This window comes from Lactuca saligna, chromosome 2, assembly GCF_052625555.1.
Source record: "Lactuca saligna cultivar CGN05327 chromosome 2, ASM5262555v1, whole genome shotgun sequence".
Taxonomy (NCBI): domain Eukaryota; kingdom Viridiplantae; phylum Streptophyta; class Magnoliopsida; order Asterales; family Asteraceae; genus Lactuca; species Lactuca saligna.
The window spans coordinates 90,510,615-90,654,793 of record NC_136418.1 but is presented as its reverse complement, the minus strand read 5'-3'; the positions used below and the strand labels follow the sequence as shown (position 1 = coordinate 90,654,793).

Genomic DNA, 144,179 nt, shown 5'->3' with positions numbered 1-144,179 from the left:
AGCCAGTTAGGTAGATCTGTAGGACTACGTGTGTTATTATATGATTATCTACATGCTTAGTGGTTATGTTAGATGTTGATATGTTATGTGGGATGAATTGAGGTGATACTGCTCCGTGCGGTAACCAACAAACCCGGGGTCATTCCAGATACGAGTTAAGAGAGACTCGTACTGTAGGATCGGTGGCAAGCCAGATGTGAGCTGTGGGCCCGGAAGGCAATCCAGACTCACACTGTGGGCCAAGGGGTAATTCAGTCTATAAAGCTGTGGACTCATTGCATGTTGTTTAGTTTGTTATGTTATGATATTGATAATATTGCTATGTGGACTGTATGTGTATCGGTATTTTGGGGAAACTCACTAAGCCTTGGGGCTTACAGTTTCAGTTTATTGTTTCAGGTACATCCGATGATAATTGGAAGGAAAAGGCGTGATCGTACAACTCCTCACCTTTTACGACTATGTTTCTAGGATACTCTGATATAGAATTGTTTTGAAAACAAATTGGTAACAACTATTGGTTTCTAAATGTTTTAAAAAGTTTTAAATTGGCTTGAATTTTTTTTGGGTGTTACATTTGACCTTACCTATTGGAATCAATTATGGGAGGACCACATATGTGTTCTAAAAGAGGGACATATGTTTTTGGTCAAAGTGATTGATTCATGATTATAATTCTTATTCTGCACACGTCATCATTTTGGACTCACACATGATACAAGAAGAATTAGTAAAACAACCCTCATACATGAGTTGTAGGAAATTTTTTCTATTTTCCATAACATATTTATTCTAATTAATTGGAGTTATGGGTCAAATGATATGGCCCAAACACTACAAAGGGGTCCATTAGTTTCATCAGTAAGAATAACATCATCATTTATATTAAAATTCACCACATCCCCATCAAATTCCATTGAAAGTGTAGCATTAAAAATATCAATTTTCGTTTTAGCATTTTTCATAAGTGGCCTTTCTATTTAAAAAACATACACATCACCCATGTCCTATATGTAAAAATCACCAAGAAAAAATAGATCCTTAACTTGGACTAGAACATCCTCTAGTAAACCTTCTGTGTGTACTATCTAGTGATCCGCCAACTGAATGATAGTTTCGATCTTATTTAGTGGTCCCAAATTTAACGATTTAAAAATAAAATAAGGGAGGAAATTAACATATGCACCTACATCTAGCATGTATTTTGGAAAATTTAGGCTTCCCGATTTATAAGGAATTGAAAAAATTCCCGGATCCTTTCACTTTGGAGGTAAACCTTTTTACAAAATCAAAGAATATTTTTCGCCAGCTTTAATTGTTTCATTACTTTTTAATTTATTTTTTCTTAATACATAATTCTTTTAATTTTTTTTCCTAACGAGGTATTTTTTGTATCGTATCAGGTAATGGAATATTTATCTCCACATTTCGGAAGGTGTCCATGATTTCTTTGTCTTGACGGGATTGGCTTGTATTCTCGAAGAGTTAGTTTTGCTTGCTTTGGAGCTTCTTTCTCCTCACCCTTTTTAGCTTCTCTTTGACCTATGATTTCCTTGATTTCTTCCTCAACCATGACTTCATATTATTCTTTTTCTGGTTCACTCAGTTCTACATAAATTTTACCACTTCTCAAGGTAATAGCGCTCACGTTAAGTTTCAGATTATTTTTAGTTAGCGTAGACAATTTACCTTGTGATTTCAGTCGACTCACGAAGGTTGCTAGCTGAGAAATTTCTTGTTCTGGATTTTTATACTCGCTCTGGTTTCATTCTAGAATGCACGAGTGCTAGTATCCAAACTTTTAACTATGTATTCTAACACTATATTGGAGTTGCCAGATTGTTGTTGTGAATTATGTTGCTGTTAATTTTGAAAATTATGTTGTTGCTGATTTTGAAAACTGGGCCGCTGAAATCTAGGCGAATATTAAAATTGTTGTCTTTGCTGAAAATTATTATTCTGGAAATTATTTTTAGGTTGATTAAAATTTATCTGTTGGTAACCTCCGATAACTTTTACAACAACAACGTCCTCTTGAAGTACCGGACACATATAAGTTGGATGCCCAGTTCTAAATTAGATGCTACACGGTTTTCTCACCGACATGATTCCATTTTCTTTAATGATTGGAAGAACAAATTTTGCCAATTCATAAATCTAGGCTTCGAGATGAGATAAATTCACTTCTTTTACACCTACTGGTTGATCAGTGTACCATTCTTCTTCGTTCCCGGAATGCTTCGACTCGATGGCTAGTTTTTCGATTAGCTCTCAAATTTGAGTCAGTCTCATGTTGCCTAAGGATCCGCCACGTAAATTATTTATCAAACATGTTTCCATATATGTGAGGCCTTCACATAAACACTGATACAACTGATAGTCACTTATTCCATGTTGTGGGCATCGAACAAGCAACTTTTCAAAATGATCCTAATAGGTATGTACCTTTCTTTTTCCTTGTTTAATTCTAAGGGTATCTCTACGAAGATTTAAAACTTGCATTTCCAAAAAGTATTTTTCCAAAAATAGTTTTGCAAGCTCATTCCACATGGTTATAGAGGCGTATGGCAGATCATACAACGATTTCTTTTGTTGAATTTTCAATTGAAAAGGAGAACACCCTTAACGTGATATGGTATTTTATGGTGGTGTGCAACTTCATTTCAGAATATACCACATGAAATTACTTTATGAATTTTGTGGATCTTCATTTTCAATGCCTTAGAATGTTGGAAGGAGGTTTATTAATCTTTATTTTAGCTCAAAATCTTGGGCATCAGGGAAAGTAATGTAGAGAGGTTGTTAAGTAACTTCTTGTATACCCCATTGTCTAAGATTTCTTTCTCACATGGTTGTGGTGGACGATTTAATACCAGAATCGGATGATTTGGTGGTTTTGGATTTTGTGGAGGGTGGTGGGTAAGGTTTCTTCGCATTATGAGTCGGTGATAGTGGTGGTGCTTTTGTAAAGGATCAAAAAATGGGTTTAGGTTCGTTCCAAAAGGGTCTGCCTTGTAGTATGGTAAATTCTAATGGTAAGGAAGATGATGGATTTGAGAAACTCATTTGTTGCTTTTAAGATTTTGTTTACTTCTACAACTTTCTTGTGGTCTTCTTAATTTATGGGTTAAAGACTAAATTACATGTACGTAAAATTATGGGCGTACAAACTATTAGCAATAATGTGTCCCTAACAACGACTCCATTTTTGTTAAACGTGTCATTTGTGCCTAAACAAATAAAATATCACCGCTTGGTTGCACTAAAAGGATAGCACATGGAAGTAGGTTGGAATCCTCACGGACACAACCCAATGGTTAATGCCTCTTTGTGCAGGGCACATTTTAGTCAAAAACATAAAAATATAAAAAAGGAGGGTTTTGTGGTAATATTAATAACTAAATATTACAGTGAAAGAACTAAAGGAAATTCAATAATAAAAAGATGTTTCAATTTTGTTGTGACTCTCTTAATTTTGTAGTAAATCCATATCTAATTATATAAGATGTGTTCTATCAAAGTTGGTACTAAAAACTACTAATAAGCTCTAGTAAGTACTCTTTTAACTAAATTTTTGGATTATGTGTCTAAGCCGATAACTATAATTGGTATGTACTTGACCCAATACAACATGGTACATTTGGGTTGTAACACTATAGGATGGATATTTGAGAAAGAGGTTATTTGTGATTTACTAATATATTATAAGTATAATATAATAATTGAGAAATCATATTATTGAATTAGTATTGATCAATAATTAATTTGGAATTAATTTAGTGATCAAAAGAAACTAATTAAATTTGCAGGGACTGATTAAGTAAATCAGTAATATTTATAGTTCGGTCTAGTGATCCATGTTCATTAGAAATGGACTAAATCTTTATGAGGATCTGTAACATCCATAAAAATCATGCCAAACTTAAACTTTTTCAAAACACTTATAACCATTTAACATTACATAGTTTATTTTTAAAATAATAAATATCAGAGTATCCTAGTTCAAATCATAAAATCATAACAGCAGGTGGAGCGGTACGATCATGCCTTTGTCTTCCCGCGATAACTAGAAGTACCTGAAACAATAAACTAAAACTATAAGCCCAAAAGCTTAGTGATTTGCCCCCAAAATACCAACCTCATATCATATCAACAAATATATATATGGTGAAGTCTTGGCCATTTTGTTCATTCTTTTCCTCCTCTTGGCCGAAATCCTATCAAGTACCATCCCAATCTTCGTCCCCGATCTTCAAAACTCGTAAGTTTCTTGTCCTAGCTATTTGATATCTTACTTAATCCAGTGATCTTACACCATTCCATCCGTGAAATCATTCCAGTTGTGTTGATCTTCAAGTGTTCTTAGTTTCACCAAGAACACCAAGAACACACACTAGTGTTCTTGGGCAAAACCGACCATTCAAGCTCCTAAATCATAAGTAATCTTGTTCCAACTCATTATACACTAGGTTTAACATGTTTAGGGCTTATAAATCACAAAGAATCATGTGATCAAAGGAGTTTACGGCCAAGACATGTTCTTGGGCCGTAAACCCCTATAAGTGGGGCAAAATGCACCATAACACCTTACCAAGCCTTGGAACTTAGTATAGAACCTTACACCATTTAACTAGAGATTTCAAGACACTAAATGGTACTTCATACCATGAGTTTATGGCCGTAAACTCATAGGGAAGTGGTCCCCAGGACGTAAACACATATAAGGGCCATTCTTGGACCTTAAATCCACCTAGCCTCTTGTTTAAGCCTTGGAACACTTAACCACATAAGAAACCTTACCTTTAAGCCTCATTTGGTGACCCATTTGAGAGTTTACGGCTAGGAGTAAACTCGCATGGGCCGTAAATGTTAAACCCCAAAACCAAGAACGGCGGAAACGTTCTGGGGCGGAGGACGTCATGTACAGTATCGCAACAATGAAAAGTAGTAAACAAGCAACAACATCATCCATTGCATTAATAATATAATTTTAATACAAGCGTTCTGTCAAACTATAATAGAAACTAAAGTATAAAAAAAATGAAAGATGAGTCTTGAACGAGCTCCATCTTCTCTAAACCTTGCATCGGTACATGTCTACTGTTGACCTGAGGATACAATTTATTTTGAAAGAGAGTATCAGCTTTAAAGCTGGTGAGATCATAAGTATTAATGTGTCTTAATTTGTATGTAAGTATTTGTTTGACATGTAATGAAAGACTGGAAAATATTTTGAAAGAAAGTTCGTGTAAGAATGAGAATGTTTTTAAAACAACTGTAAACGTTTGAAAAACCCTAGAAATCCCTATGATTTCCTACTATTATAAAAGGGAGTCTTATACCAAGACCTAATTGTTTTGTCTTTTCGTTTCTTGTAAAAATGTGTAATTTTCCCAAGTGTAACTATCATTAACAAAATATAGTTTGTACAATAATGTTTAAGTGAAATGATCACTAACTATATGTAAAGGGTAAATTAATGTAGTACTATAGTGTTGTATTATACGAACTACTTCTATACTAACTACTTTAAACCAGATTTATATTAAGGTATCATGTGATTAATTGTACCATACTATCGACTAGGTCACACGACAATGTAGGTCGTAAAAAGGTATGATATTTGGCATCCGCAGACCTACAGGTCCGGCTGTAGCTAGTAGCAAGGTGTAGGATAGTCAATCCAGTATAGATGTATACGCAAACTCACTATCTCCCTCCAAGAGACTCTGGCTACAACTCGGGCCATGACATTTAAGGCATGCTCCGATACAGTGGATCACAATCTCGTCAACGTATTCATGTATATGTAATGTATTGTTACTCGTTCTAGTATCGTTGTATATGTTCTCTTTCTAGTATAGTTGTATATGTTCTTCTTCTAGTATAGTTGTATATGTTCTCTTTCTAGATGTATCTATGTAAATGTAATCATATAAACATATCTATGTAATAGTATAGTAATATACTGTAATGTTCTATATGTGCTAGCTGTAATGTGTGTTCTCTCTCTATCTAGCATGTATTGACTCATGAATGAACTGACTCATTGTATGATATCGCATTCTAGTATCTTCCTAAACTACCCATATGATAGCTTACTAGTAATTTAACTATTATGTATGAACATGGATGTATACCCTTGCTACCCAAGGGCATTAGATGAACTTGAAGGACCTTTATGACTATATATGTACATAAGATATATAACTAATATTTAAACAACCTTCGGACAGATACCCGATGTCCCACCAGACCACATCTCAAGCGCGAAAAGGAAATAGGGTGGATAGCCTTCCTAAGTCTTTTAAACATTTCTTATATAACTATACATACATAGGCATGCAATTTATAAAATAAAAGCATAAAATAAGTTTTATTATCTAAGAAAAGATCGACTTGCTGTCAATCTATAAAAAGGTTTGAAAGCATGGGTTTGATAAAACAGCTTAAGTATAAGAAAACATTTGTTCGAAACACAATTGTAAATGAGTTTCAAATGAACCATACAAGGTAAAATGTACAGTTTAATAAGGAGTTTTAAACATATAAAGTGTTTATGAACAACATGTAACACCCCAAAAATACGAGCCAAAAATTTCATTTTTGAAAACACATATTTAGCAAAACATTCGAATTAAAACGTTTACTAATCATAACATTTTATAAAGATATCGCATGTCTGGAAAACATTTCATAAAACATAATAATGACAGAGTACAAATCCCCAAGAAGATCTCATGATACGGAATACGGAGCATGTGTGTGATGGGCCGCTACCGCGCCAGCTCTTTCCCCTTCGAAGAAGAGGTACCTGAAACCAAAACTGAAAACTGTAAGCACGAAGCTTAATAAGTTCCCCCATCATACCGCATACCATACAATCACATATCATACATATTGTCAGGCATTTCTGGGGTGCCCGACCTACCCGGTACGGCCATTCTGGGGTGCTGACTACCCATGTCAAGCCATTATGGGGTGCTGACTACCCTTCTGTCCTGACGACCGAACCTCAGGGACTATTTCACCTACTACTGCTACTATCACATATATCATAACATAACATATTATCACACATATCTGGGGTGCCTGAACTACCCTTCGGTCCTAGCAACCGAACTCGGGGACTAGTCCCCTCCTACTACCTCGATCTCATATAACATAACAAGCCAGCATGCAAACATATCATCACATACTGTCAGACGTATATGGGGTGTCTGACCTACCCTTTGATCCTAACAACCGAAATCTACTACTATCACACATAACATATCATGCCAGCATATAACATACCAGGTAGTAGGAAACCTAGATGATATTACAAAGACAATCATCTAACATACAACTCCTACTAGTGGGCCGGCATTGTGGCCTTAGACCCACCGCTACTGGAAGGTAACTCACCTCGTAGTAGCTGCTGATCTGTGTGGGAATGGTCTGTCTGCTGCAGCTGCTCCGGAGATCCTCCGGGTGTAATTCCCACCAAACACTTAGTTAAATACTACTAACCCGCCTCAGGGTAAATTGTCCATTTACCCTTAACAAGTCATGAGTCAAGACACAGTCAACTGCCAGTTGACCAGACTCGCCGAGTTGGCTTGCCTACTCGCCGAGTCCCTTTCTCTATACTCAAGTCCAGTAGTCCTTCATCCTACTCGTCGACTTGTATGAACAACTCGTCGAGTTCGCCTTCATCCGAAGAACACTCTAAGCTATGACTCGCCGAGTTGTATGAACAACTTGCCGAGTTGTTCTTTAGACAAGAAGATTGCCATGAACTCGCCGAGTCATGGAATTGAGTCGCCGAGTGACTTCATGAGTGAGTCTGGCTTCCAACCCACTGAGTCATACCCTATGACTCACTACTCCAACCCGCAAACACGAAAAGGGGAAAAACCCAAGGACTCGTGACCAGACTCACCGAGTCAGATGAACGACTCGCCGAGTCTGCCTCATGCAAAAACTATACACGCGATTTTGCTTGAATCCAGCCCATGCCATTCATAGATCTGGGTTCCTAGGGCCTGGTTCACATGTAAAGTTTGCAACTTTACGTGTAGATAATCACCAATGAAGGTTTTAGGGCTCAAAGTGCACCAAAAGGGGTAGATCTAGGACTTTCATGCAATATGACTCCATAAAGGCAGTAGATCCAAGCTCCAGGGACTAAATCATGCCTAGATCTAAAGGCTAACAACTTATTACAACCCACAAAGCACAAAAAGCTTGGGGAATGGCTCAAGAAGGACTTTCATGAAGTTATTAGGGACTAAAAGCTTGAAAACAGAGGGGAAACGAGCTAAACCTCAAGGAAAACGTTGAGATGTCACAAAGATGTTTGGCCTCCTTCTCCTATTCTTGATCTACTCTTCTTTCTCCTCAAAACTTCAAGAACACACCAAAACACTTCAATCTCACAAGGAATATGGTTAAAAACGATGTTGGGAGCTCTGAGGGTGAATGGGGCGAGCTTGGGGCGGAAATGAGGGTTTAAATAGGGTGCAAACCCTTGAAATTTAGGGTTTCATCAAATAGCGGTGACTCGCCGAGTCCAAAATATGGACTCACCGAGTCGCCAACTTAAACGTACCCCCGGACCGCGTCCCTACTCGGCGAGTCGGACCTACAACTTGCCGAGTCCAAGGCTAAAATGAAAAATACTTAGATAAATTTTACGTACCAGGAACCAGGTGCTACAAATCTACCCCACTTATTGTAGACTTCGTCCTCGAAGTCTGTCGCTCGATCCTGAAACAACTTGGGGTAATGCTCCATCATTTCTTCCACCGACTTCCAAGTTCATTCCGAACCCTTGCGGTGCTGCCATTGCACTTTCACTAGCTCCACCCTCTTGTTCCTTAGATCCTTCGACTTCCGTTCGAGGATTGCAACTGGGCGCTCAATGTAATTCAGGCTGTCATCAACCTGTATATCCTCTAATGGCACCACCGCTGAATCATCCACGAGACACTTCCGCAGCTGGGAGACATGAAAGGTGCTATAGATCTGGCTGAGCTCGGCTGGCAGATCCAAGCTATATGCCACCTTGCCCACCCGAGCTACAACCCTGAACGGTCCGATGAATCTCGGGCTCAACTTGCCCCTCTTCCTGAATCGAATGACGCCTTCCTAAAGCGACACCTTCAGGAGAACCATATCCCCGACCTGGAACTCCAGGTCTGATCGACGCTTGTCAGCGTAACTTTTCTGCCAACTTTGCGCAGTCTGAAACCTGCTCCGAACCTGCTGGATTCTCTCAGTCGTCTTGAGCACCACCTCGGTGATCCCCATGACCCTCTGGCCAACTTCACCCCAGCATATCGGGGACCTGCACCTCCGACCGTACAACATCTCGAATGGGGGATGATCAATACTCGCGTGGTAGCTGTTTTTGTACGAGAACTCAACCAAGGGAAGATAGGTATCCCAGCTACCACCGAAATCTAACACGCATGCCCGCAACGTATCCTCCAAATTCTGGATGGTCTGCTCACTCTGACCATCCGTCTGTGGGTGAAAGGCGGTGCTAAAATGCAGACGAGTACCCAACTCATCATGAAACCTCTTCCAAAACCTAGAAGTGAACCGCAAATCTTGATCTGATATCACTGACACTGGCACCCCGTGTCGCACCACTATCTCCTTGATATAGACATCGACCAACTTTTCGGCTGAGATACTCTCCTGAATCGGAATAAAATGGGCGCTCTTGGTCAACCGATCCACGATGACCAAAATCGAATCTACTCCTCGCGCCGTTCGTGGAAGCTTAGTGATAAAATCCATCATAATATCCTCCCATTTCCACAACGGGATATCCAACGACTGCATCTTGTCGTGCGGTCCCTGATGCTCGGCCTTGACCTTCCTGCAGGTCAAAAACCGCTCGACGTACCACGCTACATCCCGCTTCATGCAGGGCCACCAATAGTCTAGGCGAAGATCCCGATACATCTTCGTCACCCCTGGATGAATAGAGAATCGGGATTTGTGCGCCTCCTCCATCAAGATTTGGCGCACGCCTCCATGATACGACACCCACACCCTACAGTGTAGTGTCAATAACCCCCAGCTATCATAATCGAAGGAGGTGACTTGTCCCACTATTTGCTCACTCTTCCGATACTACTCCTTCATAGCCTCCTGTTGAGCCTCCTGAATCTGCTCCAATAGGGGAGTCACTACAGTCATCCTAATGCAAACATCCCTGATCGGCGCCGCCTTGCGGCTAAGCGCATCGTCTACCACATTGGATTTCCCCGGGTGGTAAAGGATCTCGCAATCATAATCCTTCACCACGTCCAACCACCAATGCTGCCTCATGTTCAGATTCGGCTGATCCATGAGGTACCTCAAACTCTTGTGGTCCGTGTAAATGTTACAACGGACCCCGTAGAGGTAACGCCGCTATATCTTGAGGGCGAAGACCACGGCCCCCAACTCTAAATCGTGCGTCGGGTAGTTCGCCTCGTGAAGCTTGAGCTGCCTCGAGGCATAAGCAATGACATGCCCCCTCTGCATCAACATTGCACCTAAGCCTTAGATCGACGCATCGCAATATACCACAAAATTCTCCACGCCCTCGGGCAGGGCTAAGATTGGCGTCTCGCACAATCTCTGCCTCAGAGTCTCGAACACTGCCTGCTGCTCAGGCCCCCATCGAAAGACCACGACTTTCCTAGTCAACCGTGTCAGGGGTACGACTATCTTGTAGAAATCCTGAATGAACCTCCGATAGTAGCCTGCTAATCCTAGGAAACTCCAAATCTCAAATGGAGACTTCGGAACCTTCCACCTCATCACGGCCTCCACCTTGGCCGGGTCTACTGAAATCTCATTCTGGTTGACGAGGTGCCCAAGAAACTGCACCTCGCGCAACCAAAACTCACATTTGGAGAACTTGGCGTACAAGCTCTCCTTCCTCATGGTCTCCAAAACCTCTCTCAGATGCTCCTCATGCTCCTCCTGAGTCTTGGAATAAACCAAGATGTCATCGATGAAAACTATCACAGACCGATCCAACATCGGTTTACACACGCGGTTCATGAGGTCCATGAACGCGGCAGGAGCATTGGTGAGCCCAAACGGCATCACCATGAACTCATAATGGCCATAACGCATCCGAAACACGGTCTTCTGTATATCCTCCTCTCTAACCCTCATCTGATGACAGCCTAAACACAAATCGATCTTGGAGAACCAAGATGCTCCCTGCAACTGATCAAAGAGGTCATCAATCTTCGGGAGTGCGTAACGGTTCTTCACCGTTACCTTATTCAACACCCGGTAATCTATACACATCCGGTGCGACCCATCCATCTTCTTCACAAACAGGATCGAGGCTCCCCAGGGTGAACTGCTCGGACGAATAAATCCCTTGTCTAGCAGCTCCTACAGCTGCGTAGACAGCTCCTGCATCTCGGGAGGAGCCAACCGATAGGGTGCCTTGGCTATTGGAGCTGCACCAGGAACTAGGTCGATCCTGAACTCTACCTGATGCTCCGGAGGTATTTCAGGAAGCTCCTCCGGGAACACATCAACGTAATCTCACACCACTGGAACCTCGCTCACCGTCGCCTTACCTGTCTACCGGGTATCCATAACATACACGACATACCCCGCACATCCCTGCTGAAGGTAGCGCCTAACTCTTACTGCTGAACATACTATAGGTCCACGTTGTGGCCTCTCGCCGTGGATTACCAACTCTCCCCCACTTGGGGTCCTGACCCGTACTAGCTGCTCTGCGCAATCTATCACCACCCCATTAGGGCTCAACCAATCCATGCCTATAATCACCTTGTTCCCCCGCAACGGTATGGGAACCAAATCCACCAAATAGCGCTCCTCAAATAACCTTAGGACACAATCCCTGAATACTACAGACGCTCGCACCGATCGATCATCAACAATCTCTACCTCTAAAGGGAAATCCAACATGCCCGAGGACTCAGTAAACCTCTTGCTAAGCGCAAGGGAAACAAATGATCGGGTGGCACCCGAGTCGAACAACACCTGAACCGGAATACCGTTCACATGGAACGATCCTAATTCATATACACAGAGCACATATCAATAACATAACATCATAAAATAAAGTAGAGGGAAAGTATCATACCCGTCACCACATCGGGTGCGGCGCGTGCCTCTTCTGCAGTCAGCTGAAACACCTGACTCCTCACCACTGGAGCCTCTGCCTTGCCCTACCGGCCATCTGTAATCCGTAGGGTAGCTGGAGCTGGCGCCTTAACCGGCGCTGGTGATATCAACTGGGGGAAATTGGCCTTCTTGTGGCACCTCTGGTTGCAGTGGAAACACAGCAACTCAGGCGTCTGTATCACAGGTGAAGGGGCGATACAATCCCTGTTGAAGTGCCCCATCTTGCCGCACTTATAGCAGCCCCACGATCCCAGTCTACATGCCCCCTCATGAGGCCTACCACATTTCCTGCAGTGGCTCGGTCCTAACTTGGACTTTCGGCCTACCGTCTGATCCCTTGGGCTTCTTCCCCGAAGCCCCTCCTGTCTGTCCCTCCTCTGTCTTCCTCTTCTGGACGTGCTCCAGATCTATCTCTGTCTCCCTCGGCCTGGCAATCATAGAGTCCAAGGTAGGGCAAGCTGAAAAACTGACATGCTCTCGAATATCAGCTCGGAGCATGTCATGGTAGCGGGTCCTCCTCATGTCCTCATCACCCACATACTGGGGCACTAATAATGCCCTCTCCCGAAACTTGGCGGTGATCTCTGCCACAGTCTCCGTCGTCTGCCTCGTATCCAAAAACTCCCTGGCCAGCTGCTGAAGCTCGACAGCCGGCACAAACTCTGTCCTGAACCTGGTTGCAAAGTCCGACCATGTCATAGCCTCAACAGCCGAGGCTCCCAACGAGTCGCTCACGGACTCCCACCAATCCCTAGCTCGATCTCGTAAACATCCTGCTGCATATCTCACATTCGACCCCTCAGGGCAGAAGCTAATCATCTGTCCAGAATCAATGTCTGCAATCTATCATCTGACAGCTATGGGGTCCTTCGCCCTATGAAAATCCGGCGCACCACTGCCCCGAAAGTCCTTAAAGGAAAGCCTGCGGGGTCCTGACTGGCCAGATGCCATGTCACTCCTGAATGCCCGGAGGCGATCCTCCATCATCTCCAATATCCCTTCCTTGATCGACCCGAAGATAATGGGGGTCGACTCAAGGATGCCTCTGGTGATCTCTGATGCGATGAAACCACGTAGCCCCTCATCTATTGGCTCGGAACTTGGTCCCGAACCCGATCCCTCTCCTGTACAGCCAACTGTTGGCCTCGGGCGTAGTACCACCCTTCTGAAATACAAAAGAAATAACAAATGTTAGTGATATTGATACCTCAGGAGGGATCACACCTACTACAAGTTCCCTGGTCTTATCTTGGCCTTCCTCGGTTCGGGTACAGATCCTCTGCTTTCAGTAGTACGGGCCCATACTACCTTCCACATCTATCCGTACCTTCTCCAAGGACTGCCTTGACTCTACCAGGTCCCTTCCACTACCGCCGATCACTACTACTCTACTGCTACTCTTATCCTAGGCTTTCCCGAGGAAACCTCTGACTCCACCCATCCCAGTCCTCAGCTGCTGAAGGCCTCTTGGTGATGCCAATTAACTATTACCTGAATACAATCACATGTGACGAGGCTCGGATAATCCTTCGAGTAAGGGACTCATCTCTACAATGGTTAGGACTCAAACAAGAGCTACACAATAGAGTCAAATCCAACACTCTGAGATTATTCAACCCTAATCACATGTGACTTTAACGTATTCACCTAACAACTAGCTCCCATCACTTCAAAGACCACATAGCACAATGAAAACAACATTTGGACATAAAGAAAACAATCTCAAGCAACTCTATCCTCGTAGAGAAAAACTGAACTAGCATATAATGCTAAACTCGTACTATCAGGAATAACCTAAACATGCTACCCTACTGCTGTCTACTCAATTCTAGCATGCAACTTTTCATATACTGAAGCACATAAAGCAGGCACATAAGGCATCACTCCTAGATCCTTAGTCCTATTCTAGCATGCTGTTCTACAGAAACTGATAAACATATATAAACTTGTATGGGTACATTGGGGAATACTTACTTGAGCTCGGCCGCTCGCGCACATCACACACTCCGTTCTTTCTTAGAACCCTTTACTAGCCTTTTTAGAAAAAAAATTCTTTTTCCAAAATCTTTTAAATCCCTCGATTTGAGATCAAACACCCCCGAAGGTGTGTCCGAATCCCTCAAACCAGGGCTCTTATACCAACTTGTAACACCCCAAAAATACGAGCCAAAAATTTCATTTTTGAAAACACATATTTAGCAAAACATTCGAATTAAAGCGTTTACTGATCATAACATTTTATAAAGATATCGCATGTCTGGAAAACATTTCATAAAACATAATAATGACAGAGTAAAAATCCCCAGGAAGATCTCATGATGCGGAATACGTAGCATGTGTCTGATGGAGCGCTACCGCGCCAGCTCTTTCCCCTTCGAAGAAGAGGTACCTGAAACCAAAACTGAAAACTGTAAGCACGAAGCTTAGTGAGTTCCCCCATCATACTGCATACCATACAATCACATATCATACATATTGCCAGGCATTTCTGGGTGCCCAACCTACCCGGTACGGCCATTCGGGGGTGCTGATCTACCCGTGTCACGCCATTCTAGGGTGCTGACTACCCATGTCAAGCCATTCAGGGGTGCTGACTAACCTTCGGTCCTGACGACCGAACCTCGGGGACTATTTCACCCCCTACTGCTACTATCACATATATCATAACATAACATATTATCAGACATTTCTGGGGGTGCCTGAACTACCCTTCGATCCTAGAAACCGAACTCGGGGACTAGTCCCCTCCTACTACCTCTATCGCATATAACATAAAAAGACAGTATGCAAACATATCATCACATACTGTCAGATGTATTTGGGGTTTCTGACCTACCCTTCGGTCCTAAAAACCGAACTCTACTACTATCACACATAACATATCATACCAGCATATAACATATCAGGTAGTAGGAAACCTAGATGATATCACAAAGACAATCATCTAACATACAACTCCTACTGGTGGGCCGACATTGTAGCCTTAGAACCACCGCTACTGAAAGGTAACTCACCTCGTAGTAGTTGCTGATCTGTGTGGGAATGGTCCGTCTGCTGCTGCTACTCCGGAGATCCTCCGGCTGTAATTCCCACCAAACACTTAGTCAAATACTGTTAACCCCCCTCAGGGTAAATTGTCCATTTACCCTTAACAAGTCACGAGTCAAGACACAGTCAACTGCCAGTTGACCAGACTCGCCGAGTTGGCTTGCCAACTCGCCGAGTCCCTTTCTCTATACCCAAGTCCAATAGTCCTTCATCCTACACGCCAAGTTATATGAACAACTCGCCGAGTTCGCCTTCATCCGAAGAACACTCTAAGATGTGACTCGCCGAGTTGTATGAACAACTCGCCGAGTTGTTCTTGAGACAAGAAGATTGCCATGAACTCGCCGAGTCATGGTATTGACTCGCCGAGTGAATTCATGAGTGAGTCTGGCTTCCAACCCACTAAGTCATACCCTATGACTCACTACTCCAACCCACAAACTCGAAACGCGGAAAAACCCAGGGACTCGCGACCAGACTCGTCGAGTCAGATGAACGACTCGCCGAGTCTGCCTCATGCAAAAACTATACACGCGATTTTGCTTGAATCCAGCCCATGGCATTCATAGATCTGGGTTCCTAGGGCCTGTTTCACACGTAAAGTTTCCAACTTTACGTGTAGATAATCACCAATGAAGGTTTTAGGGCTCAAAGTGCACCAAAAGTGGTAGATCTAGGACTTTCATGCAATATGACTCCATAAAGGCACTAGATTCAAGCTCCAGGGACTAAATCATGCCTAGATCTAAAGGCTAACAACTTATTACAACCCAAAAAGCACAAACAACCTTGGGGAATGGCTCAAGAAGGACTTTCATGAAGTTATTAGGGACTACAAGCTTGAAAACAGAGGGGAAACGAGTTATACCTCAAGTAAAATGTTAAGATGTCACAAAGATGCTTGGCCTCCTTCTCCTCTTTTTGATTTACTCTTCTTTCTCCTCAAAACTTCAAGAACACACCAAAACACATCAATCTCACAAGGAATAAGGGTAAAAACGATGTTGGGAGCTCTGAGGGTGAATGGGGGCGAGCTTGGGGTGGAAATGAGGGTTTAAATAGGGTGCAAATCGTTGAAATTTAGGGTTTCATCAAACAGCGGTGACTCGCTGAGTCCAAAATATGGATTCACCGAGTCGCCAACTTAAACGTACCCCCGGACCGCGTCCCTACTCGGCGAGTCGGACCTACAACTCGTCGAGTCCAAGGCTAAAATCACAAATACTTAGATAAATTTTACGTACCAGGAACCAAGTGCTACACAACATTTGAAGGAAACTATTTGGTAAAACGGCTAATGAGTAGTAAATCATTTGAATGTTGCTTATTAATCACATGTGATTGATATAATAAGTAGCATGATTTTACTTGTATCCCCCCATAAAGTATTTAAAAACATTTAAAACATTGATTAAAGGGTATGAACTCACCTGTTGCGAGTGGATCAGAAGGAAGTGTCGGATAAGTGCTTGGTGTCAAGTGAAGACTTAGATACGCACAAAGATCCTGATTACATATGAGGACATATGTATATAAACAATTAGTCTTTAAACAACTAATAAACTAGTCAAGACACTCTAGGACATGACAAACACTTTGTATAAGTGTTATAAGTGCTAAGGAGTGCATCTAAGTGTTGTAGGGAAAGGCTAGTGTGTTTGGGGTTCAAGGAACACTCCTAAAATGAGTTTACTCCCTAAAGACCAACACCCCTAGAGTTTACGGTCGTAAACTCCTAACCTTTTGACCATTTGTTGATTTGAAGTCTTCTAAGCTATTCCAAGCATTCCTACTTCATGATTTAGCCTTAGGAAGTGTTGTGTGGCATTAAAACACTCCTAAATGGAGATTACAGTCTAAGGACCATTTTTCATGAGTTTACTACCTTAACCTCATGAGTTTACTACCTTAAACTCCTAAGTTTATGGTATTTGGGGTTTTCAAGTCCTTAGCTCAATCATGGACTAGTCTAGGTTAGATTTAGGCTTAAGGAACAACTATGGGACATTTATGAGACATTTACACACCTTTTGGGGTGTTTACGGTTTTGGGACATCCCCAAACCGTAAACACATGAAAATGGAAGGTTTTTTGGTGCTTTTTTTTTGTGATAAACTCTCCAAGGATTAACCTAGACAAGTCCCTAAAGTATTGTGAAGCATCTAGGCACTTTAACACACCTTTTTGGCCTTATACTTGGTGTTCTTGGGACTTTTCTTTGGTATAAACATGTATAGCAAGTACTTACATTGTGGAAGCTTGAAATGAACTTTAAGTCCAAGAACACTAGTGTGTGTTCTTGGTGTTCGTAGTGTTTTGGAAAAACTAATCAAAACACAAAAATGGATGGATTAAAGGATGTACAGTCACTAGATTAAGTGATATACTAACTTGAAAGGGCTAGAAACACTTACTAGATTGAAGATTTTGAATAAAAACCTGGATGATACTTGAGAGGATATTTTGGAGTTTACTCTTTTGGTGTTTGGGGAGTAAACACAAAATGACTAGTTTTTGGGGAGTAAACTCATGCTTAAGGCATGAGTTTACGTTTTTGGATGATTTTTCGACCCAAACCTAAAAGTTTGGTCGTGAACTTCTAAGACACAAGGTGTTTGCGGTTTTTAAGTTTCAAAACCGGGGACGACACATTCATTCACCCGCTCGCTTAAAAATAATATTAAAATAATCAAACGAAGGTTAAATTTCTTAAAAAATAAGAAATGATGACATTAACTTAAGACAAGAGGTGGTTGACTTTTAGGGTTTGACCGAATGAAAATGTCGAGTTGTCACATCATCCCCCTGTTAAAGGGAATTTCGTCCCGAAATTAGAATTTAGGTAAGGAAGTAGGTATGAATGATCAAGTTGAGAGGTGGGAAACTTCTAATCGATTGGTTCTCGCGCTCCTATATGAAATCGGGTCCTCGGTTGGTATCCCAATGAACCTTCACTATAAGAAGGTGGCGCTGCTTCGTCCACTTGACCACTCGGTCGAGGGTCACTATGGTTCTAATACGAAGGCGAGGATCTCGTTAATCTCGATCTCATCAAGTGGCATACGAGAGTCCTAACAGAAAGGTACGGTTTCAAGATCGAGACGCGAAGAGTAAAATGTACGTTGCTGAGTTCGCGGAGTAGGTTTAGTCTGTGAGATATAGGACCGATTCTGGTACAAATCTCGGAGGTCCTGAATATCTTGGATTTAGCTTTCCACGCTCTACGAAGCGCATTAAGCATTCCCAAAGTGAGTTTTCCTAAATAACATGGTCTCTCACTTGGAATCTACAAGGTTTATTTTTCTTGTTTGACCTCCCAGTCAAGGGCCACCCCCTACTGGGTCAAAGTCGTAAAGGTTTCTATGATTTGCGAGGAGTTATGGATGAACTATGACAGTAGGTCCGTAAGACATAGTATTTGGTGAATTCTTGCCGGTGTCTCTGGTCTCGACAAATTCTCAATGGTTTTGATAAATTGACAGAGTACTAAAGAATTTCCACATCACTAATAGTGTGTCTTAGGAAATTTTGACTCTTCAATTCCAAAACTCGTGTTCAGAGAACTTTGCAAAAAGTATCTCCGAGGGTAATGTTTCCGCGAGTTCCTTCTTACTACAAGGGTAGATAAGTAAGTCGTTACATGGAGAATGACGAACTGATCCAAGTAATAAAGACGAACCCTATTCATTAACTCATGAATGCTTCAGCGTATTGGTCCTATCCGAGGGGTATCACTACGGACTCGAAGTGTCCGCATCGAGTTCGGAAGGTAGTCTTCCAGATATCCTTCCCTCACACTCAAACTGGTGATATTCGGATCTCAGGTCCATTTCTGAAAGTAACTTGTTCCTTGCGTTTGCTCAACCAATTCATCTATGCGAGCCAGAGATAACGATTTCTAATGGAAAAATCTGGACGGAGTCCTCGATAGCCGAGGAACATACGATGCAATCCGTCGATCTCTGGAAGAATAAGACCGGAGTTCTCCAGAGTGAGAATCCTAGTCTTCTAATTCTATTTATGTGTAGTTCGCTAAGTTGTCCGGGCGGTTCTTGTATCTCCGTAGGTGTTTAGACTGAAGGGCAATCTATTTACAGAAGTCTTACTGGGTTCTAAGTTTGTTCACATGAGGATGCGATTACTCATAGTCTTGGGCAGTTCTCCGTCCTGAAGTTCATTTTAGAATCCATACTTGGTTCAACGATCACCATCTCGTGTATACGAGTCGTATATAATTAAGATTGAAAAGATAGTCGAATAACTGATTCTTCTTTAAGGTCACATCCTATCGAGGAGAAAGAAGTTAAAGCGGAATCATCAATTCTAAACCTGTAGAACCTTGATTATATATCGCCCCTATGTATACATTCTTCAGCGACAGATCAACCGTATGGATCTTTGGATTGAACTTGACGTACTGTACGAGTGGTACTTCGGGGATTTCTTCGGAAGGAAAAGAACTATTAGGTACTCAATGCATGAGTACTCAGGTGTTCTGATATGACGGCTTCGCAGGAAAGGCGATTTCGAAGAATGAGGTGTACGTATGAAGCTGTTTTAGTGAGGATCAAATTGAATCGCGTCGTATGATAATGTCGGAATCATAAGGAAACTTAAAGACATTAGATTTGAACATAAGGCATTACAGACAAGACGCAACCGTGCAACCATCAACAGAGTTACAGTACTTTAGAATACTACAAGACTATTGCTGCGAAATAAGGTATACTACAAAAGGCAAGTATACGCAGCACGAGCATCCTTATCCCGACAGGATCCCGCAAAAGATAAGACTCTAGTTGGACTAGTTCTGGATAGTTTATAAGTCTGTTACAATGAAACACCTAAATTACATTAACGTGGGTCCAGAGTATTCTCTCCTATGGCGGTGGTCGGTAGCATACTTCCGTCTATGCCAACATTTGCTGCCTCTGGGCAGTTCTTTTTGTAGTGACCCACCTTGCCACAAACGTAGCAAGCCTAGTTCACACCGGTGTTGGGAACCTGGTTGATCGGCCTTACTAGACTCTTGCAGTAACGTATGGTGTGCCCCTTTTTGTTGCAGTTAGAGCATTGTATCTCTCGACAAGGTCCATGGTGGTGATAACTGCATTTGATGCATTTTGGGAGATTTCCAGCATATTGTCTGGCTGGGTTAAGGACAAATGGTATACCCGAAGGGATGGTAGTAGGAGGTACCGATGTCGTGGCTTTCAGGGTTGTTACCGGTGGTTGTTTCTTGTTCGCCCATCGAAGCGATTTGTCCTTCTTTTTAGCCCAAAACTTTTGTTTCTTACTCTTGGTCTTGGAACTCGAGGTGTCGTGGTAGTTTGCTGCTCGTTGAGGTGTTTGATTGTTACCCAGATTGGAATTGTTGTTAACAATCCCGCTAACATTTGAGTTGTTAGCGTTAAGGTGGGTCAGAATAGCTGACACAGCAGCCGAGACTGCAGCTTGAAAGGTAGTTGCATCAATCTGAAGAGTTGGTGTTTGGTTGAGGGGTTGATCGTTTTTCTTTGGCGACATGATTCTGTTTCATGGAAAGAAAATGAATTGGTGAGCGAGCATGGTTGAACCTAGATGTAGTTCGACTGTTTATGTAAAGAATAGATGTATGTTCTCGTGAGTTTGACCTACATCCCTATGATGCAGCCCTAATACAGGTTGGAAGTATGATCGCGAAGGTTTGACCTACATCTTTATGATGCAGTCCTAGCACTGAGTGGAAGTAAGTTCGTAGAAGGGTCTCAAGATGTTTTTCGTTCAAGCCGATGTATAGATGGTTGGTGAATAACATGGTCCAACCACTAGAAGAGACTTGGAAATGTCTTCGGAGCTAAATTGCTATAGTCCAATGACTTGACTAAAGCATGTCTCAGGTATACTGAAATGAAAATATGATGAGAGTATTTGAATAAAGAAAATGACACAGAAGTTAGCCGACTGTAAATATCTTTGATATTCATGACGTAAAAGTTCGAGAAAAATGACCTTCTAAAAAGGTCTTACATCATATCTAGAGAAGATAGTTCTTGACAACAAAAAGACCTAACCAAAAGTACTTACAGTACAAGATAGTTTCATAGAAAATGCCACATCGGGCATAGACAGAAAAACGATTCCCTTTTTAACAAGGAAAATAAAGTAAGGAATCTACTACTGGCGACGGTCATCCCTTTGGTGAACTCTCAGTTCATCCAGTTGACGTTCCACCTCAAGTAGGTGTCTTTCGTACACCCTCTGGCGCACTCGGAGTTCTATGACTTCGGCTCGTGATTCAGCCAGTGCTTGCAGTAGGGTTTCATGGTTTATCTCAGATCTCTCACGAGCATCTTCTAGACGAATGGTGCGGAGGGTATGCATTCTCGCATCAACGACAACTTCAGTGATCTGATGTAGGGTTGTCCTGCCTTGAATCTCATTTCGGGCCACTCTGTTGACCAAGATTGGCAAGATTCTGTCTGCTGAACCCCTATTGCTCAGGTCATAAAAGCTTCGGTCACCATCAAATGCAATGGGTTGATCTTGTCCTTGGCTCCATGTTTCCAAGCATTCCACCCATGGAGGCGTCGGGCCATGAAAAGTTGGACGGGGGTTAGGAATTGGAAAGGGAGCTATCGGGGGTAGGTTCTCAACCTCGGGTTCAGAGTTACCATCATCTATGAGGTCTTCATCGTGGTGATCATTCAAAGGAATCGGATGATCATTCTCTGGTTCTTTTCCAAACCATCCACCAATGACTTCGTTTGGAAGGTACTGGTTGCCGTGGGGATGGAGTCCAGCCATGTTATCTACGCGGGAATTGGGGTAAGAAAATAACTATTAGATGAACTATCTAGATAATTATTTAGAAAATCTTCATTAGTTACATCGCTATTTGTGAAGTGCATACCAGTTATATGTAATCGAAACAGGATAGGCCTTTGAATAAGTGATATTAACTCCAAATTCACACAGAATAGGGGTAAAGTAAAATTTTCACAGATTCTTAGTCTATAACATCCTAATTACATATAGCCTTAGTGTATCCACTTAGCAACTATAAACTTAGTAATGAAGATCCCTTTTTAGTTCTCAAGTATAAAGTACTTATAGTAACACCAAATACTCCTATGGTATTTTAAGTTTAATGTTATGTTCAACTGTTCTCATTGTGGTAGGGTTGGTAAGATTTTAGACTTGTTGCAACCACACAACTACACTTAGGCACATGCTAGTCAACCCTCGGATAATATAGTTGATCAAGCTATATCTTCCCAGTTTTGACTATATGTCTCTAAGTCCACCTGTGTTGCCCAACAATCGTAATTCTTTTGTACTGTCCTAGTGACACTGATTTTAGTATGAATGCAGGCACGCACACTTAATTAAATATTTTATTATTTAAAGTATAAACTCTTGGTTAGAGTATTTTTAATCCCTATGTATTTATAATTAGTATATCTTTTATGGGTTGATATACTTAATTCACTATAAACAATGCTCTGATACCAATCTGTCACACCCCAAAACAAAGAACGGCGGAAACGTTCTGGGGCGGTGGACGTCATGTACAGTATCACATCAATGAAAAGTAGTAAACAAGCAACAACATCATCCATTACATTAATAATATAATTTTAATACAGGTGTTCTGTCAAATTATAATAGACACTAAAGTATAAACAAAATGAAAGATGAGTCTTGAACGAGCTCCATCTTCTCTAAACCTTGCATCGGTACCAGTCTACTGTTGACCTGAGGATACAAGTTATTTTGAAAGAGAGTATCAGCTTTAAAGCTGGTGAGATCATAGGTATTAATGTGTCTTAAATTTTATGTAAGTATTTGTTTGACATGTAATGGAAGACTGGAAAATGTTTTGAAAGAAAGCTCATGTAAGTATGAGAATGTTTGTAAAACAACTGTAAACGTTTGAAAAACCCTAGAAATCCCTATGATTTCCTACTATTATAAAAGGGAGTCTTCTACCAAGACCTAATTGTTTTGTCTGTTCGTTTCTTGTAAAAATGTGTAATTTTCCCAAGTGTAACTATCATTAACAAAATATAGTTTTTACAATAATGTTTAAGTGAAATGATCACTAACTATATGTAAAGGGTAAATTAATGTAGTACTATAGTGTTGTATTATAGGAACTACTTATGTACTAACTACCTTAAACCGGATTTATATTAAGGTATCATGTGATTAATTGTACCACACGAACATGTAGGTCATAAAAAGGTATGACGTTTGGCACCTGCAGGTCTGGCTGTAGCTAGCAGCAAGGTGTAGGATAGTCAATCCAGTATAGATCTATACGCAAACTCACGGTCTCCCTCCAAGAGACTCTGGCTACAACTCGGGCCATGACATTTACGGCATGCTCCGATACAGTGGATCACAATCTTGTCAGCGTATTCATGTATATGTAATGTATTGTTACTCGTTCTAGTATCGTTGTATATGTTCTCTTTCTAGTATAGTTGTATATGTTCTTCTTCTAGTATAGTTGTATATGTTCTTCTTCTAGTATAGTTGTATATGTTCTCTTTCTAGATGTATCTATGTAAATGTAATCATGTAAACATATCTATGTAATAGTATAGTAATATACTGTAATGTTCTATGTGTGCTAGCTGTAATGTGTGTTCTCTCTCTATCTAGCATGTATTGACTCATGAATGAACTGATTCATTGTATGATATCGCATTCTAGTAATAGTTCTAGTATCTTCCTAAGCTACCCATATGGTAGCTTACTAGTAGTTTAACTGTTACGTATGAACATGGATGTATACCCTTGCTACCCAAGGGCATTGGATGGAATGGAAGGACCTTTATGACTATATATGTACATAAGATATATAACTAATATTTAAACAACCTTCAGATGGATACCCGATGTCGCACCAGACCACATCTCAAGCGCGAAAAGGAAATAGGGTGGATAGCCTTCCTAAGTCTTTTAAACATTTCTTATATAACTATACATATATAGGCATGCAATTTATAAAATAAAATCATAAAATAAGTTTTATTATCTAAGAAAAGATCGACTTGATGTCAATCTATAAAAAGGTTTGAAAGCATGGGTTTGATAAAACAGCTTAAGTATAAGGAAAAAATTGTTTGAAACACAAATATAAATGAGTTTGAAATGAAACATACATGGTAAAATGTACAGTTTAATAAGGAGTTTTAAACATATAAAGTGTTTATGAACAACATTTGAAGGAAACTATTTGGTAAAACGGCTAATGAGTAGTAAATCATTTGAATGTTGCTTATTAATCACATGTGATTGATATAATAAGTAACATGATTCTACTTGTATCCCCCCATAAAGTATTTAAGAACATTTAAAACATTGATTAAGGGGTATGAACTCACCTGTTGCGAGTGGATCAGAAGGAAGTGTCGGATAAGTGCTTGGTGTCAAGTGAAGACTTAGACACACACAAACATCCTAATTACATATAAGGACATATGTATATAAACAATTAGTCTTTAAACAACTAATAAACAAGTCAAGACACTCTAGGACATGACAAACACTTTGTATAAGTGTTATAAGTGCTAAGGAGTGCATCTAAGTGTTGTAGGGAAAGGCTAGTGAGTTTGGGGTTCAAGAAACACTCCTAAAATGAGTTTACTCCCTAAAAACCAACACCCCTAGAGTTTACGGTCATAAAATCTTGAGTTTACGGTCGTAAACTCCTAACCTTTTGACCATTTGTTGATTTGAAGTCTTCTAAGCTATTCCAAGCAATCCTACTTCATGATTTAGCCTTAGGAAGTGTTGTGTGGCATCAAAACACTCCTAAATGGAGATTACGGTCTAAGGACCATTTTCATGAGTTTAATACCTTAAACTCATGAGTTTACTACCTTAAACTCCTAATTTTATGGTATTTGGGGTTTTCAAGTCCTTATCTCAATCATGGCACTAGTCTAGGTTAGATTTAGGCTTAAGGAACAACTATGGGACATTTATGAGACATTTACACACCTTTTGGGGTATTTACAATTTTGGGACATCCCCAAACCGTAAACACATGAAAATGGAAGGTTTTGGTGCTTTTTTGTGTGATAAACTCTCCAAGGATGAACCTAGACAAGTCCCTAAGGCATTGTGAACCATCTAGGCACTTTAACACACCATTTTGGCCATATGCTTGGTGTTTACGGTTTTGGAACCTCCCAAAACCGTGAACACCTTTATCTTGGTGTTCTTGGGACTTTTCTTTGGTATAGGCATGTATAGCAAGTACATACATTGTGGAAGCTTGAAATGAACTTTAAGTCCAAGAACACTAGTCTGTGTTCTTGGTGTTCTTAGTGTTTTGGAAAAACTAATCAAAACACAAAAATGGATGGATTAAAGGATGTACAATCACTAGATTAAGTGATATACTAACTTGAACTGGCTAGAAACACTTACTAGATTGAAGATTTTGAATAAAAACTTGGATGATACTTGAGAGGATATTTTGGAGTTTACTCTTTTGGTGTTTGGGGAGTAAACACAAAATGACTAGTTTTTGGGGAGTAAACTCATGCTTAAGGCATGAGTTTACGTTTTTGGATGATTTTTCGACCCAAACCTAAAAGTTTGGTCGTGAACTTCTAAGACATGAGGTGTTTGCGGTTTTGAAATTTCAAAACCCGAGACGGCACTTTCTTTCACCCGTTCGCTTAAAAATAATATTAAAATAATCAAACAAACTTTAAATTTCTTAAAAATAAGAAATAATGACATTAACTTATGACAAGAGGTGGTTGACTTTTAGGGTTTGACTGAATGAAAATTCCGAGTTGTCATAGTAAACTTCAACAAGTATGGTCTATGGACCATAAACTCACTTACAATGCCTTGCACTCCTTTGTTGCAACCTAATGGCCTCCTAACACTTTCACCAAAGTGTTTTCCACGCCTTAGAATGTTTATACTTGTCTAAATTAGTGTTTACATCACTAATTGTATATATATATATATATATATATATATATATATATATATATATATATATATATATACACATATGTCTTTATATGTTATTAGGATCATTGTGTGTGTTTACGTCTTCACTTGACACCAAGGACTTGTACGACACTTCCATCCGATCCATTCACTGCAGGTGAGTTCATACCCCTTAATTAACCTTCTAGAAGTTTTTAAATGTTTATAAATGCTTTATGGGGGGAGGGGGAATACAAGTTTAATCATGTTAGTTATTATATCAATAAAATGTGATTAATAACTAGCATACAAATGGATTTACTATACGTTTAGCTGTTTTACCAAACAAATTACTTCAAATGACTTTCTCAAACGTTTTTACATGTTAAAACTCTTTATCAAACTCCTTTACATACTGTATGTTTCCTTTCAAACTCTGTTACACTTGTGTTTCAAACAAAGGTTTTTCCTTATACTTAAACTGTCTTAGCAAACAAAATACTTTCAAATCGTTTTATAAACTGAAATCAAAGTCATCATTTCTTAGTATTAAACTTTTCATCGTTTTACAAAACTTCTTTTATACTTTATATTGTCAAATGCATGCCTAGGTATGTATATTTATATAAGTAATGTTTAAAGGACTTAGGACAGCTAGCTCGCTTTATTTCCTTTTCCTCGTTGGGGTGTGTCCTTATGTACGAATGTCGTCTAAATATTAGTTATATATCATGTATACATATATAAACATAAAAGTTCCCTTAGTCAGTTCAATACCTTTGGGTAGCAAAGGCATACTTATGGTTATAGACGTACATTACTAGTAACTATAATAGGTATAGTTAGGAGATATCACTTACTATTCCAAGTACAAGGAATCACACAAGAGTCAGTTCATTCATGAGTCTATACTAATACATTACATACTATATGAATAGATACGCTTACATGAATACATTTACACGGATACGCTTACATGAATACGCTTACATGAATACGTTTACCCAGATACGCTTACATGAATACATTTACATAGATACGCTTACATGAATACGTTTACATAGATACGCTTACAAGAATACGTTTACATAGATACGCTTACATGAACTCGTTTACATTAATACGTTTAATAGATATTATTACATAGAATCTGTTACAAACGTTTCGAGACTAACCCTAAGGCTGTTAGCCACAGTAGGGAAAATGATCATCGACGAGTGTCTACGGTTGTACTGTTCGGCGAGTTTCCACGCCGTGAATATCCTAGTGCTAAAGGATACAATTTTAGTTATTATAATATTTTCGTACCTTTACTTTGTGACACATTCACATGAACGGCGAGGTAGGATATATTTGATATAGATAGACTATTTTCCTTATTACCTTTATAGTGTGACTCTTACGCATAAACGATGAGGTAAACTATAGTTTTATACTAATAGTTAAATAGGGAAAAACCGTCACATTATAGTGATGCTTACTTACAAAACAGTCGGGTATTGGTAGAAGACTACTTACAAAACAATCGGGTCTTTGTAGAAGAATACTTTCAAAATAGTCTGGTCTTGGTAGAAGACTACATTTTATACTAGTAGGAAATATGGGATTTTCTACGGTTTTCAAACGTTTACAATTACTTACAAACATTTTCATACTTATACAAACTTTTCTCCAACCATTTACAAGTCTGTTCTTTACAATTTTACAAATCAAAGACACATTAATACTTATGAATTCACCAGCTTTATTGCTGATACTCGCTTTCAAAATAACTTGTATTCTCAGGTCACAAATACACAGGTACGACGACCAGGTTTTATGAAGATAGAGCAGTCAAGATGAGTCTTTTATTTTGAACATTCATTATGTTGTTTCATACTATGAAAGAACACACATGTATTTAAAATACTATTAATGCAATGGATGATGTTGTTGCTTGTTTACTACTTTACATTGTTGTGATACATTACATGACGTTCTCCGCCCCGGATCGTTTCCATCGTTCTCGGTTTTGGGGGTGTGATAGATTTGGAGATTGAGTTGCAGTTGAGGGAGCAACGACTGGCCCTGACACAGTCTCATCCAACGCCGAAGCGGTATAAGACCGCTGATTCTAGGACCGGGGGTCAGTAGAGCCGCACTTGTGGAAAGTACAGTAAGGTTCATTTCGGATCTTGTCGAGCGGGTAGTGGGTGCCACAAGTGTGGCAAGGAGGGGCACTATGTTAGGGACTGTCGCCATTCTCCCCTGCATCGGATATGAGGATATGCTATCACTATCATCAGGTTGCTCACGTGAAGACCAACTGTCCATTGCTCGCAGCCAGGCCGGTACAGGCTCTAGCATTGGCTACATTGAGGATTGCGGATGGGAGGCCAGTTAAGGCAAAGCATCCAAAGGTTGAGGGGCGTGCCTTCCAGCTTACAACCGAGGAGGCCAGGGTAGCACCGGATGTGGTTTCCGGTATGCTTCTATCCTTTATCTCATTTATTATATCTGTGTTATGCTTATCTTTTGTACCTGTATTTAGGTACTTTTTCAGTGAACTCATAGCCTGCATTCATTTTCTTTGACTCAAGGGTGAGTCGGTCTTTCGTATCTCAGATATTTAGTAGAGAGTTCAGTGTGCCAGTAGGTGAGCTAGAGTTTTTGTTGCGAGTCTATATCGCCAATGAACATGGAGTTTCTGCTTCTTTGATCTATCGAGGATGCGAGTTAGAGATATTCAGAGTGTCCTTTTTGATAGATTTGATTCTGATTCCCATGGGGAAGGTATGTGTGATTGTGGGGATGGACTGGCATAGTCGATTTGGTGCCATGAAAGATTGTGAGAGACAGCGAGTAGTAGTTTGAACCCCAAGTGGGAGAGAACTGATTGTATATGGAGAGGGCCCCAGTGTGGGATCAGGGTTCTATTCAGCTGCCAGGGTTTGGCGGTATATTATGCACGGGTGTGCGGGTTATCTAGCGTATGTGGTGGATATGTGAGCTAGGGACCAGATTTCAGTTTCAGAGGTTCCACTAGTCAGGGAGTTTACTGATGTGTTTCCGGAGGAGTTGTCAGGGATACCTCCGGAGAGGCAGGTCAAGTTTCGAATCGACCTAGTGCCGGATGCGGCCCTTATCGCCAAGGCGTCATACCGGTTGGCGCCACCCGAGATGCCCTAGTTGTCATCACAGTTGTAGGAACAATCGGGGAAGTAGTTCATTTGACCTAGCAGTTCTTCATGGGGAGCACCAATCCTCTTCGTCAGGAAGAAGGACGATTCGCACCGGGTGAGCATTGATTATAGGGAGTTGAACATAGTTGATGGGGAAGAACCGTTATCCACTCCCGAGGATTGATGATCTCTTTTATCAGTTACATGGTGCATCTTGGTTCTCCAAGATAGATTTGAGGTTGGGGTATCATCAGGTCCGAGTCAGAGAGGAGGACATGGAGAAGCCCGCGTTTCGCACATGTTATGGTCATTATTAATTCGTAGTGATTCCGTTTGGGCTCACCAACTGTAACGACCCAAAAATCACGACTAAAAATTTCTTTTAAAAACATTACTAAAACTATATTTATAAAAATCGCATCATAATTCATAACATAAATTCTGAGTATTAATCCAAAACATAATCCTATTATCAAAGTAAACATTACCAGGCTAACTGACTATGGTGTGTGCACTGCAACCTCTCTGAGCTCCTCTTTTGAAAACTGAGTACCTGAAACCAAAAACTGAAACCGTAAGCACAAAGCTTAGTGAGCTCCCCCAAACTACCACATACCATACAATAACATATAAAGCACATACTAGGCCTTGCCCACTGCATCGGACCGAGGTCCGGACTAACTGGGGCCTTGCCCCCTGCATCGGACCGAAGTCCGGGATAACTGGGGCCTTGCCCCCTGCATCAGACCGAAGTCCGGAAACAGACTGGGACCTTGTCACCTGTATCAGACCGAAGTCCGGACTAACTGCATCGGACCGAAGTACGGAACTAACTTAACATAGCATAACATAAACATATCAACTAGCATGAACACATATACTGCATACTGCATCGGGCCATAGCCCAGAACACATAACATATAAATCCTGTATGAGCCACAAAGGAATCAAACATACTAACTACTGCATCGGACCGAAGTCCGGAAACTACTGCTAGCTAAACGGGTCGGCATTGTGGCCTTCGACCCGTTCCTACTGGAAGGAAACTCACCTGCACCGCTGAAGTTCTTGTTGATACCCTTATGACTGCTATCAGACACCTCTCGAACTGCTGCTCCAAAAACTCCCCGATATACTAATACCAGATATAACACTTAGTCCCAAACTGCCCTTCAATCAGTCAAACAAAGTCAAATCTAGTCAAAGTCAACCCTCCAGACTGACTCTACTCGCCGAGTCAGCTCGTTGACCCGTCGAGTCCTTGCACTTTGAAAATTCTTAGAACGCGACTCAACTCGCTGAGTCACCCCAAGACTCGTCGAGTCCAACAATCTCCGAGTCCCATCCTACTCAACTCACTGATCCAGTCTTAACTAGAAGGGTTTGGGGTTTCGCAACCTGACTCGCCGAGTCTAAGGCAATCTTCAACAGACTCGCCGAGTTGTTCTTCCAACTCGTCGAGTTCCTGCCTATCTTCATCCAAATCGCCGAGTAACTACGCAATTTAAGTCTGGTATCTAGCCCGACTCGCCAAGTCCTTACGTGTATTCTCATAATCTCGAGTCACAGAGCTACTCCTTTTCTCCAAATAATAGATATGGGTTCCTAGAGTCCATTAGCAACATAAAGTTGCTAACTTTACGTGCTTCTTGTCTCATAATACGAAAAACCATGCTAGAGAGGAACTTAACTCATGGGGAATGGCTTTTGCATAGCAACTAACAGAGCTTTCTGCATCTTTGATCCAAATAGAGCTCAGATCTGGAGTTTGAACTCCATATCTAACTTGTGCACCAATTTCTCATCACATACCCTCAAAGAAACCCTAAAACTCCATGAAAGATGGATCTAGAAAGGAGAAAGCCAAGGATAACGATTCATTACCTCCAAATTCTCTAAAAAGTTCCACAAACTCTGGATCAAAAGCCTCCTCTTGCACCACTATGAATCTCTTCTCTTCCAAGCTTCAAATTACTTCACCAAGGATAGATCTTGCTCCAAATATGGTTTTGGTGGCTAGGGTTTGGGGTTCTGGACTATAGGGGCCGCAAATGAGCCCTAGAAAAGAGAATAAGATGCTTAAATAGGATACCAAGTCTCAGAATTAGGGTTTCCCAACCCAGACCAGACTCGCCGAGTCCAAACCCCGACTCGTCAAGTCGGTCACTTAATCTGCGACACGGAACCCGCTCCGACTCGTCGAGTTCTTCCTTGGACTCGATGAGTCGACCCCTTATGTAACGCCTGTGTTTCTGGGCTTTCCATTTTTAGCAATGTAATAGTCTAGGTTAACCTTGTAACTCAACTTGAAATAATAAAAATGTATTATTTGTGAATTATTTGAATTGTATGATTTATGTGTGTATTTTCTTAATTTTTATAATTTAATGAATTAAGAATAAAATAAGCATCAAAATTAAAGTGTGAGATAAGCCCGAAATCTTTGCATAAAGTTGTAGTGGTTGAAACAAGGATTCCAGAGATATAAGGAATGCCAAAATCCGAGTTATAACGAAGAAACTATGACCTGTCAAAGTTTCGAGACAGAACCGACACGACGCCGAGTGACGTAAAATATGAATTTAAGATAGAGCGATATTTAGCCTTAGCAATCTAAACGAAAGTCGTAGATTTCGTTAAACCGAGAGCGTGCATAAAAGGAACGCCCAAATCTGACTTCGTATGAGGAAGTTATGATTTTCTGAAGTTTCGACGTGGCAGTATGCAGCCCGAATACTCGATTTGAGATCGAGCGGTTTTTAGCCGAAACAATCTAAATGTGAATCGAAGATCTCGTTGTTAGTAGCGAAACGATGACAAGTTAGGCGAGAATGGACGTCAGACGAAGAAGTTATGAATTTATAACGAAGTTTTTCTGTCACGGCCTTCTAAAAATAAATAATAAAAATAAAAGTCAAAATTAGCCAATGGAGCCTAAATGAAAGTTGTAGAGTATGGTCTGACCTTCGCGTGGATATAAAGAACGTCGAAAACGGAGCTCGTATGCGAAAGTTACGCAATTTAGAAGTTCGAGGAGTCAATTACGCCCTGCATAATTTGAGTACGCCCAGCGTACTCAGTCGGATGCAACTTGTCTGACCGATACTCGAGTGCCACCAGTCGACGCACGCAGTGACGTCAAAGTACGCCCAGCGTAACTCGAGTACGCCCAGCGTACTGAGTACGCCCCGCGTACTGAGTACGCCCCGCGTACTGAGTACGCCCCGCATAATTTGAGATTACGTCCCGCGTAATCCCGGACCCTCAGCTTATAAATAGAACTCGAATTCAGCCATTTTCTCTTGTTCAAACTCTTCCCTCTCTCTAAGTTTTGCCTCGTTTTGTGTTCCGTTTATACCCCGAAGCCCCGGTAATATTCCCGATCCCCGAAGCAAGATCCGAAGCCCCGAGGATCCCGAAGAGCGTTATTCCCGAGCCGAAACGCTGCCCGCGAGGAGCCCGGTTTTGTGAAGATCTTCCAGATCTACGGAGAAACACCTCTTTTACAAGCCGTAGTGCTGCCCGATCATATTCTGATCAAGTGAGTGTGTAGTTATTTTCATTCCAACGCAATATTATGAAGTATTTCCTATAAAATACGTGTTATGTGTATATATTTGGTTGTTATACGTGTGAGTGTATATTCACTCTCTTCTATCTTATAGATCTGATGTATTCTCTATGAAATACGTGTTATGTGTGTATGCCTCATCTGTTATGTGGAATATGTATTGCTTAAAGCATGTTATACAGGTTTTTAAACAATGTATATTTTTATCTACTAATATGTTGGGTAGAACATGGGTAGGTAATTGGTGTGTAATAAACAGATGAGAGGCCTCGGTGTTATTGGTGTTATTCTAGTCATTCAGCAGAGTATGGATGACGACCACAGACTATTCTAGACTGTTCTGTGGAACACTAGCAGGCTCATTACCTGTAGGTGTTGGGAACGACGTGCTCACCAGTGTACTCTATCCCCTACTTGGTTGCCTTTAGGACACTTATTGTTGAGGAAGCCCCTCTGCAGTGATGTCCGTCCCGATGAAAAATCCTGAAATAGGTTCCTTATAATAGACGTTACTTTTAGGAACGTAAGGTGAGGATAAAGGGAATGGGTAATCGGGTTTATTGTTGATTGTTGAAATTAAATATAATTATTGTGGGTTGAAAACCCTATATGCTCACCAGGCTCCCAAGCCTGACCCATTCAGTTGATTTATTTTACAGGAAGTGGCGCAAGAGCTTAAGATGGGCGAACATCAAGTTGTTTTGTTTACAAGTCTGTATATGTATATATTTGTTGAATGACTTGTAATGCTATCGTTTATGCTTTATGATCTGTATCGGAACATGACATCCTGACTTTTGATTATGAAATGAAATCATATTTCTTTATGAAATGTTTTGATAAATATCTATTTTATCATGTTTTGTTTTTGGGAACAAATTCCGCATCTCTTTTAAAATTTAAAGGATTTACTCTGAAAATTATTTTAAAAAGCATAAATGAAATCGGTCTTTTCTGGCCGAGATTTTGGGGATGTCACACCTTAAACTTATGGTTTTCCTTTCTTTTCTTGGCCTTTATGATTTTGGGTGTTACACCAACGTGCCATAAATATTCATAGACCTGATGAATCGGGTCTGCAGACTGATGCCTAATCGCTCGGTCATAGTGTTTATTAATGATATCTTGGTATATTCCAAGACTCGAGAGCAGCACGAGGAGCACCTCCGGGAGTTATTATGAGTTCAAAGGCGAGAACGGCTGTATGCTAAGTTCTTGAAGTGTGAGTTTTGGTTACGAGAGGTCCAGTTCCTCGGGCATCTCGTTAACCACGATGGGATTTTGGTCAACCCGGCCAAAATCAAGGCAGTCATGTAGTGGGAGGTGTCGATATCTCCCTCAGATATGAAGAGTTTTCTGGAATTAGCATGGTACTACCGAAGATTCATGCGGGATTTCTCTAAGATTGCAGTACCCCTCACTCGTCTGACGAGTAAGTGGGTGGATTTCTGGTGGGGCCCTGAGCAGAAAAGCACGTTTGAGACCCACCGTCAGCGTTTGTGCGAGGCTCCAGTTTTGACTCTCCCGGAGGGAGTTGAGGATTTTGTTGTGTTCTGTGATGCATCCATCATAGGCTTGGGGGCGATCCTCATGCAGAGAGGATGAGTTATAGCCTAAACGTCAGGACAACTACAACCGCATGAGACGAGATACCCTACACATGATTTAGAGCTGGGAGTGATGGTGTTCTCTCTCAAGATATGGAGACATTACCTATACGGGGTCCGTTGTACCATATACATGGATCAGAAGAGCTTGATACAGATCATGGATCAGCCGAACCTGAAAATGAGGCAGCGTAGGTGGCTGGATGTAGTTAAGGACTACGATTGCGAGATCCTTTACCACCCCGGTAAAGCGAATGTAGTGGCAGACGCCTTGATCCCAAGTCAGTTGGGTCTTCCACCCCAGTAATATGTATGAGGATATCGGTGGATTCTCCACTTGTGAGTTTGATCAGAGATACTCAAGTTGAGGGAATGCGACTAGAGAACTGGATGCCAGAGAGGATCAGGGTGAGAACACCCAGTTTGTGCGAGATAGCCAGGGAATATTGACCCGATGCGGTCGGGTATAGATTCTGATGTTTGGTGGGGTCAGACAAACAATCATGGAGGAGGCTCATAAGTCTCATTTCTCTATTCACCCAGGGGCCACCAAAATGTACAGAGACATGAGTTTGAGTTATAGGTGGCCATATATGAAGCGAGAAATCACTTGGTACATCGAGAGGTGTTTGGCCTATAGGATGGTCAAGGCCAAGCATCAGAGGCCACATGGTATGCTACAGCCCCTAGAGATTCCCATATGGAAATGGGAACAGATCATAATGGATTTCATTACCAAACTGTCGAGGAAGGCAAAGGGGTTTGATGCTATATGGGTCATCGTAGATCGATTGACCAAGAGTGCCCATTTCTTGGCTATACAGGAGAGTTCTTCGGTCGAGAAATTGGACGACGTGTATATTCGCGAGATTTTCACTCGCCATGGGGTTCCGGTCTCCATTGTTTTCGACCGAGATGTTAGATTTACCTCTCATTTTTGGCAGGAGTTCCATGAGGAACTGGGCACACGACTGCATTTTAGTACAAAATTTCATCCGCATACTGATGGTCAGAGTGAACGGACCATCCAAACCCTTAAGGATATGTTGAGGGTGTGTGTCATTAACTTTGGTGGGAGCTGGGATTCCCACCTACCCCTTGCAGAGTTCGCTTACAACAACAACTATCATTCCGGCATTGGCACCACGCCTTTCGAGATGTTGTATGGGCGGAGATGTCGCCCCTAGTTTGTTGGGGGTAAGGTCGGGCATAGGGTGATGGGACAGACAGAGGTAGTCTTGCAGACTACCGAAAAGATTTAGCATATTAGGCAGCGGCTGCAGACTGCTTAGAGTTGGCAGAAGATTTACGTTGATAGATGTCGATTTGAGTTAGAGTTCCAGGTGGGTGATATAGTACTCCAGAAGGTCTCACCCTGGAAGGGTGTGATCTGATTCATGAAGAGGAGGAAATTGGGTCCCCGCTACATTGGATCATTCAGGATTTTTTCCAGGGTTGGCAAGGTGGCATACAGGCTAGAGCTACCAGAGGAGCTTAGCCGGATCCATATCACTTTCCACGTTTCGCAATTTCGAAAGTGCATTATGGATCAAGAGGAAGTGGTGTCATTGGATGATATTTAGGTCGATGAGCGCCTGAATTATGTTGAGAGGCCTGTGGCCATACTTAAGTGGAAGAAGAGGGTTCTACAGAACAAGGAAATACCTTTGGTGAAGGTACAATGGGAGCATTGGAGGAGATCCGAGTGGACGTGGGATCCCGAGTCTGAGATGCGGGAGCATTACCCGTATCTTTTTGCTGCAACAGACTTTGAGGATGAAGTCTTAGTCAAGTGGGGGAGAATTGTAACATCTCGAGATTTAATAGGTTTTCCCAAACCCTCTTCTATCTTTACATTGTCATTTATAGTCCTTGGGGTTGTAAGTGAAGAGCCAAGATAAGTTTAAGGGCCAAGTTTTCAAAACTTGGGCCAAGAGAGATTATGCTACGCATACATAGGAGTACGCTAAGTGTACTAAGGTCCACCTTAGTACGCTGGTCGTAAACTTGTGTACGCTAGGTATACTAATGTCAGGGTGAAACCCTAATATTTGGGTTTGGGGCCTACATAAACAATACTAGGAGCATCAAAACCTCCCTTACCTCAGCCTCCATAGATTACATTCGTCCTCCCTAAACCCTAGCCTTTCCTATGTGTATTTAAGCTTATTTGGTGTGTTCTTGAGTGCTTTAAGAGAAAGGTATTGCATCAAAGTGTTGGAGAAGAAGATCAAGCTTGTAGATATGAAGTTATCTTGTGCTCAAGAAGCTCCAGAAGGTATAAAGTTCCAAACTTTATGCATATATGCATGGATCTCATCATTTTACTTTATTAGAAGTATTTCTTATCCCAAAAGCCATAAGGTGGTGCATGTTATGATTTGGACGAAAAGGTCAGTCCTTCTAGATTCTTGAAGGGACCTTGAGTGATAAAAAAGAGGTCCCATTAGTTATATGTGTCCCATGCATGGAGAAATAAGGTCTTAATGGATTAATACCAAGCATTAAGAACTTTATGGATGTCTAAAGTGATAAAGTTCATGACTTTATGGATCCTAGGCATGTAAGGTCCCTAGATCTGAAGTTTAGGCTTAAGTGCTTAAGCAATGAAGCACTTAATAAGGTTTTGGAAAACTATTGAGTACGCCTAGCAAAAATCCAGTACACCCAGCATACTGGGTCAACCACCCCAATGGTTGTCAACATCTGGACGAGTACTCCCCACGTACGTCCTCTGTTAGGCCTTTATCAAATGGGCTTTGGATTTTGGGCTGTTTATGGACTAAATGGAATTAGGACTTTGTTGGACTTTGTGAATAAGATATTTTGGGCCCGGTAGTGATAGTGAATCATGGGGTGAGGCCCAATTAGGAAGTTGGGCCTGATTTAGTAAATTTGGCTGATAATGGGCTTTATATGTGGACTTTCAAGTCAAGGGCTGGGTATTTTGGCCTTGACCCAATAAAGAGAATGGACTTAATGAATTGTGTGGACATTTAGTCAAGAAGGTTATTTTGAGTATTCACTTGGTGTTTATTATGTAATAGTTTGGGATTCCAGCGAGACAACAATCAAAGATTTACAGTATTTCAACATTACTTGTAAGGTGAGTTATCCTCACTATAACAATAGGGTCTAAGGCACCAAGGTTGGCCCTTTATGAATTCTATCCAGTTATGGCATGATGTATTTATTGGTTTGCATCATGGTAGTTAGGATGAGGTTATGTTTATGCTTAGTGGCCTGGATAGGTCGGTGTCCCGGTTATAGAATGTTGCTATGCTATATGATCTATTAGATCAGTTTGATTGTTATATATGTATGCCAGCATATGATAGTTATGTGCACACGTTTGTTTTGATCTGGGATGGGTTGAGGCGGTCCTACTATGTGCTGAAGGCCAACATACCAAGGGCGGACCCGATAGACTACAAACCCAAAAGGGTATGGTAGTCAGACCGAAGGCTCGGTGAGCGGTCCAGATAGGCTGATGGCCCTAAGAGGCGGTCCAGACATGCTAAAGCCTCAGAGAGTGGTCCAGATAGATTGAAGGCCTACGAGGCGGTCCAGTCAGGCTGAAGGCTCATTATGCATAGTGTTCAGTATTTGTTGATATGATATGATTATGGTTATATGAGGTTGGTATTTTTGGGGCAACTCACTAAGCTTTCAGGCTTATAGTTTCAGTTTATTGTTTCAGGTACTTCTGGTGATCACGGGAAGGCGAAGGCAGGATCGTACCGCTCCTCTTGTTGTTATCATTTTATGATTTGATATTGGGATACTCTGATATTTATTATTTTGAAAATAAACTATGTAATGTTAAATGGTTTTAAGTGTTTTGAAAAAGTTTAAATTCGGCCTGATTATTATGGGTGTTACACAAAGAGTTATTCCATAAGGCTAATAAGTAATTGGATTAAAATTCCAAGTGAATTAAGGTTTACAAGTTTAAACCGTAAGGATTCTAAACTATAAATATGATCCCTAGCATGCTAATCGGCCCCTATGAGTCTAAGAGAGCTATAACCGATTTTATGTCTCCTTAATTCTCTCTCAAATTCCTCCTCTTGTTCTTGGCTTGTTATAAGACATTTGAGACATCAAAATTGAGGTTCTAGGCTCTTGAAAGACCAATTTTCTACAAGCTACAATTAAGTGGTATTATTCTAACTTACTTTTATGTTTCAGTTATCAATATTGTATGCTAGTTGTAGGTTTCAAGCTTTGGAAAATTTTGTTGCATGTATAACTAGAGAAGACATAGATCCAAAACTATTAGGGTTGTATGTGCACCCTATGAGTGTTATAGTACCCAAAACCTAACATAAATAATTAACCAAAGCAAGCTATTTAGTTAATCCTCACTTTTTACTAACTTAATTAAACAAAATTTTAATCAAATCACAAAAGCGACATTATAAACAGTGTAAAACTCCCAACAATATTCAACACTTCTCATAAGCTCGAGAATATTCTTATCAACCCAAAAGGCTCTTTTTAACAAAACACTATTTTTTCCTTTAAAGATTTTAAAAACCTTCATTTTAAAATCACCATTATTAATTTCAACCACGTTTGGTTTCCGTTGAATAAATTCTTTGTGTATCTTAGCCATTTTCTTTGCAAAGGCTTTTCCCTCCTTTCTCAAGTTGGCTTCGTATTCCTCAAGAGTGATCTTAGGTTTCGAAACAACTTTATTTTTGCCCTTAATAACTTTTGATGTGTCAAAAGTTTTTGAAAAATTTGTTTCAACATTTTTTTTAAACTTGAGGTTTTGAATCTTGTGGTTTTGAAAAAGGTTTTTACTTCGCTTTCTGAATGGGAGAAGAATTCGTGTTTTAAGTTGAAGACCTTTCTGAATTAATTTTGTTTTATCAGAATTCTTGATTTTCCAAAATCGCTTTCTCTCTTGCAAGTTTTTCCTATATCTAGCATTCAGTTGTTGTTTCTTATAAATTAGTTCCTCAACTGACTTGTGAATGTTAGTTCTAGGTTTCTCTTTTCGGATTGACTTATATGTTCTTTCAGAGGACGTTTCACTCGGGACATCCTTCGTGCCACTTGGTCCTGCCTGTTCATAAAGAAAGTCAACACGATTCAGAGGTTCTGAAACATGTTTTCATTTCGTTTTCCATGAGGTCATTTAGGAAAGACCTTTTGTTTCGTCCAAATTGTCTATTGGTCCAGACCAGAAAAATTTGTCACAACCATCAGCATCATCGTCATTTACAATGGACGTTAGTTATGATGTATCAGTTTTGTCTAGTTCAGTTTTTACAAACACTTGATTAGGGATGGTTTTTACTTTCAGAAACACTGCACTTTTTGCTTTTAAGACCTATGAACCTTTATTTTCAACAACACGAACATACTCAATTAAATTTTCAGAAATCAACTTTCTCTTTGGTTCAGCCTCAATTGGTACAAATGTTGAATAACCAATCCCATCCACTACAGAAATCTCACTCATGTCACTTTCGTCAAATTTAGAAATGTTTCCAGCATCAAAAGTATTTTTCTGAACTCAATTTAGTACACAATGAGTCAAAATGTTGCACAATATTAGATTTAATTTGTTCTTTGTCCTTATCATCCAACATTTGTTTTAACATGCTTTTATATTCTTTGGACTGAATATATGCATCTATTTTGTCAAGTCCGATTTTGTAAGAGTCGGAAACATCATCAGAAGACACAATAGATTCACACTTATAACACTCAGCATCGATTTCATCCTCTTTCAATTCTAGATAAGGTAAAATCAATTTGTGTATACTTTTACCTATTTCACAATCAAGATGCAATTGATTGATATTAAAATATAAATTCTTCACTATTAAACAGAAAATGTTCCTTTGTTTTAAAAGTGCTAAATTGTCTCTCTTAAGATAAATGACATCATCCTTGGACCTATTAAGCTCTAATCCCAACTTCTCTATCCATATCCTTCTCTCTTCACCTTTATTTGTTACCCTGCTGATTTGATCACTTAGGTTAGAATTACTTAGACATGTTCTCTTTAAATTACTGCTAAAATTAGTGAAAGTATAATCTAAATCATCTAATTCTGATTTGTAACGAACAACATGAATATTGAGAGATTGGAGTATAGAGTGTACCTTAGTGATGACCTTGTTGCATTCACTCACCTGTTCAGAAACAGGCCTCTCTGCAAAACAACTTTCAGTAGAGCTACCGCAATCCGTTGCGTATCCCCTCTGTTCTGAGACCCCACTCTAAACCACAAAGCATCCTCCATATATGGGGTCTCGGAACAGAGGGGATACGTAACTGAGTACAATCAAACGTTTGATCAATTTTCTCTTCTGGCTTTTTAACAAAAGAACCCACCTCTGATAAAAGAAAAGTTTGTAGTGAATGTTCCATATCTGTGTTGCTTGAGTAGAGCTCCTTTAACCTATCCCATATTTCCTTGGCCGTCTCACAAGCACTCACCAGACGAAACGTGTCTGGAAGAAGAGAGAACATGATTATTCTCATTGCCTTGATGTTGCTTAACAACTTGTATTTTTCATCTTGATGAGTATCTTTACGATCAACCATAATTATGTTGTAATCGGCTTGAGTCTTGAATATATTCCTCGTAATTGTGTGAGAGAAAGTCTATTGCATCATAGCCTCCCATATGGTTGAGTCGTGTTCTCTAAGACCTAGAACATAGTCTCCAAAGTGTAAACCCTAGACCTCATAATTATGTGGGAAGAGGATTGGGATCCTGATAGTAGATCCGATGTTGTTGGACAGACTGAAAGGAAGAGTATGGGGATCTTCGTGTTGCATGATGTTGATTCACAAAAACCTGTATAGAATCAAATGTGTAAAACAATAATCGAGTTTAGGGAAAAACAAGGACCCAAATCTAACGTCTACATTCGATGAAAACGATGAAGAAGACAATAATAGATCCAACAGAAACTCAAAACCATAATAGAACTCGACAGAAGAATATTATTTTTAAAAAAATCTTAAAATTTGATTTTAGACATTTATATTAATATATTCAATAACACAAAAAAATTAAACATTAAATGAGATTGATAAGATGACGATTATGTCCTTAATGAATTAATTTTGATCCAACGCTCCACTTTTAGTTCTCGGTAAACTTTGAGTTCTCAACCAATCTACCCCTATATGTATATATATATATATATATATATATATATATATATATATATATATATATATATATATATATATATATATATATATATGTCTTAGAAGGTTGCAAATAATGTAATTCCATATATAGGCACAAACTTCTAATATGGTACTGTGATCATTTGTAATGTCCTAACAGATTTAAGAAAGTCAATGTAGTGCTTTTTAAGCAAAAACAAAAATGAGAAACAACTTATTTGTTACCAATATCAAAGGGATAACATGTTTGTAAATGACCGATAAAAATTAACGTTTTTGTTTAGACAACCGAAAAACAGAACCTGAGAAACAGAAATCAAACATAAATCGAACGTTTGGTTTCTTAGTTTTCGAAAACCGAAATGCTTAAAAATGTGTGTAGTAAATATTTAAAAATCGAACCAAACTTTTGGAAACATTAAAAAAACCCCATAATCGAAGTGAATTGTAGTAAATGCTTAAAAATCTATATTTGATCTACATATTATAAATGAAATTTGTAAATAGTTGCCTGGTTGGATGGTTAAGGTTGTCGAGATGGGAAATAAAAGTTATAGGTTCCAAACTTGTCCTTTTTGTTGCATTTTATTTTGCAAGCTATCTTTCAAGCCTTAAAGTGTCCTACAATAATGATGGAACACAAACCACATGAACATCGTCTCTTTCCTTGTTCTCTGTATAACATTTCTGATTAAAAAAATATAGAGTTAAGCTTATTCAAGTGAACCAAAACGATGCGTTTAGGTTTGTTTTTAAAATTTAAAAACCAAAATATTGAGTTTGTGTTTGATTTGTGGTCAAAACTGACCCATGTTCACCTTTAGCTCTTACTATGCATGCGTTTGAAGAAGAGACAACAAAGACCTAGTGTTTTTACTTAGACATACAACGTAACAAACAAGAGAAAGAAAAAAAATTACCCCGACCTTTGATGCTCACCAAATGGACCGTTTTTAATGTATGTTGTTACTAGGGAATAAAACCATAAAAATATTTATCTTGAACCATCGATGCAAAAGTTTAAAGAAAATCACAAACTAGAAGATTATTTTTGTACCTTGGTACTCAATAATGTGAATTGATAGTTAAACCTCCGTTATTGTGAACAATGATTCAAAATCCAAGTAGGGTTAATTATTTATTTATTTCATTTTTGTAAATGATTTCAACTATAGAAAAATGTAAAAGGATAAATAAATATTTTTATACGGGTGAGAAACTATCTCTAAATATTAGTAAAGAAAAACCTTGTGACATCATCTTCAACAATCAGGGTCATTGATTGTGTTTCATTTATATCTTTTTCACCTTTATATCTTTTCCACCTTTAGATCGTTACGTTGACATCATCATTTGGTCAACCCATTTTTTTTTTGTCCATCAATTTTATGAAATCTATTAATGACAATTACTTTTAACATTATAAAATCTATTAATGATAATTAAATTTCAACAAAAATAAAATTACTTTTAAAATTAAAAAATCTATTAATGACAATTAAATCTCACAAAAATAAAATAAAATAATACACCGCCCCACCCTTCATTACATGTTTCTTTTGTTCTGGTTTGAAAACCACAAACAAATACATTTCTTTTCAATTTGTTGCAGGGAAGAAGATATGAATATCAATGGTGCTGGAAGATATATAAGAAAGATTCTTCCACTAATTTCAATGATGCATACGTCTTCTTTCACAATGATTCAATCGATTATCCCTTCTACAACCTCGAATCCAGATACAACTTCTCTTCCCATGTCTCTATGCGAAAACAATCCATAATCTTATATCTTTGATTCCTCCTTGTGTAACCTCAAATCCTTTTCATCTTATGATCAGAACCACAAGCACTTATCTATTTCATCTCTTTCTCTTTCTTCATATTTCTTGTGTTTCACCTTAGGGATCTCCTTCTTCCGATCAATTATTTCTTTCTCTGCACAACGACTTATAATTGATTTGTTATGTTTCGATTTTTGGTGTTTATTTCTCAATTTTGATGAAAAAAAACCTAATTTCTACACTTGCTTTCAGGAATTATGGGGATCGTTGCTCCTTCTCCGCCTCCCTCTTTCTGTCTGTTGCAGAAACCGGAAAGACGACATACACACACAGTTAATGTGTTCGTCTTTTTGATTTGTTCATAGGTTTTTTTTCTACACCACTCCAACCTCTTGCTTTGCATTTTATACGATTTTTGTTACTGTTTTCTTCTTTTCCTTAATTTTTTTTCACAATTTTCTGTTTCTTATATAACTTTTGTGTGTTTACTTTTTTTCTTCAGGGCTATCTTGATGTTGATATTGGGTTTTTGTTGAACACAATTATGATATGTGTTCTTGATGTCCAATACCTCAAGAAAATCTAATGCCATCTTGCAAATACACTTTTTTAATGGTATTGTCAGATGAAGATAAACAAAGAAGAGAATAAAAAAGAGAAGTTGACTTGCATTAGGTAGCAATTTAATCTCCAAATATGTTTCTTGCTAGATTTTTTAGTTGTTAGTGATGGAACAAGTAATATGATATATATATATATATATATATATATATATATATATATATATATATATATATATATATATATATATATATATATATATAGTAGGTTATAATCCGTGGAAATCACAGGCTACAAAGTAAAATACTATATAGGCTATAAAACTAATAGTCATTATTCACTGATTTAAAATCATTAATTTATTTACAAAATCTGATGTATTAACAACGTGATACATGGGTTAATAACTTAAAATAACAAAAATACATAAGTTCCCAACATAAGATAACAAAATTAATATGTTTTCATGTTTGATGATCCTCAAGAGCTATAGAACCCCCCCCCCCCCCCCCCCCCCTCCCTCTCTTAAAACCTCAAATTAAATTGTTCTTCTTTTCTAAAAGGTGGCTTTTGGAACTAAATCTGTTCTTTAAAATGCAAATTTGTAAGATTTCAATTGAAATATAGAGCTACATTGTTCTATTATTATAAGACGTTTTGGTTTCTATAGGAAATTGAGGTTGAAATTTTTGTTTTGTTTCATTTTGTTTAACCCTTTTGGTATAATTTTAGGGAAGTTTTATTAGTAACACAATCACAACCAATATAAAATATGATATTACTGTTAAAATAAAACTAAAAAAAATCATTGTCAAGATTGATGGACTTTTCAATATATAATGATGTAACAAATTTTAAATGAAAATACAATACTATAATAAGAATAAACAAAAGTATATTCCAATACTAAGAAAAAAATGAAAAGATGATCGACACTTCTTGTATTTAACCCTTATTTTTTCTCTTAATAAGAATATGATTTACAAAACATAATATAAATTTGAATAAAGTGTAAACACAAACATAATATAAATTTGAATAAAATGTAAACAAAAACACAATCAATAATGAAAATGACATTGATAAACAAAATAATATAGGTAATAAATAGTGAATGACTTGGTATAAAACAAATAGCAACCAAATCCAAATCTATGTATATAAATAAAAACTTAGAAATGAAAATTCAAATACCATCTAGATTGTAATATGCGAATTAGATTTAATTAGTTGCAACTTAGGTATGTAGTTGCGTACTACGATTGCGACAAATAGTTTCCTTTCGGTGATTATTTTTTTTTTCAAAATTATTTGAAATTGCAAAAGAAGTGTAATATAATGAGATACAAATGAGTTGATGTTGTGTAATTGATGAAATTATCTTTTATTTTATAAAATCTATTGTTAAACATTCGTTTAGCAATTTTTGTCTCTAATGTGTGACCCGATTGTCACCAAAAATTGATGTGAGTTGCTATAAAATAATAAACAACAAAATTCATAATCGTTTATATAAATAAAAATGTAGCCTAGAAAATGTAATTTAGCTATAGTTGAAAGAGGAAGTACAATGATGTAGTATAAGGGAATGAATTTAAGGTATTATAAAAAACAAACAATTGATAGTATGTTGCTTTATTGTTAAACCTACAGTGTACTAATAGAAAGCTTGTAAGTAGATTGTTATAGTTGGGTAGGATCCTTAAAGTATAGTATCTTAATAAATCTTCGTCTATCGGATCATTTTTTAAAGCAAACAGAGACCATTTAAGAAATGTGTTAAAGTTGGTAGATCGACTATCATGATTTTTTTTCCTATTTTAAAGTTTATATTTATCTTTTCTCTTTCGCCTTATATTTATGAAAATGAGGATGTAGGAAAAAAAAAAAAGTGGATAACAAAAATTGTTAAAATTTAATGCGTTCCAAGCTTAAAAAGCCACAAACATAACGATTTTTTTTAATAAAATTTGTATCTAAAAAATTGCTACAAAAATATACATAATTGTAGTAAATTTAAAAAACATAAGTTTTTATTATTTGGTAACCAACGTACTAATAAAATTTACCTAATATTACAAAGTAAAAAAATACAATCTTTTACGATAAATGGGAAAAAAATATAAAATAATATTTGAGTTTATAATTGCTCAATCACAATTGTATAGCATTTTAATATGTTTTTTAGTAATTTAAAAATATATATATATATTTGAATCAAATAGTTGATTGATGAAAAATGAAAGTTAAAAGGAACACAGGGACATTGGGTTTTCCATATACAACGACTAAGAAAACAGTGAAAAAATGATAAGCAATTTAATAATTTTGATACATTAAATGATTAATCTATCATTTAACTCGTTTTTTTTTAAAGCACCGGATCAATTAGGGAACACCAAAATCACCAAGCACCATAGCATTGAGGACACAAGACATTAAAACTTGCAACATCTTTATTGTGAGTTGAATTTAAATATCCCAATAATAGCAATGTACTTCCATGGTTGTGATAATATCGATTTGATTCCCCATCGACACCCAACAGAAACAATGAATTGCTGATGGTAAATAGAACCATGTAGAAACTATGTCTTCACGAAAGCTCCATATTAACCTTGGGGTAAAATTGTCCAAAACTTTCTTCGGGTGATTAGCATTTAGCACCTTTTTTGATACTTCCAACGCCTTCAAATTAAACCTGATCTTTAACATTCACCAAATTACCATCCAATGATATTGACAATCTTTCAAACCAGCCATTTTGTAAACAGGGGTATAATCGTCCATATTTTGCCTAAGGGAAAATCAACCAAATTGGAGCATCCGACAACAACAGATCGTGATTAAACTTCGCCTTCACCGTGTATCCTCTCTGTTGTATAATAATTCTCTCCAGATTGCATTGATATTTCTGCTTATCACACTAAGTGATTCATTGAGCAGAAACACTGGCAAGCTTAGTGAGATAAATTGACAACTTGCGGTTACATAATGGAGAACAAAAGTGTAAGTTGCTTACCGTGTTCAGAAATAAGGATGTAAAAAACATAAACGGCTTAACAAAATACACATATTAAATAGATTGTATGGTTTGTACAATTGAAAATAAAAAAATTGAATCAACAAACTATAACAAAATATTAACATAATGACTTTTTAAACAAACCACCATGCCTAGTTTTTCCTTGAAAATTAAACTTTACCAAAAAGATACTAACTTTGATCAATTTTCTGAAATCATGTAATTATAACCATAATAAGTACATAAGCAATCTTCACAGTCTACTACCTTATCAATTTCGATGCATCTACCTCTCTACTATTATCAAGTATCTCTGTATTTTTTTTCACTTAACTCATCAAAGCAAAAGTATGGCTTTTATATCAACTCACAAACAGGGTATACATCTAATTACCATTATATAAAATCTTAACAATCTTCATTCACATCCAAAGTGCAAAGATTACCTGTTGTAACAAAAAAATATAGGGAAAATTATTGGATGTAATGAAAAAATGTCAATTTAGATAGAATCAACAAAAATAAACAAAATTCAACTACAAATTGGAGTGAAGAGCTTACTTTTTGGGGGAAGAAGGATTTTGGGTTCGATAAAAAATGAAGAACAGATGCCGATGTCTCCAAAAATATTTAAGTGATACTTGGTATAAAAAAAACCTAATGTTTCATTCAAATCACCTTATGGCAGTTAGGGTCAATGGTCATCTGTTGAGTCACCGGTCGTTCGATTGTCACCTATGTTGAGAAGAGCGATATCTGCTTGAGGCGGCAGCGAGAGAGGTGGTGGAAGACCCTGGTCGATTGATGTTCTTCTCTCTCCCAATCGGTCTGTTATTCACTTCAAATTTTGCCATCGTTTCCTCCTCTTGTTCCGCCATCGAAGCTTACCAAAAAGATCAAAGAAAAGGAGTCGGATGGAAATTAGAGGTTACAAAGCAAGAATGTTGAAATATTGAAGGGGCGACTGATTTTACAACTGAAGGGAGAGAATTAGGGATTTTGAAACCCAAATCACAACTAATCAAGGGACCGAGATTTGAGGAAGACTGAAAATTTAGAAGATAAATTCTTGATTTTCGGATTGAAATATGAAAATTGAAGAGGAAAGTATTTGACTGGTATATAAGGGGCGAGAGGGATAATTTGGGAATTTCACTTTGAAAAATGAGCGGGAATTATTAGGAGAGGGAATATATATATATATATATATATATATATATATATATATATATATATATATATATATATATATATAAAATTTGCTTTTAGTTGTAGAAAACGATAGAATAGACAGAAATCTTGTCGTCAAAAGATATTAGGTGAATTATTAGCTCTAGAGTTTAGATTGATTGAGTAGAGAGTAAAATAATATAAAAAAGTTGACAACATTTATTTGTATGATCATAAAAAATAGAAGTGGTCAAATAATTTAATAATTTTACCTCTAACATAAAATGAAACTTTTCTTTTGAACTAAAAAAGAGTATCTTGGGGCACAAAACTTAGAAAAACTCCCAAAATAAGACGCCAAAAGCCCATTAAAAAATATAAAAATGCTTTTAGTTTTTACTGAATTTTTAATATATTTTTCCTATTTTATTTAGATACCAACCAGTTTCTTTCATGTTATCCTCATCCTAGAAACCTTGCAATTAGCTCGGATGAATCATGAATCATGAAACATTAACATACTGTGATTTTGGTATGATGAGGGAGATTAAATCCTTAACCAGAAAAAGATTGATAGATCATCTTGGAATTTATGAAAAAGTTGCAAAAATGTATGAATTTTTATTTATTTATTTTTCTAATACTGGAAAGCATGGACACCATAATGTAGTTTTTTAGGTACTCGAATAGAATTTATTTTTGGATTAAGATTAAAAAATATTATGTTATCATTGCAGATTATGAACAATTTCAAAGGTTTTAAAGCACTTCAACCCATCGGAGACATGCCGTTAATATGTAAAAGTTGAGAGAAGAATATTTAAAGCCCTAGAGCATCTGAGGTTATTTGGTATGTATTGTATGTAGTTCTTTAGTTTATATTAATATCCTTAAGCCGTTATTAGATGCTTAAGCTATCGAGACAAAAAAATTATAATGATCGTGTATAATCAAAGTTTATCATTGGGAAGATTTGAGATTTTTATGTATAGAAGGTTGATTATTAAAACAAAATATATCCACTTCCAAGAATTTATAAAATTTCTATATTTTTCAGTATAACCAACGAAAAAATGGCCTTTTAACATCAAGTTCCATTTAGCCTTATTTCTTACTTTCTTAGATAATATACCATCCAGGTAATGGCATACAATCCCCTTCACTGGAATAAAAAACTAATTGTGGGACACTATACTTGAGAATTTTTGTAGTTAGGTCATTCTTAAGATTCTTACATTTGAAGACCAAACATATTCTAACCTTATTCCATAATATGCATGCTCAGGACCGGTCCATTGTTTTTTACTACCCGGGGTGAGATAAAAAAATTATGCCCTTATATGTCTATCGTATAATAACAAACACACACACACACACACACACACACACATATATATATATATATATATATATATATATATATATATATATATATATATATAATTTCCAATATAAAAAATGCAATAATTTTTATAATCAAACAAATAATACAAACAAAACATACAAAAAATCACCTAAAAGGATGTCTTCGTGCATTTTTGAAGCGAAAACATCTCTTATTTTACAATAATCAATATTTTAAAAAAATCACTTTCAGTACTTAAAATTGCTAATCCATTCAATATTTCTTGAATCATGGTACTTCAGAGATACGATTTTAAAAGCTTTAATTTTGAAAAACTTCTTTCCGCGGAAGCCACCGTAACCGGCACCGTCAACAATATCCTATATGCAACCAACACATTAAGGAACATATCCATTCTTCTTGCATACTCCATTATTTGAATAGATGTCCAAGGACTTCCACTTTTTATGCTTCATTTGACAACATTTTCTGCAAAATTTATAACTTAATGAATAAACCATTTCCATCAATACCATAATCTTCACCATTTTTCAAATTGGATTCAAGATTTAAACAATATTTCTTTAATTTGTCATCAACTAAAGAAACTAATTTGGAACCATCAAACAAAAAACCAAATATTGATTGAAAATATTGCATTTGTTCAAATCTACTTTTCAATTGAACAAGATAATTTTTTTAAAGTTTTTCTTATTTGAGAAAATTGTGTTTTTATTGCTTAAACACAATGAATATGACTTTCCCAACCAGTAGCTGCTAATGATTTAAGTGTTAGATCATCAATAAACTCAAGTAAAACACTCAATCTTTTTGTTGAATTAGAAAAACATTATAAATCGCTTGACATGTACCAAAAAAAGTTTTTGCCTTTTGGCAATAATTTTCCATATCACACAAAACCAAATTTAAACTATGACATCCACAAGACATATAAAAAGCCATATTATTTATATCAAGCAATCGTTTTTGAACACATTGGTATTTACCTTTCATATTTTCCCCATTATCATACCATTGACCACGAACATAATTAATATCAAAATCAAGAGATTTTAGGGCATCTTGTAAAACATTAAAAAGATCTAGACAAGTTGTATCTTCTACAATTAAAAACTCTAAAAAAACTCTTCAACTTTTAATGGAACACTTTCCAAATCTACACATCTTATAATCTAAGTCATTTGTTCGTGGTGACTTGCATCCGGAGTGCAATAAAAAATTACAGAAAAATATTTTGCCATTTTGATTTTTTTAATAATTGCACATTTTACCTCGGATGCTAACATTTCAATTAATTCATTTTGAATTTTATCTCTAAGATAATGATTATGTTTTTCTTTGTCTTTAATCATTCGAAAATGTTCTTTCATTACCAGATCTCACTCCACAATCGAATCAATTACACTTAAAAAATTGTCATTTGAGTTTTCATAAAATTTTTCTTTTGTACTACGAAAAACCAAGTTATTTTTTGCTAAAAATTTTACAACATAAATAATTCTAACCATAACTTCTTTTCAATGTTCGGTATCTTTTTTTTTTAATCATTTCTTGAATTTCTTTGTCAATTGTTTTGTTTTTATTTAACCCAATTCGCGTTTCATTCCATGTTCTTAAATTGTCCATATGATCAGAATTATTTTCATGTTGTTTTAATGTTTCACTAAGATGCTTCCAATCTTTAATTCTTTCGGTTGCCAAACTACTTTTAGTTCGAACGGTTTTAAACAATTTACAACAAAAACAAAAAACTTTATCATGTTCTTTTGAATACACTAACCATTTTCTATCAAAAGAATCACAATTTCTTAATTTACGAATAAAAATCAAATGAAAAATGTCTACCAAGTGAATATTTTGGAAAAATTATGTTGGTATCAACTTCTCTATTTAACCCTTTTTCTATTAGTAAATCTTTCATTTTGAATCTAAATCATCTCATACTCTAGGATAAAAAATATTAAAATTACTTGGTTTATCTTAGCAAAAAAATCATTTTTTTTTCAAAATCATTGAAATATCAACCTAATCATTAGAAGTACTAGGTGGAACATTAAAATTATTAACCGGATCATTAGAATTTTGATTTCTAACAAAATATTTATTCAAAGACCCTCTTAATTGATTAGCCTTTTCTTGTTATTTACTTTTTCGTTTTCTATTTTGAGCACCCAATGGGTGTTTTCGGGGAAACATATTTAAAAATCAGCAAATCTAATTTTAAAAGCTAAGCAAAGAAAAAAAATCAATAAATCTAATTATAAAAGCTAAGCAAAGAAAGATACAACCTGACCAAAGTTTTCGTTTTTATTTCTCACTTTGAAGATGTCGATAATCTGAAAAATAAAACATAAAATCAGAAATACAAATCTATTTTCAACAACTACCGACTAATAACACTACAATGAAATACATATATACCTTTTAAGAGACTAAAATACAAAGCAGTAGATTTCAAGATTTCAAAATAAACAAAAATCAACCTCCCAAGTCTTGATTCACATCACAGAAACAAGAACAAAACTTTAGAAAAGGACTTCAGAAATTTGTTTTATAAACAAACCATAATAATCAAAATCTATACCTGAAGTAAACCATAAATCTCATATACCAAACAACAGAATATGATGCTCGAATTTGTATCATAAACAAAAGATTACTTTTTTTTTTTTATATTATTGTAATCAAACTGATGCAATCCAACAAGTAAGAATAAAAATTCCTGACTCCTAAAACAAATCGTAAAAACCATATTAAGAGGTGATAGATTGATGCAACAGGTTTGGTGTTCAAACAAAAATAAAAAAAATCATTTGAAGAAAAGTAGAGAACTTACCCTAATCAGTTTGAAGAGCAGAAGAGAATCTAGAAACTGAGAAACTACACGTCTTTCGCTCGTTTGTTGTCTATTTGACTATTTGAAAACAATAAAAAAAATCCAAGTCTGCAACTCCTACAACAAATCACAATAATCAATTAATCATATTAAGAACAAAGAAACGATGATTGATGGCAACAAGTTTACTAGTTTAGCAAAATCACAATCAATTGAAGAAAACTCACCTAAAAATCGAGTGGATGGGAATGAAGAATAGAAATCGGCAACATCAATCAGGTTGTGTCTCCAGTCTCAAGGTTGTGTTTGATTTCTTGGGTCCCTTCATTTGTTGTCGTTGAAAAGGAAATCAATCTTGGTCTTCGAACTTAGTATTTAGAAATAAAAAAAAAATAAGAGAATGAGATGTTGAAAAGATCGATTGAATGTATCAGTTGTAGAGACGATAGAATAAGAAATTGAGAGGAAGGAATGAGAATCAGCAAATCAAACCACACAACAAATAGTTCAGTCGATTTGAACGTTCCGTCGACTCCTCGATCTCCCCACTGTCCGATTTTCAAAATTTTTAGCTTTTCCATTTGATGATTGCGTTCTCAACTTGGCGCTCAAGAATTCAGTGATGCCCCCAATGCCAATCGTTGCTCCTGTTATTCTTGGATTGAAGTAATTAGACTTAATTTTTTGGGCCAAAATTGCACACACACATTTATATATATATATATATATATATATATATATATATATATATATATATATATATATATATATATATATATATATATATATATATATATATATATATTAATTGTTGGATAAAAACTATGCCATTATTTTTTTTGATGCTCTGGGCTTAAGCCTAACTTGCCCATGTAGTTGAGTCGCATGCTTTCTAAAAGTGCAATTCTTATCTGGTTTATATTGTTGTATAACTTTGTATTTTTTAATAGAAGCAAGAATCGCACACGATAAGAACACAAGTATCTGTAAAATAGATATGAAAGTGGACGTTACCCAAAAATGGATGTTGGAAAATCCATTCCATATCCTTCACTTGCATTAACTAATACATTTGTTTTTCAAGATCGAATGTAGTTGAGTCGGATGCATATGTTGTCAAAAAGGATCTCATGTTTGACTTATTTATTTATTTTCTTATTTATTTTAATTTCTTTACAGGTAAATTAACATTTGCATTACTAAAATGATGTTTGTGTGAAGTAACTATGAACAAAGAGTGTTTCTGTTTTGCAACCATCTAAAGTTTGGTAAATGACAATTTTACACTTCTTTTTTTACGACGTTTTATTTTCATTTTTTTGTAAAAATATTTGAACTTTTGCAATATATAGATTACGGACCGCACATCTATACAAATTATTCTAACTTTTTGACAGCTTAATCTAAAGTCACCTCATAAGAATTCGACACTCAAAATGCTTTTTAACTTGCTACCAAAGGAATTTCTCATCGGTGCTTTTGTCATGCTCTTTTATAAGAAAATTAGCCCTTCATGTATACTTGGACAATTGGATTTGATTATGGACTGCACATCTACACGAACTGGTTACTTATTATAGTTTTCAATTTCATTTTTGAAGAGTAGACTCTTCATATATTCAAGAACTGTTGAGTTTTATGCCAACTTATTGCGACACGAAACAAGGTTTTCATTGCAGCCATTTTTTATTCTTTTATTTGTTCTTTTAGTGTATGATACAAAATTAGATGAGTTAGGCCAATGTTATGAACTATCATTATCGGGTTTTATACAAATTATAGCCTTATACTCTGATTTTTTTTTCCTTACAACGAAATTATGTTGTTTTTCCTTTTGTTTAAACCCAAAAAGAACTTAAATGAAAATAAAAAATGACAGATAATTCAACTAAAAAGACAACTTATGACATTTCAGATTCTAAAGGACATTTGACAGTTTTCATATAGGTCGGATTTGTCTTATCCATCAAGAAAAAGGAGCATTTTGCCCCTTGATTAAAATTGACTTATATTTGGAGATTTGTATAAGTTGATATTAATACCCTTAATAAATGTTATGATAAACACATGATAGAAAAACACAAGGGTATTGTCGTAACTTGAGTTAGAAACAGATTTACTTTCAGGATTCTTGAAAAATCATTTATGTTATATGCTAATGTCCAATGATCATCAACGCCGGTCCTTTCAACACCTTAGAAAGTTGAACAAGAACATCAGAGGAGAGAAGAGTGTAAACATCATGTATGTTTGGAACTAAGAAAATCAATGGTTGTAATAAAAAATGCAAAAGAGCTTGAAACAATAATTCTTTTTGAAAGGTTAATTTTTTTTTTCTTTCTAAAAAGTAATCTGTTGCAATGAGTCAAATATAATTCCCACAAGTGTTTGAGGATCCTCCTATACCAAACATATTATTATTATTATTATTATTATTATTATTATTACAAATCAATAATAAAACATTAACTCAAAGAAAATATAAAAAGTTGTAAATTTTTAGAAAAAAATATGAATGTAATTAACAAATCGACTGATGCACTACAAGCTCTAACCGTAGCAATAATTTGTATTGCATTCATTAATACATTAGCAACAAAGAAAAAGACAACTTTACATTTACATTGATTTCCGAACCTAAGAATAATATAAATTAAAAAGATATAGTCTTGAATGTACTTATATGTGATAACGAAGGTCTTCAAACTAATAAAACAAAAAACGTTATTTATAAAGAGATACTTCATTGATTATAGATATTCAAATATTTTATTGATTTTTTCAATGTTACCAATAACATTAATTCTATTTCCATTCCTTTATTTTTAATTATTCTTCTGCCAACATTTTATACTTTTATATGTAATTTTTTATATATTCTCTACATTTTACGCATGTTATAATCTAGTTTATTAAAAAATTTATAAAAATGATATAAATTCTTTAGGAATTATTTCTGAGATTGTGAAAAAAAAAAAAAAAAAAACAGAAAATGAGGTTTTGTCTTATTCTAACATCTGCGAACTATTTAGTCAACGAAGTCTTTCGCGCACGTTAGCAGAGAACCTACCTAGCCCACTGCTCAGTGCTCTCCGTGTTTAAAACCAACGAGGTCGGGGTGGGTTTTATGGTATGCAAAGCAGCTCAACCCTGAAGAAGAAGAAAGTATCAAATTCAAATCCAAACAGTCAAACACACAACGATGGATTTTGAATTGGTGAAGAGTTTCTTGGAGAAAAGCAGCTCCGGTGTATCATCCGAGGATATTGATTCCATGCCTTTCAGGTTCTTCGAGCCCATGATTATGTCAGGCCTTAAAGTAGATCTCATAGAACGTGGTCGCGTCCTTTGCTCCATGAAAGTTCCTCCTCGTTTACTGGTTAGTTAGGGCATCTTTCACTCCATCGATTCAACAAAATGAACGATCTTTGTAACCCTAAGAAATTACTTTGGGGAAAATCAGACACCCTTTAGTTGCTTTGTTTTCAGTGAAATTGAAGATTCAGTAACCAATTTGCTTTTTTCGAAATTATGGATTGAAGAACGTAGGTAATTCCTTGCACGGTGGAGCTACGGCTGCGCTAGTGGATGTGGTGGGTTCGTCTGTAATCATGACAATGGACAGTGTAACGACCACCGGAGTTTCAGTAGAGATCAATGTTTCATACTTGGATGCTGCTTTTGTTGGTGTACGTATCTCTTTCATCTGTTCGTAATTCATTACTATGAACATATCATCCTAATTCCACTTTCTATGATGTTGATTGTAATCCTCTTTATATATGTTTTTATCATAGAATGTTAACATATTTGTGGAAAAAAATTGCTTTTGCCCCATGGAAGATAGTCTCAAGAATCTTGAATCCTTGTTGTATTAGGATTTAGGGAAGAATCATGGATTGCAAACTATATATTATATACAAACTTCAACTTCCAAAAGTATATTTCTATCCCTTGTTCTCAATCATAATTTACAAATCTCGTAAACACTTTTTGGCTTTCTATAGCCAATAACAAATGTAAACTATCTCTTTTTATTTATAACGTTAAGGACTTGAATCTTGATGCAAAACAAGATTTAATCATTCAAAATGGAGGGCTTGAAGCCTTTGAGTATTGCAATGTGCATTTATCAAATGATAAAAAGATTTCATGTTTTGGTTACAGGATGAGATTGAGATAGAGGCGAAAGCATTGCGTGTGGGGAAGGCTGTTGCTGTTGTGAGTGTAGAATTTAGGAAGAAGAAAACTGGAAAAATAATTGCACAAGGGCGACATACTAAGTATTTGGCTGTATCAAGTAAACTATGAACTTTAGGTATCTTCTCATATTGAGTAAGCCCCTTGATCAAAGTACACTATATCTCCTACATGTATCTCTACAAACCGTTTGAATGAAGTATTGTCATTATAAATGATGTTTGACAAATATTTGGGTAAATGGAAGGAAAAATATGAGGGTCCCTCGATCACAATACACTATATCCGTTCATACATATGTCGTTTCGGTAATAATTAAACAGTAAATTAAGATTTTATTCCATTATTTTTTTTATCTACTACAAATACTAGAATTCATTCCAATTCAATTTTCTTACTCTTACACCATGGAAAAAAAATCCAAACACTCCACCAAATCGAAATCTTTGTTCTCACTATATCTGAATTTTGAGTCTCCTTAAGTGCCTTCATGAACTTGCTCCAAGGCTCCCAAATCCCCTAATAAAACCTTTTCCAACATCCTTTACCAACCCAAAGTTTTTCCAACAAACTTTTTACAAACCACAATTCCGATTTCAACAACCAAAGTTTTAAACCTAACAATCTCCACAACCCCACCGAAATCTCCCTATGAAATACCCGACAGACAATTCAGTGAGCACCAATGACTTTCAAAGAAAAAAGTGAAAAAAACAAAGTCCGCTCAAGTGGGACTGAAGGCGTGGGATGAAAATTGGGACTGAGGGCGTGGGATGAAAATGAAGAAACTGCTTTACTGGGTGCTTGGATTTTTGCCTCTCAAGACAACAAAATGAGAAACTCAGTCCAAAGAAATGTTTTATCATTTATGAGCTGATTATAAATCACTTCCACGACGAAGTTAAATGTGTTTACCAGAATAATGACACATTTTCTTCAACGGAATGTACAACCTTCTAAAAAACCAACATAAAAGTTGGAGTAGCGACCTCGACGACATCCTCGCTGAGGCTCTCAAACAATTGTGAGCATCCCAAAAACCACGTAAATCTTTTCGGTATATCAATGTTTGGCATGAGTAGAAGAAGGCACCGAAATAGTTGCTTCAATTGGAAGTTCAAAAGCAATCCATAACAAGCGACCCAAAAATTCTAAAGCAAATAGCTATACCAAACAATCAGACATGCTAAGGCTAAGGGGAGTGGTGACACTCTCATAAGTCTCAACTAATCCTAGAGTGCTTTTAGTTGATTTGCTTTAGTTGAGTTATTCTATTATCTTTTTGGTTGTAAGGGTAGTTTGGTCTTTTTGGTATTATGGTTGTTATTGGTTGTTTTGTTAGTGTGAACAATACCTGATTATGTTGGCTGTTATACCATTTTGTCTTGTCTTTTGTGGTAGTATATATAATCCTTTTGTTTTAGAGAGTCACTAGCTAAGAATTATTATGAATTGAACTTTGTTCTTTCTTGGAGATACCCACATCTCGAAAGTCGGGAATTATCTTAATATCATCACCTATTTCTATTAGAGTAAGGGTTAAAATGCCTGGAGTATAAGATAGATTCAACAAGGGTCTCACACTTTTAGCACCCTGCAACATCATCATTTTAAATGCAACTTCATTTTTTTCCTTTTAACACCTAAACTTAACATTTGGTAAGTAGTGGTAACACTATTAACACTCAATTTTTTTTTCTAATTTAATTTAATTACTATATTTTAATAAACAAACATTTTTTATTTAATATTATATAAAATATATTTTTTGTATTTTCTTTTTGTAATTTAATTTAATTACTTTATTTTAATAAACAAACATTTATTTAATATTAAATAATTTTTATGTATATATATATATATATATATATATATATATATATATATATATATATATATATATATATATATATATATATATATATAAGGAAAAGATCAAATGAGAACGTCTAAAAGGTTGAGAACACGAGAACAATTGTAGACTAGGTATTTTATGAGGGCATAAATGCAATTTTACCATCTAATTAAATTATGATTTCCTAAATTTTAGTGATTATGACGACAATTACCCAAAATATCTCTTTTTTTAGATTTTATTTTTTTAATGAACCAATAATTAATAAAATCATGATTTAATGTCTATCTAAGAAAACGTTTTTTTTTTCTTTCATTTTTAGCAATCAAATATCAAGAGAATGGATAATTAATTGGTTTACCTCATTAATTTAAAAAAAAAAAACTTCTTCATAAATAATGATTTATACATTTCATTTATAAATGAATAATATTGTAAATTATAAATGAATTAACTCAGTCGTATTTATGAATACACTTGTAATCGTAAATAAACAAAACATGAAATAAAGATTATAAAATCAACTAAAACGGTAATTGTATATAAATAAATAAAACACATTTCTATTCATATAAGAATATAATTATAGTAGTAAATGAATAAGTTACAATATATATTTTGTTTGACAAGGAAACTAATCCTACAATGACAATCATAAATGAATAAAAACACATTTACACTCTTTCCGAGAGAGGTATTGGTGTCGGTGTTTCATTTGGTAAATCTCCCACCTCCCACTGTATGCATGTTTATTCATTCTATCTGCAAAAATGTTAAAGAAAGAATTATGTATACTCGTCCAAAGTAAATGCTTAACTCATTAATCAAACATAATTTTGATCATAAATGAATAAAACAAAGTTGTAATCATTAACAATAAATACAATTATATCAAAGAGAATAAACCGTTTTTTTGTAGTTTGTTTTTTCAAGTTTTTCAAATATTTTCATAATTCATAGTAAATACTTATGTATGGGACTGAACTGAGAATATCATTTATTTATATCATCAACTTCATTTGCTTGATACCTTTATTAACAGTTTAGTACTTTTCTAAGCTTTTCAATTTCCTATCATATAAAATATAATATTTTCTGGAAATTTATTTAATATTATTTAGTCATATATGAATAGAGTTTTATTTATGTGAATAATATATAAGTTGAAAAAAAAAATCAAAAAATATTAAGGGTTCCTTAGAAAACATAGTTTTATATTCAAAAGGTAAATGGTAAACAAATGAGACCTTTTAATTAGAAAAAATACAGTATTTTACATCAAACGAGAAACAAACGGACATATAATCATAGATGATCATGAATTGTAAACCGAAACATACCTTGGTCTTAGGCTTCAACATCGAATTGAAAATTAAGTCTTGATAACCCATTCTTTTTGGTAAAGATGATGTATTTGTTGAAATACAGCCAGACTCCGTTGTTTCCAACCTCATCCGCTTCCACGACCGCTTTCCTACCCACCTACAACCTTCCTTCAATTCAACCATCCATCTTCGCTGCCCAATCGCCAAACTCATCCTTTTTCTCTTAAGCACCAACCGGAGAGTTGCAATGGTCCATGACTTTCTGATTTCGTATGTCGTTCAAGACGTGAAAACAATACCAAATGCCGAGTCTAACATCTTTAGACCATCTCCGCTTTTGACTTCTTCTGGAGAAGCTGTGAAAGAATGAACAGTCCTTTCCTAGTGGACCCGGAAATGCTAAAAACGACTCTCGTCCAACGATGGATGCTTCTCGTTGTAGTTTAAGTTGCTGAAGACGTTGTGATGGTTGTTGATAAGATGGAGAGGCAGAGAAGATGGCAATGGTGTTTTAGAGAAGATGGCGGCTGGTATAAGGTTATATACTACGGTTTGATGTGTGAAAGTACAAAGAGGATAAAAAACAAGAGAGAGAGAGAGAGAGAGAGAGAGAGAGAGAGAGAGAGAGAGAGAGAGTTAATTGTAAGGAACTAATTAAAATGAATTTACTTGCATGCCCTTTATGTTGATACCTTATTTACATTTTGATATCCGTAGTTTTAAATTTGACATAAATGGCCTCTTTTATCTTAGCCCTACTTCTATTAATTTGAATGGTTCAGAAATGTTCTCGCGTTCTCAATCTTTTAGGTGTTTTCATTTCATACTACTCCTATATATATATATATATATCACACAAACATTTTTTTTTAATTAATGACATAAATTTTTTTAACGACAAACACTTCATTTTAAATGATTGTCGATAACATGGCGGTGATGGAAGGTTTGTTGATTGAGTGTTTGGAGGTGGAAGGTGTAGTGATGGAAGGTTTGAAGATTTCTTTTTGTTGGTTCTTGGGGTTTTTTTTTTTTTTTTTTTTTTTTTGTTTGAGATGAAGACATTTTTTGTGTTGGTGAATTGAGATAATGATATTTTGTGTGTGTGTGAAATGTTTAGAATGTGGTTTGATTTATAGTAGTTGAATGGTAGATGAATTTTTTAATTTTTATTTATTAGAAAATGTTTTTTTTGTGTGTGTGTGTGAAAGTAGTGAAATGGTATTATAAATTTTGAATTTTATTATAAAAAACGTTTTTTTACTATCGAAAGTAAATGTGCAATTGAATTTTGTGGAAAATAAATGAACTACTGGAAATTAAAATGGTAAATTAAATAAAGTGGCTGGGAAAAGGAGTCAAACTATTTGCATCTCATTCAATTCCTCTGCACCAATCAATTTCTTCCACTGTCTTCTCTTTCTACTCGCCATGCAATTGAGGAGTATCTCTTGGCGAGTCCTCTAGCGAGAGCTAGGGGGCGGTGTTGTCTTGTTTATAGTGAGCCTTGGTGACCCGGTGGCGAATCTCACTCCGTTCAGCCTAAACATAATCAACCTCAATGATGAGATGGACATTCAAGTGGAAAAACTTCCACATTGACCGGTTTGAAGGGATAGAAGTGTCAAGATCGAGTCAAAAAAATTTGAACTCAAACGAAATGACTTTCTTATGTAAAAGTTTGATTGTTACATTCAACTTCAAGAGCAAAAGGCGGGGATAATGGAGGATTGTGTCGGTGAAAGACGAATCTACAATAAAATACAAGGAGACAAGTTTATATTTAGTTTATTATATAATTTTTTTATTTAAATTAAGATAACCTATTTTTTTTTAATTAAATCTCGTGTTTTTAATTGTTTCATTTATTATTTAATTTTTTGAGCAATTCAAATTATGAGAAAATTTACTGATGTGGAATAGTGAGTACCCATAATGGGTGGTGGATTTGGTGTTGAAGTAGCATCAGTGGTGTAGTGACGTGGTGAGAATTCAACTATGTTTAGAAGTTATCATTTTGACCGTTTTCCAAATCACTTTTTGTATACATGCCATATGGGGTTAACAAGCTAATATCCCATATAAAATATTTGAGTTGATAAAATAAGTAACAGATAAAATAAGTACTACACTTATTAATTTTGATGTAACATATTGACTTGGAGAATATCTCCAATTGTTTATTGTACCGAGTTTATATGAGATTTATTTCACATTTGGCTGATATATTTGAATATTTGATTTATTTGATTATTTGGATATTTAACCTATACGAGTTTATGAATTGAATGAGATTGTTGATTAAAAACACATGTAACTCACTATGGACTATACATAGTGGTGCTATGCATAGTTGTTAACTCGTGACTCGACTTGTAAATCGAAAATGAAAATTTCTACTCGTGACTCGACTCGTAAGAGTCATGATATATATATATATATATATATATATATATATATATATATATATATGTGTGTGTGTGTGTGTGTGTATCACCTTTTCACCTTATTATATAAAAACTCAATATTTATTTAAAATACTTAAATGTTTGTATTATGTAAACAATTCCAAGAAACTCCAACTGTCCTCCATCCACTTTAATTACCAATTATGCCTTTTGGTTTCTCCATAAACCTATTGGTTTTCCCAAAAACATTTTCTACCAACATTTACTCTATTTTATTCTAAGAGATATACATCGCCTCAACTCTCAATCCTTGAAAATCTTCTCATTTGCTTTTCTAGCTTTACTCCTATCTCTATTCTCACCTGTAGAAGAAATCGAGCCTCCTCCTAACCTTGGAAGGCCACGCGGAAGAAAAAAACATAGCAGGTTGAAGAACAAAACTATATTAAAGGAGAAGTAGAAGTCAAATTCCACACTGAAAGAGAAAACATGGAACTTGAGAGAGTTTTGTATGGTATTGATTTGATTTCCTCCAACCCAACATTAGTGCTTTCTAAAATAGCAATGGATTACATGCTCGATTAATTATCAGTTGGTCATATACTCGTCCGAGTCACGAGTTGACTCGACTCGGTACGAATCAAGCCATAACTTGTGAATTTTGACCGAGTCGAACAAGAAATGAGTCAGCATACGAGTCGCCTCGTTTTTGGGTGTTAAATGACTCGATTCGTACGAGTCACTCGTGACTCGTATAAGTTTAACAACTATGGTGCTATGTACTCAGGTGAAAGGGATTGAGATTCACTACTAGGAGAGGATTTTGGAGGAATAGAAGATACGATATAATCTCTTCATTTTTACTGTGGTTGTGGATATTGATATTGAAACACCAGGATGTAACAACTCTGATATTTTAAAATGTTTTTGTTAAAACACATTTTTACTATGACCGAGTATTATAGCAACAATGCAACCACTGAAATTATGGGTGTTACAGATGTAGAGAGGTTGCTCGACCACCTCTTGAGTTGCCCACTTTCATAGCGTTCTTTCATGAACAATCATGGTTACTTTTGAAGCGAAAGATTTTGAATCGGAATCGGAGGATTATGTGGTTTTGGATTTACAGAGGATGATGGGTATGGTTTGTATGGACTATGAGTGGGTGGTGATGGTGGTGGTTTTGGGAAGGATGTGAAGTTGGGTTCGAGTTTGTTCCACAAGGGACTACTTTGTGGATTATTGATCTTGGGTTGTGAGGAAAGTGATAAAGTCAAGGAATCCATTTGTTGTTTCTAAGCTTTGTTTTTTTCTTCAGCTTCCTCGCAGAGTTTCTCAATTTTTGAATTGAAATCTATTGATTTTTCCAAAAACCAAACTACACCTAAGACTTTGTGTTATGATTATTTTCAACTTTCATTTTCATGGGTGTTTGGGAAAACAATATTTTTATAAAAGTAACTTTTAGCATTGACAAACCATTAATAAATCATTTTTTCATAAGTTAACTCCCTTTAATTTATTAGTTTATAAACTAATAAGCTATAAACTAATAAGTAATAAACTTTTTTTTGCCAAACACCTCTAGTACATCCTCCCCACTTTCTCTATCTTTCAAACCATCATATATATATATATATATATATATATATATATATATATATATATATATATATATATATATATATATATATATATATATATATATCTTTACTACTTATAAAAGAAATCTAATTATTTCTATAAATAGATTGAATATAATAATATTATTTTTTTAAGACAAACTATTAAGCTTGAAGTACAACCTATTTATAATATAATAATATTAAAACTTTAACCTTATCTTTTATCCCATAAAAATCTCGTATCAAATTAATAGAAAAATTCATTTGCAAATTGAACCCGTCAATCTCAACAATTCAGCCATTTGAAGCGGTCAATGTTAACAATTTATAGAGGATCTCTTCTCTCACATTGGTAACAAGCCATCTCATAATGTCTATCTTCGTAATCCCTTCAAAGTAAGAAATATATGCACACTCTCTCGAAGAACCCTAACCAGTAACCAAGACAGTATAACCACCACCACAACAGCCGCTCTGCCTCCTTCCGCCTTCAACCAACCACTATCACGACTACCGTCATTCCTCTCACCCACGAGATGAACTTTCTTCTGGAACATAACATTTTTCTTTAAAAAAATATCTTTGAAAGAAGTTATTTGTCCCCGCCGCTGTGCGCGGGTAACGGCTAGTATATATATATATATATATATATATATATATATATATATATATATATATATATATATATATATATATATATATACTTATTTTTTTTATCTTTTAACATTTTTTTTTGTTTTTTAATACACATAATGATTATTAATTGTAAAACATTTACTTACTAAATAAATATAAATATAAATATAAATATAAGATTAATATTAATTAAAAATTTCATTAATTTAAACTAAATGGTTTTAAACATGGCATAAGAATAATTATAATAACTTCGCTGAAATCTTATTTTGTCTTTCCTTCAACCGCTTCAGCCACTTGCCACTTGAAATGCAGCTCCTATTATATGATTGGTGTTTGTCGCTAAGTTAGAATCTTCAATCTCGTGTACTATCTAACATGCTATTACTCTTATACATAATTTATTACCAATTCTAGCCATTGCGAATAATAACTTGAAGTAAAATGTTTCAAACTTATCTACTAATCAATTTGTTTTTTCATTCGATAAAGTTGGTTATAAAGCTTTTTCTCCTTAATTTATCTCTTCCAGACAGGTGTTGACGTACATTCTTGCAACTCAATCTCGACATTCTCGTTGTTGAAGTCAAAGAAGCAACATATATCCGATGATATTGCATAATTGTTCGAGTCAAGTGTCATTGTCCATCTCAGAAAACTTGTTTGATGATGCATTTGAGGCATCATCGCCCATTTTTAGTATTTTCTAAAACATCCCATGTGGATCCGTGGACAAACGATGTCCCATTAGGTTGGGTTTCTCATAGTTTTAGAGCTCTTCACTAATCATGATGGTTCAGGTTGGGTTTCTCATACGGTTTTGGTATGAATTCAATTTGGGATGGTTATGTGAAGTTTACTTACGAAAATACGATGGGTTCAAAGAAAAATGTGAAGGTTGGTTCCACTCGGAAAAGGATAATGGTGAGGGTGGAACACAGCGGCAAATTTACTTAGTTGGTAGGGGTAGCACGTGCTACCCCTCGATTAATCTTTTAAAATGTTAAAATTTTCTTATACATAAATGCAACTAGGTGGGGACCACCGCGTTGCGGGGGTCAGATGCGATAATTTTTTTTATTTTATTTTTTGTTCTTTGTAAATGTCATTTGATCAACTATTTATTTATAGTTTGAGTATTGTTATGTGACAATTCAATTTAAAAAACATACATTGTCCTATTTTATGGACCCGTTTAAAGTTGTATCTTTATATAAGTTCATAAGAATCATTTATATAAGTCATAAGAATCATACAACTTGCCTAACTGCACTTAGTCCACATACGACCACTATAGTTCCAATTTTCACATTTGCAGCTTTCCAGGCAACAACTACCCCTAAAAAAAAAAGGTATTTTCATAAACTCAATTTCTCAAATGCATGATCTTTTAATGTTCATTAATTTTATTACCAATCTATATATTAAACATAGTAAAATGAACATAAAAAATAACAAAAGTTACCTGGTGATGCTACAAATCAACGAAAAATGCCGGTGACAAATCCACCTAAAAAAGCTTCATTCTTGACATGTAGATTCATGTATGTATTCCAGCGAACACCTGCTATGCAACAATAAAAAATAAAAACAAAATTAGAAAATGTAATCTTAGACAACAAAGAAAACAAACACATCATTCGTCTGGTATAGAAGTTACCTTAAAGATTGGTGAAGTTGTGAAATCGGAGATTAAATCCGACGGTTAGTGTATCAATGGTTCTTCTTTCCTAAATGAGAATGCACTTGGGGCATTTCACTCGTAAAAATGGAAAAAAATAAATATAAACTGAAAGTATGTTTCCATTTCGGTCATTTTACTCGTAAAAATGGAAAATGCACCAAATAGCAATGTAGTTTGGTTTTTGGAAAAAAATAAAAGAAATTACAAAAAAAAAAACGCCCAAAAAAACGTGTAAATTCAAAGCTCGTTGCTGTTTATTGCATTTAGCACCTAACTACTTAAATATATTCAACATCAATCTGAGTTCAAAACCGTTCAAATAAAAAAAATATTAACTATAAAAACGATATGCAAGAGTTGTGTCATCCAAAATTGTTAAATTCAAATTTTTTTAAGCATAAAAACATTATGCAAGGGCATTTTTGTCCAAAACTGTTAAAATTAAAAAAAAATTAACTATAAAATTAGTATGCAGGGGTAGGTTGGTCTAAAACTGTTAAAAACAATTTTTTTAAAGTTTAAAACCAATATGCAGGGGTAGTTTCGTCCAAAAATCTTAAAATCAAAATTTTTAACTATAGAAACAATATATAGGGGTAGTTTGGTCCAAAAATATTATAATCAACTACAGATCTGAAAGATACCAATTCTAATGCAACATGAGGCATAAAATTTGGTGGAGTTGGAGAGAAACCATTTGGTAGTGATGTAATTGTAACCCCTTCTTCACCAAATGCATCTGTGGGTCATAAAAAGACACATTATTTATCAATTTATTTAAAATTATATATATTTACAGAACCTTACACTGTGGTTGAACAATCAAATCAGCTTTCTCTTCTCTTGTCATGGCCTTAATTGCTTTTGATAGTGTCAAACGTAAATGACCTAGTAATATAGTATAATATTATTTTAAAGAAATTTGGTTAAATGAAAATAACCTAATTACATAATCATTTATTTACCATCTTTCAAGTAAAACTCAACACCCTCTTTCGGTGATTCAGAAATTATAACACGATCAGACAGCTTCACTACATACTTCAGTGTATTAACCTACATCAATGACTGATTAGATGTATTTCCACATCACTTGTTAGTTAACAAATGCTTCTTAATATAGAATGGAAAGAAGAAGTGCAAAAGACTACCTTTAACCTCATCTAAATCGCCAGGTTGTCCTGTGTGTTCTCCATTCTTCACTACTCTCTTAAGAATGCCACCATCTTTAAAGACATATAATACTGTGTGATCCATGATAGAAGCTCTACCTCAAATGATCAACAAATAATTAAAAAAGGGAAATATAAACATATGGGCTCAATTTAGAACCATAAGATTATATATATATATATATATATATATATATATATATATATATATATATATATATATACACTGTAACATCCCAAAAATACAGGCAAAAAATTTCACTTTCAAATACATCATTATAAAACCAATAGTGTAATAAAACATTTGTAATGTCATGTCATGTCAAAACCAAAGTAGAAATAATTAAACATGTTATCATAAAACAATATCAGAGTGTAATCCCAAAGATCTCATGTGCGGAAAACCATAGTGTGATGCGCTGCGATCAAGCCGACTCCTTTCCTTTAGACACGAAGTACCTGAAACCAAAACTGAAAACCGTAAGCACAAGGCTTAGTGAGTTCCCCCATCATACCACATACCATACAATCATATCACATACATACTGCCAGGCATTTCTGGGGTGTCTGACCTACCCGGTACGACCATTCTGGGGTGCCGTCCTTCCTATGTCAAGCCATTCTGGGGCGCTGACTTACCCATGTCGAGCTATTCTGGGGTGCTGACTACCCTTCGGTCCTAACAACCGAACCTCAGGGACTATTTCACCCCCTACTACTACTATCACATATAACATAACACAAACATAATATCAGACATATCTAGGGTGCCTGAACTACCCTTCGGTCCTAACAACCGAACTCGAGGACTGGTCCCCTCCTACTACCTCTATCGCATATAACATAACAAACCAGCATGCAAACATATCATCACATACTGTCAGACGTATCTGGAGTGTTTGACTACCCTTCGGTCCTAACAACCGAACTCTACTACTATCACATACAACATATCATGCTAGCATATAACATATCAGGTAGTAGCAAACCTAGATGATATCACAAAGACAATCATCTATCATACGTCTCCTACTGGTGGGCCGGCATTGTGGCCTTAGACCCACCGCTACTAGAAGGTAACTCACCTCATACTGCTGAAGTCCCGTAGACATAACCCCACATTGCTGAAGTCCCGCAGACTTCACCCTAGTTGCTAGATGACAGATTCATGAACTGTCAGCACAAAAATAACACCCAATTAATAATTGGGTCCCAACACATAATCATAGATACTCACTTGGATAATTACTACATTACCCCAAGGTTGACTTTATACAAGCCCAAGGCCCAATCCTTAGGCCCAAAGTCCACTAGGAAATTAAAGCCCAACATATGGCCCAATTTTCCAAATTGGGCCTAGGCCTATACATGGTCTTATTCTAAGGCCCAACATCATACAATAATTAAGGCCCAACTATGGTCCATCTATGGCCCAATTCTACAAATTAGGCCCAACCCCTTACATGGGACTTACCCTAGGCCCATTAAATCATTTTAGTCCATATAATTATTCTTGGATGGCCCATTATTAATCCAATCATCAAGGCCCAATAGAAAGGCCCAACAATAAACCCAAGTGAAATTAGGGTTTCACATAAAATGATGATTAGGGTTAAGTTTCCTACTTAACCCATTAAGGACTTAATCCATAAGTCCATTATCGCTTAGATTAATCTTTGCCAATGCTTATTATTTAATATCTCAAGTTATTAAATAATTCTTGTGTGACCCGAATAATTCTTAAAGTTAGGGTTTTAATGGCATTAGGGTTTTTCCAATCCAAATATAAGCCCATTTATCAATTTGTTGGCCTTTTATGTCAATTAAGGCTTTATCGGTCCTATCAAGCCTACTAAAATATTATTAAGCCCGTTAGGGTTTTATTAGGTCCATTAGAGTCCCTTAAGCTTCGTTAGGCCCAATGGGGTTTCAAGGCCCATTAGGGTTTTAGTCCCTTGTCAAATCATCCAAACGAGTCCAAACACCATTAAAGCACACCGCCACCCGACACGGCAGCCGGTGGCGGCAGCCACCACCCTAAGGTGGTGGTTTTCAAGTTCTTTTATTATTCCAAGCTGTGATTTACATTTTACAATGATAAATATCAAAATAAACACACACTAAACAATTAAACACACACACACACACACACAACCACCTTGTGGTGGCCGGCGGCGGCAGATGGTGGCAGCCACCACCTCACGGTGGTGGTGGCTGTTCTCTAGAATTCCAGCCAAACAAAACCATATACAACACACATATAAGCTAATGAGTTGCAAGATGCAGCCCAGCCCCCCACCTAGTGGCGTTAGTGACGACAACCGCCATATTAGTGGCAATAGTGGCGGTTTCCAACGTGGCAGCGGGAGAGGATGGCGGAGCACAACCGAGGTTGTTAGACTGAACCTCAAAGGTGGCGGAGGACATAGGGAGGTGGGCAGCAGCTGTAACGCCTGTGTTTCTGGGCTTGCCATTTTTAGCAATGTGATAGTCTAGGTTAACCTTTGTAACCCGTTTTGAAATAATATAAGTGTATTATTTGAGTATTATGTGTTTTATGCTTAATTGCTTAATTATGCGGTTTGATTAATTAAGAATAAAAATAAGCGTCAAAATTTAAGTGTAAAATAAACTTGATATCTTTAGATAATGTTGTAGTAGTTGAAACAAGGTTTCCGAAGATATAAAGAATGTCGAAATCCGAGTTATAACGAGGAAGTTATGACCTGTCGAAGTTTCGCGACAGAACCGGTAACGCTGATTAACGTAAAAAGTGAAATTTACGTTAGAGCGATATTTAGCCTTAGTGATCTAAACGAGAATCGAAGATCTCGTTGTTAGTATCAAAGCGATAAAAAGTTAGGCGAGAACGGACGTCAAACGAAGAAGTTATGAATTTATAACGAAATTTTCTGTCCCGTCCTATTAAAAATAAATAATAAAAATAAAATCAAAATTAGCCGATGGAGTCTAAACGAAAGTTGAAGAGCATAGTCTCACATTCGCGTGGATATAAAGAACGTCGAAAACGGAGTTCGTATGAAGGATATATGAATTTTCGAAGTTTATTAAATAATTTATAATTAAATTTAATTATTAAATATCGGCCTTATCCGAAGACGAGTCACCGGACTCATCCGGAGTACGCCCAGCGTACAGCTAGAGTGTTGACACTTCGGATGACGCATGCAGTGACGCATTTTGGAGCCCGTACGCCCCGCGTACAGGCGTATGCCCCGCGTACTTTCGAGGCATCAACCTCCTGTAAATAGGATGCGAGGGTTCCGAGTATTCTTGCTCATTTCTTCTCCTCTTTGTGCCGAAACTCTGCGTTTTTACCCCCGAAGCCACGATATCATTCCCGAGTCCCGAAGCGAGTCCCGAGATCCTGAAGATCCCGAGAAGTGCGGTTTCCGAGCCGAAGCTCTGCCCGCGAGAAGTTCGATTTTCGTAGAGATCTTCCAGATCTGTTAAGGATTACGACTTCTGCAAGCCGTAGTGTTGTCTGATCATCTTCTGATCAAGTGAGTGTGTAGTTACTTTCTTCTAACGCATAATTATGAAGTATTTTATACAAAATACGTGTTATGTGTATAGTTTTGTTGTTATGTACGTGAATGTATATTCACTCTCTTTAATCTCATAGATCCGATTTGTTTTCTATGAAATACGTGTTATGTGGGTATGCCTCATCTGTTATGTGGAATATATATTGAATGAAAATGATATACAGGTTTTAAACTATGTATAAAAATGTATATTTTTATCTACTAATATGTTGGGTAGAACATGGGTAGATAGTTGGTGTGTAATAAACAGATGAGAGGCCTCGATGTTGTTGTTGTTGTTGACCTAGTTATTCAGCGGAGTATGGATAATGACCACAGACTCCTTCTAGATAGTCTCGTGGAACGCTAGCAGGTTCATAACCTGTAGGTGTTGTGAACGATGTGTTCACCGGTGTACTCTATCCCCCTCATGGTTGCCTTAGGATATCTATTGTTGAGGAAACCCCTTGGCTGTAATGTCCGTCCCGATGAAAATCCTAGATTAGGTCCCTTGAGATAGATGTTGTTTTAGGGACGTAAAGTGAGGATAACGGGAATGGGTAATCGGGATAGTGATTGGTTGGTGAAATTAAATATAATTTATTTATTGTGGGTTGAAAACCCTATATGCTCACCAGGCTCCCAAGCCTGACCCACTCAGTTTTATTTGAATTACAGAAAGTGGCGCAAGGGCGTAAGATGGACGAACCATCAAGTTGTTTTGTTTACAAGTCTGTATATGTATATATTTGTTGAATGACTTGTAATGTTATTGTTTATGCTTAATGGTCTGTATCGGAACATGACACCCCGAGTTTTAATTATATAATGAAAATGCATCTCTTGATGAAATGCTTTGATAAATATTATTTTATCATGTTTTGTTTTGGGAACAAATTCCGCAACTCTTTCAAATCAAAAGGATTTACTCTGAATTTATTTTAAAAGCATAAATGAAAATCGGTCTTTTCTGGCCGTGATTTTGGGGATGTCACAGTTGGTATCAGAGCATTAGTTTAAGCGAACTAGGAATTTGTAGGATTTCTAAACTTAAACTTAGAATGCTTAGTGGAATTTGAGAGGTGTGTCTGTTGGATTTTAGACACAAGCACTAGTTTATTTTAGGAACGTTGCCTAAAATGCTTTTATGTGCTAAATGTTATATGTTGCCATATATGATATTATTTGTTCGGATCTACGGTTTGTTGCCAACCGGATCTGAAGGTTTATGTGTTTAGGATTCTAAGCATATGTATACGATATTAGAACTAGCATGTAATCATTTGGAGTAATAAGGTGAAATTATTCGGTGTGTAGATCAAAAATGGTGAGAACAAGGAGTGGCGCTGGAAACGCGGATGAAAACAGGAATCAACCGCCAATGATTGAGCAAATACCTGTTGTAGCCGCAACACTAGAACAGATCACCATGGCTGGAGTGCAAGCCATGATTCGGGCTATGTTAGCCGAACAAAGGGAGGAGATGCGACAAATGTTGCATAATAATAGGGACGAACCTGTCATACCTATTGAGGAACCTGAATTGATTCCCGAGCAATCAGAGGAAGGGAACAATAGTCTCATTTTGAGTCAAGTTGGGACTCAAGAAGAACGAAGGAACAATCTGGAAAGGAGAAACAACAACGATGGGCGAATGTACAAGAATTTCTTGGGCGCCAAGCCTCCAAGTCTTTCTGGGAGCCCAAAGCCTGTTGAAATAATGGATTGGATCTCCGAAATGGAGATGGTATTTGAAAGTTGCGACTGTAGCAACAAACAGAAGACTGTCTTTGCAGTCAGACAACTGAAGACTGGAGTATTAAGTTGGTGGAAGTTGTTGGCAGATACTATGCCACAAGGGAAAGCCCTGAAAATATCATGGGAAGAGTTCTTGGAACAACTAAGGGTGCAATATTGTTTAGAGATAGATCTGATTGATCTGAACAATGAGTTCCAAAACTTAAAGAAGGGGAGGATGAGCGTAGACGACTATGCTATGGCATTCACTGAGAAAATGAAATTATTTCCGTACCTAGTGCCAACGGAACTCTCCAAAATTGAGAGGTTTGCTAATGGACTGCCTGGCGACTTTGGCCCGACAGTCAAGATGGCAACTACTCTGAAAACGGCTGTACGTGCAGCTAAGAATGTGGAAGCCCAACAGAAGGAAAAGGGTCTGGAAAGGATAGAAGTTGGTGAAAAGAGGAAGTTCGATGGAACTTCAGGGTCCAATAAGAAAAACAAGTTCTCGAAGTCTGGTTCAAGGGGAAGTGGGGGCGAAGCGAAATGGTGCGACAAATGTAAGAAGAAGCATCATGGAAAGTGTGAGGTGGTGACCACATGCTACAAGTGTGGAAAGCCAGGTCACTATGCCAATGAATGTACCCTCACTAAGAAAGTTTGTTATGGTTGTGGTGAGGAGGGACACACGTCGAGGGATTGCCCGAAGAAGAGGGAGGCAGCTAGACCCAACATTCCGCCAAAGACAAAGGCGAGAGCATTCCAGATGACACTGGAAGCTGCTAAAGATGAAGCTGATGTCGCTTCAGGTACCTTTCTCGTTAACAATTTGCCTGCCCAAATTTTATTTGATTCCGGAGCCAACTACTCCTTTATATCGCATGAATTTGGTAGAAAACTAGCCTTGGCTGTTGATAGACTAGATAATGCTTTATTAGTCGAAGTTGCTAGTGGCAAGTTTGTACCTGTTAGCTATCGTATGAAAAACATCTTGATCGACCTTAATGGGAATAAGTTCCACGAGGAATTATTGCCTATCGAACTTAATGGTTTCAACATCGTGTTGGGAATGGATTGGCTTAGTGCCAATGATGCCGAGATATTATGCAAGAAGAAGATAGTGAAGGTAAACCCGCCTGGGAAGGAATCGTTTATGGTGTATGGGGACAAACGTCGAGTGAATTCTGGAATCATTTCCCTAATGAAAGCCAGAAAGTGTTTGACCAAGGGATGTACATCATATTTAGCATTCATGATTGATGCTAAGAAGGAGAAGAAGGTGACGTAGAGTATTCATGTGGTGTGTGATAATCCGGAAGTATTTCCCGAAGATCTTCCTGGATTACCACCTGATAGACAAGTAGAGTTCATAATAGACTTGTTACCAGGAACCACGCCAATAGCAAAAGCACCTTATCGATTAGCACCGACGGAGATGAAGGAGCTGATGATGAAACTTCAGGAGTTGTTGGACAAATGTTTCATTAGACCTAGTTCATCACCCTGGGGAGCTCCGGTGTTATTCGTGAAGAAGAAAGATGGAAGTATGAGAATGTGCATCGATTACAGAGAGCTAAACAAGGCAACAATAAAGAATAGATATCCATTGCCAAGGATTGATGACCTATTCAATCAACTGCAAGGTTCGAGCTATTTCTCGAAGATCGACGTAAGGTCAGGATATCATCAGCTGAAAGTGAGAGAGCAGGATATAGAGAAAACTGCGTTCAGAACTAGATATGGACACTACGAGTTCTTGGTTATGTCGTTTGGACTAACCAATGCTCCGACAGCATTCATGGATTTAATGAATAAGGTTTGTAATCTGTTCCTTGATAAATCCGTGATAGTGTTCATAGACGACATTCTGATTTACTCGAAAGGCTAGGAGGAGCATGGCAGACACTTGCGAGTAAGTTCTCCAAATGTGATTTTTGGATTTGTGAAGTCCAATTCTTGGGTCACGTGGTCAACCAAGAAGGGATAATGGTTGATCCAGCGAGGATTGAAGCTGTGATGAAGTGGGAACAACCGAAAAGTCCCACCGAGATCCAAAGCTTTTTAGGATTAGCCGGATATTACCGAAGGTTTATCCAAGGCTTTTCTTCGATTGCTACTCCATTTACATCTTTGACCCACAAAAGAGCTACATATGCTTGGAGTGATAAGCATAAGGAAGCATTCGAGAAGCTAAAGAAGAAACTATGTGAGGCACCGATACTTTCTCTACCCGATGGAGTTGAAGACTTCGCTGTTTATAGCAATGCGTCTGGTGTTGGATTGGGTTGTGTTTTAACCCAAAGAGAAAAGGTGATAGCATATGCGTCTCGACAGCTGAAGGAGCATGAAAAGAACTACCCGACTCATGATTTGGAGTTGGTAGCGGTAGTTTTCGCTCTGAAAATATGGAGGCATTACCTCTATGGCACAAAGTGCAAACTTTTCACTGATCATAAGAGTCTCCAATATCTCTTTAATCAGAAGGAATTAAATATGAGACAACGACGCTGGCTAGAATTACTCAAGGACTACGACTGTGAGATAATTTACCATCCCGGTAAAGCTAATGTTGTTGCTGATGCTCTCAGTCGGAAAGTCAATCTTGAAAGGAAAAGGACAAGAGCGTTGAGAATTGAAGTTGTCTCGACTATTTTAGAAAGTATAAAGAAAGCTCAAGAGGAAGCTTCTGAGAAGAATGACCGGAAGGAGGAACGTTTGGGCAAAACGTTGGTGTTTGGTTCAAACGGTCATGGATTGAAGGTGTTCCAAGATCGGATTTGGATACCTAAGATAGGAGGAGTCAGAGATCTTCTGATGGAAGAAGCTCACAAGATCATGTACTCGATTCATCCCGGTAGCACTAAAATGTATAGGGACCTAAAACCCTACTACTGGTGGCCGACGATGAAGCTGGATGTTGCAAAGTATGTGGCCGAGTGTGTGACTTGTGCGAGAGTTAAGTCACAACATCAGAAACCGTATGGGAGTTTAGAACCTTTACCTGTGCCTATGGGTAAGTGGGAAGACATTGCTATGGATTTTGTCACTAAACTGCCCAGAACAAAGAATGGTCACGACATGATTTGGGTGGTCGTCGACCGATTCACTAAGAGTGCGCATTTCATAGCAGCCAGGGAGAAATGGTCTATGGAAAAGCTTGCGAATTCTTATGTGAAGGAAATTGTGAGACTTCATGGTGTTCCGCTAACAATTGTGTCGGATCGTGATAGTCGTTTCACCTCAAGGTTTTGGAAATGTCTACAAGAGGAAATGGGTACCAAGTTATGTTTAAGTACAACTTACCATCCGTAGACTGATGGTCCGAGTGAAAGAACGATACAAACACTTGAAGATATGCTGAGAGCGTGTACCTTGGAATTCCTAGGTAATTGGGGTGAACAATTACCATTGGTAGAATTCTCCTATAACAATAGTTTTCACTCAAGCATTAAGATGGCACCTTACCAAGCTTTGTATGGACAAAAGTGTCGTACGCCGTCTTGTTGGCTTGAGGCTGGGGAAAAGCAGTTTATGGGACCGGAGATGGTTCATCAAACTGCTGAAAAGTTGAAAATAATTAGGGAAAGAATGTTAGCAGCTCAAGATCGTCAACAGAGTTATGCTAACAAAAAGCGAAGACCGATGACTTTTGAAGTTGGAGATTCGATTTTGCTTAAAGTCTCGCCGTGGAAGGGACTTATAAGATTTGGTAAAAGGGGAAAGTTGAGTCCAAGGTTTATTGGACCGTTTAAAGTTCTTCAGAGGATTGGGAACCAAGCTTACAAGCTCGAACTACCAGAAGAACTGAATGGAATTCATAACACTTTTCATGTGTGTTATTTGCGAAAGTTCACGGGGGAAGTTCCCGACATGATTCCACTTTCGGAGTTGAGAATTGATGAGAACAAAAGGTTGACTGAAGAACCAGAGGCAATTGTTGACCGAAAGACTAAGAAGTTGCGACGCAAGATGGTCGAGTTAGTGCTTGTCCGATGGAAACACACGAATGGGCCGAATCTCACATGGGAGACGGAGAGTGACATGATGGGTCGCTATCCGCATTTGTTTGTTGATGTGTGATTCCGGGAACGGAATCATTCTAAGGTGGGGAGAATTGTAACGCCTGTGTTTCTGGGCTTGCCATTTTTAGCAATGTGATAATCTAGGTTAACCTTTGTAACCCGTTTTGAAATAATATAAGTGTATTATTTGAGTATTATGTGTTTTCTGCTTAATTGCTTAATTATGCGGTTTGATTAATTAAGAATAAAAATAAGCGTCAAAATTTAAGTGTAAAATAAACTTGATATCTTTAGATAATGTTGTAGTAGTTGAAACAAGGTTTCCGAAGATATAAAGAATGTCGAAATTCGAGTTATAACGAGGAAGTTATGACCTGTCGAAGTTTCGCGACAGAACCGGCAACGCTGATTAACGTAAAAAGTGAAATTTACGTTAGAGCGATATTTAGCCTTAGTGATCTAAACGAGAATCGAAGATCTCGTTGTTAGTATCAAAGCGATAAAAAGTTAGGCGAGAACAGACGTCAGACGAAGAAGTTATGAATTTATAACGAAATTTTCTGTCCCGTCCTATTAAAAATAAATAATAAAAATAAAATCAAAAATAGCCGATGGAGTCTAAACGAAAGTTGAAGAGCATAGTCTCACCTTCGCATGGATATAAAGAACGTCGAAAATGGAGTTCGTATGAAGGATATATGAATTTTCGAAGTTTATTAAATAATTTATAATTAAATTTAATTATTAAATATCGGCCTTATCCGAAGACGAGTCACCGGACTCATCCGGAGTACGCCCAGCGTACAGCTAGAGTGTTGACACTTTGGATGACGCATGCAGTGACGCATTTTGGAGCCCGTACGCCCCGCGTACAGGCGTATGCCCCGCGTACTTTCGAGGCATCAACCTCCTGTAAATAGGATGCGAGGGTTCCGAGTATTCTTGCTCATTTCTTCTCCTCTTTGTGCCGAAACTCTGCGTTTTTACCCCCGAAGCCACGATATCATTCCCGAGTCCCGAAGCGAGTCCCGAGATCCTGAAGATCCCGAGAAGTGCGGTTTCCGAGCCGAAGCTCTGCCCGCGAGAAGTTCGATTTTCGTAGAGATCTTCCAGATCTGTTAAGGATTACGACTTCTGCAAGCCGTAGTGTTGTCTGATCATCTTCTGATCAAGTGAGTGTGTAGTTACTTTCTTCTAACGCATAATTATGAAGTATTTTATACAAAATACGTGTTATGTGTATAGTTTTGTTGTTATGTACGTGAATGTATATTCACTCTCTTTAATCTCATAGATCCGATTTGTTTTCTATGAAATACGTGTTATGTGGGTATGCCTCATCTGTTATGTGGAATATATATTGAATGAAAATGATATACAGGTTTTAAACTATGTATAAAAATGTATATTTTTATCTACTAATATGTTGGGTAGAACATGGGTAGATAGTTGGTGTGTAATAAACAGATGAAAGGCCTCGATGTTGTTGACCTAGTTATTCAGCGGAGTATGGATAATGACCACAGACTCCTTCTAGACAGTCTCGTGGAACGCTAGCAGGTTCATAACCTGTAGGTGTTGTGAACGATGTGTTCACCGGTGTACTCTATCCCCCTCATGGTTGCCTTAGGATATCTATTGTTGAGGAAACCCCTTGGCTGTGATGTCCGTCCCGATGAAAATCCTAGATTAGGTCCCTTGAGATAGATGTTGTTTTAGGGACGTAAAGTGAGGATAACGGGAATGGGTAATCGGGATAGTGATTGGTTGGTGAAATTAAATATAATTTATTTATTGTGGGTTGAAAACCCTATATGCTCACCAGGCTCCCAAGCCTGACCCACTCAGTTTTATTTGAATTACAGAAAGTGGCGCAAGGGCGTAAGATGGACGAACCATCAAGTTGTTTTGTTTACAAGTCTGTATATGTATATATTTGTTGAATGACTTGTAATGTTATTGTTTATGCTTAATGGTCTGTATCGGAACATGACACCTCGAGTTTTAATTATATAATGAAAATGCATCTCTTGATGAAATGCTTTGATAAATATTATTTTATCATGTTTTGTTTTGGGAACAAATTCCGCAACTCTTTCAAATCAAAAGGATTTACTCTGAATTTATTTTAAAAGCATAAATGAAAATCGGTCTTTTCTGGCCGTGATTTTGGGGATGTCACAGCAGCTTCCATCGCAAGTTGATTTCCCGGAGGTTTCAGGTCGCTCACGACTACCCATCAGCGAATAGGTTCCAATCGTCAGCCTCCCATGGTCACGCAAGCTGCACACAACATCTATGGTAGCGGCACATTGGTGGTGATTGTGGTTGGGATGCGGAAAACAGAGGACGAAAGGAGAAGGTAGCAACACAAGTCGTAGCAGCAGCCATGAGCTTCGTCGGCGACTATGGGGCATATCAAGTCAAGGTAGCGACAATCTGCAAGTAACAGCAACGTGGAGAAGAAGAGAAGAGTGTAGCGACAACCTCACATCATGGTTTCCGGCGACTCAATAGTTGACGTCGTGCAAAGCTTTGGTGGACACTCCGGTGGCTAGGAGACGGTGGTAAAGGAAATAGCGGCTAGAGGATGAAGATGAAGTGGGGTGGCGGCCGGTTTATGATTTTAGGGTTAGGGTTTGGCAATCCTTTAAATACCCGTTCCAAATTTAAGAGTTTACCATAATGGCAGAACTGGTCCCTCCCCATAAACACTTTTGCAACATAAGCCCCAAATTTACTCCTTATACCCCTGCTCCCTCTATTCTTTTCATTTTCAGTACAAAATTTACCAAACAGCCCCCAATATCTTAATTATGACATATTCAACCCCTCCACCTCATTTCCTTTTACATTAAATCCAAATAATTACCACGGAGCCCCTGACTTCATAAGTATTTCTAAAATGAGTCCCAAACACACACTATTAACTGGAATCGGGGGAGAGCAGGTGGTGTAGCTGGTATACGCTTTAGAAACAGGCTATCGATAACACCTAATTGAATAGAGAAGGAGCAACTACACAAACTGGATGAAGTCTTCACCACGTGAAGCAAAATAGACGAACTGTTACTTCAAATTAATGAATTTGTAACTTAAAAGGAACCATACCTGTAGACGATGCAGATAAACGAAAGGATGTGGAGATGATTTGAGTAAAGTTTAGACTCAACTGCGTCGTTAATAGGGAAGGATGTGGAGATATCAAAGTAGACACGCTGAAACTGCTTAAAAGATAATGTTTTTTCTGTAATTTCATGAAAAGAAAACAAAAATAGTACTATAGAAACTGAAAATCAAAGTACTTCAGTAAATGTACTTACCACCAAAAGCTGAAGATGAAGCACCAAAGGCTAGGGTTGAAGAAGCTCCAAAAGAAGGCATTGAACTACCAAAAGCATGTGAAGAAGAAGCACCAAAGAATGGTGAAGAAGCTTGTGTACCAAAGACACTAGTAGAAGTGCCACCAAAAATAGAACCACCTGTTTATGCACCAAAGGGAGATGTGCTACCAAATGGTTTTGGAGCAAATGGGTTGTTATTTGCATTATTGGTCTACCCAAAAACTGATGCGGACCCAAAGGGACTATTGGATGACTGCCCAAATGCTGTTTAAAGAAAACAGAAGCAATTAGAATCATCATGTTGTTGAATATTACATGATATTCACTTCAAACTATATGAAGTAGCTTGACAAAAAGAAAGAGTGTAACATATGTAAAACTCTTCTGCTAACTTTTTCCAATAATCAATGAGAAGAAGTAAAGTAGCCACAAGTTATTTCTTATCACATATGAAATCTACACAAAAACCAGTCATTGAAAAGAGAAATACAGATGTATGCAAATTGGCAAAGACACTTGCCAGAATCCTCATCAATATTTTTTTAAAGAAAAAGCTAAAAGACAGATGCATTAAAGGAGAAACAAAAGGAATATGCATATCAACATCAAGTGGAATAGGTTCAAAAAGGTAAAGAAACGAAACTTACGTTGCTAGCACCAAACATCATTCTTTCCTATAAGTTCACAATACACGTCCCGATCCAAATTCTGTAAAAATTCCAAAACATCATACAGATGACACAAATCGATCCATAATCAAAAACATTCAAAATGCGCTCTAAACATCTTAAAAATCTGAAAAATATAGTAAAACACTGATATTGGCATTTTCACAAACACTTGGAGTGCATCGTTTGAATAGATATTGATGATTACGTACATTCTCTATCAAATCGAATTTAGGATGTAGTAGGACGATACCACCCAACAGATTTAAAACCACAGACAATCTCGTGTGTTACACATATTATATGATGTTCCTTAGTATATTAGCTTCATCTTCCTTTAAATGGTGCGCCAGAAGGGTGAAGAAAGACACCAACCCATTTACATATCACAGACAAATTAGACAACGAAGACCCTAAATTCCATTTTTATAAGCAAACAATAAGCCCTAAAACAGATAAACAAAGATCTGGTACTAACCCTCAGAAGCTGCTGCAAGTGAAGCAAACATGAAACCGGAGATTACAGAACCTTTTCTCCATTCGTCCGGCGACTGCGACGAAGAACAGGGCCAAAAGAGAAGCCTTGGCAGTTAAAGGAATTACTATCTCCTTTATCTATCGAAGAAATCGGGTCCCTACGACTTTTGAAATGACAATTACGCCATCGAAGAAATCGAGTCCCTCCGCTGCGGACCGGTATCTTCCGCTCAGACCCACCAACTCACCCTCAGTTAGAAAACTCCTGTGTTTCACCAACATCAACCGGCGACTTCAGCTTCCCGTCGGAGCGGGAGTACATCAAGAATCAGAAAGTAGAAATTTATGGAAAGCATGAAAGAGAGAGAGACAAAAAAATGGACCGTATGTGGGAAGGTAGCGTTGGAGACATCGATATCAGGTGAGTAGGTGGTGGAGAAAAGACGATCAGGATGAAACGGTAAGAAGAAGGTGGTGGGTATGTAGAGCAATTGGAACTTTGAGTCGATAACACAGAGATAACACAGAAGATATTGGATAAAGAGGCGGTGGGAAGGATCGGAAGCGGATAAACCCAAACGATGATCAACATGTGTATAAAAGAATGTAAATATTTACATAAAATGCCCAGGTACAAAAACAAAACGGAAACAACACATTCGGGGGCTATTCTTGCCAAAAAGTATACAACTTCACTATTCAAATTGATGCTATTCTTTAATATATATATATATATATATATATATATATATATATATATATATATGAATTACATTAAAAGAATGGCCGATGATGACTATATTCATAATATGAGTTTTAGATTCAATTCAACAAGCCCATTTAATTGGTGACTTAGCCCATTAAAAGCAAAGAAAGGCTTTGTTTCGTGTGTTAATATCATTTGCTGCACTAGGAGATTAAATTAACGTCTTTTCCTCTAATTCGTTTGATTATCTCTGCCTATCCCATCATGACAACTTTTTGTTGGTAATTTGGCTTCTTCTACCACTTGGTCAGTTGGCTCATCATAAAATATGTATTATTTAAAATTTCATCTTTAATGCTTTATGTTTTAGTTTAATTTAGTTATTCAAATAGAAAACTTAATTAGCAAATTAGTTGTTAACTTGTTATGTTGTTGTGATATTAGGTTTAAATCTTTAATTGTGAATTTTCAATTTTAATTTGTGTTCGTAGGATTTAAACGAAATTTTTTAAAGGAACATTAAATGTTGGTAATAGTAATGAAAGTGGTGGAACCACAACTAGAAACTATTCCATCAAGCTTTGATCTTAACAATCTTTCTTTGATTCAACGGATAAACCAAAAATTATATTCTATCATGCAAATCAAAGGGATGAAATAAGGAGAACATATTTGATTAAATGACATTGATTTTTCATCAATAAAAATTTATGATTAGATGTCAACTTTGAAATGTAAGACTTTTGCGATAGTTATTTTCAATGAAATTGTAATTTTTTAAAATAATTTATCTTGTTATCATTTATCGGGGATTTTTTGTGCTACCCCTTATAAAAGTATTTGGTTCCGCCAAGAATATGTGATCGAATTGCAAGCAATATGATGGTGGGAATGAAATACTAAGTCAAGGTTTGCTATGGTAGGATGTTGGGGTGGTGCGTTTTGACTTTTGACCGATTGGTTAGGTCTATTTTTGGTGAAAATAAGAAAGAAATTTATGTTAAATTAAAAGAGAATTTATAGAATGGTTGTATAAAAGATTGAAGATTAAATAACTATTTATCGAACATGCACAAAGAAAGTAAATTTTAATAAAAAATAACAGTTGACAGATGTCTTATTTTGAAATAAAGGAGAAATGGGAACGATTTCTTCACCATGACGAACTCTTCAAATGGTGATGCAGCCTAAAACAGTATGCATGTGGGTGTTGAGAGGGGATAGTGGGTAATTCTACAAGATTCAATTTTTTTTCATTATATATTTTTATTTAAAAATAAAAAGTTATAAAGAGAATGGTTTCCTTAGCCTTTGAAAATATTTAATTTTTCAGGACCGGTCTTGTCAGTATGGTCTTCACCAAGACAAACACTGTTGTACCAACTCAACATCCTGCAGATTGTGGGGTATGTACGGTACGTATTTTAAGTAGTTGGATTGACCTTTTATCATATTTTTATACAAAAACTTATTCAAATACTAATAAGGTTTTAAAAAACTACAACCGAAGATGTTATAAGTGGGGGACATTCTCCAATATAGAAAGCTAGCCGAAGTTATTTTGAAACAAAATAAAGTAATATAAATACTTAAATTGTTATGTTGAAATGAAATGATTTCAATATATTATATTTTGGAAAACAACAAAATATTGATGCCAATGGCATGTGATTGTAATAACTTTTTATGCTACACGATAAAATAAGCGTCTTTATATTTGTTATCTTCTCTAGGAATCTTTTCACATGATGTATCCGTTCTTGTCTAAGCTTAATCTGTCATTATTAGATCCACAAAACATCGACTAGTTTTGACCAATTCCTCTCAAGAAACTCACTAGATTAATTATGTGCACAGATTAAATTGGACCAGTCTTTTTCCCTCCTATGGATAAATTTAACATGCATATTTTCTATGTTGATAAGTAAAACCAAGAAAGTGATATTTTATTGATAACATATCAAATTTGCACATGCTTACCCAATATCAGACACAAATAAAGGTTGAACGCATTGAAAGATCCACATTACAACTCTTTTAACAAAAACTCTCCAATTCTTCGCTAAAGATGGACAAAAACGTATCCAGTTGTTTAGCAGGAAGAGACACTCCGATTTCAATATCAGCATGTGACTCTTTGGAAGCATTAACAGAAATCGAACTATTGTAATCTATTGATATGGTCTCATGCTTTTTAGGCTTCCCCCATCCAAAATCCACATCGTAAATCTTGGTCCTTGGTGTCCCTGACACACTAAGCCCCGGAATTGGCAAAAAGGCTGTCTTGATAACCGTTTCCCCATCTACAATCACTCCATTCTTCTTCTTTAGTGTTTCACTTAAAACCTTTCCAAATAATTCAGCAGCAGTAAGAAATCCATTGTCGCCTGCTAAGATTGTGCTTTTTATAGTTGGTGTGATAGACGCCCCTACACAATTACCAAAATAAGTTGGAGGAACTGGTGGATCGAGGCGCGACCTCCAATCCACAGCACAAACAAACCTTTCTAGATCATCGTCTCCATTCCTTTCTCCAATAAGAACATGTGATTTGGCCATGCAACGCCACATGTAAGCACATGCCACCGAAAAAGATGATACGTATTCCAGTGTTGGCAGTTGAGTGGATACCCATTTCTTAAGCCGATTGATGTGTTCTTGGGTCAATACAATGGTGGCTCTAGCTTTATCTGTAGGGCTAACAAGGTGAGGAGGCTGGTATTCCATAGTAATAGCTGGAATCCCCGGTATATTTAAGCAGAGTTCATCTAAGGAGCTCGGGTATTTAATCACTCTTTCGTAAAACGGTAAAGATTTATTGGCTAAGAAGAACTCATCTGTACCATGTTTAGCAATCGAGCTCCACGCCTTGAGGAAATTATACCTTGTGCTCGCATCACAAAGGGAGTGGTGGTTGGTGAGCCCAATAGAGATGCCGGAGTTAGGAAAAAGTGTAACTTGGACAGAAAAAAGAGGGACAGAAAGATAGTCGGATACTTTTGTGGCACGTCCTAATAGAGGTACAAGTGGATAAAACATGTCGCAGTTACGAGGATGATAGCCTGTAAGATCGTTGAAATCAAGATCACACTCCACAAAGGTAACCGAAACAGAGTCACCCTCTACATGACGGATTTCGGGTTTTCTTTCCGAATTTGGTTCAGGAAACAAAATTAAGTTGCCTGCAAATGGAAAGAAGTGTTGAAGAGTGATTGATAATGAGTGTTTAAGGTTTGGAACCACTTTTTCCAAGAAATCCTCTCTAGAGTGAGGGAACTCATAAAAGAAAACCTGGTGGATAGGGAAGAAGGGTATCCATAACATGTCGAAGAACGTAAGCGGCAGGGTCCTTTCCCCGACGGTGGCAGGTGGCGGAGACACTCGACTGTTCTCCAGGATGGTCAGCATATCGGTTGTGGTGTTTGTTTAATTGGGTGTGGTTTGGTTTGGTTTATGTCAAAGTTTGCAGCTGGTGGACTTGTATTACCAATATCATAGATGGTAGGGAAACGTCATGACTGACGATAGCACCCTTAAATATTAATAAATTTGCGTTCTTCGTCTGGAAACTATGGCTGTCTTTGAAAATTTATTCCAATAGGACAAACGTCGGACCGTTTAAATACTTTTTTTATCGTCCAATAATTAACAAATATGAATAAGTTATTTGGATTTTTTTATTAAAAGATACTATATTATATATAAATTTTGGAACGTGTAAAAACTAAAACTAGAAGATATAAGTAGGCAGTACTCCATATAAACAACACAGTGTCAATTTAAATAATCAATAGTTCAAGATGATCCGGTGGCACTACAAAAATTAGACTTTGAGGGCAACGACACCTATGCCTACAACAAATATTGTCGACGATAAGTTGTCGGCATAAGGTTGATCAAATTTTTTGGACCTAAAGATTTATGCCGCCGACACATCGTAGTCGTAGCTTCGGTGGGATGAAAAACAATTATACAGTTTTCTCAAAGCATATGACAACGACCTATAGTGGTGGGCTACCGTCTGTGTAGTGGGTGCATAGCATCCTTGAGAAAATGTATTGATATGACAACCCTTCCCCTTTCTGATACGAAGTGGATGTGGAACTCGTTAGTCCCAGAAAAAGTAAATATTCTCGCTTGGAGAATCATTCATGGTAGGCTTCCAACATTGGTTAATCTAGCAAAATTTGGCATCTCAACATCCACCGCATGCAAGATTTGTTATGAAAGTCTAGAAACCGAGAACCATCTTTTTGTTGAATGTGTGATAGTAAAAGAAGTATGGCAGAGAGTATCTAGTTGGTGGCGGTTGCTGGACTCCAATTTTCAATCGATTGGAGACCTTCTCAACTGTAAGAAATTGCTAATGGGCCACCAAAGGCTGTCGGATATCAATGAGGCAGTTATGCTAGTGTTCTTATAGGTAATATGGAACTATCGGAACTTGAAGGCACACTCCTCAGGCGTAAAATCGCATTCGTGCTGGCTTACGAGGTACAATCCATGGCCTTATTCTGGATTAATGCGAGGAAGCGAAAGGGGGATCCCCTCGGATGGGTCGAATGATGTTGTGATCCTATTCTAGAATGCTACTCTAGAATGCTACTCTAGACTGTAGTCAAAAACCTGTTGGTGTGCACAACTTCACCAAGAAAACAAGCCGGGGACAACGACTCAAGTCGTCGTAATACGCTTCCAATTGCTTGCAAACTGCTTACAGTCGCCAGAAACTGCTTGCAAATGTCTAAAACTGTAGGAAAAAGCTTTAGTCGTTGGTAACCACCGAAAATGACGCAAAATTGTTAGGAAAATGCTCCCACTAGCACACCCCACTATGGATCCGCCAATAACGATATGTCGTCGGTATAGGTTGTGAAAATTATAATTTCTATTATAACAAATCACTGAAATCGTCTCTATGGTTGTGAAAAATTGTGCATTTTGTCCCTAAGTTTTTATTTACTCGGTCCTTCCTTAAGTTATGATTTTGTAACGTCTGTCGTCCCTATCTCCCTATCAGACATAAAAGGACGATACTACAACTTTTTTTTTTTTTTCATTTATTTATTATTGTTTCTTTATAATTTATTTTTATTATTCAATTATTATTTATATTTTACAAATACGAGATGGAACCCCATATTCTTGCCTCATACATCTCTCATTTTCGATAACCATTTCCGACAAACTTTGCTCGTCGGACGTCATCTCTGACTACCTCATCTCATCGATAACCACACTTATTTCTCATTCTCACTTACCGGAGATGAAAATGAACAACTGAAATCATACAAAAATCTCTAGGGAACACAAAAAAATACCAACCCTCGCACATCCCATTCATAACCAAAACCTACAACTCTTTGGAACTAATATGACTCCATTTTTCAAATCTAATTTCAATCTCGAATTCAGAAAGAGAATCCAGATACGAATAAAAGAAATCGATTTCATAAAGAGGATCTAGAGATGTGAAGTTGTAAACAAAGGGGAGGGGTGGTGGCGTAGTGTTAGCTCTGGTCGATGGCGACATAACTGGGTGAGAGATAGAAAAAGGTTCATGATAACGATGATGGTGTTAGCACTGACGAGTCTAACTTACGAATGTTTGCTTAAATCTAATAAAAAATAACACAAACACTAAATCTGAGTTTAGATCTAGGTCTGATGGCATATTGTTTGCTCCGGTGGCAACGACATAAATATGTTAGGTCACCAGCTAATATGGGTCTCCGATGGTGCAAGGGTTTTTGATTTCGATCACCGGTGGATCCCTAAGCCACTGAAGAGCTACATCTAGAAACGATGAGATGCAGCTACACATGGAAAGAATGAGATGGATTTTGTGTTATGCAAATAACTTTAGAGAAGAGAGAGGAAGAGGTAAAGTTTAGGAGGGGTCGGTCGATTGTACCGATGAAAGGGTAGGGGTAAAAGGGCCATTTTATCTTATTCTAGCTGTTCATCTTCATCTCCGGCAAGTGAGGGTGGTTACCGGCGAGAACAGGTGGTCAGAGATGGTGTCCGACAAATGGAGCATGTCGGAAATAGTTGCCGACAATGAGAGAAGTACAGACAAGAATATGGAGTTCCATCTTGTATTTGTAAAATATAAATAATAACTGAATAATAAAAATAAAGTTAAAACAAATAAAAATAAATAAATGAAAAAATAGCATATGGCATTATAGTCTTTTTTATGTCCGACAGGGATGAAAGACGTAACAAAATCATAACCTAATGACTGTTCGAGTGCAACAACAAAAAAAAAAAACATAAGGACCAAACGTGGAATTGCTCACAAACCACAGGAAGGATTTAGTAATTTGTTGTTTCTATTTTTTTATATACCGTGTTGCATAAAAAGGAAACATCGTTTTTGGGAAAGCTATACCGACGACAACTGGTGGACATAACATTGTGGCAATCCGCGTGAAATGTATCCCGACGACAAGTTGTCGGCAAATATAATTGCTTATAATTTTTTTTTTATTTTCGATAAAGAGCACATGACATCGTTTTCATTAACCCTATATCGATGGCTTGTCATTGACATAGGGAGTGATTGTCTTTGGTACGTTAAACCCCTCGTCATTCACAGTCACACACACGAAGAACCATCCCAAAATCTCTGAGCCAGCAACTGCATTTCCGACACGATTTCACCGTCTTTCACCGATAGAAAACTTCACACTACTAGAAAACAACATTTTTATGACACGCGAACAATGACACACACTATGTAACGACGTAAATTTGCAAAGCAAAATTTTCAATTTAAAAACACATTTATCACAGTAATAAAATCTCAAAATGTCACAATGTCAAATTGTAACGACCTGTCTCTGGTATGTTGTTTTCATGTTATTTTTTTTAGAAGTTTCAAGAGGGACTCGGTGAGTCTATAGCCCGACTCGTCGAATAGAGACGGGATTTTGAGCAGCGTATAGATCGGCGACTCGACGAGTCCATATTCGGGACACGACGAGTCCGCCTGCCAGGAAGAAACCCTAAATCCTCGGGTTTGCACCCTCTTTAAACCATCTTATGAGTCCCAAACTCGTCTCCTTCACCCTCAGAGCATCATTTAGCAAACCCTAACCATTCCTTGAGCATTTGAGAATTTCTTGCGTGAATCTTGAAGTTTTGAAGAGAAGAAGGAGGCTAGATCCAAAGGAGTAGAAGAAGATCCAAGATCTTGCACCCACTACAGAGTTTATTGAGGTAATAATCGGATTTCTTCTGTTTCTATGATTGATTCTCCATTATAAGCACATTTAGTCCATTTTATCCATTTCTTAGCTTGTTTATAGTAGAGAGATCACATTGGGTTGATTAGCCTTCGGATCTAGCCATGTTTCCGTTCCAAAATGTAGATCTAACACTTTATGGAGCCATTTTGCATGATAGCCCTAGATCTACTCTTTTAAGTGTGTTTTCAGCCTTTAAATCCCTTTTCATGCATATGTACACGTAAAGTTGGAAACTTTACGTGGTAAACAAGCCTTAGGAACCCAGATCTATAAATTGTATGTAGTGGTTTTGAGCAGAATTGAGTTTTTAGTAACTGCATGCATGCGACTCGGCGAGTCGTTCTTCGGACTCGGCGAGTCGATCCGCGAGTCCCCGATCTTTCCCCTTTGAGTGATTCCAAGTGCGGACCAGTGAGTAGTAGAATGGACTCAGTGAGCCTGAGGTTAGACTCAGTAATGGAGGGACTCGACGAGTTGTTCATACAACTCGGCGAGTCTAAGACAATCTTCATAAATTCAAGAACAACTCGTCGAGTTGTTCATACAACTCGGCGAGTCGGATGCAGATAGCCTAAGTTTTAGAATTGAGAGGGAACTCGTCGAGTTGATGCCATACTCGACGAGTAGCAGCGAACAGGGTTGAGAAGTGATTGTAGGGACTCGGCGAGTTGGCGGCCCAACTCGGCGAGTCAGGTCAACTGTAAGTTGACTTTGACCGAGAGAGTTGACTTTAGCCAGGGGTAAAAGAGTCATTTTACCCCAATGCACTTATTAGTATTTGATTGAGTGTATTTGTGGAATTGTAGCGAGGGAGATACCGGAGAAGCAGCAGATAGCTTCCAGAGTCATTCACTCAGCAACCAGATCACGAGGTGAGTTTCCTTCCAGTAGGAATGGGTCTAAGGCCACAATGCCGACCCGTTTAGCTAGTAGTAGTTTCTGGACTTCGATCCGATGCAGATTTTAGTATGTTTGATGCCTTCGTGGCGCAGACAGGATTTATATGTTATGTGTTCCGGGCTACAGCCCGATGCAGTATGCAGTTTATGTGTTCATGCTAGTTGATATGTTTATGCTATGCTATGTTCAGCAGTTCCAAACTTCTGTCCGATGCAGTCAGTTCCGGACTTCGGTCCGATGCAGTTAGTTCCGGACTTCTATCCGATGCAGTCAGTTCCGGACTTCGGTCCGATGCAGTTAGTTCCGGATTTCGGTCCGATGCAGAAGGCAAGGCCTCAGTAGTTCCGGACTTCGATCCGATGCAGAGGGCAATGCCCTGGTTAGTTCCGGACTTCAGTCCGATGTAGTTTCCGGACTTCGGTCTGATGCAGTGGGCAAGGCCCAGTATGTGTTTATATGTATTGTATGGTATGTGGTAGTTTGGGGGAGCTCACTAAGCTTCGTGCTTACAGTTTCAGTTTTGGTTTCAGGTACTTCCGCAAGCAAAGGAAAGAGCTCGGGTTGATGGCATCGCAGACGCCACAGTTTCAGTTGTCCTGGGAGTTGTTTTTAGTTTTTCATAGATGTGATTTGATACAGTCTTGATACACTTTACTCATAACACCTTGCTATTGTTTTTGAGATATTGACGTACGAGTTTTACTTTATGATATCAACATGGTGTTTTTAGTAATTATTAAACAAAAATTTTTGGTTCGTATTTTGGGATGTTTCAAGTTGGTATCAGAGCCTTGGTTTGAGGGATTCGGATACACTTTCGGGTGTGTCTGAACTCAAACTAAGGAAACAGTAAAGATTTTCAAAAGAATTTTTTTTTTTTGAAAATGATTTTTGAAGAAGAACTTAGAAAGAAGAAGAGTTTTTATAAAAGGAAAAGGGTGTGGCATATGCGATCAACCGAGTTCAAGTAAGTACTCCTAAATTACTCATACAAGTTATGTTATGATTGTCAGTTTTAGTTTCAGTAGAACAACATGCTAGAATAGGACTAACGATCTAGGAGGATGCCTTATGTGCCTGCTATATGTGTTTCAGCTTTACAAGATTTGCATGCTAGTATTGAGTGGACAATAGTAGGATAGCCTGTTTAGGTTATACCTGATGGTATGAACTTAGCATTATATGGTAGTACAATATCTCGTTATGAGAATAGATTTGCTTGAGTAGTTTCCTGTATCCGAATGCTGCTTGCTTTGTGCTTTGTGGGAGTTTGAGTGATGGGAGTTAGCCATTAGGTGAATACATCACATCATATGTGATTAGGGTTGAATAATCTCAGAGTGTTGGATTTGGCCCTATTGCGCAGCTCTTGTTTGAGTCTAACCGTTGTAGGGACGAGTCTTTTACTCGAAGGATTATTTGAGCCTCATCACATGTGATGGTATTCAGGTGATGACTAATTAGTATTACAAGGAGGCCTTCAGCAGCTGAGGACTGGTTGGAATGGAGTCAGAGATTTCCCTAGGGTAAGCCTAGGATGAAAGTAGCAGAGATCAGTAGTAGTAGAAGTGACTTGGTGGAGTCAAGGCAGTTCTTGAGGAAAGTACAGATAGATGTGGAAGGTAGTATGGGCCCGTACTACTGAAAGCAGAGGATCCGTAATCGAATCAAGGAAGGATGAGACAAGACTAGGAAGCTAGTATTGGTATCAATGATCCCTTGAGATATTTCAGTTTTCTGATGTTGCTATGATTTGTTTCAGAATGGTAGTTTTGCGTTCGAGGCCAGCAGTCGGCAATTCAGGTGCCGGAGGGGGATCAGGATCAGGCCCGGAGGCCGGGCAGTTGGATGAGCAGACCAGAGAGTTTCTTTCTTCAGAGATTACTCGTATCATACTGGAGCAGACTCCTGTGATCTTCGGTTCGATCAAGGAGGGTATCCTAGAGCTGATGGATGAGAGATTGGGCACCTTCCGTGCCGAGGTGGCGGCCATGATGGGGTCGCGCACACTTACATTCAGGGAGTTCGGGGCATGTGGAGCTCCAGATTATCACGGGGCGCGGGACCCCATAGCGAGTACTACATGGTTGGCGGATGTGGCCAACGCTTTCCGCACGAGCAGGTGTCCTGAGGCCGACAAGGTTAGATTGGTGTCCTGTCTTCTGAAGGATAGGACACGGGATTGGTGGGAAGAGGTCGGACATACCATTGGAGATGATGCGGCACTAGATGCCATGACCTAGGATGATTTCTCCACCAGGTTCAAGGCAGAGTTTGCACTGGTTATTGAGGTGCAGCAGTTAGCCAGAGAGTTTCAGGACCTCACCCAGACTACAGAGACCGTGGCGGAGATCACCGCCAAATTCAGGGAGAGGGATCTTCTCGTTCCTCAGTATGCAGCCGATGAGGAAATGAAGAAGGCCCGTTATCATGAGATGTTGCGGAGCGATATCCTCCAGTTTGTGAGTCGGTCTAGCTGTAAAACGCTGGATGACATGATTGCTAGGGCTCGGGAGAGGGAGATTGACCTTGAGATGGAGAAGAAGAGGAAACCGGAGGCGGTTTTGGGTACAGGTAGTTTGGGCAAGAAGCCCAAGGTTTTAGATCACAGATCCAGGAGTCAGCAGAGCCACGGTCGATGTGGCAAGTGTGGGAGATTACACGATGGGGTGTGCAAGGCAGGGAGTTACGGCTGCTACAAGTGCGGTCGGACTGGGCATTTGAGCAGGGATTGTACGGCCCCTGCTACCGCTATTGCAACATTAGATCTGATTTGCTTTCAGTGCAATTAGAGGGGACATAAAAAGTCCCAGTGTCCGAGTTTAGTTGCAGCAGGGAAGGTGGTTGCACCTGCCCCTGCTACTTTGAGGATTACAGATGGCCGGCAGGGCCGAGTCGAGGCGCCAGTGGCAAAGAGTAGAGCTTTTCAGATGACAGCAGAGGAGGCACGAGCGACTCCTGATGTGGTGACGGGTATGTATCTTCCCTTCATCTCTATATTATTATTGATTATTGCTTATGGTTATATATTTTGTATAGGGTCGTTCTCTGTGAACGGTATTTCTGCTACAGTATTATTTGATTCGGTGGCTACCCGATCGTTTGTATCGCTAGCGCTTAGCAAGAGATTTAGTAGATCTCCAGGGGAGCCGGATTGTCCACTAGAGGTCGAGCTAGCAGATGACAGGATCGTAAGGGTCGCCAGAATGCATAGAGGATGTTCTCTTCAGTTGTTCGACGAGCAGTTTCCGGTGGACTTGGTCCCTATTCCCCTGCAAGGGAATAAGGTTATAGTGGGCATGGATTGGTTGAGTCCGAACGGGGTGGTGATTGATTGCGAGTTGCAGCTAGTGAGGGTTCGCACTCCCAGTGGGGGAGAGTTAGTGATTCAGGGCGAGAGGCCACAACGTGGACCAACTTTTTGTTCAGCCACAAGGGCGAGGCACTATTTTCAGCAGGGTTGCCCCGGTTATGTAGCTTATGTCTTGGATACCTAGGAGAAGGGCAAGACGATAGTTGACGATGTTCCGGTAGTGCGAGACTTCCCGGATGTATTTCAGAGGATTTACCGGGAGTACCTCCTGAGAGGCAGGTCGAGTTTGGGATCGACCTAATTTCTGGTGCGGCTCCAATAGCTAAGGCACCGTACCGGCTAGCTCCCCCTGAGATGCAGGAGTTGTCTACGCAGCCGCAGGAGCTGCTAGACAAGGGTTTTATTCGGCTGAGTAGTCCACCTTGGGGAGCGCCGATCCTGTTTGTGAAGAAGAATGATGGGTCGCACCGTATGTGTATAGACTACCGGGAGTTGAATAAGGTAACGGTGAAGAACCGTTACCCCCTTCCGAGGATAGACGATTTGTTTGATCAGCTTCAGGGGACGTCTTGGTTCTCCAAGATCAATTTACGCTCCGGATATCACCAGATGCGAGCCAGAGGCGAAGATGTGCAGAAGACTGCTTTCAGGACCTGCTATGGTTATTTCGAGTTCGTGGTGATGCCTTTTGGGCTCACTAATGCTCCATCCGCATGCATGGATCTCATGAATCGCGTATGCAGACCGATGCTGGATCAGTCTTTGATAGTATTCATAGATGATATCTTGGTGTATTCCAAAACTCAGGAGCAACATGAGGAGCACCTGAGGGAGGTGCTATAAGTTTTGAGAAGGGAGAGAGTTTTCGTAAAGTTCTCCAAGTGCGAGTTCTGGTTGCGTGAGGTGCAGTTCCTTGGTCACCTCATCAACCAGAAGGGTATCTTGGTAGATCCGACCAAGATAGAGGCCGTGATGCAGTGGGAGGTCCCGAAGTCTCCATCCAAGATTTGGAGCTTCCTAGGTTGGGCAGGGTATTACAGAAGATTCATTCATGATTTCTCCAAGATAGAAGTACCGCTCACCCGACTGACCAAGAAGTCGGTGGTATTTCATTGGGCGCCTGAGCAGCAGGCGGCGTTTGAGACCCTCAGGAAGAGGTTGTGCGAGGCTCCGATCCTTACCCTGCCAGAGGTAATAGAGGATTTTGTAGTCTATTGTGATGCCTCAATCACAGGTATGGGAGCAGTATTGATGCAGCAAGGGCATGTGATAGCTTACGCCTCGAGACAGTTGAAGCCTCACGAGGCTAACTATCCTACCCACGATTTAGAGCTGGGGGCGGTGGTGTTTGCCCTCAAGATTTGGAGACATTACCTTTATGGGGTCCGTTTTACCATCTACACGGATCACAAGAGTTTGAGATACCTTATGGACCAGCTGAATCTAAACATGAGATAGAGGAGGTGGTTGGATGTGATGAAGGATTATGATTGTGAAATCCTTTACCATCCAGGGAAGGCCAACGTAGTGGCCGACGCCCTAAGCCGCAAGGTGACAGCAGCCCCTATCAGAGACTTATGTCTGAGGATGACAGTGATTAATCTGTTGTTGGAACGGATCAGGGAGGCTCAGGTTGAGGGCCTCAAGGAGGAGAGGCAGAAGTGTGAGAGGATAGTGGGCCGAGTAGCTTCGTTTGATTATGATAGTCGGGGGTTGTTGACCCTTCATGGGAGAGTGTGAGTACCGTACGGGGGCAAAGTATGGCAGGTGTTGATGGACGAGGCTCATAAGTCTCGATTTTCTATCCACCCAGGGGGGACGAAGATGTATAGAGATCTTCGACCCGATTACTGGTGGCCCTGCATGAAGCGGGATGTCACCTGGTACGTAAAGAGGAGCTTGACCTGCAGGAAGGTCAAGGCAGAACACCAGAGGCCTCACGGTAATATGCAACCGTTAGACATTCCCGTGTGGAAATGGGAGGACATCACCATGGATTTTATCACCAAGCTTCCCAGGACTGCACGTGGGGTAGATTCGATTTGGGTAGTAGTGGATTAGTTGACGAAGAGTGCTCATTTCATACCGATCCAGGAGAGCATAACGGCAGAAAAGTTAGCCGATATCTATGTGCGGGAGGTAGTTGCACGTCATGGAGTGCCGGTATCGGTGGTGTCAGACCGAGATGTCCGTTTTACATCCAGATTGTGGAAGCGGTTTCACGACGAGATGGGTACTGGTCTCCATTTCAACACCGCTTTCCACCCTCAGACGGACGGGTAGAGAGAGAGGACGATTCAGACTCTCGAGGACATGCTCCGGGCATGTGTCCTAGACTTCGGTGGCAGTTGGGATACGTATCTTCCGCTAGCGGAATTTTCGTATAACAACAGTTATCATGCGAGCATTGATCGACCTCCCTTTGAGATGCTTTATAGGAGGAAGTTCAGGACCTCGATTTGTTGGGGCAAGGTCGGTCAGCGAGTCATTGGGAGCATGGAGGTGGTGCTCAAGACGACCGAGTTGATTCAGCAGGTTCGTAGTAGACTGCAGACTGTGCAGAGTCGGTAGAAGAGCTACGCCGACAGGAGGCGTTCAGACTTGGAGTTCCGGGTAGGCGATATGGTCCTTCTGAAGGTCTCACCTTGGAAGGGTGTCATCAGGTTTCGGAAGAGGGGCAAGCTGGGCCCCCGGTTCATTGGTCCTTTCAGGGTTTTGGCCCAGGTGGGTCGGGTTGCTTATCGGTTGGATCTTCCGGTAGAGCTTAGCCAGATCCACAACACTTTCCATGTGTCTCAGTTGAGGAAGTGTTTGGTGGATGTGTCAGCAGTTGTTCCCTTAGAAGATATTCTCGTTGATAGCAGCCTGAATTATATTGAGAGGCTGGTCGCGATTCTGGACCGGAAGACAAAGACCTTGAGGAACAAGGTAATTCAGCTAGTGAAGGTGCAGTGGGAGCACCGAAAGGGGTTTGAGTGGATGTGGGAGGCTGAGGATGAGATGAGAGAGCACTACCCAGAGTTATTTGCAGATTCAACCGTAGCAGACTTCGAGGATGAAGTTTGAGTCAAGTGGGGGAGAATTGTAACGACCCGTCTCTGGTATGTTGTTTTCATGTTATTTTTTTTAGAAGTTTCAAGAGGGACTCTGCGAGTCTATAGCCCGACTCGTCGAGTAGAGACGGGATTTTGAGCAGCGTATAGATCGGCGACTCGACGAGTCCATATTCGGGACTCGGCGAGTTTGCCTGCCAGGAAGAAACCCTAAATCCCCGGGTTTGCACCCTATTTAAACCATCTTATGAGTCCCAAACTCGTCTCCTTCACCCTCAGAGCATCATTTAGCAAACCCTAACCATTCCTTGAGCATTTGAGCATTTCTTGTGTGAAACTTGAAGTTTTGAAGAGAAGAAGGAGGCTAGATCCAAAGGAGTAGAAGAAGATCCAAGATCTTGCACCCACTACAGAGTTTATTGAGGTAATAATCGGATTCCTTCTGTTTCTATGATTGATTCTCCATTATAAGAACATTTAGTCCATTTTATCCATTTCTTAGCTTGTTTATAGTAGAGAGATCACATTGGGTTGATTAGCCTTCGGATCTAGCCATGTTTCAGTTCCAAAACGTAGATCTAACACCTTTATGGAGCTATTTAGCATGATATCCCTAGATTTAATCTTTTAAGTGTCTTTTCAGCCTTTAAATCCCTTTTCATGCATATGTACACGTAAATTTGGAAACTTTACGTGGTAAACAAGCCTTAGGAACCCAGATCTATAAATTCTATGTAGTGGTTTTGAGCAGAATCGAGTTTTTAGTAACTGCATGCATGTGACTCGGTGAGTCGTTCTTCGGAATCGACAAGTCGAGCCGTGAGTCCCCGATCTTTCCCCTTTGAGTGATTCTGAGTGGGGACCAGTGAGTAGTAGAATGGACTCAGTGAGCCTGAGGTTAGACTCAGTAATGGAGGGACTCGACGAGGTTTTCATACAACTCGGCAAGTCTAAGACAATCTTCATAAATTCAAGAACAACTCGTCGAGTTGTTCATACAACTCGGCGAGTCGGATGCAGATAGCCTAAGTTCTAGTATCGAGAGGGAACTCGTCGAGTTGATGCTATACTCGACGAGTAGCAGCGAACAGGGTTGAGAAGTGAGAGTAGGGACCTCGGCGAGTTGGCGGCCCAACTCGGGGAGTCAGGTCAACTGTAAGTTGACTTTGACCGAGAGAGTTGACTTTAGCCAGGGGTAAAAGAGTCATTTTACCCCAATGCAGTTATTAGTATTTGATTGAGTGTATTTGTGGAATTGTACCCAGGGAGATACCGGAGCATCAACAGATAGCTTCCAGAGTCATTCACTCAGCAGCCAGATCACGAGGTGAGTTTCCTTGCAGTAGGATCGGGTCTAAGGCCACAATGTCGGCCCGTTTAGCTAGTAGTAGTTTCCGGACTTAGGTCCGATGCAGATTTTAGTATGTTTGATGCCTTCGTGGCGCAGACAGGATTTATGTGTTATGTGTTCCGGGCTACAGCCCGATGCGGTATGCAGTTTATGTGTTCATGCTAGTTGATATGTTTATGCTATGCTATGTTCATCAGTTCCGGACTTCTTTTCGATGCAGTCAGTTCTGGAGTTCGGTCCGATGCAGTTAGTTCCGGACTTATGTCCGATGCATTCAATTCCGGACTTCGGTCAGATGCAGTTAGTTCTGGAGTTCGGTCTGATGCAGGAGGCAAGGCCTCAGTAGTTTCGGACTTCGGTCGGATGCAGAGGGCAAGGCCCTGGTTAGTTCCGGACTTCGGTCCGATGCATTTTCTGGACTTCGGTCCGATGCATTTTCCGGACTTCGGTCTGATGCAGTGGGCAAGGCCCAGTATGTGTTTATATGTATTTTATGGTATGTGGTAGTTTAGGGGAGCTCACTAAGCTTCGTGCTTACAGTTTCAGTTTTGGTTTCAGGTACTTCCGCAAGCAAAGGAAAAAGCTCGGGTTAATGGCATCGCAGACACCACAGTTTCTGTTGTCCTGGGAGTTGTTTTTAGTTTTTCATAGATGTGATTTGATATAGTCTTGATACAGTTTACTCATAACACCTTGCTATTGTTTTTGAGATATTGACGTACGAGTTTTACTTTATGATATCAACATGGTGTTTTTAGTAATTATTAAACAAAAATTTTTGGGTCGTATTTTGGGATGTTTCAGAAATCATCGAATCTCGTAATCAACAATTGAATATATCCAACTCCAGGATCCTCTCAAATAACTCAATCTCTGATGTGTGTATAATTAAGTTGGCATCTTCTCGTGATCCTGAGAAGTACCTGGAACACATTCACAAAACACGGTAAGCACAAAGCTTAGTAAGTTACCCAAAATACCACATACAACTCTTTAGACACTCGAGGCTATAACTCTGGAAGACCTTCCGACCAATGTGTCTCAGTAGGACCCTCCAGTCCCACAACTCTAATGGACCCTTTGGTCCTAACTCTGTGGACCATCTGGTCCTAACTCTGTACATGCCATAAATCACACAATGCAGGATATCACAGTACTCAAATAACCACATAAGACCTTCCGGTCACCCATAACTCAAATTACCACTCTAGGTATGTATAGTGAGAAGACTCACCTCGTAAACTAGCAAGTAAAAGTCTTCTACCCGGAAATCTCGAACTAGCCTCCTCCTAACACATAGGATAATTATATCTAATTATTACTCTACATATACTCAAAATATACTTAGGGTTGATCTCTCTCTCTAACTCTTGGAATGGGAAAAAGACCATTTTGCCCCTCCATGGTCTCCACTACTCATATTTGACCAAACCCTAAAGTCAATAGAAGTCAAAATTGAGTCAACAATCCATTACTCGACTCGCCGAGTGCACCCATCTTACTCGTCGAGTCCACTTGTTTTCCTCAAAAGTCTCATAAAGGTTCAACTTAGCTCGTCGAGTTGACCCCTAACTCGCCGAGTTGTCGCATGATCATGCTCATTGGGGCAAATCCTAACCGCCTCGTCAAGTCAGCTCATTGACTCGGTGATTCCATTCAGACTCTTTTCTCATTCAGATGATTTCAAGACAGATACCTTCCCAAACTCTAGATCTAAACTCTTAAGTCTCGTTTATCAGATAAAGCCACGAGCTTTACATCCATGCATGGCACGCAGGGCTTGAAATGCCAAAAACATACTCTATTAAAGGTTTTTTTTCACTCAAGAGCCTTATTATGGCTGAATAAAGTAGGGAATTTTGGACTATAGGGACCTCACATGGTCTAGATCTGGAGTCCAAACCTCTATATGAACTCAAAACACTCAAGGTCCTCATATTAGATGGAAAAAGCCCTAAAATCCCAAAATCATGAGATATACTCAACAAAATGAGAAAAATGTAAGCTTTATACCTTTCCCAGAAGCTCTAAGGTGAAATAACCATGGATCTAACACCCCCTTCTCATCCCTTGGCTTGGAATCCTTCCACTCTCTTCAAAAGATGCACCAAACACTCATAGTGTAACACCCATAAATTCGTTCCAAGTTTTAACTTTTAAAAATCATTTCGAAATCATCACATCATTACAAAAGTGTTTTCAAAATGTATCATGTCAGAGTTTTCCCAGAACCATAAACAAAACAGGAGGAGCTGTATGATTATGCCTTCACTTTGCCGCGATCCCCTGATGTACCTGAAACATTAAACTGAAACTGTAAGCCCAAAAGCTTAGTGAGTTCCCCCCAAAATACCGATACATATACAGTCCGCTTAACTATAACAACAATATCATATCATAACATAACAAAACAGAACAAGATGCAATGTGTCCACAACTTTATAGACTGGGTTACCCGTGGGCCCACAGTGTGAGTCTGGATTGCCTTCCAGGCCCACAACTCACATCTAGATTGCCACTGAGCCCAGCATATGAGTCTGCTATGCCCTACCCGACCGTCAGCTCATATCTGGAATACTCCTGAGTCCTTAATATGAGTCTTGCATGCCTTGCTCGCCCCTCAGCTCATATCTGGAATACTCCCGAGTCCTTAGTATGAGTCTGGCATGCCTTAGTCGGCCTTCAGCTCATATTTGGAATACTCTAGGGTTTGTTGGCTACTGCATGGAGCAGTACAACCTCAACCCATCCCACATAACATGTCGACATGTAACATAACTAATGCACATACAAATAATCATATAGTATCACAGATAGTCCTACAGGTCTACCTGACTAGCATATTAGTTGGCATGCATCACTAACTCAAACTCAATATATCAATAACTACTAGGATATCAAATCCAATGGGTCGGCCTTGGTGCCTTAGAACCCTTAGTATAGTGAGGACAACTCACCTCGCAAGTAGATCGGAAGGTAATGTCAAACTCCTCCAAATGTAGCTCCAACTCCAAAACCAATATTCACCAATGACCTGTGCTATAATTATCTAATTTACCAAAACACCCTCAGAAGTCAACTGGTCAACCCTTGGTCAAAGTCAACGTCAACTGTCAAGGTCAATAGTCCATGTTGACCTCAACTGGTCGAGTACCCTCAGCTACTCACTGAGTTCCTTGCATAACTTGTCAACTCACCGCGTCACTCATCTGACACGCCGAGCCCAAGGCAATCTTTATCGAACTCGCCGAGTCATACACCTGACTCGCTGAGTTTATGAAAATCTTCATCGCACTCGCCGAGTTTCTCATACGAAGTGCTGAGCTCAAGGCCATCTTCATAGGACTCGCCGAGTCTTCCATGAAACTTGCTGAGTCCCCACGGTCCTTCATACAGGTGCTTTTAAGCCATGCAAAGACTCCATATTGTAGATCTAAGCTCCTAAGGTGTGCTTATCACGTATAGTAGCAAACTTTATGTGTATGCAAGGCTCTAATGATTCATAATGCCAAATCCAAACTTAAAATGGAGTTCAACTCAAAAGGGAGGTTTCATACATGAAAAGGCTAGAAACTTAATGAACCTAGATCCCAAGGAGGGTTCAGATCTGAAGTTGCAACTTCGGATCTAGCTCATACACCATAATAACTCCATTTCAAGGCAAAAAACCCTAGACTTCACCCATATGAGATCTAGAAGGAAATAAGGCCAAGATCACGAATTGATACCTCAAATTGAAGCTAACCGAGGCAGGTTTTGTAGATCCACATGAGTTTCTTGCTGCTAGCTACTTGACCTTCAAGCTTCCTTCACAAATTCCACCTTTCAAAGGTCAAACACACTCAAATGAAGCTCATACATGAAATATGGTTTGCTGGACTCTCTAGAGGTTGTAAGGGACTGAGAGGAGGCTAATGCGTCACACCCCTGAACCGTCAGAAAAACAACGGTGGAAACGTCCAGGGGCGGCGACGTCATACGTAGTATCACAACAATCGTATCATAGCAATCAAAGTAAACACAACCATTACATTACAATATGAATATTTACATCTGTTGTAAACATAGTTTGTACATATCATTATATAGCAAAAGATAAAGACAAGACTCCAAAAATGCTCCGTCTTCTCCAAAAGCTGGTACGGTACCTGTCTATTGTTGCCCTGAGAATACAAGCGGTTTTTGAAAAACGTATCAGCATAAAGCTGGTGAGTTCATAAGCATGTTTTTGTATTGAAAACTAGTCATTGAGTTTGTATAAATAGTTTCTTTCCATTATAAGTAAATATCATTTTTTTCGAAAATCGTTGTTACCAAATTTGGAAATATGCATGCATGTTTACCAAGAAAATCCAATATTTTCTAACATGTTTGTTGGTTTTTGAATGAAAGGTATGTTATGTCTGAAAACCCTAGCTACCTCCAGTATGTAATGTATGATCGTTCGGAAAACCCACCAGTAAGTAGATAAGTAGTTTTATTAGTTAAAATAAAACTAGAGAAGAAAGAAATCCCATAAAAAATGATTAGTCTATACTTATTGTGAGTCGTATAACCATACTAATTTGACCTGTGACCGACCTTGATGTTCTTCAGGCATCGTACGATTACAAAATTTGTCACCCTAAACGTGCCCGCCTAACTGTAGCTAACAGTTCAGGTGTGGGATTGTCGGTCCCGAATAGATCTATTCACAAATTTCATGCTCTCCCTCCACAAGACTCTGGTTATACTACTGGTGAGGATTTATTGGTACCCCGAGGGGCAAAGCGAAGATAGTCTCACAATCCTGTATTAACTAGTTTACGTGTTCGTTTGGTAGAGGATTTATTGGTACCCCGAGGGGCAAAGCGAAGATAGTCTCACAATCCTGTATTAACTAGTTTACGTGTTCGTTTGGTTGTTCTTGAGTTCAAAATTTGTTTGTAACGGTGTAGAGTATAAATAAGCATGATACTCTAGTTTTGTCTTCGTAATAATGGATAAAGTAAATCTGGCATAGTTTATGAAGTTTGAAGTTGTAAGACTAGTAATGAAATCCCAAACTATACCTATTATATCTTGAATGGTTGTTATGTTCGTGTGTGGTTTTGAAAACTATGAAATTGTGAATTGAAAACATCCCTTATGCTCCGTGTAATACAAAATGGATAATTGTATATAAATGTTTGGTAGAAAATCATTGTAATTGCATCAGTTTTTAAGTTATGAAAACTTTTATGTTTAGCTTGTAGTCCCCCCCTGAAAAATTAAAAAAAAATCGGAAAAGTGTAGGGGTATGAACTCAAAGTTTGACGTAGGATTCGAGTGTACGATCGATAAGAATGCTGAGTGTCAATGGATGTTCTCGACTCAAGTGGAGCCTATTAATCATATGGTAACACATATACGTATTAGATTAGGGTATTTCATGATTAATCATGATGGGAAACCATCCCAAGGTATTGGAAATGTTTGAACTAATTGTTCTAGGTTCCACACGTAGTGATCCTTGAAAGTTTAAGGCCAAATATAAGCATTAGAGTGGGTGTATGGCCATAAAAGTGAGTGTGCGGCCAGGGAGTGTGGTCAGAATTGTGTGTGCGGCTGTAAGCAGGAGTGTGCGGCCGTACAGAGAGTGTGTGCGGCCGTACACAGGAGTGAGCGGCCATACACTCCTTGTTTGATCCCGAAATGTCGATTATAGAGACCATACTCTCACTTTGGAGGGTATTTGAGTGTGTGCGACCACCTTATGAAGGTGTGCGGCCGCACTCCTTCAAAGGATGAAGAAGATGAAGAACACTATGAGTTTTAGGCTTAGGTTCAAGTGTGTTACCACTTATATCAAGCCGAATGATGATGCAGTTCACGTTTTTGATTCCTTAATGATGTTGTTGGATGAAGTTTTTAGAGACAGAAAGTAGAGTGCGGCCAAAAGAGAAAAAGAGTGAAGGAAAGGGGGTCTCCTCTAATATATAGGTTCAGGTGTGAGGTTGGAGGGTGTGTACGGCTGGGGTGTGTGGCTGGCTGGCCGCACACGCGGGTGTGCGGTCGTATACACCTTCCTTGGTGTGATTGGCTCGATTTTGTGATGCTACACACTTTCTAACCCTTCTTAAGACTTATATCTATGATATTCTAAGCCTAAAGCACTCATATGGACCCAATATTTCGCTAAGAGATGACAATTTCAAGATAAATATTGATAAACGAATCAATTGCACATGATAAGAGTTTTGGGTTGTCACATCATCCCCCGGTTAGAGGGAATTTCATCCCGAAATTCAGAAATATGGATACAAATCATGGATTTGGAAAAATATGAGGGTACTTCTGTTTCATCTGATCTTCGCGTTCCCAAGGGAATTCAGGTCCCCGCTTGGCATTCCATCGAACCTTCACTATCGGAATACGACTTTGTTTCGTTCGTTTAACTTCCCTATCCATGATTTCAATTGGTTCTTCCACAAAGTTTAGATTCTTGTTGATTTCGATTTCATCGAGAGGGATCACAAGGGTTTCATCGGATAAGCACTTCTTATGATTCAAAACGTGGAAGACAGGGTGGATGTTACTGAGTTCATGCGGTAGACGGAGTTTGTAGGCTACGGGACCAATTCTAGCAAGAATCTCAAAGGGTCCTATGTATCTTGGATTTAGCTTTCCACGCTTTTCGAAGCGTATCATGCCTTTCTAGGGCGATACCTTCAACAGGACATGGTCTCCAACCTGGAACTCCAAGGGTTTTCGTCGTTTATCGGTGTAGCTCCTTTGTCTATCACGGGAGGCCTTATGTTGCTCTCGGATTTGTACGATCTTTTCAGTGGTTTTATGGATGATTTCTAGACCAGTGAGAGTGCTATCAGGTACTTGCCCTTTGGCTAGCTGCGTGTCGCCCACCTCAGCCCAACACAGAGGGGACCTGCACTTGCGGCCATAGAGGGCTTCGAAAGGCGCAACCTTGATACTGGTATGATAACTATTGTTGTAAGAGAATTCAACCAAGGGCAAATGGGTGTCCCATGATTTACCGAAGTCGATGACACATGGTCTCAACATGTCTTCCAAGGTTTGGATGGTTCTCTCACTCTGTCCATCTGTCTGAGGATGATAAGTTGTACTCATATTCAGCTTAGTTCCAAGAGCTTTATGAAGGGACTACCAAAATCTCGAAGTGAACCTGCTGTCTCGATCGGAATAATGGATGTAGGTACACCGTGCAGTCGGACTATCTCTTGGATGTAGATTCGCGTGAGTCTCTCCATTTTGAAAGTTTCTTTGATCGGCAGGAAGTGGGCGGATTTAGTTAGTTGATCGATAATTACCCAAGTGGTATCATACCCACTCAAAGATTTGGGTAATTTGGTAATGAAATTCACAGAAATCATCTCCCACTTCAAATCAGGTATCTTGGGCTGCTGAAGCAGGCCCGCGGGATTCTAACATTCGACCTTCACCTTGGCACAAGTCAGACACTTGCCCACGAAGGTAGCGATCTCAGCTTTCATGTTTGGCCACCAATATAACTTCTTGAGATCGAGGTACATCTTTTCCGATCCTGGATGAACGGAGTATTTGGTCTTGTGAGCTTCGTTCATGACGACTTCTCTGTAACCACCAAACTTTTGGGTCCAGATCCGGTTCATAAAGTAATAGGCTTCGTCTCCCTTGATTTATAGGTTCTTTTCCATTCCTCTCAGGGTTTCAGCCGGAATGTTCTCTGGTTTCAAGGCTTCCAACTGAGCCTCTTTGATTTGCGCGAATAAATGGGAATGGATAGTCATGGTCAATGCCTTTACTCTACGACCTGAGTACTCCTTCTGGCTGAGGGCATCTGCAACCACATTGGCCTTGCTGGGATGGTAGCGGATTTTGCACTCGTAATCGCTGATTAGCTCAACCCATCGCCGTTGTCTCATGTTCAGCTCTTTTTGATCAAAGATATGCTGCAAACTTTTATGGTTAGTGAAGACAGTGCACATGGTTCCGTAGAGGTAATGTCTCCATATTTTCAATGCGAAGACCACTGGTCCCAATTCTAGGTCATGCGTCGTGTAGTTGACTTCATGTGCTTTCAGCTGTCTTGAGGCATAAGCAATGACTTTTCCCTGTTGCATGAGCACACCGCCTAGGCCCTAATCGGATGCATCACAATAGACAATGAAGTCCTCCATCCCATCGGACAGAGACAAGATAGGTGCGCTGCATAGGGCATGTTTCAACGTTTAGAATGCAGTGTCTTGCTTTTCACTCCAACAAAAAGGTACGCCCTTCTGAGTTAGAGTGGTTAAAGGTTTGGCAATTCGAGAGAAATTCTGGATGATTCTGCGATAATAGCCAGCGAGACCTAAGAATTGATGAATTTCTGTGGGTGTCTTTGGTGTCGACCAATTCTCTATCGCCTTGATTTTGGAAGGGTCCACGTGTATGCCTTCCTTGCTTACCACGTGACCTAGGAAGGTTACCTTCCGAATCCAGAATTCACACTTGGAGAATTTTGCGTACAGCTTCTCCGTCCTTAGGGTTTCCAACACTAATCTCAAATGTTGTTTATGATCTTCCTTGCTTATGGAATAGACAAGTATATCGTCTATGAATACGATAACAAACTTGTCCAGGAAAGGACGGCACACCCGGTTCATCAGGTCCATGAACACTGCCGGTGCATTGGTTAGACCGAAGGGCATCACCACAAATTCGTAGTGACCATATCGAGTCCGGAATGCTGTTTTAGGGACATCATCCTAGTGGACTTGTAGGTGATGGTACCCTGATCTGAGGTCTATTTTGGAAAAATAGTTGGCTCCTTGAAGTTGGTCAAAGAGGTTGTCGATCCAAGGAAGAGGATATCGGTTTCTGATGGTGAGTTTGTTCAACTCTCAGTAGTCAATGCACACCCGAAAAGATTGTCACACCCAAAAACCGAGAATGGCAGAAACGTTCTGGGGTGGAGGACATCATGTATAGTATCACAACACAGTAATAGTAAATAAGCAAACAAACATCATCCATTGCATTAAATACATAATTTTAATACATGTGTGTTCTGTATAAAGTAATAGACACTAAAAACGATCAAACAGACTTTTAAATTGGCTAACAATTATTAGAAATGTAATTGACTTTTAATTGAAGTGATTGACTTTAGAGTTTGCCCAAATGAAAATTTCGGGTTGTCACATCATCCCCCTGTTAAAGGGAATTTCGTCCCGAAATTAAAGTTTTAGAAAATAAAATAGTTACAAATAACTAAGAGAATAGATGAGGATATTTCAATTTCATTTGATCCTCGTGCTCCTATGTGAATTCCGGTCCTCGCTTGGCGTTCAAGTGAACCTTCACAATCGGGATACGGCTTTGTTTCGTCTGCTTGACCTCACGGTCCATGATCTCTACAGGTTCTTCTACGAAGTTGAGGCTATTGTTGATCTCGATCTCGTCGAGTGGGATTACAAGAGTCTCGTCGGACAGACACTTTTTCAAGTTTGAGACGTGGAATGTAGAATGTATGTTATGAAGTTCATTGGGTAGATTGAGTTTGTAAGCTACAGGGCCGATTCTAGCGAGAATCTCGAAAGGCCCTATGTATCTTGGATTGAGCTTCCTACGCTTTCCGAAGCGTATCAAGCCCTTCCAGGGTGATACATTCAAAAGAACGCGGTCTCCCACCTGGAATTCCAAAGGTTTCCTTCACTTGTCTGCGTAGCTTTTCTATCGGTCTCTGGAAGCTTTCAATTATTCACGAATCTGAACAATCTTCTCTGTCGTTTCCCGAATGATTTCTGGACCTGTGAGAGTGCTGTTAGGAACTCGTCCTTTAGCTAAATGGGTGTCACCGACCTCAGCCCAGCACAGAGGGGATCTGCACTTCCGGCTATAGAGGGATTCAAATGGAGCAGCCTTGATACTCGTGTGATAATAGTTATTGTAGGAAAATTCGACAAGGGGTAAGTGACTATCCCATGCCTTCCCAAAGTCGATCATACATGCTCTCAAGATATCTTCCAGAGTTTGGATGGTTCTCTCACTTTGTCCTTCGGTCTGAGGATGGTAGGCTGTACTCATGTCCAACCTCGTCCCTAGAGAACTTTGTAGTGACTACCAGAACCTCGAAGTGAACCTACTATCTCTATCGGAGATAATGGATATAGGAACACCGTGCAGTTGTATGATTTCCCTAATGTATGTTCTCGTAAGCTTTTCCATCTTGTCAGTTTCTTTGATAGGCAGGAAGTGTGCAGACATGGTAAATCTATCGACGATGACCCATATGGTATCAAGTCCACTCGTTGTCTTGGGTAACATGGTTATGAAATCCATAGTGATCCGATCCTACTTCCATTCTGGTATCTCTGGTTGTTGCAGCAAACCAGAGGGTTTCTGGTACTCGACCCTAACCTTTACGCAAGTAAGGCATTTACTAATGAAGGTAGCAATCTCTACTTTCATGTTAGGCCACATGTATAACTTTTTAAGATCCAGATACATCTTATCTGAACCTGGGTGAATGGAATATCGCGTGTTGTGCGCCTCGGTTATGACCACGTCTCTGAAGCCACCGCGTTTCGGTGTCCAGATTCGGTCCATGAAATATAACGCTCCGCCACCCTTGCTTTCAAGGTTCTTATCCATTCCTCTCAAGGATTCACTTGCCACCTTTTCGGGTTTCAAGGCGTCGAGCCGAGCCTCTTTAATTTGCGTGGACAAGTGTGAATTGATAGTCAAAGTCAAGGATTTGACTCTACGACCTAAGTATTCCTTCCGACTTAGGGCGTCAGCTACTACATTGGCTTTGCTGGGATGATAACGAATTTCACATTCGCAGTCATTGAGTAGTTCGACCTACCATCGTTGTCTCATGTTGAGCTCCTGTTGGTCGAAGATGTGTTGGAGGCTTTTGTGGTCTGTGAATATAGTACTTTTCGTACCGTACAGATAATGTCTCCAGATCTTCAGTGCAAACACAACTGCTCCTAACTCAAGATCGTGTGTGGTGTAATTGACCTCGTGCATCTTCAGCTATCTCGAGGCATAGGCAATGACCTTTCCTCGTTGCATCAGAACACATCCGAGCCCTTGGTTGGATGCATCACAATAGACTACGAAGTCTTCAATTCCTTCTGGGAGGGATAGTATTGTTGCGGTGCATAAGGATCGTTTAAGTGTTTGGAATGCTTTTTCTTGTTTCTCTTCCCAGTTAAAGGCCATTCCTTTCTGGGTCAGTGTGGTAAGTGGTTTCGTGATACTAGAGAAGTTATGTATGAACCTGCGGTAGTAGCCAGCGAGGCCTAGAAATTAATGAATTTCTGTAGGTGTCCTTGGTGCTAACCAGTTCTCAATAGCTTTAATTTTGGAAGGATCCACGTGTATTCCCTTTTCGCTAACAATGTGGCCCAAGAATTCGACTCCTCGAATCCAAAACTCGCACTTGGAGAACTTTGCGTAGAGCTTCTCCGAGCGTAATGTTTCTAAAACTTTCCTTAGGTGTTGACTACGCTCCTCCTTACTTCGGGAGTAGATAAGTATGTCATCGATGAAGATGATAACGAACTGATCCAAGTAAGGACGACACACCCTATTCATCAGGTCCATGAATACAGCTGGTGTGTTGGTTAATCCGAATGGCATCACTACAAACTCGTAGTATCCATAGCGAGTTCGGAAGGCTGTTTTGGGGACATCCTCGTCTAGTACTCGCAATTGGTGATACCCGGATCGTAGATCTATCTTCGAGAAGTAATTTTCTCCTTGAAGTTGATCAAATAAGTCGTCAATTCCGGGTAGAGGGTAATGATTTTTAACGGTAAGTTTGTTGAGTTCCCTGTAGTCGATGCACATACGAAACGATCCGTTTTTCTTCTTGATGAACAAGACTGGTGCTCCCCATGATGAGAATTTTGGCCTAATGAATCCCTTCTTGAGAAGTTCGTTAAGCAGATAGGAAAGTTCCTGCATCTCCAGTGGTGCCAGACGATAAGGAGATTTGGCTACTGGTGTAGCCCCTGGCACTAAGTCGATTCTAAACTCGACTTGGCATTGTGGTGGTAATCCCGGTAGTTCTTCTGGAAAGATGTCGGGAAAGTCGCGTACTTCCGGAATGTTCTGAATTTCCTTTACTTCTTGACTCATATCTATGACATGTGCAAGGAACACATTATTTTCCTTTCGTAAGACTTTCGAGCTTGAATACTCGAAATGATGCGAAGGTTCGTACTAGATTTGTCACCGTAGATAACTAAGGTTTCGTTATTAGGGAGGTTAAGACGAACTGCTTTCTCAAAGCACATGATGTTGACGTGAAGCCGACTTAACCAATCCATACCGATTATGATGTCGAAACTTTTAATTGAGACTGTCATGAGGTCTATTTGGAAAGAATGACCATCTAAAGTTAGAGTACAACCTACGCATATGCAGGTTGTACTTTCTGTTTTCCCGTTTGCCATTTCTACAGTGAATGATTCTTCTAATGTACGTGGTTTTTGTTTAAGCAAGTGAACAAATTTCTGGCTTACGAAGCTTCTCTCCGCTCTACTATCGAATAGTATGCAAGCATATGAATTATCTAGGAGAAACGTACCGGTAACTATCGTAGGATCAGCTACGGCTTCCTCGTGACCCATAGCCAGAACTCATCCCACTCCACCGGTATTTATTGCCTTCGGGCAGTTCCTTTTGAAGTGACCCACTTCGCCACAACCGTAGCAAGTTTGGTCCGCCCCAGCATTTGGAGCTTGAGTTCTCGGTTTTGCGGGAGCTTTGCAGAAACGGGTAGTATGCCCCTTTCTGTTGCAGTTGGAGCAATGCATTTCCCGGCAAGGTCCAGTGTGGTGGAAGTTGCATTTGTTGCACTTCTAAAGGTTACCCACATAATGTTTTTGTCACACCCCAAAACCATGAATGGCGGAAACATTCTGGGGCGGCGGACGTCATGTACAATATAACAACAATGAATAGTAGTAAACAAGCAACAACATCATCCATTGCATTAATAATATAATTTCATACATGTCTGTTCTGTCAAAGTTATAGATACCAAAAATATACATATCAAAATAAAAGATGAGTGTTGAACGAACTCCATCTTCTCAAAAGTTTGGCACCTGTACATGTTTAGTGGTGACCTGAGAATACAAGTTATTTTGAAAGCGAGTATCAACTTAATGCTGGTGAGATCATAAGTATATTAATATTTGTGTTTGTATGAAAACGTTTGTAAGATGTTTTGTACAATGTTTTGTATAATGTTTGAACTTTCCTAGAAAACTCTATGTTTCCTACTAACTGTAGCCTTCTACCAAGGCATCTCGTGTTTGTGTGTATGTCTCTTGTTAGAGTGTGTGTTTTCCTAATTCTGACTATCATTAACCAAAAATATAGTTTCTACATTACCGTGCATCGTGTGAATATTCACGAAGTGAATGTAATGGGAAAATATTATCTGTCACACCCTGAAAACCGAAGGCGGAAACATTTCCGGGGTTGACTCCACGTTGAGTATCAAATCCAATGCACATAGTAAGTAAAGCAAACAACCATTACATTATATATAATGGTTTACATTTTTTTGAAAGTAAAGTTGTAGAGGTGTGATACATAGTATATATGAACAAAATTAAGACGAATCTTCAATGTACTCTGTCTTTTCCAAAAGGAATCATCGGGTACCTGTCTAATGTGGACCTGAGAATACAAGCAGTTTGAAAATCAGCATAACACTGGTGAGTTCATAAGCGGTTTTGTTTTTCTGAAAATGCACAAGTTCCTTTTTGTTTCTGAAAAAGTTACACACCAAGAGAATCCCATATTATCTTAAAAGTTAGTTATCAAATCCAAAGTGTAATGTAAGAGATGTATACTGAAAACATGTTTACCCTTGTGAATATTAAAATTTAGTTATCTGAATTTGTTACATGAATCTAGTTATGTAAAAATATTACCCTAGGAAAATATGTTGGTTTCCAAATGTGAAAGATGTATACCGAAAAACCTGGTTGTCCTTGTGAAATGTATTAGTTTTAACACGTATATAAAACTAATATATACAAAGTAAACATAGTTACTTTATTCATTATTACTATTTAGTAAATCTCTGTTATCCAAATTGCGAGTTCCATAACCATACGATAGACTAGATATGGGAATGAGTAGTCCATATCACCTTATGACTTTCGTTACCCTTGAACCTTTCGGTTCGGATGTAGCTAGCAGCCAGGTGTGGGGTAGTCAGCCCCGTATAGATCTATACAATCAAGTCACGTTCTCCCTCCAGGAGATTCTGATTACCAGAGTAGTCCTCCACTCGCGTATCTCTGTGGAGTGTTACCGAGGACTTTTCTCCAATTTATAGGAATAACAAATTTACTAGTAATAATATAGAAAGGTACTGATGCAAACGATGATCCTCTAGTCGCATATCTCTGTGGAGTGTTACCGAGGACAAAACATTGTACTAGGTTTCATGTTTCAAGTTTAAAGGTTATGCTTTTAACTGATATAATGTGGAAAACCATTTGTGAAAATATAAAATACAACATTTTATAATGTTTTTCACAAGTAATATGATAGTGTGTTCTGCGAGTTCAAACTGTTATCTGTTATGATTATCAGTGTTAAAAGCATATGAATTATGGAACGCATCACATGTAAAATCAAGTTTAAAATACAAGTATTCCTTGTATTTTGCTTGTACCCCCTGAAAATAGTGAAAAACATTGAAAAGAGTAGGGGTATGAACTCACCGCTTAATGTAGGGTTCGAGTGTCAACGGATTCCCTGAACGCCTATGGCCCATATTATTCATGTGATGACACATAAATGAGTTAGAACTACGGTGTTTCATGACTAAACATTATGGGAGAACATCCTTAGGGCTTGCAATTACTAAGAATAAGTGTCCTATGATCCAAACTTAATGATTTATGCAAGTTTAGGGCCAAATATGGGCATTAGAGTGGGTGTATGGTCTTGAAAATGAGTGTGCGGCTGGGGAGTGCGGCCAGGAGTGTGTGTGAGGCAGCACACAAGAGTGTGCGGCCGTACAGAGGGTGTGTGTGGCCATACGCAGGAGTTTGTGGCCGTACACTCCTCATTTGAGTCCATATGATGATTTAGAAGTGTATGCTCTTCATACTTGGGAGTTTTGAATGTGTGCTACCCCCATATGAAGGTATGCGGCCATACACCTTCAAGGGATGATGAATATGATGAACATAATGAGTTTTTTTAGCTTGGGATTCCAATGTTTACTACTATACTTAGCTTGAAGATGGAGTAGATCACGATTATGAAGACTTCCAAGTGTTCTTGGTTGATGATTTAGAGAGAGAAAGTAGAGAGAGGGAAGAGAAACATCTAAATGAATGAATGAACGGGTATCCATCTATATATTGAATTGGGTGTGAGGTTAAGAGTGTTTGCGGCTGGGTGTGTGGCCGTATACACAGGTGTGTGGCCGCACACACCTTATTTGGTGAGTTTGGCCCGATTTTGCAATGCTAAAACACTCTCCAACCCTTCCTAAGACTTATATCTAGATTATACTAAGTCTAGAGCACCCATATGGAACCACAAGATTTAATAAAAGATAATGAATTCAAGTTTTTGCACTAATACGCGGATCAATTACATAGGTTCGAAGTTTCGGGTTGTCACATTATCCCCCCGTTAGAGAGAATTTCGTCCCAAAATTCAAAATTAAGATACAAATCATGGATTTGGAAAGAGATTCGGATACTTCTGTCTCATTGATTCTTCACGATCCCAAGTGAATTCCGGTCCTCGCTTGGCATTCCAACGAACCTTCACTATTGGGATGCGACTTTGTTTCGTGCGTTTGATCTCTCGATCCATGATTTCAATTGGTTCTTCCACAAATTTTAGGTTCTCATTGACCTCGATTTTATCAAGAGGGATCACAAGTGTTTCGTCGGATAAACACTTCTTAAGATTAGAGACTTGAAAGACGGGATGAATGTTGTTGAGCTCATGGGGTAATCGGAGTTTATAAGCTACCGGACCGATCCTGGCGAGGATATCGAAGGGTCCAATGTACCTCGGATTAAGTTTCCCACGTTTCCTAATGCATACCATGCCTTTCCAGGGCGAGACCTTCAACAGGACACGATCTCCAACCTGGAACTCTAGAGGTTTCCGTCGTATATCATGCCTGTAACAGCCCGGAATTTCAGGTATTTCTTTAAATTATTTTGGGGTATATTTAGGAGGGGACTCGGCGAGTTGGTGCCTGACTCGCCGAGTAGGACCACGGTCTTGGACACAGATTCGCGACTGGACTCGACGAGTTCATTAGGGACTCGGCGAGTCGACGCTGTTCAGCTGAAACCCTAGCCGTTTTGATTCTGGATCGTATATAATGCCTTTAGGGCCGTCATGTCTCGTCTTTTGGCCGATCGAAGATAACCAAAAAGTCTGTGGGCATCTGGAACAAGGGTGAAGGCTAGTGGAAGCTTGAAGAGGTTGTTTGGCAAGGAGAGGCAAGGTGGTGATCAAAGGAGGTTCAAGGGGTCGAGCTCTGAAGGTTGGGGACATAGGGAACACGTTTTCCAGGTAATCCTCGGATCATTTTCTGTAGTTTTGGCGTTGTATACGAATCTAGGGTTTAGGAAACCCATTTAAGGATTTGATAGACTATAGTGTTGTTACAAGTGTTTAAACCCCTGTAATAGTATATGTGAAGGTCCAGGAAGTCCCATATCTATATATTACGGAATCATGCGAGTTACAGGAGGCAGTTGATTGACTGCATGGCGAGGACTCGCCGAGTCCAATGATCAGACTCGGCGAGTATCTTGAAGATTCACTAGGACTCGCCGAGTTGTTCTTCAGACTCGGCGAGTAGCTTGAAGATCTACTGGAACTCGTCGAGTCGTTCTTTAGACTCGGCGAGTGGAGTCGGGGTGTCTAGACTTGCCGAGTTGCCTTTGCACTCGACGAGTCCGGTCAAATTGACCGTTGACCTGTATGTAATTTAGTAGGGTCAGTTGTCTTGTTTGATAAGATCATTAATAAAGGTATGTGGTATTATAGGGAGCCTGCAGATTAGCGGATCGAGTGCAAGTGGCTCGAAGGGTTTATAGCTTGCACACTACGAGGTGAGTCTTCTCACTATACTTCACCCGGAAGGGTTTGACTGCGTGACCGGAAGGTCGTATGTGTTATGTTTATGCTATGTCTAGAGAGGTAGATGCTTTATATGTGATGTATGCTTATACGGGCCGGAAGGCGAGACTTTATGTGATAGAAAGAACGGTATGATGTATGATTTATGTGTTATGTGTGATATGTTATATGTGTTATGTTTATTACTATTATGGGCCGGAAGGCAAAATACTATGGGCCGGAAGGCGATATGTTATGGGCCGGAAGGCGATTATGTTACGGGCCGGAAGGCAATGTTATGTGGACCGAAAGGTCCGGGCCGGAAGGCGTATGTGGGTAAGTCGTATACTGGGGAACTCACTAAGCATTTATGCTTACTAGTTGTGTTTATGTTTTTCAGGTACTAGTGATGACCGTGGGAAGGCGCCGGCGTGACACGTACACACTGCTATTGTTGAAGATCTTGAGGATTCGTTATTTATATTTTTGCAATAAACTTGGAATAAACTCTTTTGTCGAATAATGATGTTTTATTTTAAATGAAAAATTTATTTGAAAATTTGAGCTGTTACAATGCCTTTCCTGGATTTGGATGATCTTCTCGGTAGTTTCGCGAATGATTTCAGGACCAGTGAGAGCACTGTCGGGGAATCAACTCTTGGCTAGCCGCATGTCTCCTACCTCGGCCCAACACAGAGGGGATATGGACTTGCCACTATAGAGGGCTTCAAACGGGGCAACCTTGATACTAGTGTGGTAACTGTTGTTGTACGAGAACTCGATCAAAGGTAAATGTGTGTCCCACGACTTTCCGAAATCGATGACACATGCCCTAAGTATCTCTTCCAGGGTTTGGATAGTTCTGTCACTCTATCCGTCGGTCTGAGGGTGATAAGCCGTACTCATGTCTAGTTTGGTTCCAATGGACTTCTGAAGAGACTGCCAAAACTTGGAGGTAAACCTGCTATCTCGATCAGAGATAATGGACGCAGGTACACCATGTAGTCGAACTACCTCCTGGATGTAGATCCGCGCAAGTCTTTCCATCTTGAACGATTCTTTAATCGGGATGAAGTGAGCGAACTTGGTCAAACGATCGACAATTACCCAAATGGTATCGTACCCACTCAGACATTTGGGTAACTTGGTGATGAAATCCATGGTAATCATCTCCCATTTCCACTCAGGTATCTCAGGTTGCTGGAGCAAACCCGAGGGTTTTTGGTACTCGACTTTCACTTTGGCGCAAGTCAAGCACTTGCCCACAAATGTAGCGATTTCGGCTTTTATGTTTGGCCACCAGTATTGTTTCTTGAGATCTAGGTACATCTTGTCCGAACCTGGGTGAACAGAGTATCTGGTCTTGTGTGCTTCCTCCATGACAATCTCCCTGAATCCTCTGAACTTTGGGATCCAGATTCGGTCGATGAAACAGTGAACTCCGTCCTCTCTGATCTCAAGCTTCTTATCCATTCCCCTCAAGGCTTCGCTTGATTTGTTCTCGGGTTTGAGGGCTTCTATCTGGCCATCTTGGATTTGCATGGATAAATGGGAATGAATAGTCATTGTCAGTGTCCTCACTTTACGGATTGAACTTTCCTTTCGGCTAAGGCCATCTACTACTACATTGGCCTTGCCGGGATGGTAGCGGATCTCCCACTCATAGTCGCTGAGCAGCTCTACCCATCGCTGTTGCCTCATGTTTAGGTCTTTTTGATTGATGATGTGCTGCAGGCTTTTATGGTCAGTGAAGATTGTACATTTGGTTCCGTAGAGATAATTTCTCCAAATCTTCAGCTCAAAGACTACAACTCCTAACTCCAAGTCGTGCGTGGTATAGTTGACCTCGTGTGCCTTCAGCTGTCTTGAGGCATAAGCAATTACTTTTCCTCTTTGCATAAGCACACAGCCTAAGCCCTGATTGGACGCATCACAATAGACAACGAAGTCTTTTGTCCCTTCGGGCAGGGACAGAACAGGCACGCTGCACAAGGGTTGGTTTAATGTTTGGAATGCTGCATCTTGTTTTTCACTCCAAAAAAATGGTACACCTTTCTGTGTTAGAGTTGTTAAGGATTTGGCGATTTTGGAAAAATTCTGGATGAATCTCCGATAATAGCCGGCGAGACTCAAGAATTGACGGATTTCTGTGGGTGTCTTTGGTGCCGACCAATTCTCTATCGCCTTAATCTTGGAAGGATCCACATGAATACCCTCTTCACTTACCACGTGACCGAGGAAAGTTACCTTCCGAATCCAAAATTCACACTTGGAAAATTTCGCATACAGCTTCTCAGATCTAAGGGTTTCCAACACTGATCTCAAGTGTTGTTTGTGATCTTCTTCATTTCTGGAGTAAACAAGTATGTCATCGATGAACACAATGAAGAACTTATCCAGAAAAGGGTGACACACCCGGTTCATCAGGTCCATGAACACTGCCGGTGCATTGGTTAGACCGAAGGGCATCACTACGAATTTGTAGTGTCCATATCGAGTCCTAAAAGCTGTTTTGGATACATCACTCTCATGAACTCGTAGCTGATGCTGTTGGATAAGGTGTCTAAGTCCATAACTATTTCTGGTATGTACTTGACCCGACCCGACATGGTCCATTTGGGTTGCATGGCACCATGCAATTGGATAGACTAAATGAGAGAAATAACACTGGGAGATTATTAATATATTATAAGTTCTAATATATTAATAATATTATTTGATTAGTTTGATCAATAATTAATTTAGAATTAATTAAGTGATCGAAAGATAACTAATTAAATATATGGGTTGATTATGCAAATCATCCATATCTTGTGTAGTGGGCTATGAAGCTCCATGGATTATCAAGTTGGGTCCCACCCATAGGATGCTCCATGGGAGTTACAAACCCATGGGTCATGGAAATGGAGAGTCATGACACATCAGGGTTTACATGGTGTAACCTTAGATGTGTCAACAATATATAAGAATCCCATTCTCCACCAAAATCGGCTACACTAATGAAACAAGAGGGCTAGGCCGATTTCAAGAAGTGTGCATTCTTTCAAAAGTCTTTCCAAGAGCATTTGGTGTTGTGTGAAGCATTTGAGGCATCACACTTGGGGTGCTAGGCTCACAAGGTTTCAAGGAACACAAGCAACAACAAGATAAGTTATTCTATCTTTCATTCAAGTTAAAAATTGTTCCCCATGTATGCTAGATAGGAATATAACCTTGGAATGAAACTTTGCATGATAATTAGAAAAACATAGATCCAAGGTTATTAGGGTTGCATGTACACTTAGGAAGTGTTAGAATGCTCAAAATCCATCAGTGGTATCAGAGCCTAGGCTTGTTTGTTTGATTTTTGTGCAAACTGCTTGAAAAAAATCGAGTTTTCTGTTTTTTGCCTGTATGAACTTGCCGAGTCCATGGGGGGACTCGACGAGTCCATGACCAAATGCAAGCTGCTCGACGAGTTCAGTTCATGCACTCGACGAGTAGAGGCTGCAGTTTCAGAATTTCAGTTTTAGTTGCTGGAAATGGATTAGAAACATTACCCTAAACTGTTTTGGTACTTGAAAACTTGTTTTACATGGTGTAATGTCTTTGCTAATTTATTTACAACAACTAGTTATCAAAATTACAAAGTTTTAAGTGTAATTTTGATTTATGAAAGTGTGCATATTCATGTTCTTGTTCTTATGATGTTTAGATGATCATAGGAATTATTTGTAACCTATGTGGTAGATTAATTCTTGATCATAATGTGTTTTAATGGAGTCCATAACTTTTCCTCAAGTTATGGAAAACCAAGAGTCACACTTGAATTAAAACCATTAAAAGAACACAAGAGTTAGAAAAATGAAGAGTCTTCATTTTTATTACTCTATTAAACTCATAAGTTACAGGAAATGAAAAGTTTTGAAAGTTTACAAAACTTGCCCTCAAGTTTTGGAACAAGTAAATTCTTGTTAAAACTTTAGTTCCAACCCTTATACTTATATTATTATAATTTAACAGTTATATATATATATATATATATATATATATGTATGTATGTATGTATGTATGTATGTATGTATGTATGTATAAGAACAAAGTCGTCTTACCGCTAGTACGCCTCATTCACGAAGCCGGTCTATAAGGTTGGTATAAGGTTGTTGCCTATAAAATGGCAACTTAATGGGTGTCCACTCTCACCCACCGCTTGCTTGACTGGTGAAGGGTCGTTACCCAAACGGGTAGGACAAGGACTTATAAATTCTCATTAAAAGTATGATGAATATTATAAAGTAACTAAATGTTTTATTAAATTCCCAATCTTAGTTACTTTAGGAAAAGTGTGAATAAGGTGCTAATCCATGAAATTACACTTTACACTTTGTTTAAGTCGTTGGTGGAGCGTGTGTGGTTAACCGGCACACTAACTTGGACTTAACAAGGTAGGTAAAGGGTGACTTAAGGTTTATTATAGTATCGGTGGAGCGTGTGTGGTTTACCGGCACATCGATTGAGTGATAAACTTTAAGGGTACCAAGTGATTTGCATGGTTACTTCACACCTCGTTTTGTGATCCTCGGTATCCCAGTCACAAAACTTGGAGGGCACACTAGAGATTGAAACATGCCTTTGAAAAGTTCATTGAATCTCAAAGAATCTAGGAATTTCTAAGAACCAATATAAAACCTAATATCAAATATTTCGGTTTTCGTGGTGGAAATTGGTGAATCGTCATTCACCTACCTTTTAAATATGTTATAGCTTGGATTACGGCATACCTCTTCTAAGTTATAATATATTGTGATTGGATCCTAGCCTTAATATTACATTTGGGTGTATTATTAAGGACTCTCTTAATATCTAAACTAATCTTGTCCTCTTCCTTCAGATGTCTTCAAACAATGCTGCTTCTGGCTCTAATCCAAATGGCTCCTTTACCCTTATGAACTAGTGTGGGAAAGTCACTTTCGATGGATCCAACTTCAATGAGTGGATCAGAAACATCAGGATGATTACCCGCTACGAGGACAAAGAATATGTCCTTGATAAGGAGCTTAAGGAGATTGATGAGACCACTGCAACTCCCCAGGAGATCGCTGACTTTCAGGCACATGAAAGGGATGCTACGAAAGTGGCATGCATCATGATGGCCACTATGACAGCGGAACTCCAAAAGTCCTATGAGGATTTCTACCCTTATGAAATGCACCAAGATTTGATGGAAAGATACCATCAAAGTGCACGATAAGAGAGGTATGAAATCATCTGCTCCATGATAACAACCTTGATGAAGGACGGGGATTCCGTCACGACCCACATGCAGAAAATGCAAAGGTATGTGGATCGATTGGTGAAGCTTAATGTGAACTTCCCTGAGGAGCTTGCAATAGATATAATTTTGCGCTCCTTATCATCGTGCTATGATCAATTCCGCATGACATATCACATGAATAAGGAAGAGGTCACACTCAGCAAACTTCAGGGACTTCTCAAGACTGCTGAATCAGGTCTTAAGGGGAAGTCGGTTGTTAACACTCCTACTCCAAACTCCACTTCGGTTTTGGCAATCGGGAAAAGTCGAGGGAAGAAGAGAAAGAGTTCTTCGAAGGGTACCAAGGTTAGGACCCTTGATGACTCTTCTTCAAGTGGAACCAAGAAAGGTTTTGTCACTCCTTCTTCTAATCCAAGAGAGGCTGAATGCTTCTATTGCCATGAAAAATCATATTGGAAGCGGAACTGCCCAAAATACCAGCAAGATGTGAAGGATGGGAAAGTTAAACCCAACCATGTAGGTATTTACACTATCATTTCTAATAACTCACCCCATTCTATATCTTGGGTCCTTGATACCGGTTGTGGTATTCACATTTGTTGTGACTTGCAGGGACTAAGAAGAAGTGAGAATGTGGAGCAAGGAAGAATAAACTTAATCACGGGGAATATAAAATTTACACCTGTCACCAAGATTAGAGTTTATACTTTGTCGCTAAGTAGTGGGTTCAATTTAGATTTGAATAAATGTTGTTATTCGCCAGAAATGGCAAGAAATATTGTTTCCTTTCATGTATTGTATAAACAAGGTTTCACCTTTTCATTTGATAATGATGTTGGTTCGATTAATGCTTTCTTTAATAATGTTCTTTATTTTAAAGCATTACCTTGTGATGGTGTGTATGAAGCTATATCTATTGTAGATAAATTAGGAAATAATGTTTTCTGTATTGATTCTCTTAATGATAATAACTTGGATAAAGCATCATTATGGCATTGTCGACTTGGACATAGAACAAGAAACGCATAGGCCAACTCCAAAGGGATGGAATCTTGGAGTCGTTTGACCTAAACTCAGATGATAGTTGTGAATCATGCTTACTTGGAAAAATGACAAAGTCACCCTTCACAGACTCGTGTGAGAGGGGTGAATGTTTGTTGGACCTTGTACACACGGATGTGTGTGGACCATTCAAACATGCCACAAGAGATGCTAATCGTTATTATTTGACTTTTACTGATGGTTACAGTAGATATGGATATGTCTACTTAATCAAGCATAAGTCAGAGACTTTCGAAAGGTTTAAGGAATTTGAACAGGAAGTCGAGAATCAATTGAGCAGGAACATTAAGATGCTTTGATCCGATCGAGGTGGTGAGTATCTTAGTTCAGAGTTCCTCGACTATCTAAGGGAATGTGGGATTGTCTCACAATTGACACCTCCCAGGACACCACAGTTGAATGGTGTAGCTGAGAGGCGTAATCGGACCTTGTTAGACATGGTTCGTTCCATGATAAGCCGAGCTTCGCTACCAATATCATTCTGGGGGTATGCCTTAGAGACTGCTGCCCATATCCTTAATCTAGTCCCTATAAAGAAAGTTGCCAAAACTCCTCATGAGATGTGGACTGGTAAAGTACCCAAACTAGACCACATCAAGATTTGGGGTTGCGAGGCTTTCGTGAGATGCGAGACTCATGATAAGCTCGAACCTCAAAGCGAGAGGTGTATTTTCATCGGCTACCCACATCAATCCTTTGGTTACCTCTTCTACAGACCTAGTGAAAATGTGGTCTTTGTAGCTAGGAGAGCTTTCTTCCGAGAAAGAGAGTTTATAAGCCAAGGAGATAGTGGGAGGCAAATTGATCTTGAAGAAATTCAAGAGTCAAACGGTGAAGGAACTTCAAACCCTAGCACTCAACTTGAGGAGGAAACTCCTGTTGAGCCAATTGACGAATCTATACCTCTGAGGCGTTCCACGAGAGTTAGGAATGCACCTGAGCATTACTATGGTTTCCATATTACTACGGAAGGTGAGACACTTATTAGTGATGGGACACTAGTAGGTCTGAATGAACCTAACAGTTACGCGGAAGCCATTGTAGGCCCTGAGTCAGCCAAATGGAAAGAGGCTATGGATAGTGAGATACAACCCATGTATGACAATCAAGTTTGGAATGTGGTTGAGAATGTACCAGGTCGTAAGACAGTAGGGTGCAAATGGATCTTCAAGAAGAAGACCGACATGGATGGTAAAGTACACACTTATAAGGCTCGACTGGTCGCAAAGGGCTTCTCTCAAATTCCTGGAGTGGACTATGATGAGACCTTTTCTCCAGTAGCCAAGATTAAGTCTATTAGGGTTCTGTTAGCCATAGCTGCATTTCATGACTATAAAATATGGCAAATGGATGCCAAAACCGCTTTCCTTAATGGAGAGTTGGCTGAATATGTTTACATGAGTCATCCAGAAGGTTTTGTCAGCAACGAGTATCCTAATAGAGTGTGTAAGCTTGAGAAATCCATTTGTGGATTGAAGCAAGCACCTCGCAGATGGAATCTTTGCTTTGATGAAAAGGTCAAGGAATTTGATTTTCTAGGAGTGAAGATGAATCTTGTGTGTATGTCAAGGCTAATGGGAGTATAGTTAGCTTTTTGGTATTGTATGTGGATGACATACTACTCATAGGAAACGACATCCCAACTTTGGAGGAAGTTAAGTCCTGGCTTGGGAAGTGTTTCTCTATGAAGGACCTAGGAGAAGCTGCCTATATTCTAGGGATAAGGATCTTGAGAGATCGGAGTAAAAGACTAATTGGACTTAGTCAGAGTACCTACTTGGATAAGGTGCTGAAGAGATTCAGCATGCAGGACTCCAAGAAGGGAGAGTTACCCATCCAGAGTAACGCCAGATGGAGTAAGACCTAAAGCCCTAGCACTGAGGCTGAGATAGCAGAAATGAGTCGAGTACCTTATGATTCGGCTATAGGATCGATCAGGTATCAGGGGAACCGTGGCAAGGCACACTGGACTGCGGTAAAGAATATCCTCAAGTACCTATGAAGGACTAAGGACTGGGTCCTTACCCTCGGTGGGAGTGATGACTTGAGAGTTATAAGGTATAGTGATGCTAGTTTCCAAACTGATAGGGATAATTTCCCCTATCAGTTGGGCTGGGTCTTTACCCTAAACGAAGGAGCAATTTCTTGGAAGAGTTCCAAGCAAGAGACAGTGGCTGATTCAACTTGTGAATCAGAGTACATTGCAGCTAGCGAGGCGACAAAGGAGGCGATATGGCTGAAGAACTTCATTGGAGACCTTGGAGTTATACCAGCTATTAAAGAGCCAATGGAAATTTTCTGTGATAGTGAAAGCGCTGTTGCCTTAGCTAAGGAACCAAGGGATCACGTGAGATCCAGACACATCGACAGAAAATACCATTTTATCAGACATCGGATAGAAGAAGGAATCCTCGTGGCAAAGAGGGTATCATCGGATGAGAACCCAGCAGATCCCCTCACGAAGGGACTGACTCGGGTTAAGCATCTCCAGCATGCTCGGAGCATAGGGCTGAAGGATGATACTAGATTTAGTAGTTAGTTAACCTCGAAATTTGTAAAGTGTAATTGAGATTAAATGATGAATAAAAGGTGTTTTATTTATGAGCAAAGTGTTGCTATCTCTTGTCGATCGTTTACTATATTTCTTTTGCATGTTTTGACTTCCAGAATAATTTTGTTTGGTATAACATATTATTCAAACCTCCACAGTCGGTCATATGTCGGAAGTAGGTATGAATCAAGACTGTCATGATTGGTTGTAGAGGTCTAAGGTGTTGGACAAGGCTACAACAATCATGAGTGCTCATAAGTTCTGAGCATTGGACACAACCTGCGCTCACTGGAATCACTTCATGGAATTCTATCTCGAGTGATCGTGACATGGTAATATCATATAAGTCTTCAAACCTAGAGATATGATTTGTTACTTACAAGTTGGTTATGCATTGATTGTACGAAAACGCATTGGTAACTCGATGTTATAAAACGTGCTTTTGTGTATAATTCAATGAGTGGTAGAACAAACATATGAGTCGAAGTTTATCTGTTCCTTCTTGGATTAGAAGCTGATATCTGGGCCCCTCGATGATTTTGTTTTGACCTATGTACTGGGCCCGGTCAGAACTAAGTTGATGTGTTCAATTAAGTTCTGTGTCAAACAAATCGAAAATCGGGAAACAAACTTCTGGACAATAAGCAAGACATTGTTCCATGTATTTGTCCGGCTGATATATCTAGAATAGAGGATTATATGATCACTTATCTTAAATGGCGTATCATCATCTTCTCAGTTTCGAGAAACCTTGAAAAGAGCTACGATTGTCGATCGGTTCCTGAAGTCATACTTGCAGTAATAGTTATTAGACTTATCCAAGTGGGAGACTGTTGGATAAGGTGTCTAAGTCCATAACTAATTTTGGTATGTACTTGACCCGACCCGGCATGGTCCATTTGGGTTGCATGGCACCATGCAATTGGATAGACTAAATGATAGAAATAACACATGGAGATTATTAATATATTATAAGTTCTAATATATTAATAATATTATTTGATTAGTTTGATCAATAATTAATTTAGAATTAATTAAGTGATCAAAAGATAACTAATTAAATATATGGGTTGATTATGCAAATCATCCATATCTTGTATAGTGGGCTAAGAAGCTCCACGAATTATCAAGTTGGGTCCCACCCATAAGATGCTCCATGGGAGTTACAAACCCATGGGTCATGGAAATGAAGAGTCATGACACATTAGGGTTTACATGGCCACCTTAGATGTGTCAACACTATATAAGAATCCCATTCTCCACCAAAATCGGCTACACTAATGAAACAAGAGGGCTAGGCCGATTTCAAGAAGTGTGCATTCTCTCAAAAGTCTTTCCAAGAGCATTTGGTGTTGTATGAAGCATTTGAGGCATCACACTTGGGGTGCTAGGCTCACAAGGTTTCAAGGAACACAAGCAACAACAAGGTAAGTTATTCTATCTTTCATTCAAGTTAAAAATTGTTCCCCATGTATGCTAGATAGGAATATAACCTTGGAATGAAACTTTGCATGATAATTAGACAAACATAGATCCAAGGTTATTAGGGTTGCATGTACACTTAGGAAGTGTTAGAATGCTCAAAACCCATCAGATGGTACCCTGACCTAAGGTCTATCTTTGAGAAGTAGCTGGCTCCTTGAAGTTGGTCGAAGAGGTCGTCTATTTGTAGAAGGGGATATCGGTTCTTGATGGTCAACTTGTTCAACTCACGGTAGTTGATACACATCTGGAAGGACCCATCTTTCTTCTTTACAAAGAAAACCGGAGCTCCCCAGGGTGAGAAACTCGGTCTGATGAACCCTTTAGTGAGTAACTCGTTGAGTTGGCTGGATAACTCCTGCATTTCTGCTAGATCTAGGCGATATGGAGACTTGGCTATGGGGGTAGCTCCAGGAATTAGGTCAATGTGAAATTTGACCTGACGTTCGGGAGGAATTCCTGGGGAGCTCTTTTAGAAAGACATCAGGAAAGTTACAGATTTCCGGGATGCTCACGAAGTCTTTAATTTCCTTTTTCTCGTTGATTACATGGGCTAGGAATGCTTGGCATTCGTTTCGCAAGAGTTTCTAAGCTTGTATGCAGGAAATGATGCGAAGATTGGAGCTGAGTTTATCACCATAGATCATGAGAGTTTGACCAGAGGGAAGGTTGAGATGGATGGCTTTTTCGTAGCAAAGGATGTCAGCATGATTGGGACTCAACCAATCTATGCCAATGATAACATAAAAGTTCTTTATGGAGACTGGCATAAGATCAATGGGAAAGGAATGATCGTTCAGGGTAAGAGTACAACCTATGAATATATCGTGAGTGCTTTCTTTCTCACCGTTAGCCATCTCGACGGTAAATGTTTCATTTAATGGTTGGGGATTAGGTTTTAGATTATGTTTGAATGAATGACTAACAAAGCTTCTTTCGGCACCCGAATCGAAAAGAATACTAGCATAAGAGTTGTCGAGAAGGAACGTACCCAAAACAATAGTGGGATCGGCGACTACCTCCTCCCGTCCTATGGCTAGGACTCTCCTGGTATTATTAGTTGTCGCCTTTTTGGGGAAGTTTCTCTTGAAGTTCCCAACTTCTCCACAATTATAACAGGCTTAACCAGCACCTTCTCTAGAAGATTGATTTGCGGATTGGACTGGTGTTTTGCAGAATCGGACCGTATGCCCTTTTCTACCACAGTTGGTGCATGAAAGTTCACGGCAGGGGCCAGGTTTATGGTGGTATTTACACTTTTCACATTAGGGAATGCTACCAGCATACCTATTAGTAGGTGCTTGAGCTGTGGATCCCACAACAGAAGCAGCAACAACAGGGGTAGTAGCAGCATGGATTGATATTGTCTGCTGTTTCTTTGATGACCCTTGAGAAGATTGGCCCTTCTTATTCTTCCAAAACTTCCTTTTCTCACCACTACTCTTGGTCGGTTAAGGGATGACGGTTGTATCCTCAACATCATCACTGTGGTCGATCAGTGTTTGGGCTAAACTCTTGGCGCTGTCATACGTATCCGGCTGTGCAGCTAAGACATTTCCTTTTGTCGGTTGGGTTAGCCCCCAAATAAACCTCTCTATTTTCTTACTCTCCAGGGTAACCATTCTCGAACAGAGCAGTCCCAGGTCATCAAACCTCGAGGTGTATGCAGCAATATCGGAACCCTTCATCTTCAGGTTCCAGAGTTAGTGCTCTAACTTCTGTATTTCGCCCCGAGGGCAGTACTCAGCTAGAAGGAGTTCTTTCATGGCTTCCCAACCCATAGCATTGGCTATAGATAGGGTCAGGGATTTGACTTGGCCATTCCACCAAGTCAAGGATTTGTTGCTGAAGGTAGAGGCTGCGAACTTTACTTTATCGGACTCCGAACAAGCACAGATTTCAAAGATGGATTCGATTTTCTCGAACCATCGAGTGAGGGAAATGACACCTCCAGTGCCATCAAAGGAAGTGGGTTTTGAGCTCATGAAATCTTTATAAGAACCACCTTTTCAGTGTCCTTGACTATCTTCTAGGTTCTGGGGTTGGGAACCACCTCCTAAACTACCAGGGTTCATTTATGAAATGGCGGCTGTCACTGCGGTAGTAATAGCTGTCTGAAGCATTGCGAGGTTAATTTGAGGAGAAGGTGGTGGTGGAGGGTTATTGGTCTTTGAGCTGGATCTCTTTCTTGGAGGCATCTTGATCTAATAAGATCAGGAAAGAGAGGATGGTAAGTCCTCCGAATTGAATCAAGAGATATGACAGATATATATTCCGAATAAGCAATAAAGCAGGAAAGAGTTATCAAAGCAGACAATTTATCGCTAGAGGAATATTCAAGGAACAACGCATGAATGAGGATTTCTACAAAGGATTTTCTCGAGAAATACTCACATAGTATTTCATGATTCGCTACGATTATGGTTCCATGTTTGGGGTATTAGGGTAAGTTTTAGGCATGCTGAACACCACAGTCACTCCCAAGCACATATTGGACGTGTCTCAAATGAATATAGTTGGCCAGGCTATATTGATCCTAGACACGACTAAATAACTGCCCAGGTTTAACCGCAGTACACAACACCCATTTACTTATGTTTTGTTCTACTTGTTGTTACGGATCTCGACGGTTAGGTATACTTGTATACTTTTGAAAATACTTATATTTTGAAGTATACTTTTAGTTCAGAGCACTTAGGCCCCTTAGTGTTTATAGTTTTACACCATGTAAGGTTTGGTATACTTCATTCACTATAAACAACGGCTCTGATACCAATCTGTCACAACCCGAAAACCAAAGGAGGAAACATTTCCGGGGTTGACTCCACGTTGAGTATCAAATCCAATGCACATAGTAAGTAAAGAAAACAACCATTACATTACATATATAATGGTTTACATTTGTTTGAAAGTAAAATTGTAGAGGTGTGATACATAGTATATATGAACAAAAGTAAGACGAATCTTCAACGCACTCTGTATTTGCCATAAGGAATCATCGGGTACCTATCTAATGTCGACCTGAGAATACAAGCAGTTTGAAAATCAGCATAACACTGGTGAGTTCATAAGCGGTTTTGTTTTTCTGAAAATGCACAAGTTCCTTTTTGTTTATGAAGAAGTTACACACCAAGAAAATCCCATAGTTTCTTAAAAGTTAGTTATCAAATCCAAAGTGTAATGTAAGAGATGTATACTGAAAACATGTTTACCCTTGTGAATTGTAAAATTTAGTTATCTGAATTTGTTACACGAATCTAGTTATGTACAAATATTACCCCATGAAAATCCCATATTATCCTGAATGTTGGTTACCAAATGTGAAAGATGTATACCGAAAAACCTGGTTGTCCTTGTGAAATGTATTAGTTTTAACGCGTATATAAAACTAATATATACAAAGTAAACATAGTTACTTTATTCATTATTACTATTTAGTAAATCTCTGTTATCCAAATTGCGAGTTCCATAACCATACAATAGACTAGATATGGAAATAAGTAGTCCATATCACCTTATGACTTTCGTCCCCCTTGAACCTTTCGGTTCGGATGTAGCTAGCAGCCAGGTGTGGGGTAGTCAGCCCCGTATAGATCTAGACACTCAAGTCACGTTCTCCCTCCAGGAGATTCTGATTATAGGGGCGGTCCTCCAATCGCGTATCTCTGTGGACTGTTACCGAGGACTTGTCTCCAATTTATAGGAATAACAAATTTACTAGTAATAATATAGAAAGGTACTGATGCAAACGATGATCCTCCACTCGCGTATCTCTGTGGAGTGTTACCGAGGACAAAACATTGTAATAGGTTTCATGTTTCAAGTTTAAAGGTTATGCTTTTAACTGATATAATGTGGAAAACCATTTGTGACAATATAAAATACAACATTTTATAATGTTTTTCACAAATAATACGATAGTGTGTTCTGTGAGTTCAACCTGTTATCTATTATGATTATCAGTGCTAAAAGCATATGAATTATGGAACGCAACATAGGTAAAATCAAGTTTAAAGTACAAGTATTCCTTGTACTTTTCTTGTATCCCCCCTGAAAATAGTGAAAAACATTGAAAAGAGTAGGGGTATGAACTCACCGCTTAATGTAGGGTTAGAGTGTCAACGGATGCCCTGAACGCCTATGGCCCCTATTATTCATGTGACGACACATAAATGAGTTAGAACTAAGGTGTTTCATGAGTAAACATTATGGGAGAACATCCTTAGGGCTTGGAATTACTAAGATTAAGTTGTTGGATAAGGTGTCTAAGCCCATAACTATTTCTGGTATGTACTTGACCCGACTCGGCATGGTCCATTTGGGTTGCATGGCATCATGCAATTGGATAGACTAAATGAGAGAAATAACACTTGGAGATTATTAATATATTATAAGTTCTAATATATTAATAATATTATTTGATTAGTTTGATCAAGAATTAATTTAGAATTAATTATGTGATCAAAAGATAACTAATTAAATATATGGGTTGATTATGTAAATCATCCATGTCTTGTATAGTGGGCTAAAAGGCTCCATGGACTATCAAGTTGGGTTCCACCCATAGGATGCTCCATGGATGCTCCATGGGAGTTACAAACCCATGGGTCATGGAAATGAAGAGTCATGACACATTAGGGTGTAACCCTAGATGTGTCAACACTATATAAGTAACATGTTCTCCACCTAAAATCGGCTACACTAAGAAACAAGAGGGCTTGGCCGATTTTGAGAAGTGTGTGTTCTCTCATAAGTTCTTCCAAGAGCATTTGGTGTTGTGTGAAGCATTTGAGGCATCACACTTGGGGTGCTAGGCTCACAAGGTTTCAAGGAACACAAACAACAACAAGGTAAGTTATTCTATCTATACTTTTAGTTAAAATTGTTCCCCATGTATGCTAGATAGGAATATAACCTTGGAATTCAACTTTGCATGATAATTAGATAAACATAGATCCAAGGTTATTAGGGTTGCATGTACACTTAGGAAGTGTTACAATGCTCAAAACCCATCATAAGTGTCCTATGATCCAAACTTAATGATTTATGCAAGTTTAGGGCCAAATATGGGCATTAGAGTGGGTGTATGGTCTTGAAAATGAGTGTGCGGCTGGGGAGTGCGACCAGGAGTGTGTGTGAGGCAGCACACAAGAGTGTGCGGCCATACAGAGGGTGTGTGCGGCTGTACACTCCTCATTTGAGTTGATATAATGATTTTGAAGTTTATGCTCTTCATACTTGGGAGTTTTGAATGTGTGCTACCCCCATATGAACGTGTGCGGCCCTACACCTTAAAGGGATGATGAATATGATGAACACAATGAGTTTTTTTAGCTTGGGATTCAAGTGTTTACCACTATACTTAGCTTGAAGATGGAGTATATCACGATTATGAAGCCTTCCAAGTGTTCTTTGTTGATGATTTAGAGAGAGAAAGTAGAGAGAGGGAAGAGAAACATCTAAATGAATGAATGAAGGGGTATCCATCTATATATTGAATTGAGTGTGAGGTTGAGAGTGTTTGCGGTTGGGTGTGTGGCCGGACACACAGGTGTGTGGCCGGACACACAGGTGTGTGGCCGGACACACAGGTGTGTGGCCGCACACACAAGTGTGTGGCCGCACACACCTTATTTGGTGAGTTTGGCCCGATTTTGCAATGCTAAAACACTCTCCAACCCTTCCTAAGACTTATATCTAGATTATACTAAGTCTAGAGCACCCATATGGAACCACAAGATTTAATAAAATATAATGAATTCAAGTTTTAGCGCTATTACGCGGATCAATTACATAGGTTAGAAGTTTCGGGTTGTCACATTATCGTACCATAGTATTTGTAATAAGTGACTACCGTGGTACTAACTACCTTAAAACAAAAGGTGTTCCAAGTAACACGTGCTCGACCTGATCCTGCTACTAAATCTAGTAAAATGATGATGTAAGACGCCGTAAGAAATGACATTTGGCACCCGTAGACTTGCAAGTCCCACTGTAGCGAGCAACAAGGTGTAGGATAGTCAATCCAGTATAGATCTATACGCAAACTCATACGCTCCCCAATTAAGGAGATTCGGGATACAAGAGCGGTCATGGCAGGAAGTTCCATGAGCCGCTCAATGGTTCACATAACTGCATGAATGTATATGTAATGAATGTGCTAACTGAAAGTGTACTCTTTCTCTGTCGAGTCTGAATGTACTGAAATGTTCTGCATGTGCTAGCTGTAATGTGTGTTCCCTCTATGTAGCATGTATAGTAATGTACTGTGTGTACTAGCCGTAATGTATGTTATCTCTTTATCTAGCATGTATAGTAATGTACTATGAGTACTACTCGAACTGACTCATGAATGAACCGACTCATTGTATGTTTCATTGTTCTAGTAATAGTATTAGTATCCTCCTATGCTACCCCTATGGTAACTTACTAGTGATGTAACTGGTATGTATGAACATGGAAGTATACCCTTGCTACCCAAGGGTACTGAATGAACTAGAAGAACCTTTATGACTATATATGTACACATGATATATAACTAATATTTAAACGACCTTCAGATGGGTACCCAAATACCCCACCAGACCACATCTCAACGGCGAAAAGGAAATAAGGCGGGCAGGCCTTCCTAAGCCTTTTAAACATTGCTTATATAACTATACATACATAGAAATGCAATTGATAATAAATATAATAGAGCTTAAGTAAATGTATTTGATAAGTATAGAATTGGTAAAACAGTTTCAAGCAAAACAGTTTGATAAATAGTTTGAACAGTAAGAAAATCACTGGTTATGTAGTTATTAATCACATGTGATTGATGTAATAACTATAAGTATTCAACTTGTATTCCCCCCATAAATCATTTAAAAACATTTAAATAATTGATTAAGGGGTATGAACTCACCTGTTGTGAGTGGTATGGATGAACTGAAGATGTAGGATTGCTAGGTGTCAAATGAAGTCTTGAACACCTTTATGATCCTAGTTAACATATAATACCACATATATGTATCAAATTATTCTTAAACTACTAATTGAAAATTTTAAGACATCCTAGAACATGATAAACACTTTATATAAGTGTTATAAGCCTTAAGGATTTCATCTAAGTTGTTGTAGGACAAGGCTAGTGGGTTTAGGGTTCCAAAAGACCCCATTCTTGAGTTTACTCCCCAAGAACCAACAGACAAGGATTTTATGGTCGTTACCCTTCAGTTTACGGACGTAAGGTCCTAAGCCTTTGGTTATTTGGTGCTTTGAAGCTCTACATGTTCCCTAGAAGCATTTCTACTTGATGGATTAATCCTTGGAAGGGTTTAGGGCATTAGTACACTCCTTTGAGGAGTTTACGACCCCAAGGCCATTTCCTTTTGGGTTTACTACCGTAAACCCATATGGAAAGGGTATTTTTATGTCTTCAAGTCCCATGCTCATCTACGATAGGTTTTTAGACAATTATCTAAGGCTAATGAAGGCCTTAGGCACACTTTGGTACCTTTATTAGATGTTCACATCCCAAGAACCAAAACCCTTAGAGATTACAACCGTAATCTCTCATGGGGTTGGGTTTTTGGTGATTTCAAGTCCCTAAATTAACTAGGAGTGAATCTAGGCTAGTGTCCAAGGCTTTTGGAGGGTTTAAAGCACCTTTTGGCCCTTGAGTTTGGAGTTCACGGTCCAAGAACTTCTTGGGCCGTGAACACCTTACTCTTGGTGTTCTTGGGTGTTTTCTAGTCCTAAATACATTAGAATATGAGTCTAAGCTAGTTTCATTGCAAGAGGAAGGGACTAGGGCACTCTTTGGTCCCTTAAAGAAGGGTTTACGGTCCAAGATGTTCTTGGGCTGTAAACTCTTCAATCTTGTTGTTTTGATATGATTTCTAGGTTATTAAGCACATAAGAAGATCTATAATACAACTAGATGGAAGTAATCATGTTTTGGGACGAAAGTCCGAAGATCCGTGAGAGAGAATTTGGCTTTTCTCTAGTTGGAAATGTGACAAATGAATAATTATGGCTCAGAATCATATATATACTCGTGGGATTTTTGGCAGAAAATATTTTATTCAAGCAATGAAATCTAATATCATAGAGTTTTGAAATAACAGAGTTGCAAAAAACCCTAATGCATCCTCTCTCCCGATATCTCTTTAAGTGTAAATCCTGAAATACTCAAACTTATTTTAAAAAGTCTGAAATTTACTGCAACTCTTCTGAATTCTATTGACTTGATATTGTTTTTATAGATTGGAAATTTCGGGTTGTCACAATTTTGTTGGGTAGGGGTTAGTAAGAACAACAGTAGGTACAACAACAGCATTCACGGTAACTAGCTGTTGTTTCTTTGAGGATTCTTGTGAAGACCCCCTTTTCCTTTTGTTCCAGCCTTTCCCCTTATTGGTGTTGCTTCATTTTTGTTGATCAGGTGAAGCAGTTATTGTGTTCTGGCAGTTCCCATGGTTGATGATAGATTATGCCAGTTCTTTGGCACTGTCAAAAGTCATTGGCCTTGAAGCTAGCACAGTTGCTTGTATCTGAGGTGACAAACCCCAAATAAATTGCTCTATCTTCTTTCTCTCAAGAGCAACCATATCTGGGCAAAGAATTTCCAGATCACAGAATCTTTTAGCATAGGCTGATACATCAGAATCAACCATTTTAAGACCCCAGAGTTCCAGATCGAGCTTTTGAACTTCCCCTCGAGGACAGTACTCTCTTATCATCATGGCTTTTAGGTTCTCCCAGTTTATTGAGTTTCCCACCACCAGGGTCAGTGACTTAACGTGGCCATTCCACCAATTTAAGGTCTGTCAAAAAAGGTGCAAGTAGCAAACTTGACATTATTGTTCTCCGGGCAGGCGCAGATTTCAAAGACTGCTTCGGTCTTTTGTATCCACTGCCTCAAAACCATCACCCTGCCTGTTCCATTGAAATATCGGTGCTTGGCATTTGAAAAATCCTTGTAGTTGCACTCTATGGGGTGCCCATGACTCTCGCTATGGTTAGAAAGGGGTGTTCTAATTCCTGATCCACTAGGGATAGGAGTATTGATTTGTGCCATGGCAGCCGCTACTACCGCAGTAACAGCCGCTTGGAACATAATGGCGTCAAACTGAGAAGGTGGAGGCGGTGGTGGTGGTATTGGTGCTTTCTCACCATTGTTACACCTAGGATTTCTACAAGGCGGCATGTTTCAACTATAAGTTGAAAAGATAAAAACAATGTTAAGAATTCAATAGTATAGAAAATAAATGTGTCTCATGAACTAAATCGCCATAGTTCAACAACAGGTGATAGTATGAGTTTTCTGAATAAACTAGATAACATGCCAAAATTACTGGTATTAATGATGTAAATAAGTTCAGGAAAATGACCTAACTGAATGTCTTACATCATACCATAAGGGAAAATATTGGCAGTTTAGTAGTCTAATAAAGTACTTGAAAGATAGGAATATTTTACAGACAAATGCTTCATAGAGCACGGATAAGAAAGACTATTCCTTAATCAAAAGAAAAGATGTGTTAGACATCTTCTAACAGCGATGGGAATTCCTCAGGCGAAACCTAAGGTCTTCCATCTGACGAACCACTTCTTGGAGGTGTCGTTCATGAGCCCTCTGGCGAACTCGAAGTTCTATGACTACAGCTTGGGAGGCAGCTAGTTGTTGCTGCAGAGTCTCATTGGTCCTCCTAGTTCTTTCCATTGCTTCTTCGAGATGGCCAATGCGGACCGTGTTGACACCAGAGTTGGCATCAATCTCCGCTACTCAACTGATGGTTGCTCGACCTTGTTCAACATTCTGAGCAATCCTGCGGACCATGATTGGTAGGGCTCGGTCAGCCGAGCCACCCTAGCTTATGTTGTAAAAGCATTGGTCCCCATTGTAGGGTAAGGTTTGGCCTTGTTGACCGCTTCAACGATTCAAGTTTGTTGCCCACAAGGGTGTGGGACCTTGAAATGCGGGTTGGGGGCTGTTTTTCAGTGCTTGACCTACTTGAGGTAGGTTGTTGACTTTGGGCTCGGAGTCAGATCCACCCGAGAAGCCTTCTGCAAGGTGGTCATCCAAGGGGATTGGATGCTCATCTTCTGGCTCTTCTTCAATCCATCCAGCATTGCCATGAGGTGGAAAGTACGGGTCGCCATGATGATGGAATCTAGCCATGTTATCTACACGAGAAGTAGGGGTAAGAGAATTACTTTAAGAGATGAACTAGCTAAGATATTTATGGTAACAAGAAATACTCCTATAGTATTTTAAGTTATGATTTGTTTTAAGGTTCTTATTGTAGTAGTGTTGGTAAGTTTTTAGACTTGTTGCCACATCACAACTATTCTTGGGCATATGCTAATCACTCCTTGGACCAGCATAGTTGACCAGGCTATGCCACTCCCAGTACTGACCATACATCCCTGAGCTTACTTGTGATATTCAACAATCGTAATACATTTGTATTTGTCATGATTTTATTATGAATGTAGGTATGTATACTTAGTTAAATATTTTATTATTTAAAAGTATAAACTCTTTGTCAGAGTGTTTTAATCCCATTGTGTTTATAGTTAGTATATCTGTTATGGGTTGATATACTCAATTCACTATAAACAATGCTCTGATACCAATCTGTCACACCCCAAAACCAAGAACAACGGAAACGTTCTGTGGCAGAGGACGTCATGTATAGTATCACAACACAGTAATAGTAAATAAGCAAACAAACATCATCCATTGCATTAAATATATAATTTTAATACATGTGTGTTCTGTATAAAGTAATAGACACTAAAAACGCTCAAACAGACTTTTAAATTGGCTAACAATTATTAGAAATGTAATTGACTTTTAATTGAAGTGATTGACTTTAGAGTTTGTACGAATGAAAATTTCGGGTTGTCACAAAGATCCATCTTTCTTTTTCACAAATAAATCGGGGCTCCCCAGGGTGAGGAACTCGATCTGATGAATCCTTTGTTGAGTAGCTCATTGAGCTGGCTGGACAACTCTTGCATTTCTGCTGGCGCTAGGCGATATGGGGACTTAGCTACGGGGGTAGCTCCAGGGATGCGAAACTCGACTTGGCGCTTAGGAGGAATTCCCGGAAGCTCTTCGGGAAAGAGATCCGGAAAGTTGCAAACTTCAGGAATGCTCTCGAGGTCTTTAATCTCCTGTTTCTCATTTACAACATGAGCTAGAAATGCACGGCACTCCTTTCGCAGAAGTTTAGGCGCTTTTCTGCATGAAATAATGCGGAGGTTAGAACTAAGTTTATCACCATAGATCATGAGGGTTTCGCCAGAGGGGAGATTTAGATGGACAGCTTTTTCGAAACAAAGAATATCAACACGATTGGGGCTCAACCAATCCATGCCAATAATGACATCGAAACTCTCTTTGGAAACTGGCATAAGATCGATAGGAAAGGAATGATCGTTTAGGGTAAGGGTACAACCACAGAATATAACGTTAGTGCTCTCTTTCTCACCGTTAGCCATATCAACAGTAAATGTTTCGGTTAAAGATTGTGGTTTATTTTTGAGAAGATGTTTGAATGCATGACTGAAAAAACTTCTCTCCGCACCAGAATCTAAAGGAATGCATGCATAAGAGTTGTCGAGGAGGACATACCCATGACAACGATAGGATCAACAACTGCCTCCTCTTTCCCCATTTCTAGAACTCTCCCAGTATTGCCAACAGGTCTTCCATCTTGAAAATAAGGCATATCTTGTCTAGGGGCTGCTGTCTTGGGGTAATTTATCTTGTAGTGTCCGACTTCGCCACAACCATAGCAGGCCTGACCGACACCTACTCTAGATGCCCGATTGGTTGGTTGGGCTGGTGTTCTGCAGTTTTGGGAAATGTACCCTTCTTGCCACAGTTGTTGCAAAGTATTTCACGACATGGGCTGGGGATACGGTGGTGGTAATTGCACTTGCTGCAATAAGGGGGGTACCGGTATATCTACTGGTAGGTGCTTGAGTTGCAGGAGTAGCAACAGGAGTAGTAGCAGCGTGGACTGCCACCATTTCCTGTTTCTTTAAGGGCTGCTGCGAAGACTGACTCTTCTTCTGTTTCCAAAATTTTCTTTTTCTCACCACTCCCTTTAGCCGGTTCAGGAGTGGTGGTCATTTCATCGAGATCAACTCCATGATCGATCAGAGTTTGCGCCAGGTACATAGCGTTGTCGAAGGTGCTTGGCCTAGCAGCCAAGACATTTCCTTTGGTTTGATGGGTCAGCCCCCAGATGTATCTTTCAATCTTTTTGCTTTCCGAGGCGACCATTCCTGGGCAGAGGAGTGCTAGGTCTTCAAACGTAGATGTGTAGGTAGCAATATCAGAACCCTTCATCTTTAGGTTCCAGAGTTCGTGCTCCAGTTTCTGCATTTCGCCCCGAGGGCAATACTCAACAAGCATGAGCTCTTTCAAGCTCTCCCAACCCATAGAATTTTCCACTGGTAGGGTTAGGGATTTGACCCGACCATTCCACCAGGTCAGAGCTCTTTTGACGAAGATGCAAGCAGCGAATTTCACCTCCAGTGTTGGCTTCCGAACAAGAACAAATTTCGAAGATGGACTCGATCTTCTCGGACCATCGAGTCAAAGCAATGACACCTCCAGTGCCGTTGAAAGGTGTGGGTTTTACGTTAATGAAGTCTTTATAGGAAAACTCGTTCTGGTGTCCTTGACCACCTTCCTGATTTTGAGGATGGGTATCACCTCCTGGCCCGCCAGAACAACCGGTGTTCATATGTGACATTGCAGTAGCCACAACAGTAGTAACAGCTGCTTGGAACATGGTGGGATCAAACTGAGGAGGTGGTGGTGGATTGTTGTTCTTTGAGCTGGGTCTTTTCTTTGGAGGCATCTCGTTCTAAAAATGATCAGGAAGGAGAGGGTGGTAAGTTCTCTGAATTGGATCAAGAGATATGAAACAAGATGTATCTCTATACGATAGATAAAGTGTTCTACTAAGTGATAAACAGGAAGGAGTTACGAAAGCAAGTAAACTATCGCTAGGAAAAAATGAGTAGCAACACTGGGAATGAATTTCTATAATGTATCCTGCTTTGATTAAAGTACTCCTATAGTATTTTATGTTGAAGGTTTTGTTCCATCGATTTCTTTTGGTAGAAACATTTGGTAAGTTTTAGGCATGTTGCAACACCACAGTCACTCCGAAGCACATGTTGGTAATGTCTGGAATGAATATAGTTGATCAGGCTATATTGACCCTAGACATGATTACATATTTGCCTAGGTCTAACCACAGTGTTCAACATCCAATTACTTTTGGTTGGTTCTTTTTACGATACGATTTCTGGTATGTAAGTATACTTGTATACTTTGAGTAAAAATACTTATATTTTTAAAGTATACTTTTAGTTCAGACCACTTCGGCCCCTTAGTGTTTATAGTTGTATACCATGTAATGTTAGGTATACTTAGTTCACTATAAACAATAGCTCTGATACCAATCTATCACACCCCCGAACCGTTAGAAAAACAACGGCGGAAACGTCAGGGGGCGGCGATGTCATACGTAGTATCACAACAATAGTATCATAGCAATCAAAGTAAACACAATCATTACATTACAATATGAATATTTACATCTGTTGAAAACATAGTTTGTACATATCATTATATAGCAAAATATATAGACGAGACTCCAAAAATGCTTCGTCTTCTCTAAAAGCTGGTACGGTACTTGTTTATCGTTGCCGTGAGAATACAAGCGGTTTTTGAAAACGTATCAACATAAAGCTAGTGAGTTCATAAGCATGTTTTTGTATTGAAAACTAGTCACTGAGTTTGTATAAATGGTTTCTTTCCATTATAAGTAAATATCATTTATATCGAAAATCATTGTTACCAAATTCTGAAATATGCATGCATGTTTACGAAGAAAATCCAATATTTTCTAACATGTTTGTTGGTTTTTGAATGAAAGGTACGTGCTGTCTAAAAACCCTAGCTACCACCAGTATGTAATGTATGATTGTTCGGAAAACCTTGGTTACCACCAGTATGTATAGTAGTTTTATTACTTAAAATAAAACTATAGATTTTGTCCCTAGAATACCCTCCAGTAAGTAGATAAGTAGTTTTATTAGTTAAAATAAAACTAGAGAAGAAAGAAATCCCGTAAACAATGATTAGTTTATACTTATTATGAGCTGTATAACCATACTATTTTGAACTGTGACCTCCTTGATGTTCTTCACGCGTCGTACGATTACAAAATTTGTCACGCTAGGCGTGCCCGCCTAACTGTAGCTAACTGTTCAAGTGTTGGATTGTTGGTCCCGAATTGATCTAGTCACAAATTTCACGCTCTCCCTCCATGAGACTCTGGTTATACTACTGGTGAGGATTTATTGGTAACCCGAGGGGCAAAGCGAATATAGTCTCACAATCCTGTATTAACTAGTTTACGTGTTCGTCTGGTTGTTCTCGAGTTCGAAATTTGTTTGTAACGGTGTAGAGTATAAATAAGCCTGATACTCTAGTTTTGTATTCACAATAATGGATAAACTAAATCTGACATAGTTTATAAAGTTTGAACCTGTAAACTGGTTATGAAATCCCAAACTGTACCTATTATATCTTGAATGGTTGTTACGTTCGTGTGTGGTTTTGAAAACTATACAATTGTGAATTGAAAACATCCCTTATGCTCCGCGTAATACAAAAGGGATAATTGTATCTAAACGTTTGGTAGAAAATCATTGTAATTGCATTAGTTTTTAAGTTATGAAAAGCTTTATGTTTAGCTTGTATTCCCCCCTTGAAAACTGGAAAAAAAAACTCGGAAAAGTGTAGAGGTATGAACTCACAGTTTGACGTAGGATTCGAGTGTACGATCGATAAGAATGCTGAGTGTCAACGGATGTTCTGGATGCAAGTGGACCCTATTAATCATATGGTAACACATATACGTATTAGATTAGGGTATTTCATGACTAATCATGACGGGAAACCATCCCAAGGTCTTGGAAATGTTTGAACTAAGTGTTCTAGGTTCCACACGTAGTGATCCTTGCAAGTTTAAGGCCAAATATGAGAATTAGAGTGGGTGTATGGCCATAAAAGTGAGTGTGCGGCCAGGGAGTGTGGTCAGACTTGTGTGTGCGGCTGCAAGCAGGAGTGTGCGGCCGTACAGAGGGTGTGTGCGACCGTACACTCCTTGTTTGATCCCGAAATGTCGATTATAGAGACCATACTCTCACTCTTGAGGGTATTTGAGTGTGTGCGGCCACCTTAAGAAGGTGTGCGGCTGCATTCCTTCAAAGGATGAAGAACATGAAGAACACTATGAGTTTTAGGCTTAGATTCAAGTGTCTTACCACTTATATCAAGCTGAATGATGATGCAGTTCATGTTTTTGAGTCCTTAATGATGTTCTTGGATGAAGTTTTTAGAGAGAGAAAGTAGAGTGTGAAAGTAGAGTGAGGCCAAAAGAGAAAAAGAGTGAAGGAAATGGGGTCTCCTCTAATATATAGAGTCAGGTGTGAGGCTGGAGGGTGTGTACGGCTAGGGTGTGCAACTGGTTGGCCGCACACGCGGGTGTGCAGCCGCACACTCCTTTCTTGGTATGATTGGCTCGATTTTGTGATGCTACACACTTTCTAACCCTTCTTAAGACTCATATATATGATATTCTAAGCCTAAAGCACTCATATGGACCCAATATTTCGCTAAGAGATGAAAATTTTGAGATAAATATTGATACATGAATCAATTGAACATGATAAGAGTTTCGGGTTGTCACATAATGATTCCTTAAATAGGGTGCAAAACCTCGAAAATTAAGGTTTTACCCTCCAGCTCCAACTCTTCGAGTCACTCTTCTGACTCGGAGAGTTGGTCACTTAAACATGTGGCCCAATCCCACTGTTACTCGACGATTTAGGGCATCCAACTCGTTGAGTAGACCTTGAAACTTGAAAATTAAAGCCAAAATAAGAATACCTAAGAATCAGGGCATTACAATTCTCCCTTATTTGAACTAGACTTCGTCCTCGAAGTCCGCTGCAGTGAACATGTAATGTCCGACTTTGAAGTTTCACTTACTAATTATTTCCAATTTTATTGTTCGGTAAAATATAGATAAAAGGACTATTGGATTGGACCTAAGCTAAAGGGGCCGAGGAGTTGGCCCTCCCATAAGACGTACATTGGGCATATTCTTGGCGTACGCGGGGGCGTAGAGGCGTGCATCAGATGCGGGGGGAACATGCACGTACGTGCATCGTACCAAGAGTACGCGCATCATACTTAAGCAATACCAAACCCTAATTTTTTGGGTTTAAGGCATATAAATACCCCATTATTGCCACCCCTGGCCTTCTTACCAACCCTATCACCCTCAGAAAACCGTAATACGCCTCATTCTTCATTATTGTGTATGTTTGACCTTTTAAGCTCATTTTGGTGAAGAAAAGCTTGGAAGAAAAGAAGGAGAAGTTGGAAGAGAAAGCCTTGAGTACCTTGAGCTTAGGGATCTGGATTATACTCATTATTTTGCATCAAGAGGAGGTATAAAGCTCTTAACTTTCCTCCTCAAAGTATAGATCTAGGGTTTTGGAAGATTTTGACCTTTTTAGGTCCAAAGATTTGATCTCGATCATGCAACTCCGATTTTGATCTTAGGGTTGCCACCCTTGAAGCTCAATGAGTCTCTTTAGCAATAAAGTTGCAAGCTTTGAGGCTTTTATGGAGCCATGCAGGAGATGTAGCCATTTCCTTGGAAGTTCATTGTCATTTCTAGTGCTGGGTTCATTTGGTGGGTTGCAAACTACCAAGTGATCGACTTTATGGGCTAAGACAAAGTATTGGACTCATATCTGTAGTTTGGACGTAGTGTATTAAAGGATTAAGAAGTTTTGGAGGAAAGAGCTTAACTGGAGGTTACGTTGGGCATGCACGTCAGTACGCGCAGCGTACCAGCCCTTTCAGTTGTACGCACAACATACACTCAGACCATGGACTTGATGATATTGGGCTTGGTTTGGGCCAAGATTTGGACTTAGTAGCTGTGGGTTGTGTTGGGCCTACATAAATTAGTTACGGGCCCAATATTTAGTATAGTTGGAAAGGAAAGCCCAATCTGAAGAGTTGGGCCCAATTTTGAAAATTGGGCCATTTGGGAATTTATGGGCCTTGGTGAGTTTAGAAGGTCTAGAAAGGATTAGGCTTGAGTTATGGCCCAAATTTGATTTGAAGGGTAAAATAGTTATTTTACCCATAGAAGAATCCTCATTTCTGATTAAGTGTTCATTTGGACATGATAGCCGAAGAGAAACCTGGACAACAGTCGGGGATTTCTCACTCGAGTTTTCAGCAGTCAGACATATGAGGTGAGTTTCCTCTAGTAGGAACGGGTCTAAGGTACCAATGCCGACTCATTTAAGTAGTAGAGTTACCGATGCCAGGGTTAGCCCGATGCAGTTTATATGCGCATATTACATGTTCTGTTTATTTCGGACTTTAGTCTAATATCGGGATGGTCCCGAGAAGTAGTTATGTATGTTTGATGTCTTTGTGATGTTATGTGTTATATGTTCCAGACTTCAGTCCGATGCCGGGCAAGCCTGATGCACTTTATGTGAGTATGTTATATGTTTGAGTACATAGTATGATTTATTTTATTCCAGACTTAGGTCTGATGCCCCAAGGGGCCCAAGTTATTCAGGACTCATCTGATGTCGGGCGGGGCCCAAGTTATTCTGGACCTTGGTCCGATTCCAGGCGAGGCCCGATGCAATCGGCGGGGCCCATTAGTTGTTATATGTGCTTGTATGGTATGTGGTAGTATCAGGGAGCTTACTAAGCTTCGTACTTACGGTTTTAGTTTTGGTTTCAGGTACTCTAGCTAGTAAAGGGAAGGGCTCGAGCTGATGGCATAGCACACACCACCGTTGATTAGCCTGGGAGAGTACTTTGATTTTGTTATGAGACTGTTATATGTTTATAAGATTTTATGAGTTTCAAGATACTTATTTTTATGGTTTTTACTCAATGGGAATAATATTTATGTTTGATAAATGATTTTGAAAACGAAAATTTTAGCTTGTATTTTTGGGATGTTTCAAGTTGGTATCAGAGCCTTGGTTTGAGGGATTCGGACACACTTTCGGGTGTATCCAAACTCAAACTAAGGGAATGGTATAAAGTTTTCAAAAGAAAAGAGTTTTGAAAAAAGCAAAAAGAATTTTTAGAAAGAAAAGAGTTTTGAAAAGAAAAGGTGTGGTGCATGCAATCAGTTGAGCTCAATTAAGTACTCCCAAACTACCCATACAAGTTATGCTATGTTATGATTATCAGCTTTATTAGAACAACATGCTAGATTAGGACTAAGGATATAGGAAGGATGCTTTATGTGCATGTTATGTGCTTCAACTTTATGGAACTGCATGCTAGTAAAGAGTAGTCAGGATGATAGCCTGAGTAGTATATGCTTGATTATGTGTACTCAATGCCCGAATGCTGCTTGCTTTGTGCCTTTAGGAGTTCTATCTGTCATTCACTAACTAGTAAACGAATATGTTAAATTACACATTGCAAGGACTAAATAATTTTAGAAGGTTTGGTCTTGCTCTATTTCGTAGCTCTCGTTTGAGTCTAACCGTTGTAGGGTAGGATCTCTCATTCAAAGAATTATCTAGTCTAAGAAATATGTAATAGTATTCGCGAGCTAGTAAGGGAAAGAAAGCACGGAGTTCTTATGCAGCTGATGGAGGAGTGTGGGATGGTGATTACCCTAGGGCAAGCATAGGATGAGAGTAGTAAAGAGCATTAGTAGTAGAAGGGACATGGTGGAGTCAAGGTTGTTCTTGAGGAAAGTACGGATATATGTGGAAGATAGTATGGGCCCGTACTACTGAAAGCAGAGGATCTGTACTCGAATCAAGGAAGGCTGAGACAAGGCCAGGGAACTTATAGTAGAGGTGATCCCTCAAGTTATATCAGTATTTTGACATTTGTCATTATGTGTCTTCAGAATGGTGGTTTTTCGCCCCAGACTAGTAGTTGGCAGTT

The 144,179-nt window shown here is 38.9% G+C and overlaps 1 protein-coding gene, 2 long non-coding RNA genes and 1 pseudogene across 3 annotated transcripts; 1 reads left to right on the top strand and 3 right to left on the bottom strand.

The window, feature by feature from the left end:
- Positions 1-46,291: 46,291 nt before the first annotated feature.
- On the bottom strand, positions 46,292-48,100 carry LOC145028945 (uncharacterized). The gene is made up of 2 exons (XR_013676271.1): positions 47,589-48,100; positions 46,292-47,473 (listed from the first exon to the last, which is right to left on the bottom strand). It is a non-coding gene; the product is annotated as an uncharacterized LOC145028945 (long non-coding RNA).
- Positions 48,101-55,458: 7,358 nt separating this feature from the next.
- Positions 55,459-56,828, top strand: LOC145031165 (Thioesterase superfamily protein). Its single transcript, XM_078979675.1, has 3 exons — positions 55,459-55,778; positions 55,942-56,088; positions 56,567-56,828. The coding sequence occupies exons 1-3, from the start codon at positions 55,602-55,604 to the stop codon at positions 56,708-56,710; spliced, it is 468 nt and encodes a 155-aa protein (XP_078835801.1). The 5' UTR covers positions 55,459-55,601; the 3' UTR covers positions 56,711-56,828.
- A 2,186-nt stretch (positions 56,829-59,014) lies between these two features.
- LOC145028944 (uncharacterized) lies at positions 59,015-60,372 on the bottom strand. The gene is made up of 2 exons (XR_013676270.1): positions 59,795-60,372; positions 59,015-59,216 (listed from the first exon to the last, which is right to left on the bottom strand). It is a non-coding gene; the product is annotated as an uncharacterized LOC145028944 (long non-coding RNA).
- A 23,365-nt stretch (positions 60,373-83,737) lies between these two features.
- LOC145031164 (malonyl-coenzyme A:anthocyanin 3-O-glucoside-6''-O-malonyltransferase pseudogene) lies at positions 83,738-85,311 on the bottom strand (annotated as a pseudogene).
- Between the last annotated feature and the right edge of the window lie 58,868 nt (positions 85,312-144,179).

Coding starts and splice junctions, on each gene's coding strand:
- LOC145031165 (XM_078979675.1), top strand. CDS start 55,602: ATGGATTTTGAATTGGTGAAGAGTTTCTTGGAGAAAAGCAGCTCCGGT. Junction 55,779..55,941: donor AAGTTCCTCCTCGTTTACTG/GTTAGTTAGGGC, acceptor TATGGATTGAAG/AACGTAGGTAATTCCTTGCA. Junction 56,089..56,566: donor TGGATGCTGCTTTTGTTGGT/GTACGTATCTCT, acceptor TTTTGGTTACAG/GATGAGATTGAGATAGAGGC.